Source organism: Elephas maximus, chromosome 2, assembly GCF_024166365.1.
Source record: "Elephas maximus indicus isolate mEleMax1 chromosome 2, mEleMax1 primary haplotype, whole genome shotgun sequence".
Taxonomy (NCBI): Eukaryota; Metazoa; Chordata; class Mammalia; order Proboscidea; family Elephantidae; genus Elephas; species Elephas maximus.
This window is the reverse complement of record NC_064820.1, coordinates 155,319,184-155,463,362: the sequence shown is the minus strand read 5'-3', so window position 1 is coordinate 155,463,362 and position 144,179 is coordinate 155,319,184. Positions and strand designations below refer to the sequence as shown.

The following is a 144,179-nucleotide window of genomic DNA, read 5'->3' as shown; positions in this document are numbered from 1 at the left end:
CCTGGTCCTGTGCCATCCCCATGATCGGTTGTGGATCAGATCGAAAACCGTAGGGTTTTCATTGGCTGATTTTTGGAAACAGATTGCTAGGCCTTTCTTTCTCTTAATACGTAACAGGTGTTAAGATAGATTGTATTGAAAACACTGAGCACAGTGCCTGGCACACAATAAGTTGGTTCATATCATGCCCCTGAGGATCTTACCATCTCACCTTTCACACTGAAAAGTGGCCCATCAAGTAATTTTCCTCTCAAAAGAGCAGGTATTTCCCTATAACAAGTTCCTCCACCACCCTAGGACATCCATCAGTTAGCTTTTAAAATAGTTGTTTTCTTCCTTACTACTGTGTTGTAAGGAAGCTTCCTTTCAATTTAACTTCTTGAAAGTGCTGGTTATAAAATGCTCGGTTCTCAGAAGTTTCATGATAAGCATGAAAAAAGGCTCTTGGGCAACTTAAATGCATTTCATCTGGGCCAAATATATCTGAGATCTGGTACAATCCTTCCCCTGTACACTCTGCTATCGCCCCTCTTTCACAGATGGGAACTCCACCCACCAGTGGTTGAAATTAAACCCTTGTTCCACCTTTCTCTTATCTTCCACCCTTACTTGTCCAGCAAGTCCTGTTGGGTCTCATCTTTTCTGTGCCCCGAAAAGATATGTTGAAGTCATTTCCCCTGCACCTGTGAATGTGACCTTGTTTGGGGAAATAGTATCTTTGTTTGAAGATATTATCATTAAGTCATATCAGATTAGGGTAGGTCCTAATCCTACATGACTAAAGCTGTTGAAACCTGTTGCTGTCAAGTTGATTCCAACTCATAGTAACCCTATAGGACAGAGTAGAACTGCCCCATAGGGCTTCCGAAGCTGTAATCTTTACAGAAGCGGACGGCCACATCTTTCTCCTGGGTAGAACGGCTCGTGTTAGCAGCTGAGCGCTTAACCACTGTGCCACCAGGGCTCCTAATCCTACACAACTACTGTCTTATAAAAGAAGAGAACAGCCACAGAGAGACACACAGGGGAAGACAGTTGCCATGTGAAGATCCATCTACAAACTAAGGAACACCAGGAAACACTTGGGACTATCAGAAGCTGGAGGAAACAAAGAAGGATCTTCCCCTAGAGGGGACAGAGGGAGAGAGCATGGGTCTACTGAGGCCTGAGTTTAGATTTTCAGCTTCCAGAACTATGAGAAAATTAATTTCTGTTCTTTTTCTTTTAATTTCTTTTTAAAGCCACCTATTTTGTGATATTTTGTCATGGCAGCCATAGGCAACGGAGACAGGTCTACTTGCAAAATCTCTATCTTCACCACCAGGCCACCACAATCTCACACCTGGACCACTGCAGTGTCTCCTCATTAGCCCCCCTACTTCCATTCTTGTGTTCCTAGAGTACATTTTCCACTAGGCTAGCATACCTAAAAAACCCACTGCTGTTGAGTCAATTCCAACTCATAGGAACCCTCTAGGACAGAGTAGAACTGCCCCATCGGGTTTCCAAGGATATAAATCTGTATGGAAGCAGACTGTTGCCTTTTTCTCCTGCAGAGCAGCTGGTGGGTTCAAACTGCTGACCTTTCAGTTAGCAGCTGAGTGCTTTAACCACTGTACCACCCGGGCTCCTAGGCTAGTATAGTGATCTTTTAAAAACATGAATCAGATCATCTCTTCTGCTTAAAACCCCACAGTGCTTCCTGTTGCCTTCAGAGTAAAACTTAGGCTCCATGGCCAGGCTCTCATGGCTCTGCCTGATCCCCCTGCTTCTTCTCCAGCTCTGTCCTGCAGCTTTTACTCCTCAGAACATTATCTGCCATGCTTTCTGCACTGAGGCATGCAGGCCTCCTTTTTCCTCCTCTAAATGCCATGACCCATCCTGCTTTGAGCCTTTGCACTTGCTATTCCCTGGGACATGCCCCACCTGTATGCCTCCAGTGTCTAGCTCTGTTTGACTTGGCGATTTCAGTTCCGAAAGGCCTTCAACCACCCACTCTAAATCAGCCCATCACCTTGGAAGTTCTCTGAGTCATAAAAGAGAATACAATTGCCATTGAGTTGACCCCATGTGTGTCAGAGCAGAACTGTGCTCCATAGGGTTCTTTTTTTAATGTTTCGATTTCTTCATTTTTATTTATTTTTAATATTTTATTGTGCTTTTGGTGAAAATTTGTACAGTAAGTTAGATTCCCATGTAACAATTTCTGTACATTTTGTTCAGTGACGTTGGTTACATTTTTCAAAATGTGTCAGCATTTTCAGTATTTCCAGTCTGGTTGTTCTGTTTCCACTCATCTAGCTTCCCTGTCCCCCCTCCTTCCCTCTCATCTTTGGTCTAGGGTAAACATTTACCATTTGGTTTCATTTAGATGATTATTTAGAGGAGCACAGTACTCACAGGTAATACTATTTATTTTATGAACCAACCTGTCGTTTGGCTGAAAGGTGACCTCTGGGAGTGGTTTGAGTTCCAGGTTTAAAGGGTATCCTCCATAGGGTTCTCAATGGCTGACAGATCACCAGCCATTCTTCCAAGATGCCTCTGGATGGACTCAAACCTCCAACCTTTTGGTTAGCAGCTGAGCATGTTAACTGTTTACACCACCCAGGGATCCCTCTCTGGATCATATGGCCCTGTTTATTACCTTCAGAGTCTATCTCTCTTTATCTGTTTGCTGTAAGCCCCCCACTCAGGGCAGAGGCCTTGTCTGCCTTGTTCACTGTTCTGCTTCAAGCACCTTGCAAGGTCAGTGCAAAGTATGTGCTTGTTGAATGAATGAACAGACAAATGAATTAATAAATCAATGAGGAAAATGAAGAGAAACCTCCAGGTGAACATGTGATCTGAGGAGATACTCCAAGGTAGGGATCCCAAGGCAGCTACTTCTCCATACCAGGGATGACCTGGATCCTCATCAAGGGCCTGGTTCCTGGCTGGGAGGCGGGTGTAGATCTGAGACAAGTGTGACAACCCTGAAGCCCCAGGGGCCTCCTGTGGTCTCCTGTGATGAGAGACAGATGTTTTCTGATCAGTCAGAAAAGCCTCGACTGCACCGCAAAAGAGCAGAGCTGCTGCCTCCAGTGCTCATTTCCATGCAACCGCTGCTGCCTTCCACCCACCAGAGAGCCCACCCAGTTGCCATAGCAACAGAGGACTGTGCTGGAGTCCAAATGGAAATATCTGCATCTCCCTGCTTTTCACAGTGTGCCCTTGCTCTGTTTCTGGCCTATCACTGGTCACTAAGCTCCTCCTGTGCCCTCCACCCGCCTCACTTGCAAATGGGAGGAAGTACTCCGTTTGAGTCTTCTGTTTTCTCACTCCTGCTGTGGCAGGGGAGGGGAGAGATGGCCTCATCTTTGTATCCTGTCCAGGCCCACAAATTGGGCCAAAGAGCAAAGGAGAGTTTTCTCTGACTGCTCACCAGAGGTAAAGGAGGAAAGCCAGCTCTCAAGACAGCCTTAAGCATGTTTTCTTTTTAAATATCACTTTATGAGTCTAACTGGTCACCTTCTGGAGTTTTTGAGGCTGCCTTTTTGGTCCCCGTAAAGAAGCAAATATACTCATATAGGGTCGCTATCAGTTGGGACTGGCTTGAGTAAAGAACTTTTACTCCTCAGAACTTAAGAGCTTTTGGGGAAGCTGCTGTGAAGCAGTTTGTGTCACTTGTCGAAATAATGACAATAGGCTCTATCACTCTCCAAGCGAATGTGTGACATGCATCACTTGTGTTGCTCCTTCCAACTGTCCTGTGGAGGAGGTATTGGTAGGCCATATTTACAATGCATATTTACAGGCTGAGGCTTCATCGGTCTTGGGCCACACAGCCGCTCGGGGGGGCAGTCAGGATCTGAACCCTGCACTCTCGACACCCAAGCCGCTGGCAGCTGCTCTACATTGGGAGGCACAAACAGCTACGTGGAAGGACATATTTAGCTGCCCTTCCCTAGTCCCAGCCCTGGGCCTTCACATGGCTCCCTCCCGGCCACCGTTGTTGGCTCTGTCCCCTTGCCGCATCGCCCCCACAGGAATTTGAGGACAACTCTCTCAGAGTGGAAACAAAGGGAGCATTTTTAGCCCTTTCTTTAGAAACCTTGACTCCTCGCCACATAAGCAGCCCTCTGATTGGCTGCTACCATGGCAACTGGCTGCCGCTCTCTGTCCAATTACGTCAGCCCTGAACTGACTGCTTTTCTGTCCATTTCCTGTCCAGGCTCCTCAGCCTGCCTGGCCCGGCCCCCTCTGACCTCCAGGCAGCTTTGAATGCTTACGCTTTCTAGTCACAGCCACCTTTCAATTCCCCGGTCCTGTCTGAAGCCTTTGTCATCTGCTCTGGAACCTCTCCCAACAGCGCTTGTCTGTCATACCCAGGGCCTGCAGCCTTGCAGTCAGCATACCACTCGCCAGAAGGGGCAGATAGCTTGGACACACACATTTCAAACGTCCCAGACTCAGTGTCTGGCTCCAAAAGCTTTCTGCTACAACTTTGGCCTTGCAGGGAGTCTGCAGTGGCCTGATTTCAAGCCAGCTTCTTTGTTTATTCATTTACTCAACAACTTGTAAGCGTCTACTGTGTCCAGGCACTAGGGATGCCACGTTAAACAAGACAGATGGGACTTTACATTTTCCTGGGGGGAGGAGAGAGACGTATTAAACAGTAAACAGGTAAACAAGTAAATACAATTTTGGTTAATAGGTGTGGTGAAGAAATCAAAGCTAAGGAACTCCAGTCCTAGAATAGACACTTTCCTCTGTCTCCGTTTAGTCCAGCCAGGGTGGGCACTGATGAAGAGGGTGAGGAGAAGGCTCTTGGTGTCTACTGGCACTTTTGGATGCGGTGACGGAAACCAAACCCCAGTCAGCTTAGCAAAAAGGGTGCCCTAGTGAGGGTTATAGCTGGAGTCTGAAGACTCCACTACTATCTCTTCTCTCTGCTTCCCTCTCTCTAGACATCAGCTTCCTCTCTTCTAGTTTGAAGCAGCTTTTCCCACAAGACAGGAAGCATGGCTGCTCACAGATACTATGAGTTTTGCTTTTCACAGCCTAGGTCATGGGAGACAGCCTGACTTCAAGCACTCTCTGATTCCAAGACCAAAAATTGGCCCAGGTCAGATATTCCCATCCTTGGTCAAGGACAGGGTCAGAATACTAACAAGGACCCTCCCGAGTTGCCAGTTAGCTACCTGTGGCTAGGGGAGGGCAGAGAATCCCAAGGTCCAGAACACCCTTACAAAGCGTGGCCCATCTAGGTGCATGCCACTCCACTCCCTCACCTTCACCTTGCCCCAACCTAACTCCTCCTTTCTTACTTTTAGGGTCTCACTTCTGTTCCTGAAAGAATCATCCTTACAACCTACGCCCCCTAGTTCAACCCCTGCTCCTTAGTTTACCCTTTACCATAAGGTCTTCTCTGCTAGCCTTACCATTGTTGCCCTCAAACTGAGTCCTACACACTCTGTGCATGACCCCAAGTCGGCACCAACACTGGGCTATTGTGTTCAGTGTTTTACCAAAGGTCTTGGGATAACAGATGGGGAATACGTCATAGCTCAGACCAAGATCAACTTAATGTTCCACCAGTAGAATAATTTCTCACACATTTCTCATAATCTTCTCTTTAGTGCTCAGACTAAAGATACCACATTCTTTTCCTCCCTCCTTGACTCTTTCCCAAAATTCCTAGCACGTACCCCAAAATTCCTCATTACTCTCTAAGGCAGAGGTATTCTGCTGTCCACCTCTACCCAAATGAGGCTTCTGAGTCTACCTTGGCATTATCCTAAAAACACATTAAAGTGCTTTACTAAGCAAAAGAATCTTCATTTTTAGCCTACAAAGGGCAGGAGAAGCTTTGAAACTGTAGTTATTTCTCTAATTTACCCTGTATCAAATTCTGAGAGCTCTCATTCCTAACCACCAGAGCAAGGACAGGAGGTAGGGGTGGACTCTGGTTTGACCCCAGGATAACGTGCTGTTCTCTTAAATGCTGAGCTCCTGAACGGCTGATTAAGAAAACTTACATATGCTGTATTTCACTACGTCTCCATTGGAATTAACTGGGGCCAAATTCTTAGGGCCTTAAATTTTCTCTGAGGCATGGGTTCCGCAAATCACACACTAGCTCAAAATCTATCAGCCAACCAGACAAAGACTTTCTCTAACCTTGACAAGGCGATTATTTGCTTAGGATGTAAGAGGCCAACCCCACCTCAACTTCTACCTCAACACAGAGGAAGAATGAGTAGCTCCCAGACTGTAGAGGTTGGGACAGACGCTTCGGCAAGAAACAGAAGATACCATTTAGAGAAGAGAAAGAGTAACATGGACCCTGTCTGTCACTGTCAGTTAATTTTCCAGCTGAAAAAGTTCAGTCCGTGCTTGTATTTGCAATGTCTGCCCTTTTCACCCTCAGTGCTGTGGGGACCAGCAAATAGTGAAATTCTAACAGATTTGCCCCTCTAAGTCTCCCTATTGGACCCGTGAAGATTCAAAGAGGACAGCCACCTGAGAAGGTGTGCCCTTACACATTTCCAGCTGCCTGAGGCTAGTTCTGAGGACAATCAAATCAGGGTCCTCAGAGTGCAGGTGATAAGGCCTGTGGAGGGGTAGAATGTTCACACAGGCACTCAGTGCCTTGTCTTAGAGGCTTTTTAAAATCTTCTGATGGGCTGGAAGGCAGGGGTGAAGAAACCAGCTGCCCATTCTGTCATCTTCTCTAGAGATTACAGGAAGAGAATTACCAAAGTCCTTGGTGCTCATCCTTAGAAAACTAGTTTTTCCCCATAAAGTTAGATTTTCCAGAACCTACACCTATTAACAGATTTTTTTTTTTTTTTTTTTTTTTTTTGGCTCTTTGACTTAATCTGAGTAAACTGTAGACTGTTTCCGCAAATGCATTTGACTTTAAATCGGGGGTTGGCTTCATGGTTGTTGAGATTCCTTCTCCTTCTTACAAGAGGGGAACACTAGGTATATAGCACAGGACCAAGAACCAGGTAACTTTGGGGATCTAGTCCTAGCTCTGATGAAGTCTGACCTTTAACAAGTCACTCACGTCTCTGGCTTTGGCTTCCGCATCTGTTAAATAAGAAGTTTGACTGGGGCGGTATCTTAGGCTGGGTTCTCTACAGAAGCAAAGCCAGTAAAGGGTGTAAATATATATATATATAGAGAGAGAGAGAGTTATTTCAAGGAAATAGCTCACGTGGTTGTAGAGGCTGGAATGTCCCAAGCCCATGAGTCAGGATGGAGGCTTCTCCTGATTCACGTAGCCACAGGGGCTGGCGAACCCAAGATCAGTAGGTCAGAGAGCAGGGCTTTTGCTCACGGGCTGCCAAGATTGATGAATCCCAAGATCGGAGGGCAAGACCGAAGGTAAGCTACTAGCTCAAGTCTCAAGAACTGGAGGTCAGACCAACAGGAGCCAGCTGCAGTCTCCAGCACTAGCAAAGAGCCCCCAAGCCTTGCCAGAATGTCCACTTATATTCGATACAGGCCGCATGCCCAAGGAAACTCTCTTTCGACTGACTTGCTACTCACAGCAGACCCCATCATGGGGGCGATCACATATGGAATCTCAACAGGGAAGTGATCACAACATTATATGACTCCCAGAACACTGAGAAGCATGGCCCAGCTAAGTGACACACACTTCTAACCATCACAGGCAGTTTTCCAAACCTCGGTCACTCATAGCCACCTTCACATTTTTTTTTGTCACACCTGTGTATCACCTGTGCTGTCGTAGACTTAATATTTTTCTGAAAATTGAATTACCTTTTTAACTGGGCTTCATATGAAATCACATATTTAAGGTGCTAGTTTTATTTTTTTTTTCTACTGTGGTTAAAACAAATACTTTTTTTAAAGCATTTTACTTCAAAGTAATTTCACACTTACAAAAGAGTTGTAAAAATAATGCAAAGAATCCATGTAACCTTTCATCCCAAATAGTTATTTTTAATCATACCAAAAAAAAAAAAAACAAAAAACGGTTGTATTGATATTGAGTCAATTCTGACTTATAGCAACCCTACAGGACAGAGTAGGACTGCCCCAAAGGGTTTCCAAAGCTGTAATCTTTACAGAAACAGACTGCCGCATCTTTCTTCCACAGAGTGGCTGGTGGGTTCAAGCCACTGACCTTTCTTTCAGTTAGCTGCCAAGTGCTTAACCACTGCACCACCAAGGCTCCTTTTTAAATCATACTCATTTTTAAACTCATTGCCATCAAGTCAATTCTGACTCTTAGCAACCCAATAGGCTCATCTTTATAACCCCTTAAACCAGCATGAGTACCATACACACATACCACCCTTTGGGAAACATGGACTTGGGGGACCACTTCAGCTCCCAAATGTCTTTCCTCCTACTGTGAAATTCTAGTACTTCCAAAAACAATAAGCAATTTCAAGAAGAAAATAAAAATAATTGCTGAGCCAACAGCCAGTACGGCACTTGGAACAAAATGGTTGCATTTTGACAACTTGTTCTCTCTCATCACAGTTTAGAGGACACAATTTTGACTCCACTTCCTGAGCCTGTGGAGTTAACTGGGCTCTGCTCGTTCTTCTTCTCTTGGCCACATGGCAGAGTTCCCCAAGATCTGCTGAAGGTCTCCATTCCAAACTGCCCCAGGCCTGCATGCTGGGCTGGTAGGATTATTGTGGCCCAGGAATAATTAGAAGATTGTCTTCTTTCATCCTAAGCAAACAGTCACCATGACAAGGTTAGAGCAAGTCTTTACTGCATTGGCCGCCTCATCTGGTTCCCTTCACCCTCTGTTGCTTCCTGGAACTATTTGGATGACACAGTCCAAGAGCCTCGTGGGGACACTTGGCTGGGAACTCTCTTCTCTGGTAAGAAATTGGCAAGACAGAGGTTGGGGGCCGGGGGTGGACTCCTCAGGTGGGGAGAGGGAAAAGAGAAGGCATTTCGCTGGTGAAAGAAGGTGTCCGTGACACCTGTACAACAAAATAAAAACAGAAAAACTTATCAGTCAAATCATCAAAGTTGATCTTCCTCTACCTCACGTGAAGCACTTTTAAAAATAAAGTTAAACATATCCGTATGCTATTACCTAGCAATTCCACTCCCATGAGTTTGCCTATGAAAAATGAGAAATGAAAACATTTATAGCAGCTTTACTCATAATAGCTTAAAATCCTCAACTGCCCATCTACAGGTGAAGAGGTAAACAAATTGAGGTATATCCACACGGTAGAATATTACTCAGCAGTAAAAAAGAATAAAATACAATATGCAACAACATGGCTGAATCCCAAAGCATTACAATTTGGGGTGATGAAAAAATGGAAGCAAATGGTGATGGCTGCACAACCTTGTGACTATAATTAATGCCACAGAATTGTATAGTTAAAAACGACGAAAATAGCAAACTTAAAGTTATATATTTTACTACATATACTAAAAATTATGCACAGAACATTATGATAAGGGAAAGAAGCTAGTCACACAAAAAGTACATACTGTATGATTCCATTGATATGATGTGCAAGAACAAGCGAAACTAGTTGATGGTGAGAGAAATAAAAAAAATGGTTACCTATACAAGATTGAGATTGACTAGACGGGGAAATCTCCTGGGGCTATGGAATATTTCATACCTTGATTGTGTGTTGGATATACAAGTGCACGTTGCTGTTGTTAGGTGCCCTTGAGTTCGTTCCAACTCATAGCCACCCCACGTACAACAGAACAAAACACTGCCCAATTCTGCACCAGCCTCACAATCGTTGGAATGCTTGAGCCCATTGTTGGAGCCACTGTGTCAATCCATCTCATTGAAGGGCTTCCTCTTTTTCACTGACTCTCCACTTTACCAAGCATGATGTCCTTCTACTGAGAACATGTCCAAAATATGTGAGACAAAGTCTCATCATCCTTGCTTTTTAGGAGCATTCTGGCTGTACTTCTTCCAAGACAGATTTGTTCGTTCTTTTGGCAGCCCATGATATATTCAATATTCTTCACCAGCACCGCAATTCAAAGGCTTCAATTCTTCTTCGTTCTTCCTTAGTCATTGTCCAGCTTTCACATGCATATGAGGCGATTGAAAACACCATGGCATGGGTCAAGCACACCTTAGCCCCCAAAGTGACATCTTTGCTTTTTAAACACTTTATCAGGATCTTTTGCCGCAGATTTGCCCAATGCAGTGTGCCATTTGATTTCTTGACTGCTGCTTCCATGGGTGTTGATTGTGAATCCAAGTACAATGAAATCCTTGACAACTTCAATCTTTATTTATCATGATGTTGCTTATTGGTCCAGTTGTGAGGGTTTTTTTTTTTTTTTTTTTCTTTATGTTGAGGTGTAATCCATCCTGAAGGCTGTGGTCTTCAGCAGTAAGTGCTTCAAGCCCTCTTCATTTTCAGCAAGCAAGGCTGTGTCATCTGCATATCACAGGTTGTTAATGAGTCTTCCTCCCAGTCCTGATGCCTCATTCTTCTTCGTATAGTCCAGCTTCTTAGATTATTTGTTCAGCATACAGATTGAGTAAGTATGGTGAAATGATACAACCCTGACGCATACCTTTCCTGACTTTAAACCACACAGTATACCCTTGATCCATGTATAGGTTCCTCATGAGCACAATTAAGTGTTCTGGAATACCCATTCTTTGCAATATTATCCATGACTTGTTATAATCCACAGAATCGAATGCCTTTGCACAGTCAATAAAACACAGGTAAACATCTTCCTGGTGTCCTCTGCTTTCAACCAGGATCCGTCTGACATCAGCAATAATATCCCTCATTCCACATCCTCTTCTGAATCCAGCTTGAATTTCTGACAGTTCCTTGTCAATGTACTGGTGCAACCACTTTTGAAAGGCCTTCAGCAAAATTTTACTTCTGTGTGATATTAATGATACTATTTGATAATTTCCACATTCGGTTGGATCACCTTTCTTCATCTGTCAGTTAATGTACTATGGTGACTTGTGTGTTGCTGTGATGCTGGAAGCTATGCCACCAGTATTCAAATACCAGCAGGGTCATCCATGGCAGACAGGTTTCAGCTGAGCTTTCAGACTAAGACAGACTGGGAAGAAGGACCTGGTGGTCTACTTCTGAAAAAAAATTAGCCAGTGAAAACCTTATGAATAGCAGTGAAACATTGCCTGATATAGTGCCAGAAAATGAGCCCCTCAGGTTGGAAGGCAGTCAAAAGGCAACTGGGGAAGAGCTGCCTCCTCAAAATAGAGTTGACCTTAATGATGTAGATGGAGTCAAGCTTTCAGAACCTTCATTTGCTGAGGTGGCATGACTCAAAATACAAGTGCATATGTTTATCAGAACTCATCCAATTATACTCTTAAGGTATGTGCATTTCACTGTATGCAAGTTCTACCTTAATTAAAAACAGAACTACAAATACATTCTCCAGCCCCAACATGTTCCTAGTGAATCAGAATCTCTGGAGGTGGAGACTGGAAATTTATGTTTTTTAAAACTCTGCAAATCATTCTGATGCACCACCAGGTTTGGGAACCTGTAGCTCATAAGAAAGCTTCAGCTGACTCTTACAGAATTAACCAGATTCTGGGAAGAAGAAAGAAAAAAAAGACCATAATAGTAGCTATTACTCACTGAGCACCTGCTATGTTCTCAAATTCTCACAATAACTCAGTAAGACAGGTATTATTGCCTCTATTTTACAAAGAAGGAAACCAAGAACAAGACTTCTGCCCAAATCACATAGCTGATGAGTAGCAGAACTAGGATCCAAGTCTATGTCTTCCTTATTTCAAGAACTTTATTCTTTTCCTTACTCGTTCTTTCATTCAATCAAGCAATCAAAAACAAATAAGAATTGTGTGCCTTCTCAGCGCCGGGCACTGTGCTGGGCATTATGCCACACTGACCTGCCTGAGAAGACTCCAGTGAAGAGTGAATGGATGAACTACATGAGATCTGAAAAGCAGCATTTACCCTTTCCTTATAGACTTGGGAGGAAATGGGGTCTGTGGTGTAATGAATTACTTAATATGACTCTTCTAACCTTGAGCTTTGTGACTCACACACAATGATTGAGTGGGACTATGCAAATAAGGTATATGGAACCTGTGATGGTTAGGGTTATGTGTCAACTTGGGTAGGCCATGAGTCACAATATCGTATGGTTGTCCTCCATTTTATGTACTGTGAATCTTGACCTCTACATGTTGATGAGGCAGGATTGGTGTGGCTTTGTCTTGGGTCCTTGGGTCTCAGTCTTACAAGAGGGTATGACTCAAGCCTCACCCTCACTTAAGTTATGGCCTTCCCTGGGGCATGGCCAGCATCTAAGTATACATGTAGATGCCCTGGCGGAGATTTCTCTCTCTGCATCAAGATCCCGCATCCGTACGGTTAGTGATCGATAGACTTCCAGTTCTTGGGACTTGAGTCAGAGGCCTGGAATTCACTGGCCTCCACAGCCCCATGGGCTGGCAGCATGTGGTCTCACCTGATTCTCCAGCTTCTACAGCTTTGTGAGCCAGCAGCCTATGGTCTGAACTGCAGGTTTGGGTTCTTCAGTCCACGCAGCCACGTGGGTCAGGAGAAGCCTACGCATGACCCACAGATTTGGGACTTGCCAGCCTCCAAACCTGCTTGAGCCATTTCCTTTATACAGTTCTTGAGCTCTGTGAGACTTTGCAGAGAATTAGGGAACCCAAAGAATTAGGGAACCCAAGAAGAGTACTGAGGGGAGAGAGAGTACTTGATGTTTGACATTTGGAAAAGTTGGGCATTTGGGACATCTTTAACCTCTGCCTCATAGGAACCAGCTTTGTGCCAGTCCTTATAAAAGAAATGATTCATTTAGTGCTGGGCGTTATGCCACACCAACTTCTCTGAGAAGGCTGCAGTGAAGAGTGAACAAATGAGCTACGAGAGATCTGTAAGGCAGCATTTACCCCAGTAACCAAAGGGTCAGCAGTTTGAATCCACCAGATGCTCCTTGGAAACTCTATGGGGCAGTTCTACTTTGTCCTATAGGGTTGCTATGAGTCGGAATCAACTCGATGGCACTGGGTCTGTGTTTTATAGATTTAGAAAGGAGAGGCCCTGGTGGCACAATGGTTAAGAGCTACAGTGTGCTATGGTTGCTAATCAAAAAAACGGCAGTTTGAATCCACCAGCTGCTCCTTGGAAACCCTATGGAGCAGTTCTACTCTGCCCTATAGGGTAAGTATGAGTCGGAATCAACTCGACGGAAATGGGTTTATAGGCTTGGGAAGAAATGTAGTCCCAGGCCTCTTTTGACTCTAGCTGTTCAGGTGATTTGGGGAAAGGCAGGAGGTCTATGGTTGTATAAGCAGAGCCAAAGGACGCCTCTGTGTTGCTTACTATGGGAACTTTCCAGAAGCTAACCCCAATAGCAGGTCATGTTAAAAATGGGTTAAAATCATTATTGGATTATGAATAATTCACAAGGCACCCCTGTTACCCATTACATTTTGTTCTACATAATTGCTTCCTGGAAATCTGCTCCCAGTGCAGGGAATTGGGAGTATGCATGAAATTGAATATCTCTGCCTTTGACAAGTAAATTTAAACAAAATCGTGAATTAGTTTCAGTCCATTGCTGCCCGTCTCCCCTTGATTTGATAAGACTGGTCCTTTACCCTAGCAAAATAACTAAGCAAGCAAAAAACAATCCAGCTACATTGAAAGGGATATCAGCCCCATATCCTATTCATATCAGGCAGTGTCCCAAGGATTCTAATTATTTTGGAGGGTAGGGAGCTGTAGGAGGGATGTCTGGAGTAGAATCAGAATAAAATCACACTATACGCTCTGGATGGTATGATATAAAAATGGTTAAAAAAAAAAACTTATTGCCATTGAGTTGATTCCAACTCAGAGCCACCCTATAGGACAGGGTACAACTGTCTCATAGAGTTTCCAAGGAGTGGCTGGTAGATTTGAACTGCTGACTTTTTGGTTAGCAGCCAAGCTCTTAACCACTATGCCATCAGGGCTCCATAAAAATGGTAATGACCAAATTGGCATAACAACATGTATTAAGAAAATGTTCTTCATCCCACTTTGGAGAGTGGCGCCTGGGGTCTTAAACGCTAGCAAGTGGCCAGCTAAGCTGCTTCAATTGGTCTCAACCCACCTAGAGCAAAGGAAAATAAAGAACACCAAAGACACAAGGTAAATATGAGCCCAAGAGACAGAAAGAGCCACATAAACCAGAGACTACAACAGCCTGAGACCAGAAGAACTAGATGGTGCCCGGCTATCACTAATGGCTGCCCTGACAGGGAACACAATGGAGAATCATTGATCGATCAGGAGAATAGTGGGATGCAGACCTCAAATTCTGTTAAAAAGATCAGACTTAATGGTCTGACTGAGACTAGACAAACCTGGAGGTCATGGTCCCCGGACCCTCTGTTAGCCCAAGACTGGAACCATTCCTGAAGCCAACTCTTCAAACAGGGATTGGACTGGACTATAAGACAGAAAAGAATACTGGTGAGGAATGAGCTTCTTGGCTCAAGTAGACACATAAGACTATGTGGGCAGCTCCTGCCTGGAGACATGATGAGAAGGCTGAGGGGGATAGGAAATGGTTGAGTGGTCACAGGGAATACAGGGTAGAGAGGAGGAATGTGCTGTCTCATTAGCGGGAGAGCAGCTAGGAGTACACAGCAAGATGTATATAACTTTTTGTATGAGAGACTGACTTGATTTGTAAACTTTCACTTAAAGCACAATAAAAAAAATGGTAATGACCAGGATAATAAGACCCATCATGATTTTTTAAACTGAAATAATAATTCACATACCATAAAATTTACCTTCGTAAGTGTACGACTTTGTGGCTGCTAGTGTACTCACAAGGTTGTACAACTATCATCACTACATTCCAGCACATTTTCGTCACCCCAAAAAGAAACCCCATATCTATTAGCAGTCCCTCCTCACTCCTCTCTACCCCCGCTCTTGGCAACCACTAATCTACTTTTTGTCTTTACAGATTTGCCTATTGTCTTAGGCTGGGTTCTCTGTAGAAGCAAAACCAGGAGAGGGCATAAATACATATAGAAATTCATGTAAAGGAAATGGCTCATGTGGTTGTAGAGGCTGGAAAGTCCCAAGTCCATATGTCAGACTGGAGGCTTCTCCTGGCTCACAGGTCACAGAGACCAACAAATTCCAAGATCAACAGGCAAGACAGAAAGCAAGCTGCTAGCTCAAGTCCCAAGAACTAGAGGTCACACAAACAGGAGCCAGATGCAGGATCCAGAGTGAGCAAAAGCCCACAAGCCTTGCCAGAAAGTCCACCTATATTTGATGCAGGCCACACCCCCAAGGAAACTCCCTTTCAACTGGTTGGCTACTCACAGCAGAGCCCATCATGGAAATGATTACATTGTATCAAATCTCATCATGGAGGTGACTGCATCATTATACAACTGCTAAACTACATTATAACTGCCAAACCACTGAGAATCATGGCCCAGCCAAGCTGGCACACAGCCTTGACAATCACACCTATACTGGGTATTTCATATACACTGAATCATAAAATATGTGACCTTTTATGACTGGCTTCTTTCACTTAGTATGTTTTCAAGGTCCATTCATGTCGTACCATGTATCAGAACTTCATTCTTTTTGTATTGCTGAACACTATTCCATTGTATGAATACACTACAATTTATTTATCATCAGTTGATAAACATTTGGATATTTTCCACTTTTTGACTACTATGACTAATGCTGCTATGAACATTCATGTACCAGTTTTTGTGTGAATGTATGTTTTCAATTCTCTTGGATGAGCTACAGGAGGTCTGTAAGGCAGCATTTGGCCCTGCCTTGTAGAATTGGGAGGAAATGGAGTCCTAGGCCTCTTGTGACTTCAGTTGTTCAGGGGATGTGGGGAAAAGCAGGAGTTCAGCAAGGCTGCAGGATACATACACCTAGGAGTGGAATTGCTGGACCATGTAGTAACTCTATGTTGAACTTTTTATGGATTCCCCCAAACTGTTTTCTACAATAGCTGCACTATTATACACCTCCATCTGCAATACAAAAGAGTTCAGATTACTCCAAATTCTTGCCAATACTTGTTATTGTCTGTCCTTTTAATAATAACCATCCTAGTGAGCACGGTTTCCACCTTTCCCATTCCAATCACTAGTAATTATCAATGCATCTTGATTGCATGTTTGGTCAATTTCAGGCTGCGGAAGTTGGTAAAAAATTTCAATTTCTTCATCCTTGGCCTTAGTGGTTGGTGCATAAATGTGAATAATAATCATATTGACTGGTCTTCATTGTAGGCATATGGATATTATCCTATCACTGACAACATTGTACTTCAGCATAGATCTTGAAATGTTCTTTTTGACAATGAAAGCCACCCCGTTCCTCTTCAATTTATCATTCCTGGCATAGTAGACCATATGATTGCATGATTCAAAATGGCCAATACCAGTCCATTTCAGCTCACTAATGCCTAGGATATCAACGCTTATGCGCTCCATTTTGTTTTTGACTATTTTCCTGGATTCATACTTTGTACATTCCACATTCTGATAATTAATGGATGTTTGCAGCTGTTTCTTCTCATTTTGAGTCATGCCAATGTGGTCAGTGATGGAACAATATCCATACACCTACAAAGAAGATCAGTTAATATGGCTATTATTTAAATTTATGCACTAACCACTAAGGCCAAAGATGAAGAAATTGAAGATATTTACCAACTTCTGCAATCTGAAATTGATCAAACATGCAATCAAGATGCATTAATAATTACTGGTGTTTGGAATGCAAAAGTTGGAAACAAAGAAGGATTGGTAGTTGGAAAATATGGCCTTGGTGATAGAAATGATACAGGAGATTGCATGATAGAATTTTGCAAGACCAACGACTTATTCATTGCAAATACCTTTTTTCACCAACATAAATGGTGACTATACACCTGGACCTCACCAGATGGAATACACATGAATCAAATCGACTACATCTGTGGAAAGAGATGATGGAAAAGCTCAGTATCATCAGGCAGAAAGAACAAGGCCTGAGGCTGTCTGTGGAAGAGACCATCGATTGCTCATAAGCAAGTTCAAGCTGAAGTTGAAGAAAATTAGAACAAGTCTAAAAGAGGCAAAGAAAAAACTTGAGTATATACCACCTGAGTTTAGAGACCATCTCCAGAATAGATCTGATGCACTGGACATTAATGACCAAAGACCAGACAAGTTGTGTAATGACATCAAGGACATCATACATGAAGAAAGCAAGAGGTCATTAAAAAGACACAAAAGAAAGAAAACACCAAAGTGGAAGTCAGAAGAGACTTGAAACTTGCTCTTGAACATTGAGTAGCTAAAGAGAAATGATGAAGTAAAAGAGCTGAACAGGAGACTTCAAAGGTCAGCTTGAGAAGACAAAGTAAAGTATTATAATGAAATGTGCAAAGACCTGGAGTTAGAAAACCAAAAGGGAAGAACTTGCTTGGTACTTCTCAAGCCAAAAGAACTGAAGAAAAAATTCAAGACTTGAGTTGTGATATTGAAGGATTCTGTGGGGAAAATACTAAACAATGCAGGAAACATCAAAAGAGATGGAAGGAATACACCGAGTTACTGTATCAAAAAAAATTGGTTAACATGCAGCCATTTTAGAGGTAGCATATAATCAAGAACAGATGGTACTGAAGGAAGAGGTCCACTGAAAGCATTGCTAAAAAACAAGGCTCCAGGAATTGACAGAATACCAATTATGATGTTTCAACAAACAGATGCAGCACTGGAAGCACTAGAAGCACATGCCGAAAAATTTGGAAGACAGCTACCTGGCCAACTGACTAGAGGAGATCCATATTTATGCCTAGTCCAAAGAAAGCTGACCCAAGGGAATGCAGAAATTATCAAACAATATCATTAATATCACAGGCAAGTAAAATTTTGCTAAAGGTAATTCAAAAACATTTGCAACAGTACTTCGACAGGGAACTACCAGAAATTCAAGCCAGATTCAAAAGAGGATGTGGATGCAGGGATATCACTGCTGATGTCAGGCTGATGTCAGAATACCAGAAAGAAGTTTACCTGAGTTTTATTGACTATGCAAAGGCACTTGACTTGTGTGGATCATAACAAATTGTGATAACATTTTGAAAATGGGAATTCCAGAACACTTAATTGTGCTCATGAGGACCCTGTACTTAGACCAAGAGGCAGTCATTCGAACAGATCAAGGGTATACCTTGTGGCTTAAAGTCAGGAAAGGTGTTGCATCCTTTCACCATACTTATTCAGTTTGTATGTTAAGCAAATAATCTGAGAAACTGGACTACATGAAGAAGTGCCCAGTAAGTGCCCAGTATCAGGATTGGAGGAAGACTCATTAACAACCTGCAATATGCAGATGACACAACCTTGCTTGCTGAAAGTGAAGAAGACTTGAAGCACTTACTGATGAAGATCAAAAACCACAGCCTTCAGTATGGATTACACTTCAACATGTAGAAAACAAAAATCTTCAAAACTGGACCAATAAACAACATAACTATAAGCAGTGAAAATATCAAAGTTGTCAAGGATTTGATTTTACTTGGATCCACAATCAACCTCATGAAAGCAGCAGTTAAAAAATCAAATGGTCCTTTGGACCTGGGGTTCCTGCGTGGAAAAGCTCCTGGTGCAGGGGAAGGTTGATGACAAGGACCTTCCTCCAGAGCTAACAGAGAAAGCCTTCCCCTGGAGCTAAGCCCCTGAATTTGGACTTCTAGTCTACTAGGCTGTGAGAGAATAAAAACTTCTGTTTCTTAAAAAAAAAAAAAAAAAAAAATCAAATGACATTGCATTGGGCAAGTCGGCTGCAAAAGACCTCTTTAAAGTGTTAAAAAGTAAAGATATTACTTTGAGGACTAAGTTGCCCCTGACCCAAGCCGTGGTGTTTTCAATCGCCTCATATGTATGTGAAAGCTGGACAAGGAATAAGGAAGACGGAAGAAGAATTGATGCCTTTGAATTATGGTGTTGGCAAAGAATATTGAATATACCATGGCCTGCTGGAAGAACAAACAAATCTGTGTTGGAAGAAGTACAGCCAAAATGCTCATTAGAAGTGGGAGGATGGCGAGACTACATCTCACATACTTTGGACATGTTATCAGTAGGGACTAGTCCCTGGAGAAAGACATCATGCTTGGTAGAGTAGAGAGTCAGTGAAAAAAAAATGGAAGACCCTCAATGAGATGGATTGACACAGTGGCTGCAACAATGGGCTGAAGCATAGCAACGATTGTGAGGATGGTGCAGGACCAGGCAGTGCTTTGTTCTGTTGTACATGGGGTGGTATGAGCCAGAACCAAATCTAGGGCACCTAACAACAACAGCAGTGAGATGGTTCCTCATTGCGGTTTTGACTTGTGTTCCCATAATGGTTACTGATGTTGAGCACGTTTTCATGTTTTTATTGGCCATTTATATAACTTCTTTGGAGAAATATCTTTTCACATAGTTTGTCCATCTTTTATCATACTGTAACTTTTTAATATATATTCTGGATATTTTCTCACATTCTATAGTTTGTCTTTTCACTTTTTCAATAGTGTCCTATGAAGCAAAAAAGCTTTTAATTTTGATGAATCCAAGTTTTTTCTTTTGTTGCTTATGCTTTGGTGTCATATATAAGAAACCATCGCCTAACCCAAGGTCATGAATATTTGCACCTGTTTTCTTCTAAGTTTTAGTTCTTACATTTAGGTCTTTGATACATTTTGAGTTAATTTTTATATGGTGTGAGTTAGGGGTCCAATTTCATTCTTTTGCATATTGATAGCCAGTTGACCCAGGACAATTGCTTGAGAAACTATTCTTTCCCCTATGAAATTGTCTTGGCACCTTTGTTGAGAATCAATTGACCACAAACATACAGGTTTAATTCTGGACTCTCAAATCTATTCCATTGGTCTCTATGCCTGTCCTTATGCCAGTACCACGCTGTCTTGATTACTGCAGCTTTGTAGAAATTTTGAAACTAAGAAGTATGGGTCCTCCAGCTTTGGCGATTCTGGGTCCCTTGTATTTCCAATAAATTTTAGGATCAGCTTGTCAATTTCTGCAAAAAAGGCAGTTGGAATGTTGACAGACTTGCATTGAATTTGTACATCAATTTGGGAAGGGTTGCCACCTTTAACAATATTAAGTCTTGTAATCCATGATCACAAGGATTTATTTAGATCTTCTTTAATTTCAGCAATATTTTATAGTGTACAAGTCTTGTACTTCTGCTGTTAAATTTATTCTTTTTTATGCTATTGTAAATGATACTATTTTCTTAATTTCATTTTCATACCTTTCTTTGCTAGTGTATAGAAGTAGAACTGATTTTTACATATTAGTTTTGTATCCTGCAATCTTGCTAAACTTGTTTATTAGTTCTAATAATTTTTGTGGATTTCTTACAATATTCTACATACAAGATGATGTAATCTGCAAATAGAAATAGTTTTATTCTTCCTTTCCCATCTGCATTTCTTTTCTTTCTTTCTTTTTTTCTTGCCAAATTACCATAGAACCTCCATTACAGTGTTGAATAGAAATGGTGATAGCATACATCCCTGTCTTTTTCCTGATCTTAAGGGGGAAAGTATACAGTCTTTTACCATTGAGTATGATGTTAGTTTTAATTTCCAGAGAATTTACATATATATTTTATTTTTTACATATATACATTATCTCATTTAGTAATCACAGCTCCCCTACAAAATAAGTATTTTTGCCCTAACTTTATAGATGACAAAATAGAAGTGCAGAAAGGTTATGGAACTTGCCCAAAGTCACACAGCTAGCAAGCAGGAGAACCAAGATTCAAACCCAGATCTGTTGGGCTCAAAAGCCCACACTCTTCCCACTATTGTGCACTTTCTTATCATGATTAAAATGCTGGACTTTGACCACAGCACCATAATATCCACCACTGGGTAAACAGGGGTAGAAAACCTTACAATTCTCCCTGTTGGCTGGAAAAACCGATTGGAATACAGGATGGTTCTTAGCTAGTTTACTCACCTCTAGTTGCCCCAACCACCAGAAGATCCTCAGGGTAAGTGGCAGCAATGAATCCAACACTCAAGAATAAATTATGACTGGTCTAAGCCAGCATGACCATTCCATTTCTTTTTGTCCATGACTGGTCTCAGGGTAGGCATGTGTCCTAGTTCTGGTCCATGAAACTACAGGGGAAGTTTGTAGAGAGGGAAGGATTCTTCTAGGAAAGATTTTCCTCCTTAAGAAAATCAACATTGCCTTGAACAGAATGTCTTTTGCTAACTTTTCCCCCTTGTTTCTCACTTTAGACAGCTGTTCGGTAAGGAGGCATTATGGATGGAATTGTGTCCTCTATACCCATGGATGTAATCCCATTTGGGAATAGAGATTTCTTTGTTATGTTAATGAGGCCATATCAGTGTAGGGTGTGCCCTAAATATAATCACTTATGAGTTATAAAGAGAGCTGATTGGACACAAAAGGGATCATGAAAGGGTGGGGGGGATAGATGCCATGTGAAGATTGCCAAGGAACCAAAGAATGTTGGGGCTATAGAAGCCGAAAGGGGCAAGCAAGAGACAAGGGTCTTCCTGCAGAGCCTACAAAGAGAGAGACTTCCTCTAAAGCTGGTGCCCTGAATGCAGACTTCTAGCCTCCTGAACTGTGAGAAGTTTTCTGTTCTTTAAAGCCGCTCATTTGTGGGATTTCTGTTTTGTTATAACAGCACTAGGAAACTAAGATAGGTGGCGTGCTTTAAACTGTGACCACCATCTGGTGACCATGGAGAAGATTTTGCCAGCCTGTTGAGAATGGTGGAAGAGAATTCTTAACTTGTGCCTACTTTGGGATTGCCTACTCCAAACTTGTTAGGTGAGCTCAATAAACCTGGTGGTTCAATGGTTAAGAACTTGGCTGCTAACCAAAAGGTCAGCAGTTTGAATACCTAAGCAGTTTGGAAACCCTAAGGGAGCAGTTCTACTCTGTCCCATAGGAACCAACCCAATGGCATATAACAACAACAAAGCTACCTTTAGTCTGATATTTTGTCATTTGCAATCAAAAGCACCACAATTTATGTGGAAATGTAGTCTCTAATCCAATCCCTCTATTTAGTTCAGTGGTAGACCCAGGGATGGAAATTAAGTATGCTGGACTCTTTCTACTCCTCCTCCCTGCCTAACCAATCATGTCAAAAGGCACTAGGCTAGCCCACCACTGCTAACTTGGAAGCTGTCCCCCTTCTGAGCAGCAAGAACATAAGAACAATTTCAGGAGATGATAGAAATATGCCTCTGAGCCTTCTCCTCACTCAGGGCAGGAGTACCTGAGGCCAAGTATTAGGTGGTCTCTCCTAGAAGAGATAGAGCAATTGGCATCCCAGGATCTGGGATAAGAAGATAATTTTAACTGTGGAGCTCTATTCTCACTATCCAATAATTCTGCCTCCCAATAACCTGGTCCAAAAAACCAAACTTGTTGCTGGCGAGTAGATTTGGACTAACAGCGACCCAACAGAACAGAGTAGAGCTGCCTGTTGCAGGGTAAAAACATCACAAAGTTTAGTAAAGCAAAGAGAAAATTTTTATTTGGCATATATTCAAAAAGGCAAAAGTGGGTAACCAGACAAGCATGCTGCCAGAGCCATGTCTGCCCAAGTCCAAAGAAATATTATAGAATAGACAAGAATGGGAAAACGGACAAGCATGCTGCCAGAGCCATGTCTGCCCAAGTCCAAAGAAATATTATAGAATAGACAAGAATGGGAAAACGGACAAGCATGCTGCCACAGCCATGTCTGCCCAAGTCCAAAGAAATATTATAGAATAGACAAGAATGGGAAAACGGACAAGCATGCTGCCACAGCCATGTCTTTCAAGTCCAAGGAACCTTAGAGAACATCAGTGTATATTAACATTACAAATGGGCAAAATCATCGAAAGCTTCACCTTTTCAAAGATTGGCTAGAAACTGTGATCTTACATTTTGAACTGTCTTTCTTAATAATCATTGGTACAGGTTTCAGTAATGACAGTCAGGAGGGTCCTCATTGGTCCAACAAATCTGCTATTCATTAAACGCTAATAGAAAAAGATAAGATTGGAAAGTCTTTTGTGTTCTGTTTGATTGGCTTACGTGAAAGGTTCCCTAAAAGATATTTTCCAAGATTATCTTAGCTATTGTCTTTATGGAAACCCTGGTGGCGTAGTGGTTAAGAGTTATGGCTGCTAACCAAAAGGCTGGGCAGTTCGAATCCAACAGGCATTCCTTGGAAACCCTATGGGGCAGTTCTACTCTGTCCTGTAGGGTTGCTATGAGTCAGAACCGACTCTATGGCAATGGTTTTTTTTTTTTTTTTTTTAATGGTCTTTATACCTCAGAGTCCAGTTGATGGGTCCTTGCCAGTCCTTGTGAGCCCAGCTCCGGCTGGGTCACATACCCTATGCTGAAGGACAGGAAATAATGACTACAATATTATTTCCTAAATCATGCTCCATAGGGTTTCGAAGGAGCAGCTGGTGGATTTGAATTGTCGACATTTTGGTTAGCAGCCGAGCTCTTAACCACTGTGCCATCAATAAATAACGGTTAATATTATTCTCATTTTTTTCCTGTGGTTGGTCCCTTGAAGAACTTCTGTTTTCTGGCCCCCATTCTCCATCCCCTCCTTTCTTTTAGTTCCATCTTCACCCTACTAGCACACCCTGAGTCTGGCAGCCTGTCTGCCTTCTTGAATAGGCAAAGGGCTGTGCCTGCCATCTTCTGTGATATAGGAACTAACTCCCTGACTTTAAGCTATCTCTTTATTTAGGTATACTTTCTGTTTCTGGCCAAGTTGAGGAAACAAGAGACTGGGGTCACAGGACCAACTGAAACTGGCAAGAACTAGATCTGGCCTGCCTGACGTGCAGAGCCATTGTCCTGTCCTCTGGTTGACCCTGGAACTCTTCTCACACCAGATGGAGCCAAACTTTAGTGGCCTAAGATTGGGGGAAGGCTTTCAGGTGCAAGGGGTCCGAGTCTAAGATCTGGTTTGAGAGGACCCCCTCCCTTTTAGACTGAGCAAGTGCAGAAAGGCCAGACTGCCCCTGGAATGTCTTTTCAGGCCGGACCAATCAGCAAGCTGGTCCCACCTTGAGGAGTTCCTGAAGATCCCAGACTTGATTTACTTCACCCATATAAACCCCTTGAGCTATTGTTCTGGGAGCCATCTTGGTGACCAAGTCCCGGTATGCCTCTTTGCTTGGCCAACCAAATAAAGCTGCTTCTTTCAGTTTCACGTTTTTCGTGTCTCTATGGCTGCGCTGAGCTGACCTGACCTGGAACAGTCTGGTTATACCTCTTCTGTCGCTCAAAACTCCTTTGCTATCCCCATGCATTCTGAGGGCCTCACACTACATCATTTCACTTAGGTCTGACCTTCTGTAATAATATCCCTTTTTTCTAATAATACTTTTACTTTCTCAAAATGTACCTGTTTTATGTGCCATTCACAGCTTATCTGAAAATCTAATCTACATTCCTGGTTCCATGTGTTATCTCCTCTGGATAATATATTAACAATTTAAGATATCTCCAGCTCCCTGGAGATACCATAATACATTAATTAGGACACTTCCTAATTCAAATTATCTGAAGAAAAATTATTTACTTATGTGGCTGGGAAGGAGGGTGGAATAGCTTGTAGACTTTAAGTGAGAGCTGAAGGAACCAAGGCATCAGGGTGAATCTCTCTCTCTCTCTCTCTCCCTTTTTCCCTCATTCCCCACTTTTCTAAATCTCCCTCCTGTTTCCCTGGTGCTCTCTCTCAATGCCTCTCTCTCCATCTTTCATCTGTGCATCCTCCTCCTGGCCTCATTCCACATTCAGGTTCTTTCCTTGTGTAAGAACGTTAGCTGCCAGTGGCCTCAGACTTACACCCTCCCAGCTTAGTAACCTCAGGGACAAGGACCTTCCCTCTCCCAGCATCGTATATGTCACGTCCATCCCTGGACCAATCATGAGTCCAGGAGAATGAGGTCTAATTTTTGATCCACAGTGTGGCCAGATCAGAAGACAGGGAATGGACACATGGTGGGAGGGGCATGCTGGGCAGCCAGAAATAATCACTGCTAAATACTTTAATTCAAAAGAGAAGCTCTGGTGTTAGAAATATCAGATACCATGACAGAGAGGTAGAAGGATATTTAGGGGCAGGAGAGACCTGAAATCAACCCCACAGGCTACTCTAGCTATGTCTGGAGTCAGCCCTGCTCTGGCCAGTCTCCTGGGGTAACAGAGGATGCTGAGTCTCTGGAAACCCAACAGGCACTTTACAAATTATAGAGTAAGCTCATCACCACAGCAAACCTGGAGGCGAGGGCAGACGCTCCACGTACCCTCATTATCGCCTCTTTATTCATTTCACTGTGTGCAATTTTACTTTTTCCAAATGAGTGGAACAGAGCTTTATTTAGAAAATGGAAGAACAACTTCAGTAATTGAAAGCATTTTCTATTTTACTCTCAAAAGGTTTCAAAATCTGAGAGTGACTCTCAGGGGGCCTGACAAAGTGCTCAAAGAAAGTTAAACTGGATATTAAAGCCCACATGTTAAAAAGAGAAAATGAGCTGAAATCTCAGGTGTTAGAGCTGAAAGAGCCAATGGGGACCACCCAGCCCACCCTCCCTCATCTTACAGAGGGAGAAATTGAGGCTCAGAGCTGGAAGTGGCCTGTCTGGTCATGTAGCTAATAAGTGGTAGAGCTAGTGCTAAATTTGGATCTCCCTTGCCCAGTGCCCATTCTTCTTGACCAGGCCTCTTCTTACCTGCATTTTCCCTAATGAGGATAAACTCAGTTCAAAAATACAGCTCCAGATACACAGTAAGGGCTTAAGAAGTAGGTGCTGAATGAATGCAAAGTTTTAATTTACTCTTTGGGCTTTGCGGGAACCCAATCTAGCCTTGGGGAGAAATTCTTGCTGAAATCAGCACTGTTTGTGCATAATCTAGCTGTGAGTCACAAACTACACAGGAAACAACTTAATGAGATTTCTCTGAGAGAGAAAGAAGAGAGGAGAGGGTTGAGAGTGAGGAATGGAGAGAGGTGCAGACATTTTTGGAAGTGGAAAAAGGAGCTGAAATCAGCAGACTCCATCTGTGTACCGACAACATGTAATGTTCTGTGGGCAGTACAAAGACATTTCAGACACAATCCTTCCCTTGCAGATTTACAATCCAGTTACCAGGAGAGGTTATACTCCTGGGACATGTTTCAGTGCTCTACATTTTTTTTTCTACATTAATTTGTAAAAGCATTTTATATGAAGGATTTAGCTCTTATCTGTCTTGTTGCAAGTATTTCTCTCTAGTTTTCATTTCCACCACTCGTCTGTCAGTTAGTCAGATCATGGTGGCTTGTGTGTGGCTGTGATGCTGGAAGCTATGCCACTGGTATATCAAATACCAGCAGGGTCACCCGTGGTGGACCAGATTTAGTGGAGCGCCCAGACTTATGAAAAATTGGCCAGTAAAAACATTATGGAAAGCAATGGTGGTGAAGAATGAGCTTCTTGGATCAGGTGGACACTTGAGACGATGTTGGCGTCTCCCATCTGGAGGGGAGATAAGAGGGCAGAGGGGGTAGGAAGCTGGTGGAATGGACATGAAAAGAGAGAGTGGAGGGAAAGAGTGGCCTGTCTCATTAGAGGGAGAGCAGTTAGGAGTATATAGCAATATGTACATAAATTTTTATATGAGAGACCGACTTGATTTGTAAACTTTCACTTAAAGCACAATAAAAATTAAAAAAAAAAAACATTATGGATAGCAGATGAATACTGTCTGATACAGTGCCAGAAGAAGAGCCCCTTAGGTTGTTTTTAGATATTGTCTAGTTGGTTCCAACGCATAGCGACCCCGTACACAACAGAACAAAACACTGCCCAGTCGGCATAGCCACGAAATCGTGGATATGTTGAACTTATGTTGCAGCCATTATGTCAATTCATCTCATTGAAGGTCTTCCTTTTTTTCACTGAACCTCCACTTTACCAATCATGATATCCTCCAGGGACTGGTCCCTCCTGATAACATGTCCAAAGCCATCAAGATAAAGTCTCACTATCCTTGCTTCTAAGGAGCACTTTGCCTTTGTACCTCTTCTAAGACAGATTTGTTCATTCTTCTGGCAGTCCATGGTATGTTCGGTATTCTTTGCCAACACATACTTCAAATGCATCAACTCTTCTTCAGTCTTCCTAGTCATTGTCCAGCTTGCTCATGCATATAAGGTGGCTGAAAACACCACAGCTTGGATCAGGCGCTCCTTAGTTATCAAGGTGACATCTTTGCTTTTTAACACTTTAAAGGGGTCTCCGCAGCAGATTTGCCCAACGCAATGCATCATCTGATTTCTTGATTGCTGCTTCCATGGGCGTTGATTGTGGATCCAAGTAAAATGAAATCCTTGACAATTTCAATATTTTCTCTCTTTATCATGATGTTGCTTATGGATCCAGTTGTGAGAATTTTTGTTTTCTTTATGTTGAGGTGTAATCCATACTGAAGGCTGTAGTCTTTGACCTTCATCAGTAAATTCTTCAAGTTCACTTTCAGCAAGGTTGTGTCATCTGCATAACACAGGTTGTTAATGAGTCTCCAATCCTGACATCCATTCTTCTTCATATAGCCCAGCTTCTTGGATTATTTGTTCAACATACAGATTGAAAGGATACAACCCTGACCCACACCTTACCTGACTTTAAACCTTGTTCTGTTCAAAAAACTGCCTTGTGGACTATGTACAGGTTCTGCATGAACACAATTAAGTGTTCTGGAATTCCCATTTTCACAATGTAATCTATAATTTGTTAAGATCCACACAGTTGAAAGCCTTTCCATAGTCAATAAAACACAGGTAAACATTTTTCTGTTATTTTCTGCTTTCAGCCGGGATTCATCTGACATAAGCTATGATATCCCTAGTTCCACTCCTCTTCTGAATCCAGCTTGAATTTCCACCAGTTTCCTGCTGATGTGCTGTTGCAAACATTTTTGAATTGTCTTTAGCAAAATTTTACTTGCCTGTGATATTAATGATATTGTTCAGTAATTTCTATACTTCTTTGGATCATCTTTCTTTGGTATAGGCATAAATATGGATCTCTTCCAGTCAGTTGTTCCAGGTAGCTGTCTTCCAAATTTCTTAGCATAGATGAGCGAGCACTTCCAGTGTTGCATCTGTTTGTTGAAATATTTCAATTGGTATTCCGTCAATTTCTGAAGACTTGTTTTTAGGCCAATGCCTTCAGTGCAGCTTGCACTTCTTCCTTCAGGACCATCAGTTCTTGATCCTATGCTATCTCCTGAAATGATTGAACATTGACCAATTCTTTTTGGTACACTGACTCTGTGTATTCCTTCCATCTTCTTTTAGTGCTTCCTGGGTCATTTAATATTTTCCCCAAAGAATCCTTTATTATGACAACTTGAGGCTTGAATTTTTTCCTCAGTTCTTTCAGTTTGAGAAATGTTGAGCATGTTCTTCCCTCTTGGGTTTCTAACTCCAGGTCTTTGCACATGTCATTATAATACTTTACTTTGTCTTCTAGAGCCAACCTTTGAATTTTTCTGTTCAGCTCTTATACTTCATCATTTCTTCTGTTTGCTTTGGCTACTCAACATTCAAGAGCAAGTTTCCAAGTCTCTTCTGACATCCATTTTGATTTTTTCTTTCCTCCTGTCTTTTTAGTGACCTTTTGCTTTCTTCATGTATGATGTCCTCGATATCATCCCATAATTCATCTGGTCTTCACTCCTTAGTGTTCAATGTATCAAATATATTCTTGAGATGGTCTCCAATTCAGATGGGATATATTCCAGGTTGTGCTTAGCTCTATTAGACTTGTTTTAATTTTCTTCAGTTTAATTTGAATTTGCACATGAGGAATTAATGGTCTGTTTTGTATCTGGCCCTTGGCCTTGTGCTGACTGATGATACTGAGCTTCTCCATTGTCTCCTTCCACAGACATAGTCAATTTGATTCCTGTGTATTCCATTTGATGAGGTCCACATGTATGGTCACCGTTTATGTTGTTAAAAAAAAGTGTTTACCAATAAATAAATTGTTGGTCTTGCAAAATCCTATCATGTGATCTCCGTGTCATTTCTATAACTAAGGCCATATTTTCCAACTGCTAATCCTTTCCGTCATACATGTCAGTTTGTAGTACAGTGAGAGCTTGCATGTTGTTGTAACACTGGAAGCTATGCCACCGATATTCAAATACCTACAGGGCCACCCATGACGGACAGGTTTCAGCTGAGCTTCCAGACTAAGACAGGCTAGGAAGAAGGATCTGGCGGTCTACTTCTGAAAAAAATTTGCCAGTGAAAACAGAACATTATCTGGTATACTACTGTGAGATAAGCCCCTCAGGTTGGAAGGCACTCAACATAAAACTGAGGAAGTGCTACCCGCTCAAAGTCGCATCAACCTTAATGACGTGGATGGAGTCAAGCTTTTGGGATCTTCATTTGCTGAAGTAGCACAACTCAAAATGAAAAGAAACAGCCGCAAAACATCCATTAATAATCAGAATGTGGAATGTATGAAGTTGAATCTAGGAAAATTAGAAATTATCAAAAATGAAATGGAACGTATAAACATTGATATCGATGTTAGTGAGCTGAAGTGGACGAGTATCGTCATTTTGAATCTGACAATCACATGGTCTATTATGCTGGAAATGATAAATTGAAGAGGAATGGCAGTGCATTCATTGCCAAAAAGAACATTTCAAGTTCTATCCTGAAGTACCATGCTGTCAGAGGTAAGATAATATCCATACACCTACAAGGAAGACCAGTTAATACGACCATTAAATTCAAAGTTACACGTGAATCACTAAGGCCGAATATGATGAAACTCAAGATTTTTGCCAACTTCTGCAGCCTGAAATGGGTGAAACATGCAATCAGGATGCATTGACAATTACTGGTGACTGGAATGCGAAAGCTGGAAAGCTGGAAACAAAGGAGGATTGGTAGTTTGAAAATATGGCCTTGGTGATAGAAACACCACCAGAGACTGAATGACAGAATTTTTCAAGACTAACAACTTGTCCACTGCCAATACTTTTTTCATCAACATAAACAGCGACTATACACGTGGATCTCAGCAGATGGAATATACAGGAATCAAATTGACTACATCTGTGGAAAGAGACAATGGGAAAGCTCAATATCATCAGTCAGAACAAGGCCAGGGGCCAACTGCGGAACAGACAATCAATTGCTCATATGCAAGTTCAAGTTAAAGGTGAAGAAAATTAAAATAAGTCCACAAGAACCAAAATACGGACAACTGGGCTAAACCAAAAGCTAAGAAGTTTCCTGAATACAACCAAACACTTTGAGGGACAGAGTAGCAGGGGTGGGGGTCTGCGAGCCAGGTTTTCAGGGGACATCTAGGTCAATTGGCATAACAAAGTTTATTAAGAAAATGTTCTGTGTCCCACTTTGGTGAGTGGCGTCTGGGGTCTTAAAAGCTAGAGAGTGGACATCTAAGATGCATCAATTGGTCCCAATTTACCTAGAGCAAAGGAGGAGGAAGAGCACCAAAAACATAAGGAAAACATTAGCCCAAGTGACAGAAAGGGCCACATAAACCAGAGACTCCATTCGCCTAAGACCAGGAGAACTAGATGGTGCCAGGCTACCACAAATGGCCGCCCTGACAGGGAACACTACAGAAAGGTCCTGATGGAGCCAGAGAAAAGTGGTACAGAACTCAGTTTCTAATAAAAAGACCAGACTTAATGGTCTGACTGAGACTGAAAGGACCCTGGAAGACTTGGCCCCCAGACTCTGTTAGCCCAACACTAAAACCATTCCCGAAGCCAACTCTTCAGACAAAGATTAGGCTGGACTATAAGACATGAAATGATACTTGTGAAGAGAGTGCTTCTTAGTTCAATAGATACATGAGACTAAATGGGCAGCTCCTGTCCGGAGGTGAGATGAGAAGGCAGAAAGTGTCAGGAGCTGGTTAAACGAACATGGGAAATCTGGGGTTGAAAGGAGGAGTGTGTTGTCACAGTGTAGGGAGAAGAACTAGGATCACATAACAACATGTGCATAAATTTTTGTATGAGAAACTAACTTGAGCTATAAACTTTCACTTAAAGCACAATAAAAATAAAAAAAAAAGAAGAACCAAAATACAATCTTGAGTATATCCCGCCTGAATCTGAAGACCACCTCAAGAATAGATTTAATGCACTGGACACTAATGGCCAAAGACTAGATGAGTTGTAGAATGACATCATACATGAAGAAAGCAAGAGGTCATTAAAAAGACACAAAAGAAAGAAAATACCAAAATGGAAGTCAGAAGAGACCTGGGAAATCTGCTCTTGAACGTTGAGTAGCCAAAGCCAATGGAAGAAATGATGAAGTAAAAGAGCTGAACAGAAGACTTCAAAGGTCAGCTCAAGAAGACAAAGTAAAGTATTATAATGACATGTGCAAAGACCTGGAGTTAGAAAACCAAAAGGGAAGAACATACTCGACATTTCTCAAGCTGAAAGAACTGAAGAAAAAATTCAAGCCTCAAGTTGCCACAGTAAAGGATTCTATGGGGAAAATACTAAATGACTCAGGAAGCATCAAAAGAAGATGGAAGGAATACACAGAGTCAGTGTACCAAAAAGAATTGGTCAATGTTCAATCATTGCAGGAGATAGTATAGGATCAAGAACTCATGGTCCTGAAGGAAGAAGTGCAAGCTGCACTGAAGGCAGCGGCAAAAAACAAGGCTCCTGGAATTCACAGAATACCAATTGTGATGTTTCAACAAACAGATGCAGCACTGGAAGCAATAGTTAACGTATGCCAAAAAATTTGGAAGACAGGTACCTGGCCAACTGACTAGAGGAGATCCATATTTATGCCTATTGCAAAGAAAGGTGATCCAAGGGAATGCAGAAATTATCAAACAATGTCATTAATATCACAGGCAAGTAAAATTTTGCTTAAGATAATTCAAAAATATTTGCAACAGTACACCAACAGGGAACTACCAGAAATTCAAGCTGGATTCAGAAGAGGATGTGGAACCAGGGATATCATTGCTGATGTCAGATGGATCCAGGCTGAAAGCAGAGAATACCAGAAAGAAGTTTACCTGAGTTTTATTGACTATGCAAAGGATAATGTTATGGATAACATTTTGAAAATGGGAATTCCAGAACACTTAATCGTGCTCATAAGGAACTTGTACTTAGACCAAGAGGCAGTCATTCGAACAGATCAAGGGGATACTGTGTGTTTTAAAGTCAGGAAACGTGTGCCTCAGGGTTGTATCCTTTCACCATATTTATTCAGTTTGTATGTTCAGCAAATAATCCAAGAAGCTGGGCTATATGAAAAAAGGAGCATCAGGATTGAAGGAAGGCTCATTAACAACCTGCATTATGCAAATGACACAACCTTGCTCACTGAAAGTGAAGAGGACTTGAAGCACTTACTGATGAATATCAAAGACTACAGCCTTCGGTATGAATTACACCTCAACATAAAGAAAACAAAAATCCTCATAACTGGACCATTAAGCAACATAACTATAAACAGAGAAAAGACTGAAGTCGTCAAGGACTTCATTTAACTTGGAGCCATAATCAATGCCCATGGAAGCAGCAGTCCAGAAATCAGATGATGCATTTCATTGGGTGAATCTGCTGCAAAAGGCCTCTTTACCAGAAAAACTAGATGGTGCCCGACTACGCCAAAGACAGCCCTGACAGGGAACACAACAGAGAGTGCCTGGTGGAGCAGGGGAAAAGTGGGGTGCAGAACTCAAATTCTAGTAAAAAGACCAGACTTAATGGTCTGACTGAGACTGGAGGAACACCAGAAGACATGGCCCCTGGACTCTCTGTTAACCCAGAACTAAACCCATTTCAGAAGTCAACTCTTCAGACAAAGAATAGACTGGACTATAAGATATAATGTGATACTCGCGAAGAGTGTGCTTCTTAGTTCAACCAGATACACGCGACTAAGTGGGTAGCTCCTGTCTGGAGGTGAGATGAGAAGGTAGAAAGGGATAGGAGCTAGATGAATGGACATGGGAAATCTGGGGTGGAAAGGAGAAATGTGCAGTCACATTATAGGGATAGCAACTAGGGTCACATAACAACGTGTGTAAAAATTTTTGTATGAGAAACTAACTTGAGCTGTGAACTTTCAACTAAAGCACTATTTCAAAAAAAAAGATCTCCTTATAGTGTCAAAAAAGAAAGAAGTCACTTTGAGGACTAAGGTGCACCTGACTCAAGCCATGGTATTTTCAATCGCCTCATATACATGCAAAAGCTGAACAATGAATAAGAAACAAAGACTGAAGAAGAATTGATGCTATTGAGTTGTGGTGATGGCAAAGAATATTGAATATACCATGGGCTGCCAAAAGAAGGAACAAATATGTATTGGAAGAAGTACAGCCAGAATACTCCTTAGAAGTGAGAATAGCAAGATTTCATCTCACATGCTTTGGACATGTTATCAGGAGGGACCAGTCCCTGGAGAAGGACATCCTCCTTGGTAAAGTGGAGGGCCAATGAAAAAGAGGAAGACCTTCAACAGGATGGACTAAGCAGTGGCTGCAACAATGAGCTCAAGCATAACAATGATCATGAGGATGGTGCAGGACCAGGCAGTGTTTCATTCTGTTGAACATAGGGTCACTGTAGTCAGATACAACTCGACAGCCCCTAACAACAGCAATCTTCTTTTGTTTCCAACTTTCCCATTCCAATCACTAGTAATTACCAATACATCCTGATTCCATGTTTGATCAGCTTCAGACTGCAGAAGTTGGTAAAAATCTTCCATTTTTTCATCTTAGGCATTAGTGGATAGTGCATAAATTTGAATAATAGTCTTATTAACTGGTCTTCCTTGTAGAGGTATGGATATTATTTTGTCACAGACAGCCTTGTACTTCAGGGCAGATCTTGAAATATTCTTTTTGGTGACACATGTGATGCCATTACTCTTCAATTTTTCCTCTCAGCATAGTAGACCATATGGTTGTCCAATTCAAATGGCCACTAGCTGTCCATTTCAGCTCATTAATACCTAGGATATTGATCTTCAAGCATTCCATTTCCTTTTTGACAACTCCCAATTTTCCTTGATTCATTCTTCAGACATTCCACATTCTGATTATTAATGGATGTTTCTTCTCATTTTGAGTCTTGCCACACAGGCAAATGAAGATCCTGAAAGCTTGACTCCATCAAATCATTAAGGTTGTCTTGATGTCATGTTTTGAGTGCCTTCCAACCTGAGGGTCTCATCTTCTGGCACTGTATCAGACAATGTTCCACTGTTATCTATAAGGTTTTCACTGGCCAACTTTTTTAGAAGTAGATTGCCAGGCCTTTCTTCCTTATCTGTCTTAGTCTGGAAGCTCTGCTGAAACCTGTCTACCATGAGTGACCCATTTGAAATACCAATGGCTTAACTTCCAGCAACACAGCAAGACGCAAGCCACCACAGTGGGAAAAATTGACAGACTAGGTGAGACCACTTGTTTGTCTTGCCTCCTATCTTGATTATATTCCTCCGGTACTATTTGCGCCAGTTACAAACTCTAGTTACACCATTCTGTAAAATTATCTTATGTCATGGATTGAATTGTGTCCCCGCAAAATAAGTGTCAACTTGGTTAGTCCATGATTCCCAGTATTGTGTGGTTGTCCTCCATTTTGTGATTGTAATTTTATGTTAAAGAAGAATAGGGTGGATTTGTAACACCCTTACTAAGGTCACATCCCTGATCCAATGTAAAGGAAGTTTCCCTGGGGTGTGACCTACATCACCTTTTATCTTATAAGAGATGAAAGGGAAGTGAGCAGAGGAGGGGACCTTATATCACCAAGAACGCAACAATGGGAGCAAAGCGCATCCTTTGGACCTGAAGTTCCTGCGCTGAGATGCTCCCAAATCAAGGGAAGACTGATGACAAGGATCTTCCTCCAGGCCAACAGAGAAAACCTTCCACTGGAGCTGCTGCCCTGAATTTGGACTTCTAGCCTACTAGACTGTGAGAAAACAAATTTTTCTTTGTTAAAGCCACCCTGGGGCATTTGTTTGGTTGTTTCAACAAACAGTGACTTAAAATGACGGAAGTTTACATCTGTGATCATGTAAAAGTCTGAATTCAGGAGGTCTGGAGAGATAGGGAGGCTCTGTTTCATGAGTTGGTCCAGGGACCCACATGCCTTCTCTCTTGTTGCTCTGCCATCTGTGACACTTAGACTATCCACAACTGTGGCCACTAGTCACAAGTAGCTATTTAACTTAATTAAAATTAAATAAAATGAAAAATTCCATTCCTCAAGTTGCACCAACAGTATTTCAAGTGCTTAATAGCCACATGTGGCTAGTGATTACTGTATTGGACAGTGCAGATATGTAATATTTTCATCACCACTCTGCCCTAGAGTGTTACCTTCATCCACCAGGTAGATGAAGGTTCATCCCCAACACATCTACATTTCAATTTATAGGAAGAGAGAAAATAGAATACAAGTAGTTTCCTTTTAATTGCATGACCCAGAGGACGAATGTTTCACTTCTGTTCATATCCCACTGATGAAAATTTAGTCACACGTAGGTGTAAAGGAAGCAGGAAAAGGTAGTCTCATGGAGGGTGGCTAAGCCTCAAGTGAGACAGCCTATTACTAAAAGAAAGACTTGGAGAATGAACATTGGGGAGCCATTATCAGGGTCCACCACAGCCAGGGTCTTCTAGGAGACAATATATCTCTTCAAGCCGTCCATGTTTCTACCTGTAATCCATTTGTCTACTGGTTTCACAGCCCCTACCTGTGTGACAACAGAAACTCCAAGTGCCCCAGATCTGTCTGAGAGTCCCTGAGAGGAGTCTCGTAAGGTTCCACAAACCAACCTGTCCCTCAGTCACCAGGTGGCCTCTCATCTGGTTTTGACCTTCAGTCCAACTTCTTCATGTCCATGGCCCCTGAATCCACTCTGGCATCAGCAGAGGCCAGGGCAGTGCTTCCTGCAGAGCTGGGCGGGCTCCTTCTCAGATGCACCAGCTCACCTGAGCCCTCAAGCAGCTGTGCTTTGCCCTGAATCTTGGGACGTCTGTCTTGAATTCTTTCATCAACTTCTTATTATAAGCCCCCTAGAGAGAAAGTACAAGCCTGGTCCAAAGGAGCAGGTAGGGAGCAGAAGCCCTTCTGTCTTTGTCATTGACTTGGTTATCTAGGGCTGCTATAACAGAAATACCACAACTGGATGTCTTCAACAAACAGAAGTCTATTCTCTCACAGCCTAGTAGGCTAGAAGTCCAAATTCAGGGTGTCAGCTCCAGGGAAAGGCTTTCTCTCTCTGTTGGCTCTGGAGGAAGGCCCTTGTCATCAATCTTCCCCTGCAAGTGATGCCCTGAATTTGAACTTGTGCTGTTGTAGCACAAATACCACACATGGGTGGCTTTAACAAACAGAAATTTATTTTCTCACAGCTCTGGAGGCTGAAAGTCCAAATCAGTGTCTCAGTGCTGTCAATCCCTTCCCTGTCAGTAGCCCCGGGCGTTCCTTTGTTCCTTGGCAATTCTCACATGATATCTGTCTTCTGTGTATTCTAATCTGCTCTTTTTATAACTCAGGAGTGAAAAGGTTTAGGACCCACCATATTTGGGTATGGTCTAGTTAACATAACAAAGAAAATTCTATTTCTAAACTGAATTACATCTACAGGTATAAAAAAAAAAAGGGGTTAGAATTCCAACACTTATTTTGAAGGGTACACAATTAAATCCATAACACCTTCCATCTACTTTCAGACATTTCTTCTCCTTCCCACAGAGCAAAACTTCCCACAGAAATGAATGGAGACCAAAAAGGGCTGTTGAGAGCCCTGGAGGCACAGTGGTTAAGAGCTATAGCTGCTAACCAAAAGGTTGGCAGTTCGAATCCACTAGCAGCTCCTTTGAAAACCTATGGGGCAGTTCTGCTCTGTCCTATATGGTTGCTATGAGTTTGAATAAACTCGATGGCAACAGGTTTGGTTTTCTTTAAGAGCTGCTGGAGAGACGGATTGTCATTAGCAGCAGCCAAGTCATAATATTCTGTTATTATCTGATGTCATTTCATAGACCTCAACTAGTTAGCATTTGCCCTCTCTCAGATACACATATCCATTCCTTGGAAAGCCAAACGGCTTCCCCTCTGTCCCAGAGGGATATGACCTGCCTGTACTTTTGCATTATACATTACCTAACATTCTTAGAAGGAGCCCTGGTGGTCCAATGGTTAAGCCCTTGACTGCTAAAGGAAAGGCCAGCAATTCAAGCCCACCAGCTGCACTGAGGGAGACAAGAACTGGTGATCTGCTCCCATAAGGATTTCAGCCTAGAAAAAAACCCTATGGGGGCAGTTCTACTCTGTCATGTAGATTCACTCTGAGTCAGAATCGACACAATGGCACACAACAAGAACAGCATTCTTAGGAAAATGGTGCCTCCTGGACTTTATATTTAGGAAGGAGCAACCCTATGTTCTAGAGAGGATTCTCTTGACCTCTTCCCTTGGAACTGGCATTTGTTGATAAGAAACAGGTTTTTTGTTGTCAAGAGAGGGGAGTGAGTTACTGCAGGTGTGGAGGTAGTTTGACAGCCTTAAAATCATGCATGCTAACCTCTCAACAAGAACCCCCACTGGTGGAAATTTTGAAGGACACAAGCAAAGATTTAACAGCAAGGATGCTCATTGCAACATTACTTGTAATGATGAAAAATTGGCAAGAGCTCAAGAGTAGAGGGTTCGAGTAAATTACAGCCCACCCATACAATGGAACACTTCAGCTTTTTAAAAACTATATTACAGATGAATATTCATAGGCATGGGAAGGTGGGAGTGGTAAGTCATTAGAAGCAATTATTATTGTAGTATAATACCATGTTGTCAATATGCCTACTGAAAAATGTCTGGATGAATATATATCAAATGTTAAGGGTCACTGACTTGGGATGATGGGTGTTTTTGTTATCTTCTTTTTGCCTGTTTGTATCTTCTAGGTGTGTGTGTTACCTTGAACATAGAACACTCTCATAATAAGGAGAAAGTATGAGAGTTACTTTCAATTCAAAACGAGACTGGCTACCAGAATAGTTAAAAATCAAAAGGACTAACAATAGCAAGTGTTGGTGAGGATGCAGAACAACTCCACACTCATCCATATTACGTGGGTATGTAAATTGTAACAATCACTTCGGAAAACTGTTTGATAGTATTAATAAAGCAAAACATACAACTACCCCACAATCCGACCATTCTTTTCCTGGGTATAAACCAACAGAAATGAGTGTTCATATACAAAAATGTTCTTTACAGCTTTATTAATAATAGCCCAAAACTGGAAACCACAGCAATGTTCATCCACAATAGAATGGATAAAACAATTGTTGTCTATTTATACCGGAACAATGAAAAAACAAACTACTATTACATGCTAAAATATGGATGAATTTTACAGATTTAATGTTGAATCAGGACATGATCAGGAGGAACCAGTCCCTAGAGAAGGATATCATGCTTGGTAAAGTAGAGGGTCAGTGAAAGAGAGGAAGACCCTCAACAAGATGGATTGACACAGTGGCTGCAATGATAATAAGGATGGGGCAGGACTGGACACTGTTTTGTTTGGTTGTACATGGGGTCCCTACGAGTCAGAGGTGACTTGACGGCATCTAACAACAACAAAAATGTTGAATCAAAAAAAGCCTGATACTAAAGAGTACATACTATATGATTCCACTTACATGAAGGTTAAAAACAAGCCAAAAGAATACATGGTGATAGAGATCATAATAGGGGTTAACTTTAGGGGTGGTATTAATGCGGAAGGGGCCATGAGGAAGTCTTCGAGAGTGCTGGGAATATTCTGTATCAGTGCTGTCCGAAAAACGTATAATGCAAGCCACATGTGTAATTTAAAATTTTCTAGTAGCCACATTAAAGAGCTAAAAAGAAACAAGTGAAATGATTTTTTTCTTGTTCTTTTTTTAATTTTTATTGTGCTTTAAGTGAAAGTTTACAAATCAAGTCAGTCTCTCATACAAAAATTTATATACATCTTACTATATACTCCTAATTGCTCTCCCCTTAATGAGACAGCACACTCCTTCTCCCTACTGTCTATTTCCGTGTCCATTCAGCCAGCTCTGTCCCCCTCTGCCTTCTCGTCTCCCCTCCCCACGTATTCTCATGTGTCTACTTGATCCAAGAAGCTCACTCCTTACCAGTACCATTTTCTATCCTATAGTCTAGTCTAATCCTTGTCTGCAGAGTTGGCTTTGAGAATGGTTCCAGTCCCGGGCTAACAGAAGGTCTAGGGACCATGACCTCCAGGGTCCTTCTAGTCTCAGTCAGATCATTAAGTCTGGTCTTTTTACGAGAATTTGAGGTCTGCATTCCACTGCTCTCCTGCTCCCTCAGAGGTTCTCTGTCAAGTGAAATGAATTTTAACAGTGTATTTAATTTAATGTAATATACCCAAAGTATTATTTCAACATGTAATCAATATTTCAAAATTATCAATGATATATGTTATTTTTTTAATACTAAGTCATTGAAATATGATGTGTACCTTACACTTATAGCCATCTCAGTTCTAACTAGCTGCATTTCAAGTGCTCGATAGCCATATGTGACAGGTGGCTACTGTACTGGACAGTGCAGGACTATATCTTGATCTGAGTGATGATGATAGTCATGGATGTATAAACCCTTTGCCATCAAGTTGATTCCAACTCATAGTGATGCTATAAGACAGAGTAGAACTGCGCTATAGGGTTTCCAAGGCTGTAATCTTTATGGAAGCAGACTGTCACATCTTTCTCCCACAGAGTGGCTGGTGGGTTCAAACCACAGACCTTTAGGTCAGCAGCTGAGTGCTTAACCACTGTGCCACCAGGGCTCCTTCATGGGTGTATACTTACATAAAAATGTATCAAGCTGTGGAAGTTTTGCAGTGAATATTGGTGACTGCTGTACAACACAATTAATGTAACTGATGTCACTAAATTGTACAGGTGAAAAACATTAAATTGGTAAATGTGTTGTTTATATTTTTACAACAATAATAAATAAATAAATAATGTCCAAAAAATTCATCAAGCTGTCCATTTCAGACATGAAAGTCACACCTCAATAAACTAAAAATAAATTTTTTATAAATAAATTATTTAATATAAACCTTTTAAAATAGAAATTTGAGAGATACATATCAAACCAGGAAAATCAGTCTGTACTACTCAGCTCAGATAACCATCCCTCTCTGGTCCTCAGGACATGGCTCAGAGTTCCAGGGGTAACCCCTCAGGTCAGCTGATTTGCCTGCACAATAGAGGTTCAACACAGGGTGTGGTGAAACAGGGTGAAACCAGCTCAACTAAAAGAAGGAAGAACAGAAACTTGAGCTAAATGCCCAAATGCTGATAGCAGCATGGAGAGATTCTAAATGTTTGTATACAGCATGTTATAACTAGATTTGACCCCAGAGTTGAGAAGAATTCTCTGGGGCTCAAGCAGAAGAGAGGCAGGTGACATACCACACACACCTACTGGCCAAGAGAGTCCCATGGGCCCAGTTGATCCTTGCTCCACTCAAGTTCCACTTCTGTAGAGCTACTCTGAGCACCATAATTAAGGTCATTGTTCACAAAGTAGGATGTACATACCATATGATTTTAGTGATATGCAATGCAAGTAACTATATTTTATCTATTCAAACCAAAACATAATCCATTGCTGCTGAGTCGATTCCCACTAATAGTGACCCTGTAGGGCAGAGTAGAACTGCCCAGTAGGGTTTCCAAGGAGAAGCTGCTGGATTCAAACTGCTGACTTTTAGGTTAGCAGCAGAGCTCTTAACCACTATGCCACCAGGGCTCCATTTTTTATTTATTAGTTATGTATTTTTATATTTTTTACATGAATGAGTATGTATGTGTGTGCATAATGAAATATGAAACCCATGATTTCACACATAGCAATCTATTAGAAAATACTAAAGTTTAAAAGATGACTATAAAGAAAAATATTAAGTAAATAATAATACACATGGATATACAAAAATAAAATGAAAGTAACGTTCAAGTCTTAGAAGTTTGGAAAACGAGAGTTTATACCAGCCTCCCGTCATGAACTGATTCTGGAGACCCAGGCTTTGGGGGATGGAAGAGGGGCAGGTGTCTTATCTAGTGTTATCTAGTGCTTCAATAACAGAAATACCACAAGTGGTGACTTTAATGAACATAAATTTATTTTCTCAGAGTTTAGGAGGCTAGAAGTCTGAATTCAGGGAACTGGCTCTAGGAGAAGGCTCTCTCTCTCTCTTTGTGTGTCCACTCTGGGAGTAGATCCTTGTCTTTTAGTCTTTTCAGCTTCTATTCCTTGGCGATCATGTGACATGTATCTTCCCCTTTGTGCTTGCTTGCTTGCTTATTCTGCTCTTTTATAACTCAGAAGAGATCAATTTAAGACACACCCTACACTAATACTACCTCATTAACATAACAAAGAAAATTCATTTCCAAGTGGGATTATAACCACAGATATAGGGGTTAGGATTTACGACACATGTTTTGGGGGGACACAATTCAATCCATAACCTAAAGTAAGTATCTAAAGGGCTGGGTAAACCTAGAGGAAAAGCAGATCAGTAATTTGTTCGCAATCTCTTCAAGAGGCCTTGGAAACTGGCTGGAAATCTATAGGCTGTTTGCTAGAAAAACCAAGACCTTCAAGAAAACAAATGGTAGGGGTTTCTTCGGAGGAACCTATATTGTAGTCACAAGAGTGAGCCTTCTTTCTTTGCCTGGGGCAAAGGGAAAAGGCCCCACTCTTCACCCAGGTAATATCCGCAGAGCCATCCAAGTGATAGCCCCCAAACCAAAAGCCAAACCCATTGCCATCAAGCCAATTCCAACTCATAGCAATCCTATAAGACAGAGTAGAACTGCCCCATAGCGTTTCCAAGGAGCAGCTGGTGGATTTGAACTGCTGACCTGGAGTGTTACCTTAAACTTCAGCTGATCTCTTTCTTAGGTATGATTAGTGGATCCACTTTGGGAATCTGGCTTTCCTGTCAATATTCCACAAGCTTTTTCTTTTCTTCTTTTGCCTTCTCTGCCCAGAATGTTTCCCAACTTGGTATACCAATGCTAACCAGCAGGGTCGTGCAAGCCATGCAGCAACAGAGGCTTTGCCTGAGGCATAAGTTCTTGGGGAAGAGGCCCTCAGAGCCAACTGAGGAAGAGAGGGCACTCCATTCAGAAAGTAAATTCAGTTTTAACAGTATTTCTCAGAGGATCAAAATTAAATCCACTTTTCTGACCCCAGCTGCCCAGGCAGCACTTCTTTCTCTGATCCTAGCCTCCCAGACCTAGGGGAGACTTCATAAGTTAAATGGACACCATCCTTCAGATTACCAAGTCAGCCCAAGACTTCAGATGCCAGCTGCAAGCTTGGGAGTCTCCAGGGCTCCACTTGATTATGACTGGCTGGCTGCAAATTTTGGGTTTTCCCACTACCCCTTTAGGGTGTCAACAGCAAGATTGTCTCTCCCTCCCACCCACCCCCCACCCAGTCCCTCTTCATTCTGAACTGCTGCATACCACTGCTCCCTTGGGTTTGAGAATTCACTGGGGCCACTCACAGAACTCACAAAAAGTGGTATACTTATGATTACAGCAAAAAAGTATACAAACGAAGAGATGCATAGGGTAAGGTACAGGATGGTTCTCAACACGGACCTTCCATGTCCCAAAGGACTGTGCTACCCTCTCATATGTATCAATGTCTTCCACCAACTAGGAAGCCCATGGAGCTTCCATGTCTAGAGCTTTTATTCAGGATCTCATTTTGCTGTGCATAGGCCAGCCCCTCTCCCCTGAGGTCGGTCAGTATTATGAGGTGATCACAAGGCCTCATGAGATGGCACTCTCTGGTCTGGACACCATGAGATAATCATCACGAGGTACGGCCCTCTGGCCTGGCCAGTCACCTACCCCAGAGTCACCTCTCCAGCGTAATCTGTCAGGTCTGGAGTCTATATCAAGGACACTTAAATCCCTAGGAAAATTCCAAGGTTTCTGGGATTATCTCTCAAGAACCGAGGGCAAAGACAAAATTCTTTGGGTAATGTTAAATTCTAAACTCCACAATTTCCCTAGTGCCTTGAGACCCACAGCCCTGTGTGTGGTGCTATGGAGGGAAGCACAAAGATGATACCATCTTGTTCTTAATGGAGCTCAGTCCACTTGGGAGTAGAGAAGAACATAAGCAATAAAAAGGTAGAAGAAAACAGAGAGGGAGGAAAGGGTAGGAATGGGCTGAGGATGGAATGAGTCACCCTTGAAGGGGCTCCTCAGGGTCATAATGGTAATGATAATTGCTTCTATTTCTTGGCAGATTACAATATTCCAGGCTCTATGCTGAGTGCTTTCTGTACATTACCTCATTTGGCAGAGAGGCCAAGAGCACAGGCTGTGGTCACTCATTCATTCAGTCAGCAAATTTTATTAAGAGCCTACTATGTGCCAGGTGCTGTTCTAGAAACTGAGGAAGTGGCAGTGCCAAGACTAAGTCCCTGCTCTCACAGAGATTACATCAGAGGCTTGCCTCAGACCAGATCTGGGTTTCAAACCTGCCTCTGCCTCTTGTTACATAATTGATTATGGACACATTACTTAGCTTCTCTGGGCCAATTTCCTCATCTCTAAAATGGCAAATAGTAATAATATGACTTACCTTGAAGGTTTGTGTGAGCATTCCATAAGAAAGATGTGTAAAGTTCTTAGAGCAGTGCTCCGCAGGCAGTAATGACTCAATACATACTAAAAAAAAAAAAAATACTAGCTGCTATTTATAATGATTGAGGCAGGTACTCTTATTGGCCTCGTTTGTATAGACAAGAACACTGAGGCTTGGAGGAGTTAAGTGGCTTGCCCAAGGTTTCATAGCCAGGAGATAATGATGACAGGATTTGAATTCATGTCAAGTTGGACTCCAGATCTTGGCCTCTGAACCACCCTGACATAGTGTCCATGCCTTGTCACAAAGGATAGGAAATTCCAGGTGATACAGACAAAATGTGTGCTGATTTAGAGCCCCACTGTAGTTCCCCTTTCCCCAGGCCCCCATGTAAGGCTCTTCTTTGCTCAGGTCCCCTCTTTTTCTACTTCCCATTGCTCCCATTAGCTCACAGTCCTCAGCTTCAGCAGCTAATGGCCTGTCCGTGAGCAGGAATGATGGCCCTGCTCCCTCCTAGCTCTTGCCAGGCAAGCTTCTGAAGGACTGAAGTACATACACTCTAAGGGTGCTAAGGCTCCTCATTGCCTGTCCTTGCTTGGAAGAAAGAAATCCTCCAGGGCCAAACTTTCCTTTTCTGAGATCTCACCCTCCTGCCTGATGGGGACTGACTGCAGCAGAGGCTAAGAGGCCATTCATCAGACTCAAGATCCACTGGAGAATCCCCTGGTGGCAGGAAGTGGGCAACTGAGCAAGAAGGGCAGATGTGGCAGCATTGGTACTTGGCTCACTCAGGTGGCAGCCATAGGTCAGCATGGGGAGAGGGATGGGGAGGCAGCAGGAAGGCGTTTCTTCTGCCTGGAAGGGGCAGGGTGGTCCTTTTTAAAGCTGAGGCTTCCCTTCCATTTATGAAACTGAGACTCAGATAGGCAAGTAACTTGCCCAAAATCACCCGGCAAGTTACATAATTCATGTACTATTTCCAAAAATATTTATTGAGCATCTACTATGTGTCAGGCTGTGCTGGGTGCTGGAGGTACAGGGAGCTGCAAGTTCAGCAAGTGGTAGAGTCAGGAGCTGAACACAAGTCTATCCAACTTAAGCTCAGTCATGAGGCAGTCTCCAAGATGTGGACGCCAGTCCCAGCAGGGACCCCAGCTCCTGGGCTGGAGTTACTTCTGGAGGTTTCTTAAGGGTATGGGGAGATTTATTCCCAAGGAAGGGAGGCTGGCACTGATGATTCTGGTCTCGGAACTTTTGCGGTATAAATTACCTTCTGTCTCGCCCAGTGGAGACAGGGCACCCTTGATAATACTCTGCCTCTTAAATTTTCCTGAGGGTGGGTAGTTCTCTCTAACTGAGCAGTAGGTTTTCCAGGGGAAAGAATCATGAAGCTCTTGTTGTTGTTATTAAAACAAACAAACAAAAAAAACAAAACTCATTACTGTGGAGTCAATTTTGACTCATAGTGACCCTATAGGACAGAGTAGAACTGCCCCATACGGTTTCCACGGAGCAGCTGGTGGATTCAAACTGCAGACCTTTTGGTTAGCAGCCATAGCTCTTAACCACTAAGCCACCAGGGCTCCATTGTTATGAAAAACCAAAGCCATTGCCATCAAGTCTACCCTGACTCATAGAGACCCTATGGCACAGAGTAGAATTTCCCCATACGGTTTCCAAGGAGTAGCTGGTGAACTCGAACTGATGATCGTTTGGTCAGCAGCCAAGGTCTTTTACTGCTAAGCCACCAGGGTTCATTGTTATTACCAAACCAAACCCGTTGCCGTGGAGTCAATTCCGACTCATAGTGGCCCTATAGGTCAGAGTAGAACTGCCCCATAGAGTTTCCAAGGAGCGCCTGGTGGATTCAAAATGCCGACCTTTGGTTAGCAGTTGTAGCACTTAACCACTACACCACCAGGGTTTCCTCATATTAGGTGCCTTCAAATCGATTTCAACTCATAGCGACCCCATGTGACACAATAGAATCACCCCATAGGGTTATCTTTGTTATAACATTTATGAAAGCAAATCACCAGGTCTTTCTCCAGTGGAGTGGCTGGGTGGGCCTGAACCACCAACCTTCCAGTTAGCAACTGAGCAGCTCTAGTTCTCTTGAAATAACACTGGACACCATATTAGAGAGGCCTGAATTCAAGTGCAAGCCTTGCTGCCAACCAGCTGTGTGGCACTGAGCAAGTCACTTAACCCCTCAGACTTGAGTTTCTTCATTTCTAAAATGGGAACCATATAACTGTGCCTCACCCTGATGTTACAAGGAATAAATGAGATGATGTTTGTGGAAGTCTTTCACATAATTTGAAGCGCCAGGCAAATGTAGACATCGTAATTGTCATCGTAGCTCTCCACTATGCTCATTGTGGGCCTTAGCACTGACTGTGGCATCCACTTTCCAGACACACATGCACGTACGTGCACACTACACATACACAGCATACACACAAATGATACACCACATACACCACACACATCCACACATCCACACCCAAACACACAAGCAGGCACAAGGCAGCCTGCTTGTCACTGATTTGTTATTGCTACTGGTTTCAACCACCACTCCTCTGTCAGTTTTTTGTACTGTGGTGGCTTGCATGTTGCTGTGATGCTGGGAGATATGCCACTGGTATTTCAAATACCAGCAGGGTCACCCATGGTGGACAGGATTCAGAGGAGCCTCCAGACTTAGACAGACTAGGAAGAAGAATCTGCTGATTTACTTGTGAAAAAAATTCCTCAGTGAAAACCTTATGAATAGCAGCAGAACATTGTCTGATATAGTGCTGGAAGATGAGCCCCTCAGGTTGGAAACCACTCAACATATGACTGAGGAAGAGCCGACTCCTCAAACTAGAGTCAACCTTAATGACACGAATGGAGTCAAGCTTTTGGGACCTTCATTTGCTGATGTGGCACGACTCAAAATAAGAAGAAACAGCTGCAAACATCCATTAATAATCAGAATGTGCGGTGTACCAAGTATGAGTCAAGCAAAATTGGAAGTTGTCAAAAATGAAATGGAACATCTGAAAATTGATATCCTAGGCACTAGTGAGATGAAATGGACTGCTAGTAGCCATTTGGGATCAGATGATCATATGGTTGACTATCCCAAGAATGACAAATTGAAGAGGAACACCATCACATTAATTGTCAAAAAGAATATTTCAGGATCTATCCTGAAGTACAACACCATTAGGGAGAGGATAATAACCATATGCCTACAAGGAAGACCAGTTAGTATGGCAGTCTTAGGTATCTAGAGCTGCTATAACAGAAATACCACAAGTGGATGGCTTTAACAAAGAAAAATTTATTCTCTCATAGTCTAAGGGGCCAGAAGTCCAAATTCAGGGTGCCAGCTCCAGGGGAAGGCTTTCTGTCTCTGTTGGCTCTGGAGGAAGGTCTTTGTCATCAATCTTCCCCTGGTCTAGGAGCAACTCAGCACAGGGATCTCAGCTCCAAAGGACGTGCTCTATTTCTGGCACTACTTTCTGGGTGGTATGAGGAGGTATGCTCATGTCCGTCTCTCTTTTATATCTCAAAAGAAATTGACTTAAGACATAACCAAATCTTGTAGATTGTCCTGCCTCATTAACATAACTGCCTCTAATCCTGCCTTATTAACATCATAGAGGTAGGATTAAAACACATAGGAAAATCACATCAGGTGAGAAAATGGTGGACAATCACACAATACTGGGAATCATGACCTAGCCAAGCTGACATACATTTTGGAAAACGAAATTCAATTCATAACAACAACTATTATTCAAATCTACCCACCAACTCACCAACCTCTAATTCCAAAGATGAGAGATTGAAGATTTTTACCAACTTCTGCAGTCTGAAATTGATGAAACATGCAATCAAGATACATTGATAATTGCCGGTGATTGGAATACGAAAGTTGGAAACAAAGAAGAAGGATTGGTAGTTGGAAAATATGGCCTTGGTGATAGAAAAAACTCCTTAGATCCCACAATAGAATTTTTCAAGACTTACTCATTGGAAGGAAAACCTGGTGGTGTAGTGGTTAAGTGCTACGGCTGCTAACCAAAAGGCTGTCAGTTCAAATCCACCAGGCACTCCTTGGAAACTCTATAGGGCAGTTCTTTGTCCTATAGGGTTACTACGAGTCAGAACTGACTCTACAGCAACGGGTTTTACTCATTGGAAATGCCTTTTTCAAAAATGTAAACAGAGACTATGCACTTGGACCTCATCAGATGAAATACACAAGAATCAAACTGACTGCATCTGTGGAGAGGGACGATGGAAATGCTCAATATCATCAGTTAGAACAAGGCCAGAAGCAGGCTGCAGAACCTATCATCAATTGCTCATATGCTAGTTCAAGTTGAAGCTGAAGAAAATTAATACAAGTCCAAGAGAGTATATCCCACCTGAAGTTTGAGACCATCTCGAGAACAGATTTGACGCACTGAATACTAATGACGAAGACCAAATGAGTTATGGGATGACACTAAGGACATCATACATGCAGCAAGCAAAAGGTCTTCAAAAAGATGGGAAAGAAAGAAAAGACTGAAATGGATGTCAGAAGAGAATCTGAAACTTGTTCTTGAAAGTTGAGTAGCTAAAGCAAAAGGAAGAAAAGATGAAGTAGAAGAGCTGAACAGAAGATTTCAGAGGACTCTTGATAAGACAAAGTAAAGTAATATAATGAAATGTGCAAAGACCTGGAGTTAGAAAATCGAAAGGGAAGAACATACTTGCATTTCTCAACCTAAAAGAACTAAAGAAAAAATTGAAGCCTCAAGTTGCAACAGTGAAAGACTCTATGGGTAAAATACTGAATAATACAGGAAGCATCAAAAGAAGATGGAAAGAATATATAGTCACTGTACCAAAAAGAATTGGTTGAAGTTCAGCCATTTCAGGAGGTAGCATATGATAAAGAACAGGTGGTACTGAAGGAAGAAGTCTAAGCTCCACTGAAGGCACTGGCAAAAAATAAGACTTCTGGAGTTGATGGAAAACCAACTGAGATGTTTCAACAAACTGGAAGTGCTCACGCACCTATTCTAAGAAATTTGAAAGGCAGCTACCTGGCCAAGAGACTGTAAGAGATCCATGTGCCCATTCCAAAGAAAGGTGATCCAACAGAATGCAGAAATTATCAAACAATGTCATTAATATCACATGCAAGTAAAATTTTGCTGAATTATTTTGACGATTCAAAAATGGTTACGGGGGACCTCATACCACCAAGAAAGCAGCACCAGGAGCAGAGCAGAGTGCGTCCTTTGGACCTGGAATCCCTGTGCCTGAGAAGCTCCTTGACCAGTAGAAGACTGAGGACAGGCTCTTCCTTCAGACCCTACAGAGTGATAGAAAGCCTTCCCCTGGAGCCAACACCCTGAATTTGGACTTCTAGCTACTAGACAAGGACATCATCATACATGAAGAAAGCAAGAGGTCATTAAAAAGACAATAAAGAAAGAAAAGACCAAAATGGATATCAGAAGAGACTCTAAAAGTTGCTCTTGAATGTAGAGTAGCTAAAGCTAAAGGAAGAAATGATGAAGTCAAAGAGCTGAACAGAAGATTTCAAAGGTTGGCTCTTGAAGGCAAAGTATTATAATGAAATGTGCAAAGACCTGGCGATAGAAAATCAAAAGGCAAGAACATGCTCGGCATTTCCCAAGCTGAAAGAACTGAAGAGAAAATTCAAGCCCCAAGTTGCAATATTGAAGGATTCTACAGGGAAAATATTAAATGATGCGGGAACCTTCAAAAGAAGATGGAAGAAATACATACAGTCAGAAAGAATTGGTTGACGTTCAACCATTTCAGGAGGTAGCACATGATCAGGAACAGACAGTACTGAAGGAAGAGGTCCAAGCTGCACTGAAAGCACTGGTGAAAAACAAGGCTTCAAAACTGATGGAATATCGGTTGAGATGTCTCAACAAATGGATGGAGCACTGGAAGCACTCACTCGTCTGTGCCAAGAAATTTGGAAGACAGCTACCTGGCCAACTGACTGGAAGAGATCCATATTTGCACCCATTTCAAAGAAAGGTGATCCAACAGAATGCGGAAATTACAGAACAATATCATTAATACCACACGCAAGTAAAATTTTGCTGAAGATCATTCAAAAGCGGTCATAGCAGTACATCAACATGGAAACGCCAGAAATTCAGGCTGGATTCAGAGGAAGACTTGGAACAAGGGGTGTCACTGTTGATGTCAGAATGGATCATGGCTGAAAGCAGAGAATACCTGTATTTTATTGAGTATGCAAAGGCATTCAACTGTGTAGATCCTAACAAATTATAGATAATGTAGCAAAGAATGGGAATTTCAGAACACTTTTTAATTGTGCTTAGGAGAAACCTGTACTTAGACCAAGAAGTAGTCATTCGAATAGAACAACGAGGGGGTACTGTGTGATTTAAAGTTAAGAAAGGTGTGTGTCACACAGAAAGAAGCAATCTTTGATGGTTACTAGGGAGGGAGGGGTAGGGAAGGAAAAACACTAACTAGACAATAGATAAGTGATAACTTTGGGGAAGGGTAAGACAGTACACAGTTCTGGGAAATCAGCACAACTTGACCAAGACAAGGTCATGGAAGCTTCATAGACACATCAAACATCCGAATTACTGGGCTGAGAGCTGGGGGCCATGGTCTGGGGAAACATCTAACTCAACTGGCATAACCTAGTTTACAAAGAAAATGTTCTACATCCTATTATGGTGAGTAGCATCAGGGGTCTTAAAAGCTTATGATCAGCCATCTAAGATACTACACTGGTCCCACCCTGCCAGGATCAAGGGAGAGTGAAGAAAACCAATACAGAAGGGAAAGATTAATCCAAAGGGCTAATGGACCACAACTACCACAGCCTTCACCAGACTGAGTCCAGTACAACTAGATGGTGCCTGGCTACCACCACTGACTGCTCTGACAGGGATCACAATACAGAGTTCCAGACAGAGCTGAAGAAAAATATGGAACAAAATTCTAACTCACAAAAAAAGACCAGAATTACTGGTCTGACAGAGATTGGAGAAACTCCGAGAATATAGCCCCTGGATGCCCTTTAAACTCAGTACTGAAGTCGCTCCTGAGGATCGTCTTCAGCCAAAGATTAGACAGGCCCATAAAACAAAACAAGACTAAATGGACACACCAGTTCAGGGGCAGGATGAAAAGACAGGAGGGGACAGGAAAGCTGGTAATGGGGAGCCCGAGGTCAAGACAGGGAGAGTGTTGACATGTTGTAGGGTTGGCAACCAATGTCACAAAACAATATGTGTATTAATTGTTTAATGAGGAACTAATTTGTTCTGTATAAAAAATTTAATTAATTTTTTAAAAAGATATGAAAAGATAATCCACAGGAAAAGAAATGCAAATGGCCCTTAAATATATGAAAAGATGTTGAATTTGCTTGTAATAAAAGGAAGGCTATTTAAAAAAAAAAAAAAAAAGAAAGAAAGATGTGCATCAGGGTTGTATCCTCTCACCATACTTATTCGATCTGTATGCTGAGCAAATAATCCGAGAAGCTGGACTATATGAAGAAGAACCAGGCATTAGGATTGGAGGAAGACTCATTAACAACCTGCATTGTGCAGATGACACAACCTTGCTTGCTGAAAATGAAGAGGACTTGAAGCACTTACTGAAGAAGATCAAAGACTAAAACCTTCAGTATGGATTACACCTCAACATAAAGAAAATAAAAATCCTCACAACTGAACCAATAACCAATATCATGACAAAGGGATAAAAGACTAAAGATGTAAAGGATTTCGTTTTACTTGGATCCACAATCAACAGCCATGGAAGCAACAGTTAAGAAATCAGAGGATGCATTGCATTGGGCAAATCTGCTGCAAAAGACCTCTTTAGTGTTAAAAATAAAGATATCACTTTAAGGACTAAGGCATGCCTGACCCAAGCCACAGTGTTTTCAATTGCCTCATACGTTTGTGAAAGCTAGACAATGAATAAGGAAGTCTGGAGAATTGATGCCTTTGAATTATGGTGTTGGTAAAGAAATATACCATGTTTCAGGGGACATCTAACTCAACTGGCATAATAAAATCTATTAAGAAAACATTCTGCATCCCACTTTGGGGACTGGAGTCTGGGGTCTTAAACACTAGCAAGCGGCCATCTAAGATGCATCAATTGGTCTCAACCCACCTGGAGCGAGGAAAAATGAAGAACACCAAGGACACAAGGTAATTACGAACCCAAGAGACAGAAAGGGCCACATAAACCAGAGACTACATCAGCCTGAGACCAGAAGAACTAGATGGTGCCTGGCCACAACCGATGACTGCCCTGACAGAGAATTCAACAGAGAAACTCTGAGGGAGCAGGAGAACAGTGGGATGCAGACCCCAAATTCTCATAAAAAGACAAGACTTAATGGTCAGATTGGGGCTGGAGGAACCCCGGAGGCCATGGTCCCCAGGCCTTCTGTTATTCCTGGACAGGAACCATTCCCAAAGCCAACTCTTCAGAAAGGGATTGGACTGGAATAGGGGACGAAAAATGATAACTGGTGAAGAACAAGCTTCTTGGATCAAGTGGACACATAAGACTATGTTGGCATCTCCTCTCTGGAGGGGGGATGAGAGGGCAGAAGGGGCTAGAAGCTACCCAAATGGACACGAGGAGAGAGAGTAGAGGGAAGAACTATGCTGTCTCATTGGAGAGACAGCAATTAGGAGTGTATGGCAAGGTGTATGTAAATTTTTGTATGAGAGACTGACCTGATTTGTAAACTTTCACTTAAAGCACAATAAAAATTAATTAAAAAAAAAAAAAGAAAGAAATGTACCATGGACTGCCAAAAGAACGAACAAATCTGTCTTGGAAGAAGTACAGCCAGGATACTCCTTAGAAGCAAGGGTGGTGAGACCACATCTCATATACTTTGGACATGTTATCAGGAGGAAGTAGTCCCTAGAGAAGGACACCATGCTTGGTACAGTGTCATCAAAAAGAAGAAGACCCTCAACAAGATGGATTGACACAGTGGCTACAACAACGGGCTCAAGCATCATGATTGTGAGGAGGGCGCAAGACAAAGCAGTGTTTCATTCTGCTGTACATAGAGTCAATATGAGTCAGAACCGACTCAACGGCACCTAACAACAACGACAAGATGGCACTTCCCCAGGAAACATGCTGAAATGGAGGTTCACAGGTACCACGCTTAGAGATACGGCCTCACTGGGTCTGTGCTGGGGCCCAGGAACCTACATTTTTACTCAGCTTCCCATATGAAGTCCACTACAGTAAACTCTCAAGGCCACACTTTGAGCCACTCTGGCTATTCTTAAAACCAGTTGTCAGGTCAACTCTGACTCATTGCAACCCCATGTATGTCGAAATAGAAACTGCTCCATAGAAGTTTTCAGTGGCTGATGTTTTGGAAGCAGATTACAGGCCTTTCTTCTGAGGTGGTCTCGAACCACCAACTTTTCCATTAGCAGCCAAGCACGTTAACCTTTTGTACCACCCAAGGAATCCTGACTACTCTCAGCAATAGACTCCCCTCGGCTTTCCCCAGTCTGTGGAACAGACACTCTAGTCCTGGGGAGGATTCCTGAGACTATGACCAGAAGAAAAATTAGGGGGTAATGACTTAGCTATCTCATGACAAAAGCATTCCTCATTTCTGGATTGAATTTGCTAATAGATACTTTTATTTTTTCAGGCTCTTGCCTTTAAGCATGTGTTTGTCACATTAACAGCATGAGGGAGAAGTTTGGCAGCTGGAGTTGGGGGAGAGACAGAGCATTCAGGAGCTGTGGCACACTCAATATCACTGAGCACTGAAGATAAAATGAGAATCATAAACTAAAGCTGAAGAGAAAATAGAATTTGACTTACATACTTACCAAGGACTCATCTATTTGCAACTGTACTAATAATGATGACAGCCTCATGGGCCAGGCCCTGTGCTAAGTGCTTTATTCATTAATTCATTAAAAATATACATATTTACATATAAACAAGTACAACAATATAAACAGAAGCCACACTTGCAGGGGGTCACAGGCCAGCCAAGCAGTATAGCCTTGCCAGGAAGGTCTCCAGACCTCAGTTTCCTCATCTGTCAAATAAGGAAGCAAGGGGCGACCAGTTACCTTCCTGGGCTGTTGTAATGATTAGATGAGGTCGTACATGAAGATCTCTTAGCACAGCTGCTTCATGTGTGTAGTAAACGCCTTAGGAGTATCTCTAATTGTTGTTGTTGTTATCAGTTTTGTTGCCATAGCAGAGTGTGAATTTGTTCCCTGTCCTGAAGTAGGATGAGTTGGATTCGAAGCCCCCTTCTGACTTTGCACATCCCCAGGAGGTTGCAGAGGGATCCAGAGAGCGCCACCAGGCCCACGTAGTCACTGAGGTGGAGCTCTGAGCAGGAAGTTGTCTGCCATCTTCTCCTCCTTGTGTCTGTCCCTCTGACCCCTGTGAGGGCACCAGCCTTTGTCCCGGATGACTCTTCCTGCACCAGAGAGCATGTCCTAAGACCTATGGAGACTTACAAAATAGGTGTGAGGTTGCTTTAAGAATTAAATGAAGTAGTAGACATAAAAAGAAGCCCTGGTGGCACAGAGGTTAAGGCTGCTAACTCAAAGGTCAGCAGTTTGAACCCACCAGCTGCTCCTTGGAAGAAAGATGTGGCAGTCTGTTTTTGTAAAGATTACAGCCTTGTAAACCCTATGGGGCAGTTCTACTCTGTCCTATAGGGTTGCTATGAATCAGAATCAACTTGTCGGCAATGGCAATGGGAAGTAGACATAAAGTGCCTGGCACACAGCAAATATTCAATAAATATTTTTTAAAAACCCGTTGCCATTGAGTCAATTCCAACTCGTAGTGACCCAAGAGGACAGCGTTCTACTTGCCCCATAGCGTTTCCAAGGAGCTCCTGGTGGATTTGAACTGCTGACTTTTTGTTTAACAGCCATAGCTCTGAACCACTACGCCACCAGGGTTTCCAAAATTTCATTTGGCATTATCTATAAGGTCCCTGGGTGGTGCACTTTGTGCTTGGTTGCTTACCCTAAAGGTTGCTAGTACAAACCCAACCAGGGGCTCTGTGGAAGCTAGGCCTGGAATCTGTTTCTGTAAAGGTTACAGCCAAGAAAACCCTATGCAGCAGTTGTACTCTGTAACACATGGGTCGTAATCGATTGGACAATAATGGGTTTGGTTTTTTTTTTATTATTTATAATTTGTATAAGATATTTGCGGTAGTGTCTCTAAAAATATGACCTCATTAATAACCATCAACATAATTGAGCACTACTGCCAAGTTCCCTCTTTTGGGTCTGGATGCCCAATACCTTGCCTACTTTTTCTGCTCAAGGCATTCCATTTTCCATGGGGACCTGCCCCGCCCTTGCTCAATGGTCCTGGCGGGGCTGCCAAATACAGTTTTCAATTCCAGATTAATCCACCAAAGACCACCAGGAACGAGACTATAGTCTGACAAAATCAGATTTCTGGACCCGATGCAGCAGTAGAGGGTACTCCGGATGACTCAGGTAATGTCACTTACTGGGCAAGAGGGTGGAGGGAAGCTCTTTTGTATGGTTGGATTCCTGCTCAAGTATCCAGAGGAGGGCTTAAGGGAGGCAGGATCAATCCTGGATTGGTTGCTGTTTTGACAACATATTAAGAAATACAGAGGACTGATGCATTCATGAGGCGAGGGAGGCCGGGCAGTTGGGTATCCCTCATAATAGATGAGAACAGACGTAGATAAGAAAGCAGTGGTCACTCAAAGAGGGGTCGATATGGCATTTCCCAGCGGCTGTATGACTTTGGGAGAAACGATGTTTCCTGTCAGCTTTGCAGCTGGCTTTATCTTTGCTGCCCTCTCCGACTACTTCTTTCTTTTTCAGTCCAAGCTGGTTTTACTCTTTGAGCCTAGTACTGGGTTAAATAGTGTCCCCTCAAAATTCATGTCCTTCCCAGAACCTCAGAATGTGATGTTATTTGGAAGTAAGTTCGCTGCAGATGTAATTACTTCAATTAAGATCATGTCAGACTAGAGTAGGGTAGGTCTTTAATTAAATATGGCTGGTATTCTCATAAGAAGAGACACAGAAACAGAGACACAGGGAGAACACCATGTGACAACAGAGGCAGGGATTGGCATCATCAAGCTACAAGTCAAGGAATGCCAAGGTTTGCTGGCAACACCAGCAGCTGAGAGAAAAGCAGGGAACAGATTCTCTTGAAGAGCCTCCAGTAGGAACCAACCCTGCTGACACCTTAATTTCAGACTTTCAGTCTCCAGAACTGAGAGAGAACAAATTTCTGCTGTTTTAAGCCAACTGGTGATAATCTGTCATGGCAGCCCTAGACACTAACACAAGCCCCAACAGTGCCTCCGTACAATTAGAGAGGACAACCTTCCTCAAGACACTTTACTGTGATTTGCCAAAAATTGTCATAACAAGTATTCAAACCTCTGATGACTATGACATGAAAGGACCCTCTGAAGTTGTGCAAAGCGTAACCTGCAACCATAGGCAACAGCCCTGCCCCACACACTCTCAGCTGGGGCAACTGGGCATTGGGGGCTGGGGCAAGACACTCTCAGATTGGAGGTGCAGGTTGGAGCAGATCCCCAGGGGAGGCTGAGCTACAAGCTGCTGTTGCTGAGAGTCCTATCACTGCCTAGGCTCCTCCTGACCTTCCAAGGACTGATAGCATGCTCTTCTTTTCATTCTGAGGGTAGCCCAATCTTTTTTCAGTAACCTTTTCCAGTCAGTTTCTGTTGCTTGCAATCTCAGAACCCCTATCCTGTGTGGAATTCACATGCTGGGAGCCCTCTGCTGTTGATGGAGATGGAAATGCAAAGAGTCCTCAGAAGCTTCTTTGGAATTTCATCACACAAGGTCTTCTCATTTGGAAGTCATCTGTTTTTAGGATAATAGCGCCTTTCCTGTCAAAAACAGATATTTGCAGCCCAAAATGTATTAGAGATAGTATGACAAAAAAAAAAAAAAAAACTGGAAAAATGGAGGGGTGGTGAGTGATGCAACCCACTAGCAGATAATCACCATCATCATAGCAGCTAATATTTATCAAGAACTTACTGTGTCCCAGGAACTGTCCCAAGTGCTTTGCGTGCACTGTCATCTCATTGAATCCTTAGAACAATCCCATGAGTAGGCACAGTTATTATCTCAATCTTACAGATGTCTCTTCCGGCATATCTCTTCCTGTAGGCCCTGTGTTCGGTGCTGAGGGTAGAGAGGAACCAGATGCAGGCCCATCTGGATGTACGCACTCTTTATCTGTGATGTAAGAGAATGATTTTTCCTGTGACAAAATGATTCCTCCCTTTGCAAAACAATTCTCCTCTGGGTCATCCCTCCCTCCTTCATTCTGTAAATTCCATGATGGTTCACTGTATTCTCAGTGCCTGACTCACAGTAAGCCCTTAACAAATACCTGCTGAATGAATGAATAGTATGATCATCTCCATTTCTACAGGTAAGGAAACTAAGCCTCAAAGAGGCTCATAACTCTCTTATGTGAATGTTATCAACAAGTGGTAGAGCAGAGATTCAAAACCAGGTCAGTCTGCATCTTTTCTCCACTGTACCACACTGTGTTTATCTACCCTAACTCTATGGGGCAGTTCTACTCTGACCTGTATGGTCTCTAGGAGTCAGAATCGATTCAACGGCAATGGGTTTGGTTTGGATTTTTAAAGATGGCTCACTCCTTTATTTGAATAGGAGAAAGCCAATGTGCCAAGGTAAGGCTCTAAGATCAAAATATCACATTCTAGGAGCTTCTCTGGCACACAGAGACAACAGATGTTTCCCATGGTGCATTGCCCAACACTGGGCACGTAGTAAGTAGGTGCTCAATGATTGCTTGCTATTTTGAATTGGGTTAACAGTTTGAATCCACCAGCTGCTCCGTGGAAACCCTATGAGGCAGTTCTACTCTGTCTTATAAGGCTGCTATGAGTCAGGATCAACTGGATGGCATTGAGGCTGGAGAAAATTGGAGGCAGTATGGTCAAATGGTTAGAAGGGCAGACAGCCTGGGTTCAAATCCCAGGTTTCTGTGCCAGTTTTCTCATCTGTAAGACTGAGATAATAACTGTGCCTACTCATGGGATTGTTCTAAGGATTCAGTGAGATGACAGTGCACGCAAAGCACTTGGGACAGTTCCTGGGACACAGTAAGTTCTTGAAAAATATTAGCTGCTATGATGATGCTGATTATCTGCTAGTGGGTTGCATCACTCACCACCCCTCCATTTTTCCAGTTTTTTTTTTTTTTTTTTTTGGTCATACTATCTCTAATACATTTTGGGCTGCAAATATCTGTTTTTGACAGGAAAGGTGCTATTATCCTAAAAACAGATGACTTCCAAATGAGAAGACCTTGTGTGATGAAATTCCAAGGAAGCTTCTGAGGACTCCTTGCATTTTCATCTCCATCAACAGCAGAGGGCTCCCAGTATGTGAATTCCACACAGGACAGTTAGAGTGGCGCCTGTTCCTTTGGGCTGCCTGTGTAATTTGGCACATTTATTATGAGCTCTGATTCTCAGTCATTTCCTTTGTGGGATGACACTGCTCCACCACTGGGGGCGAGGCTCCCCCTCTTCCAATGCCCAGGCTATTTCCTGTGCTCTGTTGTGCTGAAGAAACTCAACATGAAAGACATCCCACACAGGCTGGTTGGCCAACCTCAGAGGTACACCTGCTGCAGAGGGTCACCAGGCTCAGAAAACATCCTGTGAGCACCTCCAAACCTAGCTGTGCCTCTTGTCCACACCAAGGCCATGCATTCGATTTTTCAAATAATAGTTTGAAAAATAATTAAAACTGTATAGGTAATGCATGCACAAAGGATAAATCAAATCAAACAGCATCAAAAGGATATGCCATGAAACAGATGACTCCTGCTCCCTGCCTCTCAGCCTCCAGCCTTCCGTACCTTCCCCCAAGGAGATCACCAAGGCCTGTTTCTTGAATATCCTTCTAAATATGACTATGCATATGTTGTTCCAACTCACACTGACCTCACGTGTACAGAGTAGAATACTCCATAGGGTTTTCAAGGCTGTGACCTTTTGGAAGCAGATTGCCAGGCCTATTCCCCAAGGTTCCTCTGGGTAGATTCAAACCACCAACATTTTAGCTAGTAGTCCAGCACTTAACCTTTTATGACACCCAGGAGCTTGTTTATGCATATACCCAAAACCCACTGCCATCGAGTCAATTCCAACTCATAGGGACCCTACAAGACAGAGTAGAACTGCCCCATAGGGTTTCAAGGCTGTAAATCTTTACAAAAGCAGACTGTCACATCTTTCTCCCGTGGAGCAATTGGTGGGTTTGAACCAACAACCTTTCGGTTAGTGGCCTAGCATTTTAATCACTGCACCACCAGGGCTCCTGTCCTATGCATACAGGTGCATATACTTGTTCCTACCTCTATGGCCTCCACACATACTCTAGCATGAATGATACCATCCATGGAGTTCTGCATCTTGCTGTTTTCACTTAACTATCATCGTAGTTTTCATATCAGTTCATGAAGCTCTGCCTCCTTTTTTTAATGTCTACATTGTATTTCATTGTATAGGTGTCAATACTTTATTTATCTAGGTCCTGATTGGTGGACATTTAAGTTATTCCCAATATTTTCCTTTAAGAAGCAGGACTAGAATAATTGCCCTTCTAAAAGGCAATGGGAATCAAACTTCCTTCTGTTGGGATTGAGCCTGTTATGAATTGAATTGTGTCCCCCAAAAATGTGTGTTAACTTGGCTAGGCCATGATTTCCAGCATTGTGTGGCTGGCCACCATTTTGTGATCTGACATGATTATCCCATGTGTTGTAAATCCTAACATCTGTGATGTTAATGAGGCAGGATTAGAGGCAGTTATGTTAATGAAGCAGGACTCAGTCAACAGGGGGTATTGTTGTTGTGTGCTATCAGGTCAATTCTGACTCATAGTGACCCTATAGGACAGAGTAGAACTGCCCCACAGGGCTTTCAGGGAGCGGCTGGTGGATTTGAACAGGTTAGCAGCCTAGTTCTTAACCAACCACTGCACCACCAAGGCTCTGCTGGAGGTATTAGGTTGTATTTTGAGTCAATCTCATTTCAGATATAAAAGAGAGAAGCAAGCAGAGAGGAGAGGGACTTAATACTACCAAGAAAAAAGTGCCAGGAGCAGAGCACGTCCTCTGGACCCAGAGTCCCTTGTGCTGAAAAGTTCCTAGACCAGGGGAAGATTGATAACAAGGACACTCCCCCAAAACTGACAGAGAGAGAAAGCCTTCCCCAGAGCTGATGCCTTGAATTCGGACTTCTAGCCTCCCAAATTGTGAGAAAATAAACTCCTGTTTGTCAAAGCCTTCCATTGTTGTATTTCTGTTATAGCAGCACTAGATAACTAAGACAGGGCCCTCACTCCCCTTGCTTTCTTTCTCCTCCAACCTTCCCCACAGAGTTGCCAGGCATCCTATATATACAGGATATGTCCTGTACTTTGTCCTGTATCCTGTGTTGACTTTGTCAGGATGCCCTAAGTGTTCTGGATTCAGCTTTTTTCAATAAACTGCAAAAATTCACCCATTAGAGCTATTTTTCCTCCATAGTAACTGGCACTTAAATCCCTTAAATGGCAGCACTTGCTGAAAATCATACCTTCACAAATAAAGATCTGGACAATCCCTTAGGATCAGTCCTGTGGGTTTGGTTGAGGGAAGGCCAAAACGGGACACTGAGAATTGAACATACTTACTTTTCATGAACAAGTAGCTATCATTACAGACAACTTTAGATCAGTACTTATGGTCTTGAAAATCAGCCATTGGGTGACAGCCACACTCCAGTAACTATGCTTCTGAAAGTTAGCAAATCAATGACAGCGGTAAGCCTCTGAAAGCAGCCAATCAGTGGCAGCCCCATGCTTCTAGACAACAGCCAGTCAGCAAGTGCCTCACTCTAGTCACCTTGTTTCTGAAAGTCAGTGGATCAAAGTCAGCCTTACTCCATGACCACACTAACACAGCTGAAAGTCCGGCAACCTCGAGCTACTGCTGCTTCTGAAAGTCCACCAGCCTCTGAGCACCAGGCGTCCCAACACCTCGCATAAGATCAGCTCTAGCTTTGTCAGGGAGATTTGCTTTACAAGTACAGCTACCTCTTGCAGGCAAACAGGAAGTTCACCTTTCTTGCATCAGATATCAAGTTCAAGTTGCAAGTTTATAATCCTTTTAACAGTTTGACACCTGTTTACGGTTAGTTATGAGTTCAGACTTGTGAGTATAGATGCACTGATGTGGCAGTGTGATTATCAAATTCAATCTCTTCAAGTCTTGCAGTGGTTTCTATTGCCTGTTTTTTAATCTGTGTATACTTGAACCCCAAAATGCCAAAACCCAAATGTAAATTTTGTGATGCACTTTCTGAGCAGTAGACACTTGTTAAACAAGGAAAAAGTCCTTTTGAAGCTCTTGTGCAGTATGCAATTGTTGAAAAATGGTGGAAAGTTGGGTATAAACCAACATATATTAACAGGTAAACTCAACTAGTACCAAACAAAGTGATTAACCAATTTTTTTTGTTGTTGTATCTTAGATGAAAATTTACAGAGCAAACTAGCCTCTCATTAAACAACTAGTACACGTTTTGTTTTGTGACGTTGGTTACCAATCCCGTGACATGTCAACACTCTCCCTTCTCAACCTTGGGTTCCCTGTCGCCAGCTTTCCTGTCTCCTCCTGCCTTCTAGTCCTTGCACCTGGTTTGGTGTGCCCCTTTAGTCTATTTTTGTTTTATGGGCCTGTCTAATCCCTGGCTGAAGGGTGAACCTCAGGAGTGACTTCATTGCTAAGCTAAAAGGTTATCTGGGGGCCATACTCTTGTGGTTTCCCCAGTCTCTGTCATGCCAGTAAGTCTGATCTTTTTTTGTGAGTTAGAATTTTGTTCTGCATTTTTCTCCAGCTCTGTCTCACTGTCTGGGACCCTCTATTGTGATCCCTGTCAGAGCCGTCAGTGTTGGTAGCTAGGCACCATCTAGTTGTGCTGGACTCAGTCTGGTGGAAGCTATGGTAATTAACTAAGAAATCTTTTAATTAAAAGAAATAGCATCAGTCTTACCATTCAAATGAATGAATGTACTGTTACCGGAAGTATTTTCTGGTTCCAAAATTGTAGCAAATTTTCAAATGCTAGAATGAAATCTACTGCCATAATAATAACTCCATTCATTAGTACAGAGATTATCAAAGATCTCAATGTCTCACCTTTTTAGAGCATGTCACAGATACAAGTAATCAGAATACAAAAACAATTTTTCCTTTGTGCAATATTGCTCCCATTAAAAAGGCTAGCTTATAAAGACTATTGCTAGTAAAATCCCTTCCAGATGAGACTTCAGAAACAACAGGGAATTTCTGCATAAACTCTCTTATTAAGAGTTAATAAGAAAATTTTACTGCTTTTGTTGGAGATAATACAAACACAAATTTTTTTTAATAATTTTTAGTGTGCTTTAAGTGAAAGTTTACAAATCAAGTCAGTCTCTCACATATAAACTTATATACACCTTCCTACATACTCCCACTTACTCTTCCCCTAATGAGTCAGCCCGCTCCCTCCTTCCAGTCTCTCCTTTCGTGACCATTTTGGCAGTTTCTAACCCCCTCTACCCTCTCACCTCCCCTCCAGACAGGAGATGCCAACATAGTCTCAAGTGTCCACCTGATGCAAGTAGCTCACTCCTCATCAGCATCTCTCTCCAACACTTTGTCCAGTCCAATCCATGTCTGATGAGTTGGCTTCAGGAAAGGTTCCTGTCCTGGGCCAGCAGAAGGTTTGGGGACCATGACCGCTGGGATTCTTCTAGTCTTAGTCAGACCATTAAGTCTGGTCTTTTTATGAGAATTTGGGGTCTGCATCCCACTGTTCTCCTGCTCCCTCAGGGGTTCTCTGTTGTGCTCCCTGTCAGGGCAGTCATCGGTTGTGGCCGGGCACCATCTAGTTCTTCTGGTCTCAGGATGATGTAGTCTCCAGTTCATGTGGCCCCTTCTGTCTCTTGGGCTCATAATTACCTTGTGTCCTTGGTGTTCTTCATTCTCCTTTGATCCAGGTGGGTTGAGACTCATTGATGCATCTTAGATGGCCACTTGCTAGCGTTTAAGACCCCAGACACCACACTTCAAAGTGGGATGCAGAATGTTTTCTTAATAGAATTTATTTTGCTAATTGACTTAGATGTCCCCTGAAGCCATAGTCCCCAGACCCCTGCCCCTGCTCCGCTGACCTTTGAAGCATTCAGCTTATTCAGGAAACGTCTTTGCTTTTGGTCCAGTCCACTTGTGCTGACCTCCCCTGTATTGAGTGTTGTCCTTTCCTTCACCTAAAGTAGTTCTTATCTACTATCTAATCAGTAAATAACCCTTTCCCACCCTCCCTCCCTCCCCCCTCTCATAACCACAAAAGAATGTATTCTTCTCAGTTTAAACTATTTCTCAAGATCTTATAACAGTGGTCTTATACAATATTTGTCCTTTTGCAACTAATTTCACTCAGCATAATGCCTTCCAGATTCTTCCATGTTATGAAATGTTTCACAGATTCATCACTGTTCTTTATCGATGCGTAGTATTCCATTGTGTGAATATACCATAATTTACTTATCCACTCATCCATTGATGGGCACCTTGGTTGCTTTCATCTTTTTGCTATTGTAAACAGTGCTGCAATAAACATGGGTGTGCATATATCTGTTCGTGTAAAGGCTCTTATTTATCTAGGATATATTCCAAGGAGTGGGATTTCTGGGTTGTATGGTAGTTCTATTTCTAGCTTTTTATGGTAGTTCTATTTCTAGCTTTTTAAGGAAGCACCAAATCTATTTCCAAAGTGTTTGTACCATTTTACATTCCCACCAGCAGTGTATAAGCGTTCCAATCTCTCCACAGCCTCTCCAACATTTATTAACAAATGCAAATTTTGATAGATGTTTGCATAAAGGTACAAGCAACATTTATTCAAGTTGCAGCAAAGCATGAATGATTTTATGGAAGGTGTTGGCCGTCCTGCCCATATTCTGCATAATGCCGTTCAGGTAGCATCTGATGTCCTTTCTATTGGCATTGAAGCAATTATTCTCCTACTTCACCATTTAGTCTGTTCCAAACTGAGCAATTTAGGATTTTTGTAATTTTTGTTGGTGTTCAGTATTCATTTCTCTCTCATTCAAAAACTCATGAGCTCTTTCTAACAAACGAAGTTAAGAGAATCCTCCATTTATCTGAGACACTGAAATCATACTTTAATTCTAAAGAAATGGCCCCTAAAATTCTTGTTAACTTTTTAAGCAATTTTTCATTTTCAATGCCTCTTTGGCAATAAACCAGTTACCATTGAGTTGATTCCAACTCATGGCAACCTCATGCGTTTCGGAGTAGAACTGAGCTCCAGAAGGTTTTCAGGAGCTGATTTGGGGGAAGTAAATTGCCACTGAAAACCCTATGGAGCACAGTTCTACTCTGACACACATGGAGTGGCCATAAATCAGAGCTGACCTGACGGCAACTGGGTTTTTTTTGTTTGTTTTAGTGAGGACTAACTCTGTTCTAAGTGCCTTACATGTATTACATGTATTTCTCTCTGAGGTCATTACTCTTGATAATAATAGTACATAAGGTAGGTGCTATTTTTCCTATTTTATGGATAAAGTAATTAAGGCAGAAAGAAATTAAGTAACTCAGCAGAAGTTACACAATTAGTAAGTGGTAGAGGTGGATTCAAACCCAAGCAGTGTGGCTCTGGAGTCCCTTTCGAACAATGTGCGCTACCACCCGGGTCTGTCTGGCTCTGCCCTGCTTGGCTCTCTCCAGCATCAGTCGGCTTTCCCATTTAAGGTTTGAGCCACACCATCCTGCAGTTTATTATATTGTCTTTCCCTTGTGATGGAGCTTAAAATTACTAAATCTATGGTCACATCCCCCCTCTAAAAGGAATTCTGCCTTTGCCTTCTCAGCTTCTCCCCTCTCTTCTGCCCTTTAAGAAGCCTGTTTCTGGCAGCTTAGTGTTTGGGTTTTTGACAAAAAAAAAAAGAGAAAAAAGAGATACAACTGAGAAACTGAGAGGCATTTGCATCAAGAAGGACTGAGAGAAATATTCTGTAAGAAAGAGAAAAACTGAGGTAAATTGAAGGGAGAGGAAGGCGAGGATTTTGCTTTAACAGGGTATGTGGGGGTGAGGTGTTGGGGAAAAGAGATTTTTTTAGTTGGGAATTGAGAATGAGCGATGGGAAAAGTTTCTTGGTAACAATAACAGGAATGAAGGAAAGGGAATTTTAAGAGGTATTGCGACTTCTGATTTGGATCCTCTTGGACATTTTTCTGTTGTTGTTGTGTGCAGTGACTCAGAGTGTCCGTATATGACAGAGTAGAACTGCCCCATATAGAGTTTCCTAGGTTGTAATCTTTATGGGAGCAGATCACTAGGCCTTTCTTTCATGGTGCCGCTGGGTGGGTTCAAACACCAGCCTTTCGGTTAGCAGCCGAGCACTTAACTATTGCACCACCAGGGCTGCTTGACATTCTTCTAGAGACATCAGTAAACATTTTAATTGTTTTTGGTTACTGGACTGTCTCTTTAAATATAACTCTGGTGAGTTGATAGCTGATATTCGATAGTTCTTCACCTGAAAAAACAGCAGTTTCATAGCGTCCAACCTGATAGCTGATATTTATTGAGCACTTGCCATGTGTCAGGCAGAGTTCTAAATGCTTTACATGTTATCAACTCATTTACTCCTTGCAACAACCCTATGAAGTAGCTACTATTACCATTCCCACTTTAGAGTTGAAGAAACCGAAGCACAGAAAGTTTAAGTGTCCCACCTAGTAAGTGGTTGATCCAGGATCTGAACCCAGGTGGTTGAGCTCCAGAGCCAATGCTCTGAGCCACATGAGGCTCTGGTTTTTATGTGCAGGTTCTGAGCTAGGTGGTATGTGAAATACAAAGATTAGTGAGATACAGCTATCATTAAGGGAGAAAACATGGCCTCAGATAATTAGAAGGTGGAAAACAGCAGGTAGCAGGAAAAAAGACTCAGTGAAAGCCTTCACAGGAGATTGTACAAATGTGGGGGCAGGAGGAGGGGAGAGTGGAAGATGTGGAAATCCATGAAGTTGATCAAATCTTAATTATAGTTCAGTACGTGTCTGCGGCAGATTGTGTTTTCTAAAGACGGCCACACTGATAAATTTGCCTCATCTTACATGCTTTTCTTTATATAGTTACTGACACTCCTCCCACAGAAAGATAGGGTCTATGTTCTCTCTTTTTGAATTTGGGTGGAGGCTTGTGACTGCCCTGACCCACGGAGTTCCGCAGAAGTGATCTTACACGTGATTTCTGAGGTCATAAAAGGATACTTCTTCAGCCTGGCTCTGTCTCTCAATGTTTGCCCTTAAGAACCCAGACACCTTCCCAGCCCACAAGAAGAGGCCACATATGGGTGTTCTGGCTGACAGCCAGCTTCAATTGCCAGACATGTGAGTAAGTGAGCCTTCGGCCCTCATAAGATGCCAGCCTCAGCATTGGAGTCTTTCATTTGAGGCCCCAGACAACATCTTCATTGTGCCCTGTCTAAATTTTGGCCCACCAAAATTGTGAAAGATAATAAAGGGCTATTGTTTTAAGCCACTAAGTTTTGGGGTAATCTGTTATACAGCAGGAGATAACTAATAAAGTATCCTCCTAGAATTTCTTCTAACTAGCTTCAGAAAGAGGTTCCTGGGTAGTACAAACAGTTTGCACTTGCTAAAGATTGGTGGTTCAAACCCACCCAGTGGCACCATGAATGAAAGGCATGGTGATCTGCTTCTGTAAAGAATTATAGCCTAGGCAACTCTATGGGGCAGTTCTACTCTGTCACATGGGATCACTACGTGTTGGAACCGATTCAACAGCATACAACTGAAGAAGGTAAGACTACAGCTAAGAAAACGCAATGGAGCAGTTCTATTCTGCAACACATGTGGTTGCAAAGAGTTGGAATTGACTCAATGGAAACAGATTTGTTTTGTTTTGTTTTGCAGGGGACGTTAGCTTCAGAAAAAAAAGAAATTTATATTGCATAACTCAAAGCAACGTCACTAAATTGTACACGTAGAAACTGTTGAATTGGTGTTTGTTTTGCTCTGTATATTCTCAACAACAACAAAATAAATAAAACCCAGAGGAAAAAAAAGAAATTTATGTAGTCATTCATTCATTCACCCAACTGTGAAATCCAAAAGAGTATATTCAGTATCAAACATGGCTAGATCCAGGAGGTTCAAACAATGTCATCAGGGTTCTGTACCTATCATCTTCTCTTGGTTCTGCTTTTCTCACTGGCAGCTCTAAGCTTCCCTGGACTTTACAGCCTAAGATCCCAGTAGAAGTGTATTTCTCCAAAATACCAGCATAAACCCTGAAGAAGACCTGAGTCAGCTGCGGTAAGTGAATTATTTTCAATTTCAAGTCACAAAAAACTTACCTAAAGTAGCTTAAAGTTTAAACCATTTATTACTTACTTAGCAAGGAGTCTAGAAGTTGGAGGCCCCAGCACTATCAGATATCAAGAACTCAAGTTCTTTCTATTCTTTATTCTATCCTTATGTTTGTTGCTTCATGGTCACAACATGGCTGCCCTAGCTCCAGGGGCCACATCTGTCCTCAAGAAAAGAAGGGAAGGGGAGGGGAGGGGAGGGGAGGGGAGGGGAGGGGAGGGGAGGGGAGGGGAGGGGAGGGGAGGGGAGGGGAGGGGAGGGGAGGGGAGGGGAGGGGAGGGGAGGGGAGGGGAGGGGAGGGGAGGGGAGGGGAGGGGAGGGGAGGGGAGGGGAGGGGAGGGGAGGGGAGGGGAGGGGAGGGGAGGGGAGGGGAGGGGAGGGGAGGGGAGGGGAGGGGAGGGGAGGGGAGGGGGACAGAGTGCCTGTGAATGGCTTTTGGGTTAGCCAGTCGACAGTGTCTTCCATGCCTGTCCAGTCCTCAACCAATCATGGCCAGGGGCATGGAGGTCTCTAATTGGTTAGGCCCTAGGTCAGAAGGGTAGGGCTAGCTCCACCAAACCCACACAAAGCCCATGGACTGAGCAGGATTATTTGGGCATTGCTATTGTTGTTAGGTACCATCGAATTGGTTCTAACTCATATAGAGGTGAGATGTTTGACCAAAGGAAGAACATACTAAAAAAGAAACAAACCACTGAGTCAATTCTGACTCATGGCGACCACATGTGTTACAGAGTAGAACTGAGCTCCATAGGATTTTCTTGGCTATAATCTTTACAGACATAGATTGCCAGACCTTTGCTGCTGGATAAGTTTGAACCATCAACTTTTCAGTTAGTATACAAGCACCCCTGGTGGTGCAGTGGTTAAGAGCTACGGCTACTAACCAAAAGGTTAGCAGTTCGAATCCATCAGCCACTCCTTGGAAACAATATGCGACAGTTCTACTCTGTCCTATAAGGTTGCTATGAGTCAGAATTGACTCAATTGGCAAAGGGTTTGGTTTGGGGTTTAGACAAGCACAAATGGTTTGTGCTACCCAGGGACCTAAGGACATATTAAACCTTAAAAACAAAATCAAACCAGTTGCCATCCAGTGAATTCTGAGTAGGACTGCTCCATAGAGTTTTCTTGTCTGTAATCCTTATGAAAGCAGATCACCAGGCCTTTCTTCCATGGTGCCATTGGGGGCGCCAACCTTTAGGTTAGTAGACCAGTACAAACCCTTTGCACCACCCAGGGAACAAGGCCATATTCCAAAAAACCCATTGCCATGCAATCAATTCCAACTCATAACAACAGAGTAGAACTGCCCGCTTAGGGTTTCCAAGGCTGTAATCTTTACAGAAGCAGACTACCACATCCCGCAGAGCGGCTGTGTGTTCAAACCTTTGGGTTAGCAGATGAGCACTTAACCACTGTGTCACCAGGGCTCCTTAAGAACATATTGTTGTTGTTAGGTGCTGTAGAAACAGCGCGGGGGCAGTGTCTGACCTCCTTTAACTTCACACGGGGGATGGAGAATCAAGATCAACACCCAAGGCTGATTCCTATAGCATACCTCCTCTCACCAGCCATTTTTACCAATTCTGACGCCATCTGTCCCTCCCACTACGCAATCTACTTCTCTGCTGAGCTCAATAATTCATTGCAATGGCTTACACAGAACTCACAGGCAATACTCACGATTATGCAGTTTATTAGGGAAGTAACAGGTTACAATTCAGGTTCAGGAACATTCAGGATACAGTTCTTCCATCAGGACAGCCACTTCTCAGCTGTGGCCCTTGGCCCCTTGGCCTGGGCTCTTCTCTGTTGGGGGCAAGTGTTACAAAGCTCTTTTAGCTTTGCTGATAAGTGCTCAGAGGCACCCCACTCTGCCAGTAAACCTCAGCTTAAAGGCGCTCAGCTCTAGCTCTGTGGGTCAGAAAACCTAGCTCGGCAAGTGCCTGGAGGCACCCTACTTCACCAGCAAGGCTTCTGCCCGCAGGCACTCAGCTTTCTCGCTCCCTGGGCTCCCTGACGGCATCGTCTCCTGCTGGTCTCCTGCAGTCTCCTACCAGTCTCCTGGTTCTGCTGCCACCAGTTCTCTGGCACTGCTTCTCACAGTCTCCAACACTACAGCTCTTCTCCTCTGTCTTCTGTGTCACAGCTCCTATCTCTCTGTGTCTCCCTTTAAGCCTAGTGGTATGGCAAAAAAAAAATAGTAAGTTTCCATATACCTCATTTGCATAGTCTACCAAGTCATTTGGTGGGAATTACAATGACTGGTTGGAAGAGCCATAATCCATATGAAGTAATTCACAGCACCACAGGTGTGGTCAAGTAGGTTCTGACTCATAGTGACCCCACGTATAACAGAATAAAACACTGCTCCATCCTCACAGTCATTGCTACGTTTAAGCCCACTGTTGCAGCCACTGTGTCAATCCACCTCATTGAGGGCCTTCCTTTTTTTTTTTTTGCTGACCTACTTTACCAAGCGTGATGTCCTTCTCCAGTGACTAGTCCCTCCTGATAACTTGTCCAAAGTGAGTGAGACAAAGTCTCACTGTCTTCACTTCCAAGGAGAATTCCACTGTACCACTTCCAAGACAGATTTGTTTGTTCTTCTAGCAGTCCATGGTCTGTTCAATATTCTTCACCAACACCATAATTCAAATGTATGAATTCTTCTTTAGTCTTCCTTATTCACTGTCCGATTTTCTCATGTATATGAGGTCACTGAAAATGCCATCACTTCAGACAGGCGCACCTTAGTCCTCATGTGACATCTTTGCTTTTTAACACTTTAAATAGGTCTTTTGCAGCAGATTTGCCCAGGGCAATATGTCGTTTGATTTCCTGACTGCTGCTTCTGTGGACGTTGATTGTGGATCCAAAAAAAAAAAAATTAGTAAAACGAAATCCTTGACAACTTCTATCTCTTCTTTGTTTATCATGATGCTGCTTATTGGTCATATTAAAACCAAAATCAAACCCATTGCAGCCAGGTTGGTTCTGACTCATAGCAACCCTACAGGACAGAGTAGAACTGCCCCATAGGGTTTCCAAGGAGCAGCTGGTGGATTTGAACTGCCGACCTTTTGGTTAGCAGCCAAGGCTTAACAACCGTGCCACCACCAGGTCCCGAGCTCATATTAAAAAGAAAAAAAAAAAAATCTCTGTCAAGTCAATTCCAACTCACAGTGACCCAACAGGACAGAGTAGAACTGCCCCACAGGGTAACTGCCCCGCAGGGTTTCCAAGGAACACCTGTGGATTTGAACTGCCAACCTTTTGATTAGTAGCCATAGCTCTTAACCACTATGCCACCAGGGTTTCCAACCCTATATTAGAGGGTACAAAAACATTTTTCCACTACAAGAGTTGCAGAGGTTCCATTGTAAGGATGAATTCAGAAGGCTTTTACATAGCCAACTTTTGTTTGAAGACAAGAGGGTGGGAGATGGGTGTGGTTAACAGTTTAAGCACAAACCAAGAGGGAGGAGCACATGGCAGGGAAGGGATTAGGACTGGAGAGCATTTCAGTGTGGCTGGAGAATGGACTGCAAGAAGGGTAGGAGAAAATAAGGGGCAATCACAGCTGTTCATGAATGCCAAGCTATGCTAGTATTTTAATACAATAGCCATAGACAACATTATTTAATTTCTGCAAATTCCCATGTTCCATGTAAGAAAATTGAGATCTGGATCAAGAAGGGAGTGTTGACCTGTCGTGGGGCTGGTAACCAATGTCACAAAACAATATGTGTACTAATTGTTTAATGAGAAGTTAGTTTGTTTTGTAAACCTTCATCTAAAGTACAATAATAAAAAAAGGAAAACTAAGAAGTGGAAAAGTTGAGTCTTTTGCTTGAGTCACTTGCTCAATAACTGGTGACTGGCCAGACGAGAATTCGAGCCTAGGTCTTTGTCTTTCTGGTTAGACTCCAGGCTGTCTGACTCTACAGCCTCCGGTTTAAAAGAGGTCCTGCACTGATTCCCTATAAATGGAGTAACTCAGGGGAAAGAGGTCCAATTAAAGTCTCACGAAGTCACTGTCCTCCTGGAAAGATCCGGATGCAGCTTCTACGTGCAAGCCTTGGCCCGTGTTTAGAGATTGGGGTTGGAACTTCATTGTGAAATGTTTGCAATCCTCAAATTAAGATTTCTGACTGAATTTTTAAATTACACCAACACGGAGGCCAAAGAATAGGTCACTTGAGCTATAAACGTATCTGCTCCGCCACTCCTGGTCTCATCAGGGTCTCACCAGATGAAGCAGACCCCTATGAAGCTGAGCTGGTGTTATAGCTGGGCCCTCAGGAAGGGGTGAGCCCCTGGGGCTGCCCACAGTGAGCAGAATCACGGGAACTGCAAAATATAGCCACCCAGCTGACTGATCTTAGGCATGAAGTCAGGGTTCCTATGGCCCGTTGACTGCTAGAAGGCCTAGGCCAATTCAGGAGGTCTCTCCACTGGCCCTAAGGCTGATCATGGTCCAGAACGTCTGAGCATTGTGAGACCACATGCCACAAATCTCTGCACCTCTCTGAACCCCAGTTGCCACTGTTATAAAATGACAATGATCATATCTATTGATAGGGATCATATGTTATCAAGGGCATCAAGCTCTTGGCAAGGAGCCCTGGTGGTACAGTGGTTAAAACACTCAGCTGCCAAGTGAAAGATCATCGGTTTGAATCCACCAGATGCTTCCTGGCAGACTGCTTCCATAAAGATTTACAGCCTTGGAAACCCTCTGGGGGCACTTCTACTCTGTCCTGTAGGATCGCTATGAGTCAGAATAGACTTTACAGCAGTGGATTTGGTTTGGGGTTTAAGCGTGGTATCCAAGATCTGTTGTCATACAAGTTGGAAGGCAATGTAGGCTAGTGGCAAAAAGTATGGCCTTTGGACTTGGACAGATACCCCTGAATGCAAGTCTTATAGGAACCATTTGTGTCCCTGGCCAAATTAACTTCTCTCTCTAAGCCTCTGTTTCCTCATCTGTGAAAGAGTAATGGCAAGCCTACCTCATGGGGATGTAAATAAAGATTAAATGAAATAGTAAGCCCATCTTCTTACCTGACAAAACCATTTTAATTCTCCTGGAATTCAGATTTCTCGGTTAATGGAATTGGGGTGACCCACCCAGGCCATTTGCCCTTAGGCGTCCTTTTTGAACCTTGAAACTTTAAGGAACTATTCCCTGAAGTCACTTTCAGGTCAAACAATAGCCTAGTTTGCCTTAGGCGTTGAGTTCTTAAGGAAAATTGTCTACGTGCAGCCAGCTGCAAGAAGCAGGAACTCCAGGGTCTGACTAGAGGCTGTGTTTTAGGATGTGCAGTGTGTGCTTGGTGACTCTGTAACTGACCCGGAAACCCTGCACTATGCTTGGATGCTATTGCCTGAGAAATTAACATACCAGTGACCTATACAACCCACTTTTGCTGTCCCCTCCTCCCATCTCTTCCCAGTAGCTTTGAGGTGACACCCTATTTGAAGCACATCTATTCAACGATGAGTATATTCTGTTACTCTAATTTTTACTGTTTCTCTGTGCATTTAGGTTTTTGACACACTTGCTCCAGTGATCAAGTATCTGAACCCTAGTAAACTATGTGTATAGTGTATTCGCATTTCTATACAATAATATTGTAAGTGTACTTACAGAAAAACCATTCAGAATGTACTCTAAACTGTCAGCACTGGTTATCTTGTGTTTTGGGTGCGGGGTTGGCCAAACCTTTTTCTCTACAATAGATTGCTGCAAAGTTTGATCTTTGAAGAAAAGGGAAGAGAACAATTATACTTAAAACCAAAAAGTTGTAATAACTAGGTAATAAATAACATCTAAATAACAAACTGGAAACCCTGCTGTAGTAGTGCTACGGCTGCTAACCAAAAGGTCGGCAGTTCGAATCCAACAGACGCTCCTTGGAAACCCTACGGAGCAGTTCTACTCTGTCCTTTACGGTCGCTATGAGTTGGAATCCACACGAGGGCTACGGGTTTGGATTTTTTTTTTTTTTTTAAATAAGAAACTGAAGGCAGAGCCAGGCCCACTACTGGGAGTCCCCGAGGAAACGATTCAGCACTTTTCCCCCACCCCCACCCCCATCCCCAGGACTGAAAACAGCTGGGCCCCAGCCCCAGGCATGAGGACCGCATTCCAGGGAGCGACCGTGGGCACCCAAGTCTCCCTCCTCCACAAAGCCCATCTCCGACCCCCGCCTCCCACCCGTTGAGTGCGTTTTTCACCGTCTGGTGCCGGGCCTGGAAACCGCTGGAGGCCCACAGGAGAGGGTGCGCGTTCCCGGCCCAGGGCCCGCCCAGTGGCGGCAGCAAAGTCTAGTCCTGGGAGCCCCTGCGGGGCGGCCGCGCTGAGTCAGCACCGGGCGGCGCGAGCGCGGCCTCGTGACCTGCGGCCACGTGATCTGCTAGGGGCGTTGAAGAGCCGGCACTGTCGCTGCAGCCACTGCGGAAGGTGTCCTAGTAAGTAGGGAACGGGACTGATGGGGATCCTCCTCGGGGACCCTCCTGGCGGGCAAAGCGGGGGTCTCGGGGCGCTGCCCCAGTCCTCTGGCACCGTGGGGGCCGGGACCCCTGCGAGCTGCTCTGGCCCTTTCCCCACGCGGGGCCGGAGGGGCGGTGGCCGCCTCTGCGACGAGTCTTCTCACTCAAGCAGACCTCAGTGCATGGGGGAGTTAAATTCCTCCTCCCAGAGCGATGACCATTGCTCGGTTGTGATTTGGGAACACTGAGGACAGAAGGCTTCACAAAGCTAGGAGGGCCAGTAGGAGCACCACTTCCCCAATACTGAAAGAGACACACCTAGGCAGACAAAACCCTTCTCTTCACCTGTTTTAGTGGCCCAAGGTGATCCCATGACCCCTCTACTTCTTGAGGAAGAGTCCCTGGGGTACAGAGTACTAAGCCTGGGACTAGAAGCATGTAGAACTGGGTGTAGCTACAAGATAATAGTAACAGTTAATATATTGAATATTATATGCTTTACACGCCTTATTTCATTTAATATTCACCATCATGAAATCTGTGAAATAGGTATTATCATCTCCATTTTACATGTGAGGAAACAGGCTCTGAGAACTTGTGTCATTTGACCAGGATCTTGCTGTTAAAAATGGGGCAACTGAGATTAGAACCCAGGTGTGTCTCCTAGTGTCACCTCCTGGTGGCTGTGGAGGCACTCCACCCAGCCTGTTAATTCCTCTGTGAAATGAAAGTCAGGGCCTTCCTCTTCACAGCCCTGACAGCTTGAGGAAGGGGTTGTTGCTGGATTGAGAGGGCCTTTCCCTCTCCACCTTAACTACCCCATCCCTTTTTCCGCCCATGTCCCTTACCAATGACTCATTTTTGTCACCCCTTGCAGGACAAGATGAAGCTCATCATCCTGGAGAACTATTCTCAGGCCAGCGAGTGGGCAGCCAAATACATAAGGAATCGCATCATCCAGTTTCACCCAGGGCCAGACAAATACTTCACCCTGGGGCTTCCCACAGGTGTGTAGTGTGATGGGTAGGGTGCCAAGGATGCAGGAGGAGGAAGTGGGCATCAGGGGTCTTTGAGAGCCCAAGATAGGTTGGGCTCACTCAGGCCAGGGACTTTAAGGAGGGCTCTGAGATACTTGTGCTTTGAGAGAGAACCTCCCATGCCCCTCAGGCATGCAAAACGGAAGACCCAGTTTCCTTATGGGTCTATTTAGTTGCTGCCCAGACCTGAAGGTCCTGGAGCAGAAGAGATCTTGGTTAAGCAGAAAGAGCTTGATTTTTAGGCTGTATCCTAAGTCAATCCTTGTTAACTAGAATTAATTGAATTAAGTCCTAATGCCCTAAGGTAGCCGTTTTGTGTAGTGAATTAATTTATCTTCTGTGCACCTAGAGTGGTACCATCCTTGGGAAAATTGAGAAGGTAGTCACTCAGATAATTTCCTGTAAGGCTTAATTATGCAGAGGACCTAAATGGAAAACAGTCCTAGTTTCTTTGAGAAAAAAATCAGAATGTTGGCTTTATATGAAGATAAAATTTTTGACTCCACCTTCTCAAGGCAAATGTCCTCCGTCTTCAGGTGTGGGTGTACTTGCCCCAGGGCTTCCATATGGCCCTGCCTGACCTATGCGTTAGAGGAAGGTTCTCCACGCTTTTTCTGTAAATGGCCAGATAGTGAATATTTTGGGCTTTGCTGTCCATGTGGTCTCTGGCACAGCTCTTCAACTCAGCCATAGACAGTATATACATGAATGAGCATGGCTGTGTGCCAGTAAAACTTTATTTATGGGCACTGAAGTTTGCATTTATATAATTTTCACATTACAGGATAGTCATTTTTAAAATTTTTTTCCAAAAAAATTTTTATATTCTTGTAGGCTGTACAAAAACAGGCGACACACATTTTGCCTTTGGGCCAACATTTGCTGACCCCTGCACTTGGAAGTTTAAGGAAGTGGTATCTGCCTAGACCTGTGAAACTGCTAGCATGTCAGGCCATATGGGAGCTGAACTAACACCCTGTCTTCTAACTGTGGGGTGACCCAACCTCCACCTGGGTCAGAGTCTGGAATTCTGCTTAAATCCCTCCCTAGCTTCCCATCACTTGCAGAATCAGATCAAAGCTCCTCCGAGTGGCATTCAAGGCTCTCTAAGACCTGACGCCTTCTTACCTGTCACAATTGAACCAACACAGCATTACCACGGGTTCCTTGGATCATTCCGTTATGTGAAGCACCAGTCGAGTTCTGGGTGGAAACCACAGAAATTAACTCCAACCAACTTAAGTAGAAGAGGAATTTATTGGCTAAGTATTGGAGAGCTCACAGAATTAATGGGAAGGCTAGAGGTTTGGAAAATGGCAGAACAGGGGAAGCTGTGTGGTCTAGGCATAGCTAAGGCCTGGTCACAGGGACAGGCTGAAATCATGGTCCCCAAACCCCTGCCCCTGCTACACTGGCCTTCAAAGCATTCAGCTTATTCAGGAAACTTCTTTGCTTTTGGTTTAGTCCAGTTGTGCTGACCTCTCATGTATTATGTGTTGCCTTTCCCTTCAGCTAAGATAGTTCTTGTCTGCTAATTAGTGAATACCCCTCTTCCTCCCTCCCCACCCTCGTAACCATCAAAGAGTATTTTCTTCTGTGTTTAAACTTTTCCTAGAGTTCTTATAATAGTGGTCTCATCCAATATTTGTCCCTTTGGAACTGACTAATTTCACTCAGCACAATGCTTTCCAGATTCCTCCATGTTATGAGATGTTTCACAGTTTCATCATTGTTTTTAGTTGTTGCATAGTATTCCATTATGTGAATATACCGTAATATATTAATCTATTCATCTGTTGATGGGCACTTTTGGTTGCTTCCATCTTTTTGCTATTGTAAACAGTGCTGCAGTGAACATGGGTGTGCATATATCCGTTAGTGTGAAGGCTCTTATTTCTCTAGGATATCTTCCAAGGAGTGGAATTGGTAGCTCTATTTCTAGCTTTTTAAGGAAGTGCCAAATCGATTTCCAAAGTGTACCATTTTACATTGCCACTAGCAGTGTATAAGTATTCCAGTCTCTCCACAGCCTCTCCAACATTTATTATTTTGTGTTTTTCCTCCTGCCTTTTTTTAATGCATGTGTTTTATAACACTGAGTTTTAAATGAGCCTCAACTTGAGAGTTTGCTGCTCCTCAGGGATGCCTTCCCTGGGCCCTGAAGGTGAACCTGTGCTTGCTGTTACCACGACTGACATGACTGTCCCACCTCTTAGACAGGGAGCTGTTTTGGGACAGGTGCTATGTTTTTTGCTCTATGTCCCTGTCACGGAGCTCTGGTGGTGCAGTGGTTAAGAGCTTGTCTGCTTGCCAAAAGGTGGGCAGTTTGAATCCACCAGCTGCTCTTTGGAAACCCTATGGGGCAGCTCTACTCTGTCCTGTAGGGTCACTGTGAGTCAGAATTTACTTGATGACAATGGGTTTGTTTTTTTTGTTTGTTTGTTTTTAGTCCCTGTCACAGGCCCCTGTGCTTCACACACAATAATAATTAAGCCTGGCGTTCACTCAGGCTCTAGTCACAGTCCTTTCAGGTGTCACTCTGCTGGGCACTGGGGATTCAGCAGTGAACAAGACAGACACAGTCCTGCCTTCCTGGAGCTTACAGTCTAGTGGGGAAATAGGCATTAACCAAGCAGTTAATGGATGACAATTGGGACTGGAGCCCTGGGGCAGTACATCAGCTCCAGCTTGTTTCTCTCAGATCTGGCAGCTTCTCCTTCCAAGCTGTCCTGACTTGTTCTTGGGTGTGCAGAGGGCACCCAGGATCTGGGGGCTGAAGGGACATTCATGTGTGTGGCCTCTTGTAGGGAGCACCCCACTTGGCTGCTACAAGAAGCTTATTGAATACTACAAGAATGGGGACCTCTCCTTCAAATACGTGAAGACTTTCAACATGGACGAGTACGTGGGTGAGTTTCTCAAGTCCTTAACTGATTCCAGGAGAATCATGGGCTTGACCCTAAGGAGGAGGGGGGATGTCTCAGGGAGCTAGTGATAGGCTCAGTTGTCAATATCTATCTCTTCCTGGCTTTGGTTTGTTCAACTGAAAAATAAATAAAGTTGACCTCACAGGTTGTAAGCATTAAATGGCATCATAAGAGATGTGGAAGATAACTCTTAAAATATCTCCTCCTCCTCTGCCTCCTCTTAACGCCATGCTGTTTCTTCCTGGGACAAGTGATCGTGAATAGGGTCATGGCTCAGGTCAGTGTCTGGGTCTGGACTTTATCTCCAGCATTCACCCTCCAGCTGCCCTTTCTCTCTGGTACACTGGGAGGGGAGCTGAGACTGATGTCCTTTCCTTTGCTGCTAAAAAGCTACACCTTGATCTTCCATCATTTTATAATAGCCCCACTTTTAAACATTCTTTTAGTTTTCTTCCTGACTGAAGAGATCCTTTTTAGGAAGCCCTGAGATAATTCACTCCAACCACATGGTGTTCAAGTTGGGACTCAGGCTGAGCTGGTCACAAGGGCATAATAGGGTAGGTTGAGAGGCACAGGGTAAAGGGTGTGCCGGCTTCCCTCCCCAGTTGGACACAGCCCACCCACATAGCCCATTTTGTCTAGGCTACATCCGGAAGCCCAGAGTGACCCCAGCCTCCAGCCCATGTGAAAAGGAGATCATAATGAGGGGATTCACAAGGGCCTAATGTGTAGCTATTCTGGCTCTGGTTCCTTGGTCATAGGTAGTAGCAGAGGATAGATACTCATAGACACCAGTTTAGCCTACCCTGAGTGGTGGGGATTAGGGTGCTGGTGCCCAAGGCCACATGACAGGCCACCGAGAGCCTCTGTGGGTCTGAGGGCATCCCAGCGTCACCACTGGTAGCAGGGCTCTGGCTCAGCCTGGGTGTGATCAAGTGTGGCCCTGGCTCTGCAGGCCTTCCTAGAGAACATCCGGAGAGTTATCACTCCTTCATGTGGAAGAACTTCTTCAAGCACGTTGACATCGACCCAGAAAACACCCACATTCTGGACGGCAATGCAGCCGACCTGCAGGCCGAGTGTGACGCCTTTGAGGAGAAGATCAAGGCTGCAGGCGGGATTGAGCTGTTTGTTGGCGGTGAGCTTGGCACTCCACAGCACATGTGCTGGACCAGGCCCTGGGTGGTTGGAACACATGGGAAGGAGAAGGACAAGATACCATGACTGTCCCCACACAACTTTTCCTCTGTGCCGGTGACAGTGGGGGGACCCTTATAACCCTGTGGAGGCAGGGAACATGCTGAGAGAGTGGGAGCTCTAGATCCCTGCCCCTGCTCTGTCCCGTTTCCCTTCTATGCACTTTGACGCCTTGTCTGTGATTTGAGAGGTTTGGATTTGGACTCTGAAATTCTGTCTGCTTCCCAGTCTTAAGGTTTTGTGGATCAGTCATGGAACTTATCCAAACATTTAAAACCACAGATTCCAGAGGGTTCCAAGGTCAGCCAGCCAATGAACAGCAACACAAGGGCAGGAACCTGAGGCGTCTCCCTCTCAGATGTGTGCCCTTTTCTCTACCCTGGGCTGCCCTTTTACGTCTCTATCTGTTGTCACCTCCAGAGTCACCCATGGGGTTGGACTTGCTTTTACTGCTTTTAACTCGTCTATACTTAAAAAAAAAAAAAAAAATTTTTTTTTTTTTTTTTATTATTGAAGGTTGAGGTGAGAGGAGCAGAAGCTTTTCTGAGATTTTATAAACTTGGCAGCCTCTGTCCAGGCCCTATGTGAGTTTTATTCACTGCAACTCTGCCCAGAAGCTGGGTCCTCTAACCACAGGCAGGAGAGACAGAGAAGTTAGATTTCTCTGATCATTCAGGGTGGCAGGAGCTATTTGGAGTAGTTCTTCACTGAGCTTTTTGAGGGCACTAGCAAGTTAATGATGTCTTTGTGTGCCTAACATAGAGATGGGGCAGAGGTCATATGCTGAGGGTATACCTGCCCAGAGGTTGAAATGGAGAAAGAGACACCTTGTTCAGGGATTTTTTCAGACCCCAGTTGGGCAAGGACAGATTGTCTGTTCTTGAAATCCTGGACCCCTGGGACTCACCGGGCTGCTCTGGCTTTCTCTCCCGGGCAGGCATCGGCCCCGATGGACACATCGCCTTCAACGAGCCAGGCTCCAGTCTGGTGTCCAGAACCCGTGTGAAGACACTGGCCATGGACACCATCCTGGCCAACGCTAGGTTCTTTCATGGAGATCTTGCCAAGGTGCCCACCATGGCCCTGACAGTGGGCGTGGGCACTGTCATGGATGCTAGAGAGGTAAGGGTGTGGGGTCCAGGGGCCTTCATGGGGGCTGGAGTAAAGGGTTTGTTTTTTTTTTTTAAGTTTCAATTATACAGGTACCCACCTGAATACATTGCTAATAAAAATAAAGACATTTTATATAAGGCTGAAATCCTAACCAATTCCTATCAACAGTTTCTTCTTCCTCTTCAGAGGTAACCATTGTTCATAGTGTGAGGTGAATGCTTTCTATATGTTTTTTATGCCTTGGACTCCCTAAGAGGCCACAGACACCTGACCTTGGCATCCATACCCCTTTCATGCTTCTCATGGTCAAACAAGAGTCCAATACCGTTAATACTGAATCATGAGTTCATACCTGCCCAGGTACTAAGAGGGACTACGTTGTTCCCTGTAGTTGGTAGTGGTCACCGTTTGAAGGGAAGCTCCCCCTGCCACCCAAGGATGCTTATGGTTGTACCCCAGTGCTCAGGGGTTAATAAACGTGGCAAAGATGGAAATGTAATTGTGTCTTGAACTGAACTGAGGTTTTTCCCCCTAGAAAGCAGAGTATCATTTGAATTTTTTGTGGTTCCAGTGTTCTTACTATCTTTCATTTGAATTTTAGAAGCATTTTATCTTACTTTCTGAGGTGTATTTAGTGGGAAGCAGCTGTAAGTTTAGCTTCAAGCTTCTTTGCCCAGGTCTGTAAACAAGCATCTAAATCAGTGAAAAGGTTTCCTGTTTAAAGTGAACTTCTGTGAGATCAATGATGGCCTCCAGATTTCTGTTGGGTAACCTTGGATCAGTACCTAGACAGGCCACTCTGCTGGTTCTGGCTCTGCAGCTTGCAAAAAGGACTTGAGGGCAGTCCTTACCATGTGAGAGAGTATCTTGATCTAGGAAAGGATCTGGAGCTGGAAATCAGGAAATTCTTTTTTCGAAAATGAGCTCTGGTTTGCTGAGGCATCCTGAGCAAATAGTTAACGTTCTTTTTATGCCTCTGTTTTCTCACTGATTGAATTCTGTCCCCCAAAAATGTGTGTCAACTTGGGTAGGCCATGATTCCCTGTATTGTGTGGTGTCCACCATTTTGTGATCTGATGTGATTGTCCTATGTGTTGTAAATCCTAACCTCTATGATAACGAGACAGGATTACAGGCAGTTATGTTAATGAGACAGAACTCAATCTATAGGATTAGGTTGTAACTCAAGTCAGTCTCTTTTGAGATATAAAAGAATAGAGCAGAGAGAGAGGGACTTTATTACAACCAAGCAGGAAAAGCCAGGAGCAGAGTGTGTCCTTTGGACCTGGGGTCCCTGCGCTGAGAAGCTCCTAGACCAGGAGAAGATGATGATAAGGACCTTCCCCCAGAGCTGCCAGAGAGAGAGAGTCTGCTCCTGGAGCTGGTGCCCTGAATTCAGACTTCTAGCTTCCTAAACTGTGAGAGAATAAATTTCTGTTTGTTAAAGCCATCCACTTGTGGTATTTCTGTTGTAACAGCATTAGATAACTATGATAGAGTTTGGTACCAGGAGTGGGATACTGCTCTAACAGATAGCTAAAATGTGGAAGAAGTTTAAAATATGAAACTGAATAGGTAGATGCTGGAAGAATATTAAGGTGCCTGACAGTTAAAGCCTGGAATGCCTTGAAGAGACTATTGGTGGAATTATGGACATCAAAGGCAGCTCTGGTGAGGACTCGGAAGGAAGTGAGGAGAGCTATAACTCTGGAGATGGCATAGACAGAAGCGGCACCAACAGAACCAGGAGAATGGCGTGAGACAGTGCAGGAGGTGATCAACAGAGCAAGAGAGCCGAGTGCCTTCAGGCAGGCACTTATCAGTAGAGCTAAAGAGCTTTGGAACACTTGTCTGAGCAGGGCAGACATTTGGCTGCCCCAAGAGCTCCGAGGATCCAAGAGGCCAGGAAACCAGGAAGGAGACCCTGAAAAGACAAGGAGCACAGGAAACAAAGCTGCCTCGGTAAGAGTCAGATCTTCACCAACTCATTTCTGAAGTTGAGGGATGGGCCCAGATTCACTGTCTAAAGCTGAGGGAGTGGGGCTGCCACTCAGGCACACTAGGAGAATGGGGCCACCCAAATCTGAGGGAGCAGAGTTGCAGTACCAGTGGGCCTGGAAGGCAAATCTGAAGCCCAGAGCCGAGGGGCCTCTAGCCAGAAACTGGAGGATATGGCCAAAAACCAGATATGGAGGGCAGGGCCATTGCCTAAATGGTCTCAGAGAACAGAAGATTATTTTCAAGCCTTGAGAACTAATATAACGTGTTCTGCTGACTTGCTTGGTGCCTGTTATCCTTTTTTTCCTTCCAGTGTCTCCCATTTGTAATGGAAATGTCTACCTTGTGCCTGTTCCACCATTGTACTTTGGAAGCAGATGACTTGTACTCTAGATTTCACAGATGAAGAATTTTTCCCCAGGATGGAATTTGGACTTTGAGTTGATTTAAGACTTTTGGGATGATATGATGGGGTGCCCCATGCATCTGTCAGCTTGTCATACTGTGGTGGCTTGTCTGTTGCTGTGATGCTAGAAGCTATGCCACCAGTATTTCAAATATCAGCAAGGTCAACCATGGCGGTCAGGTTTCAGCTGAGCTTCCAGACTAAGAAAGATTAGGAAGAAGGACCTGGCAGTCTACTTCTGAAAAAATTAGCCAATGAAAACTTTATGAATAGCAGAGGAATGTTGTCTGATATAATGCTGGAAGAAGAGCCCCTCAGTTTGGAAGGTTCTCAAAATACAACTTGGGAAGGGCTACCTCCTCAAAGGAGAGTTGACCTTAATAACGAATGGAGTAAAGATTTCAGGGCCTCCATCTGCTAATGTGGCATGACTCAAAATGAAAAGAAACAGCTGCAGATATCCATTAATAATTGGAGGGTGGAATATATGGTGTATAAATCTAGGAAAATTGGAAGTCATCAAAAGTGAAATGCAACACATAGACATTGACATCCTAGGCATTAGTGAGCCAAAATGGACTGGTATTGCCCATTTTGAGCAGGGCAATCATATGGTCTGCTATGCTGGGAATGACAAAGTGATGCATTATACTTCAGCACCACACTGTCAATGACAGGATAATATCCATATGCCTACAAGAAAGACCAGTTAATATGACTATTCAAATTTATGTACCAACCACTAAGGCCAAAGATGAAGAAATTGAAGATTTTTTACCAACTTCTACAGTCTGAAATTGATCCAACATGCAATTAAGATGCATTGGTAATTACAGGTGATTGGAATACAAAAGTTGGAAACGAAGGAATGGTAGTTGGAAAATATGGCAGTGGTGATAGAAACCATGCCCAAGATTGCATGATAGAATTTTGCAAAACCAACTACTTTGTCATTGCATATAACTTTTTTCATCAATATAAATGGCAGCTGTACATGTGGACCTCACCAGATGGAATACACAGAAATCAAATGGACTACATCTGTGGAGAGAGACAATAGAAAAGCTGACTATCATTAGTCAGAACAAGGCTAGGGGACTACTGTGGAACAGACCATCAATTGCACATATGCAAGTTCAAGTTGAAGCTAAAGAAAATTACAAGTCCATGAAAGCCAAAGCATGACCTTGAGTATATCCCACCTGAATTTAGAGACTATCTCGAGAGTAGATTTGATGCATTGGACAATAATGGCCGAAGACTAGACAAGTTGTGGAATGACATCAAGGATGTCATACGTGAAGAAAGCAAGAGGTCAATTAAAAAGAAGACAGGAAAGAAAGAAAAGGCCAAAATGGATGTCATAAGACACTCTAAAATTTTCTCATGAATGAAAATGGCTAAAGCGAAAGGAAGAAATGCAGTAAAAAGAGCTGAACAGAAGATTTCAAAGAGCATCTCGAGAAGACAAAGTATTGTAATGAAATGTAGAAAGACCTGGAGTTAGAAAACCAAAAGGGAAGAACATGCTCGGTGTTTCTCAACCTGAAAGAACTAAAGAGAAAATTCAAGCTTCAAGTTACAATATCGAAGGATTCTACAGGGAAAATAATAAAACAACGGAGGAGACATCAAAAGAATATGGAAAGAATACGCAGAGTCACTGTTCCAAAAAGCATTGGTTGTCGTTCAGCCATTTCAGGAGGTAGCATATGATCGAGAACCAATGATACTGAAGGAAGAAGTCCAGGCTGCATTGAAGGTATTGGCAAGAAACAAGGCTCCAGGAATAGACGGAATACCAGATGAGATGTTTCAACAAATGGATGCCACGCTGGAAGCATTCACTCGTCAATGCCAAGAAATCTGGAAGACAGCTGGCCAACTGACTGGAAGAAATCCATATTCATGCCCATTCCAGAGAAAGGTGATTCAGCGGAATGAAGAAATTATCAATGTCATTAATATAACACGCAAGTAAAATTTTGCTGAAGATAATTCAGAAGTGGTTGTAGCAGTACATCAACAGGGAACTTCCAGAAATTCAAGCCAGATTCACAAGAAGACGTGGGATAAGGGATATCATTGTTGATGTCAGATGGGTCTTGGCTGAAAGCAGAGAATACCAGAAAGATGTTACCTGTGACTATGCAAATACATTTCACTGTGGATCATAACGAATTATGGATAACATTGCAAAAAATGGGAATTCCAGAACAGTTAATTGTGCTCACGAGGAGCCTGTACACAGACCAAAAAGAAGTGCAAACAGAACAAGGGGATACTGCGTGGTTTAAAGTCAGGAAAGGTGTACGATAGGACTGTATCCTTTCACTGTACCTATTTGTCTTAGTCATCTAGTGCTGCCATAACAAATACCACAGGCGGATGGCTTTAACAAAGAGAAATTTATTTTCTCACAGTCTAGTAGGTTACAAGTTCAAATTCAGGGCGTCAGCTCTAGGGGAAAGCTTTCTCTCTGTATCAGCTCTGGAGGAAAGGCCTTGTCCTCAATCTTCCCCTGGTCGAGGAGCTTCTCAGGCGCAGGGACCCCAGGTCCAAAGGACGTGCTCTGCTCCTGGTTCTGCTTTCTTGGTGGTATGAGTTCCCCAACTCTCTGCTTGCTTCCCTTTCCTTTTATCCCTTGAGAGATAAAAGGTGGTGCAGGCCACACCCCAGGGGAACTCCCTTTACCTTGGATCAGGGAGGTGACCTGAGTGAGGGTGGTGGTACAATCACACCCTAATCCTCTCAACATAAAATTACAATCACAAAAGGGAGGACAACAATACAATACTGGGAATCATGGCCTAACCAAGTTGATAAACACATATTTGGGGGGACATAATTCAGTCCATGACACTATTCAGTCTGCATGATGAGCAAATAATCCCAGAAGCAGGACTATACGAAGAAGAATGGGGCATCAGGATTGGAGGAAGACTCATTAACAACATGCATTGTGCAGATGACACAACTTTGCTTGCTGAAAGTGAAGAGGACTGAAAGGACTTACTGATGAAGATCAAAGACTACAACCTTCACTATGGATTACACCTCACCATAAAACAAAAATCCTCACAACTGGGCCAATAAGCAACCTCATGATAAAAGAGAAAACATTGAAGTTGTCGAGGATTTCATTTTACTCCATCCACAGCCAAGAAATCAAAGGACGCATTGCATTGGCCAAATCTGCTGCAAAAGACCTCTTTAAAGTGTTAAAAAGCAAAGGTGTCACTTTAAGGACTCAGATGCGCCTGATCCAAGCCATGATATTTTCAGTCACCTCATGTGCGTGTGAAAGCTGGACAATGAAGAAGAATTGATGCATTTGAATTGTGGTGTTGGCGAAGAATATTGAGTATAACATGGACTGCCAAAAGAACAAACAAATCTGTCTTGGAAGAAATACAGCCAGAATGCTCCTTAGAAGCAAGGTTGGTGAGACTTTGTCTCACATACTTTGGACATATTATCAGGCAGGAGTAGTCCCTGGAGAAGGACATCATGCTTAGTAAAGTAGAGACTCAGCAAAAAAGAGGAAGACCCTGGGTAAGATGGATTGACACAGTGGCTGCAACAATGGGCTCAAACAGCAATGATTGTTAGGATGGCACAGGATTGGGCAGTGTTTCCTTCAGTTGTACATAGAGTCACTGTGAGTTGGAACAGACTCGATGGCACCCAACAACAACAACATTATTAGAGGAATGTGTTTTACATGTGGCAAGGACATGAATTTGGGGGGCTGAAAGGTAGAATGTTATGAATTGAATTGTGTCCCCCAAAAATGTGTGTTAACTTGTCAAGGCCATGATTCACTGTATTTTGTGATTGTCCACCATTTCGTGATCTGATGTGATTATCCTACGTGTTGTAAATCCTCATCTCTATGATGTTAATGAGACGGGATTAGAGGTAGTTATGTTAATCAGGCAGGACTCAATCTACAGGATTAGGATGTATTTTGAGTTAATCTCTTGAGATACAAAAGAGAGGAATCCAGCAGAGAGGAGAGGGACCTCATTACCACCAAGCATGAAAGGCCGGGACCAGAGTGTGCCCTTTAGACTTGGGGTCCCTGTGCTGAGAAACTCCTAGACCAGGGGAAGGTTGATGACAGGGACTTTCCCCCAGAGCTGATAGAGGAAGCCTGCCCCTGGAGCTGGTGCCCTGAATTCGGACTTCTAGCCTCCTAGACTGTGAGAGAGTAAGTTCCTGCTTGTTAAAGCCTCCCATGTGTGGTATTTCTGTTATAGCAGCACTAGATAACTAAGACACTCATCTTTTAAGAAAGGAACAGTAAATCCTCTTCACAGCTCCGTGGTACAGGTGAATTACAATGAGAGGAAACCTTAGAGTTGAGCTCTTTAGGATCACTTCCCTGCACTCACATTCTTCAGAGGAGCCTGTGCCTTTGTTTTACTTACACAAAAAGCAGTATAGCCCAGAGCATTACCACAGATGACATGAGCAGGTCAAATGCACTGAACTGAAGATGACCAGATTAAGAGGCTGCCTTTTTGGGCTTCAGCCTTACCAGCTCCACAGATAACTCACCAGTGCTTCCAGGCCCTCTTTTAGGTATGCAGATTTCAACTGTGAAAACTTACCCAACCTAGGACTCCTGGGATCCCAATGTGAGACTATTGGGATGAGAAATGTGGGCCTTTGTGTGGCAAGCCCCTTCATAGGGCACTTTCACACCCATCATCAAAGATGCCAGGAAGCACCATTACATGGTAGTCAAGAGCACAGTCTTTGGGGTCAGAAGCACCTGGTCTAATCCCAGGTCTCCTGTTTCTTAGCTTTGAGACCTTGAGCAAGTCGCTTAACCTCCCAGGGGCCCGTTGCCTTATATAAAGTGGAGATAATGATGCTACCTCATGTGTGTGATAAAGCTTGTGGAGCACTGCATGGAGCGTTATGTAACTACTTGGTACACATGTTAAAAATAATAGCCCATACACTCATTTGGGGTGACTCAACTAGAATTCAGGGGTCTGGGCTCCCAGGTCTAGTGCTTGCTTTCCTCCATCGTTGCCTCGTTTCTGACCCCCAGGTGATGATCCTCATCACGGGTGCTCACAAGGCATTCGCATTGTATAAGGCCATCGAGGAGGGCGTGAACCATATGTGGACCGTGTCTGCCTTCCAGCAGCATCCCTGTGCAGTGTTTGTGTGCGATGAGGACGCCACTCTGGAGCTGAAAGTGAAGACCGTCAAATATTTCAAAGGTGAGTGGGGAGGCCAGGTTCAGTGTGCTAGCGTGAGGGGTGGACCTGGCTTTCATTCTCTGGCCATTTTAATAGGCAACTGTGGTTTTAATAAAACTCAAACCCTACTGTCTCACAATACACAGTCATTCGTTCTCTTTCATGGCTGCAAGAATCCATTTCTGGAGATCTGTTTTCTTGGAGAAGGAGGGGGAGAAAATGAAAGCTGTGGTCCAAGGGCCATGTGGTGATCTCCTTGCAGTGATATTGAGCCTCAGGATTTGCTTTTTCTCCAGAAGTTTTATTTAAAACACATCTGCTGAAAATTTGATCTCTTTTGTTATTTTGAAATATGCATAATTTCATTTATGCTTCCTCCACCCCCCCAGGGCCTTCCCCCACCCCCTCAGTTTGTTGCAGAAAATCACATCAGTGGTTCTAGTCAGAGAACTGTAAGACAGTGAGCCTCAGGGGTTTTATCTTTCCAGATCTCATAAGGCCTTTCCCCTCAAGACAAGGCACTGAACTAGAGATCATGAAAATCTTTTTTTCCTTTTACTTTTAAGCGAATGTCTCTGAAAATTCCCATTTACTATGCAGGTAAATTAAGAATTAGTTCTTTGCTGAAAAAAATTAACCTTTAAATAGCCATCCCCCCTAGCGATTGAATTTGCAAAGTTTCTGTGAACTGTAGCACTCATTGGGATTAATAGATTCTTTTCCTCTTCTCAGGGCTTTGTCATTTGGGGGTCACAGAGAAAAGATGACGAGTATCAATCAGTATTAGAACAATTTGAGAGCCTCCTGGCTGTTACTGTTGCTAATCATGGAACTCTGCCTGTGCTAACCAGTTTCTGTTGTTAATTTTTTGTAGGTTTAATGCTTGTTCATAGCAAGTTGGTGGACCCCTTGTACAGTATAAAAGAGAGAGAAGCAGAGAAAAGCCAGTCTTCCAAGAAACCATACAGTGATTAGCCTGTGTTGGCAACTAGTGTCAAGTACCTCATTGGGCTGGGTGGGTCTTTCTAGAAATGGTCTTTAGGAGAACAGAATTGTATTTCTTTTATCTAGTACAGTTACTCCAGATAAGTGGGTGAACATTTATTGTTCTTTGCTATGAGGCTTGGAGCCTCATCATGAAGTTTAGTCACAGGGAGAATGACTTGATTAAAACTTACGGTTAATCAGAAGGAAAATCTCTGGGAAATGTATTCCACCATCTTGATATCCACAACATCTAGATCAGGGGCTTGTAAATTTCTGTTCTGCCTCTGACAATGTTTACATGTACAACACACTCCTGTCAGGAACCTCTGTCATTACATGTACTGACTGTCCATTGGGACGGAATTAGCACTTGTGTATATTGAACAGAACCTCTTTGGAGAGTCTTGAGAGCCTGTCTTGTGCAGGTCTGCCCCCTTATTTGAGAATCACTATCCTAGATTAAGACACAAACTCTCTCATTGTCTAAAGTCAGTGGTCAGTGACAAGTGTCATGGAAAGAAAAGTCTCTCTTCCTCTTCCAACCCCAGTTGTTTTTTCTGCTCTCACAGCTGACCTTTCTGTGAACTTGGAGGACTCCCTGGGGGAGGATTTAGTAGAGAAGGCCTTTGCAGATGAACCCAGGTCCCCAGTGGGTCCAAACACGTCAAACTCCTCTCCCTCAGGGTCCTTCTGGCACCAGGAGGAAGAAGGTGGAAACCCTTTTCCCATCAGAGCCATGTGTTTTTGTTAAAAGGTCTCACTGTGGCTCCTCTCTTACTCTACACGCAGTAAAAGGTAGGAGGTCCCTGGGGCAGCAGACACTGCCACCATTTCAGTGTTAGTGTTCAGCCAAGGTGATGCGGGCCAAGGCAAGCAGCTGGTATGAGTTTAGTCCTAAAACATGAGTGCCATGCTTCCTGCTTCCATGAGAGGTGAGTGCCAAGACAACAAAGTAAGTGCTTCTAAAGCTGCATAGTATCTTTTCCTCCACTTAAAATACGCTGCCCTTCTAGCTCAGGCTCACGTGGTGTGGTCTGATGTTCCCCGAACGTCAGGACATAAATACAGCCCTTTTGTCCATTTATCCTTCAGCCCTTATTCAAAAGATGAGTCTATTGCTCTGCCTTCCTTTTATACTTTTAAGCTTTTGTGAAATGGATGCTGCCTTCTTCTCCCTGTTTTCGTGCCTGTTTGAAGCTGCTAGTCCCTCTACTCTAGAACGACCTTTCAGAGCCTGGTTCAGACCTCTTTTAAGTGGTGTGTTTAGTACCAGCATTTCGTCTGTAGCTTTTATACGTGATTGTGCTCATTCTGTTTTCAATCTGATGGATTAATGAACTTGTTTATAATGTGGTATTTTCTATTAAATCTGATATTTTCAAATAAAATGTGTCATTTGTGGACTTCTATCCCCAAAGGACGGAAAACGTTGTCTGGGCTGATGGTGATAGATTTTGGAAATAGCTGGTGAGCAAAGCTTCACACTCATACCTCACAGCAGCTCTGTAGGAATGTCACAGTCATAGCGACTATCTTTTGATCTCATCTTTAACCACCAAGGTAAAAAATAAAGCGTTTTATGAAAATGAAGCACCTATGTGAAAAAGTAGGAAATTGTCATGTTTGGGCTCTACTTGTGATCCAAACAAAGATACAGCTGTAGATTTGTGACAAGGAGGGATATAAAAAAAACTGCTAGGTATGGAAAAATAGGTATGATCATTAAGGTTGTGTGTCAACTTGGCTGGGCCATGATTCTCAGTGATTTGGCAGTCACGATGTAGTTTGGCAGTCGTATGATGGTGTGATCACCTCCATGATGGGATCTGCTATGAGTAGCCAGTTAGTCGAAAGGGAATTTGCTTGGGCATGTGGCCTACATCAAATATAAGTGGACTCTCTGGCAAGGCTGGTGGGCTTTTGCTCAATCTGGATCCTGCATCTGGCTCCTGTTCATTCCGACCTCTGGTTCTTGGGCCTTGAGCTAGGAACATACCTGTGGTCTTGCCTGCTGATCTTGAGATTTCATCAGTCTTCATAGCTTGTGAGCAAGAGCCGTGCTGTCTGACCTGCCGATCTTGGGTGTGCCAGCCCCTGCAGCTGCATGAATCAGAACAAGTCTCTAGCCTGACCTACTAATTTGGGGTGTTCCAGCCTCTACGGCCACATGAGCCATTTCCTTGGTATAAATCTCTTTATATAGATATTTATATGCTTTGCTGGTTTTGCTTCTTTAGAGAACCCAGCTTAAGATATTTAGTACCATGTGTGATACCTTTCTATAGTTTTGTCAGAACGAAAAGTATAAGGGAGCTGGTCGGTTTATCCTACTTTCACTAGACAAACTGGTGAAAGCAAGAGATGAGCTCAGGGCTTCCGAGTCAAAGCTCAAGTGCCACATAAATGACCTCAAAGTTTCCACTTGTGCCTTGAAAGAAAACCTTATCTCTTGTAGTAACACAGCTGATATTGCCAAAAACCAAACCCAAAGTCTTGTTGTAAGAGTAGCTGAATTACAATGCCAACTCAACTGCCAACCTCAAAAGGTGTCTGAAATTAAAGTGAGGGCATTGACTGAGAAGAAATGGGATCATGAAACTTGGATTGGGGACATTGGGACACATAATGAGGAAGCTGGAAATACTAAGCCCCTGAATTCTGTTGAATCATTTTGCCAAGAGAACCATCCCTCTTACTTCATCTGAGGAGATTACTCCAAATTTGACCAAGAAACCCTCCCCAGTAAAACAATTAGTCCCTCTACCCCCATATGATGAGATTAACCCTGCTGCGTCTAGAGAGCTTTTGTCTGAGTCATTGCCTGGGGCATTGCCTGAGGCAGATGATTTACAAGACAAAGCTGAAAGTTCTCAAAACACTTCCTCGCTTCTAGACCTATAACTAGACTTAAGCCCCAAAAGGTAAAGTACGAAGTGTGAATCAGGAGGAGTTATGCTACACTCCAAAAGAACTCCTTGACTTTCCTAATATGTACAAACAGAAGCCTGGGAGCTTTGTGTGGAAATGGCTATTAAGGGTGTGGGATAATGGTGCAAGGAACGTAAAGATGGATCAGTCTGAGTTTATTCATATGGGCCCACTAAGCACAGATTCTTCATTCAATATTTCAGCTCGAGAAGTTAGGAAAGGATCTAATGGTTTATTTGGTTGATTTGCTGAAGCATGGATTATGAGGTGGCCTACACTAAATCAAGTAGAAGTACCAGACCTGCCTTGGTATACTGTAGAAGAAGATATCCAAAGGCTTAGGGAAACAGGCATGTTAGAGTGGATTTATTAGGTTAGACCCACAGACCTACACATGGAGTGCTCAGAGGACACACCTTTTACCAAAACCGTGAGAAATTTGTGAAAGGAGCTCCAGCATCCTTGAAAACTGCCGTGATGGCTATTTTATGTAAGATTTAACAGGGGGACTGCCCTGATGCAAGATACCTAACTACAACGGGGCTAATTGGAACCCATGGTAGTAGGGGCCAAGTGGCAGCATTCAATCTGCAAAGACAAGGTGGATGTAGTTACCAGAAGGGACAGCGGAGTCAAAGCAGTAATCAGAATAGTCTGACTCGTATAGACTTAAGACATTGACTACTTAGTCATGGTGTCTCTAGGAGTGAAATGGGTAAGGAAATCTACTAAATATTTACTTGATCTATATAAGCAGATGAATTCTAGGTCAAGTGAACAGCAGTCTAACTCCAATCAGCAGAATAGTCACAGCCTCTCAAACTCACCCAGACTTGAGTGAGTTTAAAGACCCACAACCCCTTGAATGAAGGGGTGGCAGAGTCCCCTTGAGGAAGGACTCCAATACACTGCCAAAAACTTACACTGTTAATCTTTCTCCCAACCTTCTCCAAAGGTATCTAGAGCCTTGTACTGTTCTCTGGGGAAAAGGAAATAATCAGACTTAGGGGATTACTGGATACTGGCTCTGAACTGGCACTAATTCCAAGAGACCCAAAACATTACTGCACCCACTAGTCAGAGTTGTGGCATATGGAAGTCAGGTTATTATTGGAGTCTTAGCTCATGTCTGTATCACAGTAGGTCCAATGGGTCCCAGAATCCATACTGTAGGGATTTTCCCAGTTCAGGAATGCATAATTGGAATAGATATACTCAGCAATGACAGAACCACCACATTGAATCCCTGACAAATGGAGTAAGGGCTATTATGGTAGGGGAAGCCATTAGAACTGCCCCTACCTGGGAAAATAGTAAATCAAAAGCAATATTGCATTCCTGGAGGGATTGCAGAGATTATTGCTACCATCAAGGACTTGAAGGATGCAGGGGTGGTAATTCCGGCCACATTCCCATTCAACTCACCTGTTTGGCCTGTGCAAAAAACAGATGGATCTTGAAGAATGATAGTGGATTATTGAAAACTTAATCAAGTGGCAACTCCTATTGCATCTGCTGTTGCAGATGTGGTTTCATTGCTTCAACAAATTAATACATCTCCTGGAACCTGGTATGCAGCTATTGATTTGGCTAATGCCTTTTTCTCCATATGTGTTTTGAAGGACCACCAGAAGCAGTTAGCCTTCAGCTGGCAATACCAGCAATACACCTCAGTTGCCTACCTCAGGGCTACATCAGGTCTCCAGCCCTATGTCATAATTTAGTTCTCAGGGACCTTGATTGCCTTCCACAAGACATCACACTGGGTCCATTACATTGATGACATTATGCTGATTGGACCTAGTAAGGAAGGCAATGACTCTGGACTTATTGATAAAACATTTGCATGCTAGAGGGTGGGATATTAATTTCACAAAAATTCAGGTGCCTTACACCTCAGTGAAATTTCTAGGGGTCCAGTGGTGTGGGGCATGTTGAGATAGTCCTTCTAAAGTAAAGGATAAGTTATTGCATCTGGCCCCTCCCACAACTAAATGTAATACACAATGCCTAGTGGGTCTCTTTGGATTTTAGAGGCAACATATTCCTCATTTGGGTGTGCTACTCCAGCCTATTTATCAAGTGACCCAAAAGCTGCTAGTTTTGAGTGGGGCCCAGAACAAGAGAAGGCTCTGCAACAGGTTCAGGCTGCTGTGCATGCCACTCTGCGACTTGGTCCATATGATCCAGCTTATCCAACAGTGTTTTAAGTGTCCGTGGCAGAAAGAAATGCTGTTGGGAGCCTTTGGCAGGACCCTATTGGGGAATCACAGAGCAGATCCTTAGGATTTTGGAGCAAAGCACTGCCATCCTCTGCAGGTAACTACTCTCCTTTTGAGAAACAGCTTTTGGCTTGTTACTGGGTCTTAGTAGAGACCGAACACTTAACCATGGGCCACCAAGTCACCGTGCAACCTGAGCTGCCCATCATGAATTGGGTGTTGTCTGACCCACAGAGTCATAAAGTTGGACGTGCACAGCAGCACTCCATCATTAAATGCAAGTGATATATATGAGATTGGGTCCAAGCAGGACCTGGAGGCACAAGTAAGTTGCATGAGGAAGTGGCCCAAATTCTGGTTGTCTCCATGCCTGTCACGTTACCTTCCATCTCCCAGTCTGTACCTATGGCCTTATGGGGAGTTCCATATGATCAGTTGACTGAAGAAGAGAAAACTCGTGCCTGGTTTACAGATGGTTCTGTGCAATATGCAGGCACCACTCGAAAGTGGATAGCTGCACCACTACAACCCCTTTCTGGGACCTCCCTTAAGGACTGTGGTGAAGGGAAGCCCTCTCAATGGGCAGAACTTTGAGCAGTGCACCTGGTTATTCACTTTGCTTAGAAGGAGAAATGGCCAGATGTGGGATTATATACTGATTGGTGGTGGCCAATGTTTTGGCTGGATGGTCAGGGACTTAGGGGGGACATGACTGGAAAATTGGAGGCATGGGGAAGAGGCATGTGGATGGGCCAGAAAGTAAAGATATTCGTGTCTCATGTGAATGCTCACCAAAGGGTGACCTCAGCAGAGGAGGATTTTAACAAGTGGATAGAATGACATGTTCTGTGGAAACCAGTCATCATCTTTCCCTAGCCACTCCTGTCATCGTTCAATGGGCTCATGAACAAAGTGACCGTGGTGGCAAGGATGGAGGTTATACGTGAGCTCAGCAACATGGACTTCCCCTCACCAAGGCTGACTTCTCTACAGCCACTGCTGAGTGCCCAATCTGCCAGCAGCAGAGACCAACACTGAGTCCCCGATATGGCACCATTCCTCAAGGTGATCAGTAGCAAGTTGATTACATTGGACCACTTCCATCACGGAAAGGGCAGCGGTTCTTACTGGAATAGAAACTTCCTGTGAATATGGATTTGCCTTCCCTGCATGCAATCCTTTGCCAAAACCACCATCCTTGGACTTACAGAATGCCCTATCCACCATCGTGGTATCCCACACAGCATTGCCTCAGATTAAGGGACTCACTTCACAGCAAATGAAGTGCAGCAATGGGCACGTACTCATGAAATTCACTGGTCTTACCATGTTCCCCATCATCCTAAAGCAGCTGGCTTAACAGAATGGTGGAATGGCCTTCTAATGACACAATTATAGCACCAGTTAGGTGGCAGTACCTTGTAGGGTTAGGGCAATGTTCTTCAGGAGGCTCTATATGCTCTAAACCAGTGTCCAATATACGGTGCTGTTTCTCCCATAGCCAGGATTCATGAGTCCAGGAACCAAGGGGTGGAAATGGGAGTGGCACCACTCACTATTACCCCTAGTGACCCACTCACATGATTTTTTGCTTCCTGTCCCTGCGACCCTATGCTCTGTGGGTCTAGAGGGCTTAGTTCCAAAGGGAGGAATGCTCCCACCTGGAGACACATCACTGATTCCATTGAACTGGAAGTTAAGAATGCCACCTGGCCACTTTGGGCTCCTTTTGCCTCCGGATCAACAGGCAAAGAAGGGAGTTACTATATTGACTGGGGTGTGATTGATCCTGACTACCAAGAGGACATCAGACTGATATTGCATAATGGAGGTAAAGAAGAGTATGTCTGGAATGCAGGAGATCCCTTAGGGTGTCTATTAGTACACCATGCCCTGTGATTAAAGTCAATGGAAAACTACAGCAGCCCAATTCTTACATGACTACTTAATGGCCCAGACTCTTCAGGAATGAAGGTTTGGGTCACCCCACCAAAGAACCACAACCAGCTGAGGTGCTTGTTGAGGTCAAAGGGAATACAGAATGGGTGGTAGAAGAAGGTAGTTTTAAATACCAGTTATGACCACAATGACCAGTTTCAGAAATGAGGACTGTAATTGCTATGAGTATTTCTGCCTTATATGTGCACATCAAATATTTCGTTTTCTTCACTTATAAAATATGTCATGGATTGAATTAAGTCCCCCCAAAAATGTCTGTATCAATTTAGCTGAGCCATGATTCCCAGTATTATGTGATTTTCCTATATGTTGTAAATCCTGCCTCTATGATGTTAATGATGGAGGAATGGCCGGCAGTTGTGTTAGTGAGGCAGGACTCAATCTACAAGATTGGATTGTGTCTTGAGGCAATCTCTTGAGATATAAAAGAAAGAAGTGAGCAAAGGGAAAGGGGCACCTCAGACCACCAAGAAAGCAGTGCTGGGAGCAGAGCATGTCCTTTGGACCTGGGGTCTCTGTGCAGAGAGGCTCCTGGTCTGGGGGAAGATTGATGAGGAAGCTGACAGAGAAAGCCTTCCCCTGGAGCTGACACCCTGAATTTGAACTTTTAGCCTACTTTACTGTGAAGAAATAAATTTCTCTTTGTTAAAGCCATCCACTTGTGGTATTTCTGTTATGGCAGCACTAGACGACTGTCTAAAATTCAGGGCATCAGCTCCAGGGGAAGGCTTTCACTCTCTGTCGGCTCTGGAGGAATCAGTCTTCCCTTGGTCTGGTTGCATCTCAGTGCAGGAACCTCAGGTCCAAAGGACGTGCTCTGCTCCTGGCACTGCTTTCTTGGTGGTATGGGGCTCCCATGTCTCTCTGCTCACTTCTCTCTTTTATATCTCAAGAAAAGGATGGCTTAAGACACTCCCTGATCTTGTAGATCTCATCAGTATAACTGCCACTAATCCATCTGATTACATTGTAGTGATAGGATTTACAACACATAGGGAAATCATATCAGAAGATAAAATGGGAGACAATCATACAAGGAAATCATGACGTAGGCAAGCTGACAGATATTTTTGGGACACAATTCAATCCATGACAATGACTAAGATGGATGTTAACAGGGCTAGTGCTTTTTTGGTGGTATGTGTGTCGTATCATGTTAGGCACAAGCATGACTTTATAATTGTCTTTATTCAGAGATTATGGTTTAAGGAGATGTGTACAGCTGTCAAGTTGTCAGGGGTGAAGTGTGATTGTTAAGACTGTATGTCAACTTGGCTGGGCCATGATTCTCAGTGGTTTGGCAGTTATGATGTAGTTAGGCAGTCATATGATGATGTGACCACCTCCATGATGGGATCTGCTGTGAGTAGCCAATTAGTTGAAAGGGAGTTTCCTTGGACATGTGGCCTGCATGAAATGTAAGTGGAGTCTCTGGCAAGGCTGGTGGGCTTTTGCTCACTTTGGATCCTGTAGCTGGGTCCTGTTCTTCTGACCTCTGGTTCTTGGGACTTGAGCTAGCAGCTTACCTACTGTCTGACCTGCTGATCTTGGGTTCGGCAGCCCCTGCAGCTATGTGAATCAGGAGAGGCCTCCAGCCTAACCTATGAATTCAGGACATTCCAACCTCAACTGTGTGAGCCATTTCCTTGATATAAATCTTTTTATACAGATACTTATATGCTTTAATGGTTTTGTTTCTCTTGAGAACCCTGCCTAAGACAATAGGTAATATATCCCATTTTAGTTTAAAAAACTGTCAATACAATAGAACATCTTGAGTTAATTTAATATAACCTATTAAGGAGGTGGAAACTCTGGTGGCGTAGTGGTTAAGTGCTATGGCTGCTAACCAAAGGGTCGGCAGTTTGACTCTGCCAGGTGCTCCTTGGAAACTCTATGGGGGGCAGTTCTACTCTGTTCTGTAGGGTCGCTATGAGTCAGAACTGGGTATTAAGGAGGTACAAGTAGAAGTTGAAAGAAAGGTTTAATTTTTTTAACAGATTGAGATAGGATTAACATACCCATAAAATTTACCCACACTAAATACGTTTATAGAGTTTTTATTAAGTTTATAAAAAAAAAAAGAGTTGGGCAATTTATCACTACAGTCCATCTCTATCATCCCCAAGAGCCTGGCCCACTCTTCCCCCTAGACAGAGCCATGGCTTACTCCCATTCTTCAGGTCTCTGCTCAGATGTCATTTTTCAGAGACATCTCCCCCAACCCTCCAGTGTAAAGTAGCAGTTCGCAATTCATTATCCCCCTTACTCTGCTCTATTTTCTTAGAACCATTTATCACCTCACGTGTATTGCTTCTCACTACGTGGCAACTCAATGAGGGTAAACCTTTTAAATACTGCTATATCCCTGTAACAGTGACTTGATATCTAGAAGCACCCATTATTCGTTGAACTATAAGCCTGACAGTAATCCTACGCAATAACCTGGTAAAAATAATAGCATGTTATATGATAACGGGTTAACCAACCGGCCTACTGAGGAGATCTAACTTTGTAAATTTGGTTCCTAGGAACCAAAATCTTTAGTGACTGTGATGAGATGCTGGTCAAGCATGCCTAAGTTTTTAATAGGAGATACTGGGACAGCATGCTGAGTTACGTAATGATGGGCAAGTAAAACAGAACATATTAATTTAGACTTCAAGGGAGCCCTTAACATTAGCTGGCAACCATACTATTCCCCTAGTTACGTCAGTCTCCTAGAAGATGAATTCATAGTTTCAAACCTCTTAACCCCTCCCTCTCCCTCTAGCTTTTCTCTCAGCCAGCGCTCTAGAAAATAGCAACAGTCAGAAAAGAACTTCCACAAGTTCCCACTATCATGTATGCCGCACCTGCCAGCCCTGCTGTCATATTCTGCCTTCTTCCTGTTACTTGCTCCTTGCTCTGTTCCTCCTGCACTTGCTCCTGCACTCTCTGGCCTACTTAAGCACGTTGCTTCAACAAGACTCCTCTCTCACCCGCAGAATCAAATTGTCCTTCTCTTTTGCATCACCTCCATCAGCAGAGAAAACAAGCTTTTAAAAAAACTTTAACAAAACCCATTTCGCCCCTTCAGCCACAGCCTCTTTTCTCTGGTCCATTTTAGAGCAAAATTTGAGTTACCTATACTATTCTCTTCCCATTCTCTCTCAAACACTCCCTACAGGCTTTCACTCCCCTCCACCGCAACAACACTTGTGAAGTTATTGGTGACCTCAGCATTGATTGCTAAATCCTATGGTCAATTCCTAGTCCTCATACCACCTGGCCTATCTACAGCACATGACAGTTGATCACTCCTTCCTTCGAACTTGGCTTCTAGCACTTCACACACTGCTTGTTTTCCTACCTTACTGGCCACTCACTGTCTGCCTTGCTAATTCCTCTCCATCTCCCTGACCTCTTAGATTTTGCAGTGCCCAAGACTCAGTCCTTGAACGTCTTCTCTATACACAACTCCCACCCTTGATGACCTCAACCAGTCTCATGGCGTTAAATATCACCTATCCATTAACTGGGAGCCCTGGTGGCATGGTGGTTAACAGCTCAGCTGCAAACCAAAAGGTCAGTAGTTCAAATCCACCAGCACTCCTTGGAAACTATGGGGCAGTTTTCTGTCCCATAAGGTCGCTATGAGTTGGAATTGACTCAACTGTAATGGGTTTGGTTTTGGTATATGTTAACTCTATACATCCAAATCTCAGCCTAGAATATCCAACTGCCTATTTAACATTCCCACTGGGATAACTACTAGGTGTCTCAAACTTAACATGTTCACAACTGAATTCCTTATCTTTTCCTGAAAACCTGTGCTACCTACAGGTTTCTTCCATTTCAACTGCTCAAAAGCACCTGGAAATCAACCCTGATGCCTCATTCTCTCACATTATACATCCAATTTATTAGCATGTCCTCCTATTATCTTGACCTTCAGAATAAGTATAGAATCTGATCACTTCTCAAGATTCCAACTGCTAGCACGCTGGTATATGTCACCTGCATTTCTCACCAGAGTTACTGCAATGGTCCCCTAACTGATCTGTTCCCACCCTGGCTCACCTAGGTCAGTCAGATCTATCACCCTCTGCCAAGACCCTCCAATACCTATCTCAGAGTAGAAGCCCAAGTTCATACAAAGCCAATCTGCAGCACCCCCACTCCCACCCCATCTCTTACTATTCTCCCTCGATCTGCTTCAGCCCTTACGAGCCACATGCTGTCCCTGGAGCCCTCTAAACATGTTCCCATCGAAAGGGCCTTTCCCTTCCTATTCCCTCTGCCTGGAATTCTCTTCTCCCAGGTGTCCACAAGTTCATGCCCATACCGATAAGCTTTTGTTCAAATGCTACCTCAATGAAATCTTACTTCTCCACTCTAAAATTCCAACATCACGCTGTCACCCCTAACTCCCTATTCCCTCCTCCAACTCTTCTCCATAGCACTTATCTTCTGCTGAACCATATAATTCACTTATTGTCTCTTTCTTTTCACCAGAATATGGAGATGTCAGCTATGCTTCAAATACTTTTGAGTGGTCTTAAATTATCTGGCAGTACTTCAGTTCCTGCCTTGCTGGTATCATTAGATCCAGTCTGTCTCCCAAGGTATATAATAGACTGTAATAAAACAAAATAAGGACAATTAAAATCCCAGAAATTAAACCTACCTCTTGTAGCAGAGCAAAATACTAACAACCTGCCATCAGCAGTTACTGTATTTTTATAACATGCAACTGCTGCCATCTGCTGGTGATGCTTATAACAAAATTAATTTTGAGAAATCCAAAATTTCACTCAAAATTTTAAAAATCCCTTCGAAGTAGGTAGCCATATGGATAGCTTTATAATTATTATATCTGATTAACTCTCATTTCTCTTGACAGAAAAAGAAATAGTAAGTACATTAAAGAATTTCAAATATAAACTAGAATCCTCTACAATTGAAAAACGGCCTTACTGACAATGCAACAGTTCTGGAAGTATGGTTGCTGAGTCTTTTCCCTAGAACCCACATTTCCTTCATCTCCTTGAAAGGAAAGGTACGTCCACTAGATGCTTGCTTGCTCACTCACTTGCCTGATTCCATATTTAGCTGAGATGGAAGGCTAGTCCTGTCATGCTATGTGGAGCTTCATGGGTCCAGCTGACCCACAGAATGTTCTGATCAACTTATTCAATGTTTAATGATTTCCTCATGAAGCTGAGCAGGGAAATGATCACAGCAGGTACACTGCCTAAGACTGCACACATACAGCCAGTGAAGTGTCCTGAAAAATAACTAACTTGAAGTTACAAAAAGACCTCAATTGAAACAAATTTCATTGATTTGTTGAGCCTGCTAAAATTAAGTAATCAGTCTTCAAGAAAAAATTTCTAGCTCCTGACCAATCCAGGTGCATCCAGATATAATGGATGTTTACATAACACTAATAATAGTTAATAATCAATAGCTAATTGCCTCATATGGGTCTGAAAGCTGGACAATGAATAAGGAAGACCAAAGAAGAAGTAATGCCTTTGAATTACGGTGTTGGTGAAAATATTGAATATACCATGGACTGCCAGAAGAATGAAAAAATCCATCTTGGAAGAAGTATAGCCGAAATGCTCCTCAGAAGGGAGAAGGGCAAGACTTCGTCTCACATACTTTGGACATGTTATCAGGAGGGACCAGGTCTGGAGAAAGACATCATGCTTGGTAAACTAGAGGATCAGCGAAAAAGAGGAAGACCCTCAACGAGATGGACTGACACTTAGGGTAGTAGTTTCAGGGGTTCATCCAACCTCCATAACACAGTAGCTACAATAAAAGACTCAAACATAGCAGTAATTGTGAGGATGGTGCAAGACCAGGCAGTGTTTTGTTCTGCTGTATATAGGGTCACTGTGAGTCAGAACCAAGTTGACGGTACCTAACAACAACAAAAATGGATAAGACAACTGTCACAGCCAAGAGGAGCCTAGCGAGACATTACAACTGAATGTAATGTAGTAGCCTGGATGGGATCCTGGAACAGAAAAGTTTTTCAGCTCTAGTTAATGGACTCTAATTAATAATAATGTATCTATTATTAATTGTGACAAATATACCATACTAATGTGAAATGTTGATAACAGGGCAAACAGTGTGGGGTATAAGGGAGCTCTCTGTACTATCTTCAAATTTTTCCATAAATCTAAAACTAGTCTAAAATAGTTTATTTTGAAAGATGGATGGGACAAGATGCATCTCAACTGACAAAGGCAGGTCCTGAAAAGTTAGTTCAATCACGAGCTTAAAAAGTTATTTAGTAGATCATTTTCATTTATTAGCTCTAGACACAAAACTTTATATAAAAACCAAGAGGTACACACACCCTTTTCAAACTACTGTTTTGGGCAGAATGAATTATCCATCTGCAAAGGGCCCCTCACTCTCAGCAAAAGGACCCATGAGGTTCATGTCAATGTATGGCAAATCTCAATCCACTCATAAAAATCACCTCCATGAAACTTATCTAGGAACAAAACTCTTTATCTTATACTTTCTTGACATAGCAGTCTTGCACAGACCATTCATTTCTAGGGCATTCGGAAGGTTACCCCAACCTTTCATTTATTCAGAGACAGAAGTACTCTACCAAAACAGAAGTCATCTTAAAATTAACTCATAACTCATGCTACAAAAATAAGACTTAAAAGTCATACTTTGTTAAAAATGAGCAGTGAAGATTTTGTACCTAAGGAAGAAAGGAAGAAACACTCAGGTGAACAAACAAGTCTTTGAGACTAACCACATTTGTTGATTTTTTTAATCATAAATGGGCAAAAAAAAAAAAAAAAAGCCCATTTCTTTCACGAATTGCATTATGAAGGCTTCTTGCCTTCTGCTATATCAACATAATGTGCAACAGCCTAAAATAAAATGACCTCTAGAGAATATCAATCAACCCATGAACTAAAGGAGTGACAACTACTGAAAAGAGCCAGAACTGGGAATCCTGTTCACTGTAGTCACTGTTCTCCGGTATATATTGTATAATTAGTCTTTTTTATTCCCATTTATTATCTTCAACTTATCCTTTAAAGTAACTTTAGTTCTTATATAAAATACACTGAATAAAGTCCATGAAAATACATGGTTTAAATAAAATATGCGCCCTAAAACTAAGCTCAGTCACAAGCCAAGGATAAGAAAAGGTGCTGTTCAGAGACTTTTTTTGTTCTCACCTTAAGAATATGTTATATGCCAAACAGAGTTTTTAAATGTGATCAGTTGCTTTGGCAACAGAACAAATAGCAGCAACTCAGATCTAATTAAAAGATAACGTCTTTCATTATCTTTATTGTTAAGGCTGAAGAGCCCAGGTGGCACAGTGGTTAAACACTTGGCTGCTAACTGAAAGGTTGGAGGTTTGTACCCACCAGCCACTCCGTAGGAGAAAGATGCGGCGGTGTGGCATTCTGCTTCCGTAAAGATTACAGCCTTGGAAACCCTGTGGTTTCTATCCCGTACTATAGGGTTGCTATGAGTTGGAACCGACTCAACGGCAATGGGTACTGTTAAGATTAAGCATCCTCAGTGACAATCCAGAAACACAGACCCTGCTGACTCTTTGGCCAGGGCACACTCACAAAAAGGTTGAAAGGGTTTCCCCAATTTTCAATGACAAGGTAAGAAAAAAGAAGATGTTCACAAACTGCTACTGAATTCCTCTGTCCTCTTTTTCAAAAAATTTTATTTTGCTACCAAGCCACTCCCCAAACAATAAGGAAAGACAATTTTCCAAAAAGCCAACAAAAACCCAGGTATTTTGGTATCTAAGAATCAAACCAAAATTATCCCCCAAAACACTGCTGTTAAAAAAAAAGGCGGGGGGTGGGGGGAAGGGTAGGAGCTAAATTCCCATAACTCATTAGAGAATATCTTTAAAAAGAAAAAGAATCTTGAATTACAGTGGTGTGGACAGGAAAGTTCAGCTTGGCAATATATTGGGCTTTCTCCTATTCCAGCAGAGGAAATACAAACATGAGCGGCTGGAATTATTAAAATTGTCCTTCCCAACCAACGGTGGATGGGAGTAAGGGGACAGGATGAGCAACAAAAGGTAGCAAAGACAAGTCGTTTTGAATCTAGGATCTATTGCTCAGGGAAGTTGAAAAGGGCTGAAATTCTTCTGGATTTGGCTCAGAACCAGTGGACTATGTACCACTAATAAATATCAGGTGTCACATGGTGTTTGTGGTATTAAAACATATTTTTTAAATTATCTATATACATCTCTATTCTGGAAAGCAGAAGATCAAAATGACACTTGGGCCATCTAAGCAGTTATAAAGTGTTCCCTCCAAGGAAAACTCAGAAGAAATTTAGGTTGGAAGGAATGTGAATAACACGGAGGAAATAAGATCATGCTTGTAATAAGTTACAGCTCTCAGTACAATTTTAATAAAGCTTCTACCCACCCCAGCTGTAAGCAGTAGTCCTGAGGGAGCCTGAACAGGAATGCCTTGGAGGGATCCTTCTCAGAGATAAAAGGGTCAGTAAGTTAAACCTGTGACCCCTCTTCTTACCTGTAGCTTGGGGAAGAAAATACTTAATTTTTAACTATGCAGAGCTGGCATACATTGTAATATTTAATATTCTCTAGTTTTCATTGTTTAATCCTTTGGCTTATAATTTTCTCAATTTATGTTACATTGAGAAATATATGAATATGCCTTAATCAGTAGTATCAAATGAAAATATAAACCTTGTTCTTCCGTATCTTCTACATAGGAAGACTAAATGGATGATACCCTAAATATCCTGCAAGGTAACTCTATGTAGTCAACAAAAGATTAGGGAAAACCATTCCACTTCCATATCTTGAACAGTAGGAGTTAACTAGTCTTCAATTTCATCTAAAATGTCTCCATTAATATCCACAGCATGGAACAACCTGGAAGCATAAAATACATTTTTTTTAAAAAATTTATTTTGCTTTTTTTCTTTTGAAGATAAAGTCCTATGTTTAGTATTTCTGCTAGGAATTTTCCATGTATTTTTTTAATTGTGCTAGTATTTTACTGGAATTGTTACTGTTTCTGTTAGTGTTCTCTCTTTGAGTTGCCTGTTTTTCCCATATGCCTGTTATTTTTCATGTGCAATTAAATATTTTCTCCACTCTTCTGATAATATCTTTGTATATTTCTCTCCTTTAATCACTATACTGAGGAGGGCTGAAATCTGGGTGTCTCTGGATAAGCTGTCTTAAAGTTATTAAGAAGAGCCCTTCTAGGATTCAGACCACTCTTTTGGGTCTAGGATAAAACAATAATAATGGGGAAGGAAATCACAAAGTACTGATACTCAATGTACACAATATGTGGAATAAGCCAAGGTAGGGGAAGTCAGGCAATTTTTAGGGGAAGTCAGGCAATTTAGGAGAAGCTGAACTCCGTCAAGACACGATAGCTCTATTACATGCCAATCATTCCATGTTTCTTTATCTTCGCCATCCATGCACCCTCCATTTGTAAAATGTTTTGTAGCTACCAACTTTGTCATCTTTCCTTTAAGTTACCTAAAATACATGCAAATCCCAATTCTAAATTCAAGGGGCAGGGCTTGTTTCTTCAACTTCTCTTATAGCTTCTCTTATAGTCATGTAATACAAATGATTGTAGATACTCTACAGATGTCTAGTAACAAGGGTCATCAATTGATGCTGAAACTGGAAAGATGCTGGAGAAAACAATATTGACACCATGCCAAGGAATTACCCCCACAGGTTCCTTATTAATAATGAAAAGGAAAACTTAACTCTACAGTGAAGCAAATGATCAAACCGAGCATCACTGACAGTTGGGAGAACCTGACACTTTGGGCCTCCGCAATGGTTAAGAGCTATGGCTGCTAACCAGAGGGTTGGCAGTTCGAATCCACCAGCTGCTCCTTGGAAACCCTGTGGGGCAGTTCTACTCTGTCTTCTGGGGTCACTATGAGTCAGAATTGACCCAAGGGCAATGGGTTTGGTCTTTTTTTTTTTTTTTTAAATGTGATAGAATATCATCACTTCCCATCAAGTATTCTTGTCAAAAATGTTTACCCTAAACCTAATCAAACCTCAATCTGGATCTAACTTCCAGTTTACAGAAATAGGATGGAGAAACAAGATAGCATGGGGGAAAAAACTCTGGAAAGTATGATGTCATACAGGGCAACTTGCCTAGGCTCCTCAAAAAATTAATGTCTCTACCCAAAACACATCAAAAAGGGGGTGAATCTATTCTATATTAAAAAAGACTAAAGATACAGAACCAAATAGAATGAGTGAACCTTGATTAGATCCTGGTTCACTAAAACAGCTTACAAAGACATTTTAGAAATAATTGGGATGTTTTAAATACCTACTGATAGTATGACATTATTGCTAAATTTGTTTTTAAGTACTTTGGTTATGCAGAAGAATTTTCTCATCTCAGGAGATACATGTGGAAGGATTTAGAGTTGAAGTGTCATCACATCTCCGATTTAGCTTCAAGTAGTTCAACAAAAAAGTTAAATAAAACAAATACAGCAAAATGTTATCAATTGTTAATTTAGGTGTAAGGTGTTCTGCTATTCACAATGCTATCCTTTCAACTTTTCTGTATGTTTGAAAATTCTCACTATAAATGTTGGGGAGGTTAAAAAATAAAAAATTCTAGATAGTGTTATGTTCCCAATCTAAAACTCATTTTTGAGAAAGTAATATAGAAATTCATATGTATAGGAAAACAGGTCAGAGAATTCTCTCTAATAAGTCCAAGTACTTAAGTAAAACATTAGACTTGTGATCTGCAAATCAAGTACCACAAATTGCTGCCATGCCTGGGGAGGTCTGTGTATACATACCGGTTAAAACAGGGGGAAGCAGGATCATTAAAATGTTTATATGGGTTTGCTCTAGAGAGAGAACCCATGCAAATCCAGCAGAAATACTGCATACAGCCAGTACATGTCATCTTGTTACACCCATCTAATTTCTGGTGGGAAGAATAGAAAGAGAAAAATATCCAGGCTGTAAAAGCAAAAGAGAAACACACTTGCCAAAAAGATTTAGTACAACATTTTCCTAGTCTTTTCCCTTTGCTCATACAAGGTCAAGATATACAGGTAACACTTCAAAAACTATATTACTTATAATGCAAAATAAGCATTAAGGAAAATATGTAGCAGGTGCTCCTACCACTAGACACTTAGCAAAATCTCTTCTAATAAACACTAGATAAAAGCCACACATGCATATTATATGCGGAATGTGTAGTAACAGATTAATGTTAAAATGTTTGGATTTAAAACGTGTGATTTTATGTTTTTTACATAAATCTAAGTATCAAATTCCCACTCTATTACAGGACTGAGGCGTGCCAGAGGTGACTAAACATAATGCCAGTTTCCTTCATGGAGTAAGTAGAGAATCACCTCATTAGGTTCAGTTCAGACAAAGTAGAATGGAACAGTAGATCAAAGGCAAAATACATTTCAATTTTAAAATGAATTAAGACTTACCTAATTATTTTGGCTCAGATTAATGGAAAAATTGCTAAACAGGTGTTCTACATCTCAGCATAGTGTTGAGGAAAAGTCAGACTTGATTTTTTTTTTTTTTTTTAAATCATAAATGAGTTAAGAGTTGTTTGTAGCTCTAGTATGGCGTCCTTACAACCTATTCAATTTTCAGGTGGATATAATGTGAGAAGCATTCCCTGGGTGGTGCAAACAGTTTAAGCACTTGGCTACTAACTGAAGAGTTGGCGATTCAAGTCCACCCAAAGGGACCTGGGAAGAAAGGCCTGGTGATCTACTGCTGACAGATCAGAGCCATTGAAAACCTACAGGGCAGTTCCACCCTGACACACAGGGGGTGGCCCTGAGTTGGAACTGACTCCACAGCAACCGGCTTGGTTGGTTTTTGTGTGTGTATGTGTGTGAGGACAATTGTCACTGTGTAAAAGCACTTCAAAAAGGAAGCCTACGTACATTTAAGGTAAATAACAATATCTAGTAATAAATTTGCATCTGCTAAGTAAGAAGGCTCAATAGATACCAGAATGTGTTTTCTTAATAAGTCATAAAATTGACTATCAGGCTTCTTGAGGCAATCGTAACATGCTTGCAAGTCTTGTTGACATTCAAGTCTGTCCAGAAATATTTACCTCTATGGGAGTTCCACAGCACGGGCAGCTCTTTGAGTTCTTTTCTAGCCACTCCTTACTTTCCATCTCTTCCAGTGCCTTCTGAATCACCCTCTTACCATACCTCTGTTCCAAAAATCTTTTACTGGCCTCATCTGCTTTCAGGTACTCATTTCGCAAGTCCATTAACTTCTCTAGAAAGTGAAATGGAAAATTAACTTTTAAACAATTTTGCAGTGCTGACTAAAAACCACTAAAAACGACCATAACCTTTGACTACTCAATAACGCTATTCCTGGGGCTTTATCCTAAGGAATTAATCCAAAGTAAAGGCATACGGGTAGAGATGTGTATAACTACGGCAAACGGGTTAAACGTCCCAGGGGGCAATTACGTGTGGGAGAGCCATTTAAGGACATAATAGTCAGTTATTAGAAACTTGGAATGGCTGTAACGCAATTAAAATGCTTATTATAGAATTCAGAAAAAAATTACACTTACATTACAAATGTGTAAATTATACACGCACAGCTCACAAAGAACGGAAGGGAGTGCCCCAACTAAAAAAACATGGATTTGCTAATGGTAGAAGACTAATGGAGTTTTTTCCCCTTTGATTTATTAATGTTGATATATTTGTGCAATTAATAGTACACAGTTTTTTTTTTTAGTTAAAGACTGACTTACCTAAAAGACACAAAGGTTGAAACAGACATGTTTACTGATTTTTCCACTAGGTCAGCATCACCTACCATCTGGTAAGCAAGGCTTGGCCAATACACAAAAGCGTCTGTGGCTTAAGGGCAAAGACTAACTGTTCAGTTTTGTATTTTAAAAAATCAGTGAATACAATTTACCACCCTCAGTCTCACCCTGTGCTATGCTTTGTTACAGGTGCTAAGAGGTTCCTCCTGCCAACTGATTTCTATTGCTCTGTTACTTAACGCAGATGAACCAGGCATCCATTCACAAAGGTTTTACTTACAGACGAGAGGCTTTTTTCGTAATTCTATTACCTTAATTTTTCAACACCACTAATTAGCTTCAAAAACCTCTCTCAACAATGTTCTTGTTATTTTATTAGTTTACTTTCCGCATATTACTTAAAGGTCTGTCTCTTTTTACGCAGTGGACATCACCTGGGGCAGAATCACAGCCGCATTCTTTTCCTTCACCTGTTAATCCCACGGCTCCATCACCTCTAATTCAAGATAGCAGACATGGACCGTTTCACCCCTCTAATCATTCAAAGCATTTTTGTGTTCCTAGACATCTTAAGCACAACAGGTTATTGCTCTAATAGTCTCAAAATAATAAAATTGTTAGTAGTTCATATATTTTACGTGGTAGTATTGTGTGTGTGTGTGTGTGTGTGTGTGTCTTCCTAATTTTGCTGAAGGCCCTGAATGCTGTGAAATGCCTCAAATGTATTTCAGCCTCTCAATAATAAGGTTACTAAAGTAAAGGTTGATAATATACTTAGGTGAGTTCTCCAACCCAGCTCCTCCTGCCCACAAGACTCTGCCCTGGACAAGTGGAATGTCTACTCACTCCTTCCTCTTATGGTACTTCCTAGGAGATAATGACACTCTGCTAACAGTAGCAATTAGTAACTTAGTAATAATTAAAAAAAAAAAAAATTTTTTTTTTTTTATTAACACTTTGTATTTTGCATGTATTTGCTCACTGTTTCTCAAACTATTTATGGTGAAGGACCAGTTTTTCCCCCCAACCTGTCATGGGCCAAATACTTTGGTAAATTACAATGATAATGAATTACTAGAAAAATTAAAGACAAAAAAATATAAGCCTAAATTTTTATAATTAGATTTGACGGACAGAAAATTACTCTGTTAAATTGCCATAAAAGTTTCTAACCCTGACGGTCATTTTCTACACTTACCTCATCATTGATCGGGAAAACAAATTTGCCTACTCTGAGTAGCACTACATCGGTTTGTTCATCCTCACGATAACCTATGAAGTAGCTATTATTATTATCATCCCTGTTACGTATGAGAGTGAGACTAAGTCAAACTGGACCAAAGTCCAGCTAAACCAATGTCAGGGGCCTGATTTCCCAGTCCTTATCTAGATCAGAAATGGCAAACAGGTTTCACCTCCTATGCCTACTTCAATAGATGGTGACTTTCTGAAGCACTACGTTGAGGAAGATGCTGAGGCTTTCATAGGCTCAGTGAGAGAGCACTTGATGACTGGTCGGACACATGTGCCATGGAAACACGAGTGGCAGCTTAGATACTCTACATGTGCCACCCAGGATCTAGATTATTCCATGGTCTTAGGTAGAAAGTACCTTGCCGTTCCTTCTCCTGGAATGTTCCCCCTGATATCCGCATGGCTTGTTTCCTTACTTCAATCAAGTCTTTACTCAAACCGTTTTGCCAGTAAGGCTTCCCCTTGCTTTCCTAACTAAAATCCCAAACCCTCTCCCACTCAGAACATTTCATATCCTCCCCTTGCTTTATTTATTTTTTCCTACTTAGCACTTTAAACCAAAACCAAACCCATTGCCATCTGGTCAATTCCGACTCAAACCAACCCTGTAGGACAGAGTAGAACTGCCCCATAGGGTTTCCAAGGAGCAGCTGATGGGTTTGAACTCCTGCTTTTCGTTAGCAGCCAAGCTCTTATCTACTGTACCACCAGGGCTCCCCTTAGTACTTACCACCTAATACCCTTATTTATTTTGTTTGCCTGTCTCCTTCACTAGAATATAAGTTCCATGAGGGCAGAGATTTTGTTTCTTTTGGTCACTACTCTATCACCAGTGCCCAGGACAGTGATTGTTCCCAAAACGTTTATTGAATGAATACTTCCAAACTGAAATGATATGACTTTCTTTGGGGTGGGAGCTGGGGAGGGGGGAGGTAAGGGAGTTCAGCTCACTTGGCTACAACTTACCTGCTGTCACGTTACAGGGAGAGACCCCATGGTAGGTCAATCTGCACAAGGTACAGAAGGCAAAATTGCAGCTGGGGCAGATGGCCATGGTGCAGCCAGGCTCTTGCATTACGGGCAGCTGGCAGCATGGGCGGGGGCAGTATACCACATCTGCCATCAGGTCCAAGGTGGACTGGAGGAGAAGGTGGTCATAACGGGCAAATAACTCTGCTTCCACTAGCTCTTTGACCTGAAGGAAAATACAAAGCACCATAGGTCTAATGATTCCCCAACGAGTTTTGATCCTCAGGAGATCCTTGCGATGCTGGGGCAAACCAGATGGGCACATAAATGAAAACCCTCTGTCTCACTTCAAAATCAGATCAAGTATGAAAATAGTCTATATCTTGACTGAGGTGGTAGTTACGAGGGTCTACACATTTGTCAAAACTAAGGAAACCGTGTACTTTAAGTGGGTACAGTTTATTGTAATAAAAATGATGCCTTAGGGGCGGAGCCAAGATGGCGGACTAGGTAGACGCTACCTCGAATCCCTCTTACAACAAAGACACGGAAAAACAAGTGAATCGATCACATACATAACAATCTACGAACCCTGAACAACAAACACAGATTTAGAGACGGAGAACGAACTAATACGGGGAAGCAAGGATTGTTTCCAGAGCCTGGAGCCAGCGTACCAGTCAGGTACGGCACAAGCACAGAGACCCGCTCCATCCTCCTGAACTAACCCCGGGAGGGGGACCAGCCGGTTCCACGGGCGGCGTGGGACGCAGCCGGTAGGAGAAGTCCCTGGGAGGCAGTGACTGGTCTTGGAGCAGAAAGAGCAGCATCTAAGCCGGGGAACCGTCCCGCACGGATTTGGACTGGACGCAGGTACGCCATAAACACGGAGAGTTGCTCCACCCCCCTGAACTAACCCCGGGAAGGGGACCAGCCAGGTCGCGCGGGCGGCGTGGGACGCAGCCGGTAGGAGAAGTCCCCGGGAGGCAGCGACTGGTATTGGAGCGGGGAGAACAGCGTCCCAGCCGGGACACTCGGTCACGGCACAAGCACAGGGACCTGCTCCACCCATCTGAACTAACCCCGGGAGGAGGCTCAACTGGTTCTCGGGGCGGCACGGCCACGCGGCTGGAGGGAGGAGAAGTCCCCGGGAGGCAGCGACTGATTTTGGAGTCGAGAGTGCACCGTCCCAGTAGGGGTGCCTTGACGCTGGGCATGGGGCTGGAAGCGGAGGATCTGACTGTGACTCCAGTGGGCCAGACCCCCCGGGGGCAATCTCCACACAGCCAGCACACATAGGCGACGCGCCCGCGGGAATCTCAGATATAATAGTCATTCCAAGCAAGACAAGCAACTCTGGCTATACTCTGAGGTGCTACTCTCCTATCTCTCTGTTCCCTCCTCCATCCTCCCCAAGCGGCTTCATTAACATCTGAATAGCCTGAGCCAGAGGGAGAACTCTGATAGGGATCTGACTGCATTTTTTTTTTTTAGCGGATTTTCTGGAAAAACTAGTTTCCCAGTGATGGCTCGGAGACAACAATCCATATCAAACCACTTAAAGAAGCAGACCATGACAGCTTCTCCAACCCCCCAAACAAAAGAATCAAAACCTTTCCCAAATGAAGATACAATCTTGGAATTATCAGATACAGAATATAAAAAACTAATTTACAGAATGCTTAATGATATCACAAATGAAATTAGGATAACTGCAGAAAAAGCCAAGGAACACACTGATAAAACTGTTGAAGAACTCAAAAAGATTATTCAAGAACATAGTGGAAAAATTAATAAGTTGCAAGAATCCACAGAGAGACAACATGTAGAAATCCAAAAGATTAACAATAAAATAACAGAATTAGACAACGCACTAGGAAGTCAGAGGAGCAGACTTGAGCAATTAGAATGCAGACTGGGACATCTGGAGGACCAGGGAATCAACACCAACATAGCTGAAAAAAAATCGAATAAAAGAATTAAAAAAAATGAAGAAACCCTAAGAATTATGTGGGACTCTATCAAGAAGGATAACCTGCGGGTGATTGGAGTCCCAGAACAGGGAGGGGGGACAGAAAACACAGAGAAAATAGTTGAAGAACTCCTGACAGAAAACTTCCCTGACATCATGAAAGACGAAAGGATAGCTATCCAAGATGCTCATCGAACCCCATTTAAGATTGATACAAAAAGAAAAACACCAAGACATATTATCATCAAACTCACCAAAACCAAAGATAAACAGAAAATTTTAAAAGCAGCCAGGGAGAAAAGAAAGGTTTCCTTCAAGCGAGAATCAATAAGAATATGTTCTGACTACTCAGCAGAAACCATGCAGGCAAGAAGGGAATGGGACGACATATACAGAACACTGAAGGAGAAAAACTGCCAGCCAAGGATCATATATCCAGCAAAACTCTCTCTGAAATATGAAGGCGAAATTAAGATATTTACAGACAAACACAAGTTTAGAGAATCTGCAAAAACCAAACCAAAGCTACAAGAAATACTAAAGGATATTGTTTGGTCAGAGAACCAATAATATCAGATATCAGCACAACACAAGGTCACAAAACAGAACGTCCTGATATCAACTCAAATAGGGAAATCACAAAAACAAACAAATTAAGATTAATTAAAAAAAATAAATAAAAATACACATAACAGGGAATCATGGAAGTCAATAGGTAAAAGATCACAATAATCAAAAAGAGGGACTAAATACATAGTCTGAACTGCCATATGGAGAGTGATACAAGGCGATATAGAACAATACAAATTAGGTTTTTACTTAGAAAAATAGGGGTAAATAATAAGGTAACCACAAAAAGGTATAACAACTCTATAACTCAAGATAAAAACCAAGAAAAACGTAACGACTCAACTAACATAAAGTCAAACACTATGAAAATGAGGATCTCACAATTTACTAAGAAAAACGCCTCAGCACAAAAAAGTATGTGGAAAAATGAAATTGTCAACAACACACATAAAAAGGCATCAAAATGACAGCACTAAAAACTTATTTATCTATAATTACCCTGAATGTAAATGGACTAAATGCACCAATAAAGAGACAGAGAGTCACAGACTGGATAAAGAAACACGATCCATCTATATGCTGCCTACAAGAGACACACCTTAGACTTAGAGACACAAACAAACTAAAACTCAAAGGATGGAAAAAAGTATATCAAGCAAACAATAAGCAAAAAAGAAGAGGAGTAGCAATATTAATTTCTGACAAAATAGACTTTAGACTTAAATCCACCACAAAGGATAAAGAAGGACACTACATAATGATAAAAGGGACAATTGATCAGGAAGACATAACCATATTAAATATTTACGCACCCAATGACAGGGCTGCAAGATACATAAATCAAATTTTAACAGAATTGAAAAGCGAGATAGATACCTCCACAATTATAGTAGGAGACTTCAATACACCACTTTCGGAGAAGGACAGGACATCCAGTAAGAAGCTCAACAGAGACACGGAAGATCTAATTACAACAATCAACCAACTTGACCTCATTGACTTATACAGAACTCTCCACCCAACTGCTGCAAAATATACTTTTTTTTCTAGCGCACATGGAACATTCTCTAGAATAGACCACATATTAGGTCATAAAACAAACCTTTGCAGAGTCCAAAACATCGAAATATTACAAAGCATCTTCTCAGACCACAAGGCAATAAAACTAGAGATCAATAACAGAAAAACTAGGGAAAAGAAATCAAATACTTGGAAAATGAACAATACCCTCCTGAAAAAAGACTGGGTTATAGAAGACATCAAGGAGGGAATAAGGAAATTCATAGAAAGCAACGAGAATGAAAATACTTCCTATCAAAACCTCTGGGACACAGCAAAAGCAGTGCTCAGAGGCCAATTTATATCAATAAATGCACACATACAAAAAGAAGAAAGAGCCAAAATCAGAGAACTGTCCCCACAACTTGAACAAATAGAAAGTGAGCAACAAAAGAATCCATCAGGCACCAGAAGAAAACAAATAATAAAAATTAGAGCTGAACTAAATGAATTAGAGAACAGAAAAACAATCGAAAGAATTAACAAAGCCAAAAGCTGGTTCTTTGAAAAAATTAACAAAATTGATAAACCATTGGCTAGACTGACTAAAGAAATACAGGAAAGGAAACAAATAACCCGAATAAGAAATGAGAAGGACCACATCACAACAGAACCAAATGAAATTAAAAGAATCATTTCAGATTATTATGAAAAATTGTACTCTAACAAATTCGAAAACCTAGAAGAAATGGATGAATTCCTGGAAAAACACTACCTACCTAAACTAACACATTCAGAAGTAGAACAACTAAATAGACCCATAACAAAAAAAGAGATTGAAACGGTAATCAAAAAACTCCCAACAAAAAAAAGCCCTGGCCCGGACGGCTTCACTGCAGAGTTCTACCAAACTTTCAGAGAAGAGTTAACACCACTACTACTAAAGGTATTCCAAAGCATAGAAAATGACGGAATACTACCCAATTCATTCTATGAAGCCACCATCTCCCTGATACCAAAACCAGGTAAAGACATTACAAAAAAAGAAAATTATAGACCTATATCCCTCATGAACATTGATGCAAAAATCCTCAACAAAATTCTAGCCAATAGAATCCAACAACACATCAAAAAAATAATTCACCCTGATCAAGTGGGATTTATACCAGGTATGCAAGGCTGGTTTAATATCAGAAAAACCATTAATGTAATCCATCACATAAATAAAACAAAAGACAAAAACCACATGATCTTATCAATTGATGCAGAAAAGGCATTTGACAAAGTCCAACACCCATTCATGATAAAAACTCTTACCAAAATAGGAATTGAAGGAAAATTCCTCAACATAATAAAGGGCATCTATGCAAAGCCAACAGCCAATATCACTCTAAATGGAGAGAACCTGAAAGCATTTCCCTTGAGAACGGGAACCAGACAAGGATGCCCTTTATCACCGCTCTTATTCAACATCGTGTTGGAAGTCTTAGCCAGGGCAATTAGGCTAGACAAAGAAATAAAAGGTATCCGGATTGGCAAGGAAGAAGTCAAGTTATCACTATTTGCAGATGACATGATTATATACACAGAAAACCCTAAGGAATCCTCCAGAAAACTACTGAAACTAATAGAAGAGTTTGGCAGAGTCTCAGGTTATAAAAAAAACATACAAAAATCACTTGGATTCCTCTACATCAACAAAAAGAACACCGAAGAGGAAATAACCAAATCAATACCATTCACAGTAGCCCCCAAGAAGATAAGATACTTAGGAATAAATCTTACCAAAGATGTAAAAGACCTATACAAAGAAAACTACAAAGCTCTACTACAAGAAATTCAAAAGGACATACTTAAGTGGAAAAACATACCTTGCTCATGGATAGGAAGGCTTAACATAGTAAAAATGTCTATTCTACCAAAAGCCATCTATACATTTAACGCACTTCCGATCCAAATTCCCATGTCATATTTTAAGGGGATAGAGAAACAAATCACCAATTTCATATGGAAGGGAAAGAAGCCCTGGATAAGCAAAGCACTACTGAAAAAGAAGAAGAAAGTGGGAGGCCTCACCTTACCTGACTTCAGAACCTATTATACAGCCACAGTAGTCAAAACAGCCTGGTATTGGTACAACAACAGACACATAGACCAATGGAACAGAATTGAGAACCCAGACATAGATCCATCCACGTATGAGCAGCTGATATTTGACAAAGGACCAGTGTCAATTAACTGGGGAAAAGATAGCCTTTTTAACAAATGGTGCTGGCATAACTGGATATCCATTTGCAAAAAAATGAAACAGGACCCATACCTCACACCATGCACAAAAACTAACTCCAAGTGGATCAAAGACCTAAACATAAAGACTAAAACGATAAAGATCATGGAAGAAAAAATTGGGACAACCCTAGGAGCCCTAATACAAGGTATAAACAGAATACAAAACACTACCAAAAATGATGAAGAGAAACCCGATAACTGGGAGCTCCTAAAAATCAAACACCTATGCTCATCTAAAGACTTCACCAAAAGAGTAAAAAGACCACCTACAGATTGGGAAAGAATCTTCAACTATGACATCTCCGACCAGCGCCTGATCTCTAAAATCTACATGATTCTGTCAAAACTCAACCACAAAAAGACAAACAACCCAATCAAGAAGTGGGCAAAGGATATGAACACACATTTCACTAAAGAAGATATTCAGGCAGCCAACAGATACATGAGAAAATGCTCTCGATCATTAGCCATTAGAGAAATGCAAATTAAAACTACGATGAGATTCCATCTCACACCAACTAAAAAAAAAAGACTGGCATTAATCCAAAAAACACAAAATAATAAATGTTGGAGAGGCTGCGGAGAGATTGGAACTCTCATACACTGCTGGTGGGAATGTAAAATGGTACAACCACTTTGGAAATCTATCTGGCGTTATCTTAAACACTTAGAAATAGAACTACCATACAACCCAGAAATCCCACTCCTAGGAATATACCCTAGAGATACAAGAGCCTTCATACAAACAGATATATGCACACCCATGTTTATTGCAGCTCTGTTTACAATAGCAAAAAGTTGGAAGCAACCAAGGTGTCCATCAACGGATGAATGGGTAAATAAATTGTGGTATATTCACACAATGGAATACTACGCATCGATAAAGAACAGTGACGAATCTCTGAAACATTTTATAACATGGAGGAACCTGGAAGGCATTATGCTGAGCGAAATGAGTCAGAGGCAAAAGGACAAATATTGTATAAGACCACTATTATAAGATCTTGAGAAATAGTAAACCTGAGAAGAACACATACTTTTGTGGTTACGAGGGGGGGAGGGAGGGAGGGTGGGAGAGGGTTTTTTATTGATTAATCAGTAGGTAAGAACTGCTTTAGGTGAAGGGAAAGACAACACTCAATACATGGAAGGTCAGCTCAATTGGACTGGACCAAAAGCAAAGAAGTTTCCGGGATAAAATGAATGCTTCAAAGGTCAGCGGAGCAAGCGCAGGGGTCTGGGGAACATGGTTTGCGGGGACTTCTAAGTCAATTGGCAAAATAATTCTATTATGAAATCATTCTGCATCCCACTTTGAAATGTGGTGTCTGGGGTCTTAAATGCTAACAAACGGCCATCTAAGATGCAGCAATTGGTCTCAACCCACCTGGAGCAAAGGAAAATGAAGAACACCAAGGCCACACGACAACTAAGAGCCCAAGAGACAGAAAGGGCCACATGAACCAGAGGCCTACATCATCCTGAGACCAGAAGAACTAGGTGGTGCCCGGCCACAATCGATGACTGCCCTGACAGGGAGCACAGCAGAGGACCCCTGAGGGAGCAGGAGATCAGTGGGATGCAGACCCCAAATTCTCATAAAAAGACCAAACTTAATGGTCTGACTGAGACTAGAGGAATCCCGGCGGCCATGCTCCCCAGACCTTCTGTTGACACAGGACAGGAACCATCCCCGAAGACAACTCATCAGGCATGAAAGGGACTGGTCAGCGGGTGGGAGAGAGATGCTGATGAAGAGTGAGCTAATTATATCAGGTGGACACTTGAGATTGTGTTGGCAACTCTTGTCTGGAGGGGGGATGGGAGGATAGAGAGAGAGGGAAGCAGGCAACATTGTCAAGAAAGGAGAGACTGAAAGGGCTGACTCAGGAGGGAGAGAGTAAGTGGGAGTAGGGAGTGAGATGTATGTAAACTTATGTGTGACAGACTGATTGGATTTGTAAACGTTCACTTGAAGTTTAATAAAAGTTATTAAAAAAAAAAAAGAAAAGAAAAAAAAAATGATGCCTTAATATAGCTTATAAAAAAAAAATCAAAGCAAGTAGGCTGTCCTAATCTTAAAGTCTGTAAATGATTCAATTAACCACTCCAAGGGATGTCCCCTACAGATCCCAATCACATAAAAAAGACAGGCTAGCAATTCCCCAAGGTTGATGGGATCCTAGCAGATATACAAAATAAATAATCAGAATTACTTAACACTCATCTCTGCCTATGACCACCCATTCCAAGGTCAGCAAAGGAAGCATTTACATTTGCCTAAATGGACCCCAGAATTCTTGATAGATACAGTGAAACAACTTGTGGGCTGGCTCCACGGCCTCACACTGCCCTGATAAGCCCTATCAAGGGAGCTCCTGAGAAGACTGCTTCTCTGTGAAAGAGAATTAGAAGGCAGCTGCCAGCAGAGTAAGAAGTTACCTGACCCGGGGTGGCCACCGAAGGGCACTTTGGTTCTGGGCAGTTGAGGCACTGAACTTGGCCATCTCTGATCTGGATTTCAAAGTAGTCCTTCAGACAGGCTTTGCAGTATACATGCCTACACTCCAAGAAATACATGCATTCACTACCCAGCTTGTCACAGAAACAGATACTGCACAGGAACAATTTACTGTTAAAGCATTTTTTCTGCTGTGCCTGATCAAAGTCCAAGATTTCCTGGATCAAACTTGACAACGACTCCACATCCTGCACGGCTCTCTCATCCACAATTTCCTCTTGGTCTACATCAGAGCCAGCAGCTTCTCCAAAATTCAGCTCTGTGTTGGATGAGGCTTGTGCTGCCCTTTTCTGCACTTTTCCCTGAGAACCCATCTTGAGCTCAAAAGGAGAGACGATATTCAGGTACGCTAGGGTGTCTTCCTTAAGAAACTGCATCCAGGCGAACAGGACCACACTGCCACGCTGTTCTTCCCACAGATTGTCCAAGTGTTTGCACAGAGCAGACAGCTAGGAGAAAACAAATGAGGATGCTGGTAAGCTGAGCAAGTAAAGATGATGATGCCAACTCCTGATTACCCTTTAAACCTTTTTACCTTACACTTCCTGGCGCTACTTTTCACTGCTGCTGTAAACTGTGCTGCAAAATGACACCAACATTCTTATCAGAGCATTTCTTAACCTATTCAGTGACATGAACCACAGGAGAACACAAACTCAGAAGCTAGAAGGACCACGAAAACAAGAGGAATGGCAAGACTCCAAAAGTGAAGAGGGAGAACTAAATTTATATTAACAGCCACTGTCATGGATTGAATTGTATCCCCCCAAAATGAGCGTTACCTTGGCTAGGTCATGATTCCCAGTCCTGTGTTCCTGTCCACCATTTTGTCACCTGATGTGATTTTCCCATGTGTTGTAAATCCTACCTCTATGATGTTAATGAGGCAGGATTAGAGGCAGTTATGTTAATGAGGGCTAACACCTGTCTGTCGGTTTGTAGTTTGTTGTACTGCGGGGGGGCTTGTGTGTTGCTGTGATGCGGGAAGCTATGCCGCTGGTATTCAGATACCGGCGGGTCACCCATGGAGGACAGGTTTCAGCTGAGCTTCCAGACTAAGACAGACTAGGAAGAAGGACCTGGCAGTCCACTTCTGAAAAGCATTAGCCAGTGAAAACCTTATGAACATCAGCAAAACATTGTCTGATATAGTGCTGGAAGATGAGCCCCCCCGTTGGAAGGCACTTAAAAGATGACTGGGGAAGAGCTGCCTCCTCAAAGTAGAGTCAACCGTAATGACGTGGATGGAGTAAAGCTTTCGCGACCTTCATTTGCTGATGTGGCACGACCCAAAGTGAGAAGAAACAGCTGCAAACATCCATTAATAATCGGAACCTGGAATGTACGAAGTATGAATCTAGGAAAACTGGAAATCATCAAAAATGAAATGGAATGCATAAACATCGATATCCTAGGCAGTACTGAGCTGAAATGGACTGGTACTGGCCATTTTGAATCAGAGAATCACATAGTCTAGTATGCTGGGAATGACAGCTTGAAGAGGAATGGTGTTGCATTCATCGTCAAAAAAAATGTTTCAAGATCTATCCTGAAGTACAACGCTGTCAGTGATAGGATAATATCCATACGCCTACAAGGAAGACCAGTTAATACGACTATTATTCAAATTTATGCACCAACCACTAGGGCCAAAGATGAAGAAATAGAAGATTTTTATCAGCTACTACAGTCTGAAATTGATCGAACATGCAATCAGGATGCATTCATAATTACTGGCGATTGGAATGCGAAAGATGGAAACAAAGAAGAAGGATCAGTAGTTAGAAAACATGGCCTTGGTGATAGAAACAATGCCAGAGATTGAATGATAGAATTTTGCAAGACCAACGACTTCTTCGTTGCAAATGCCTTCTTTCACCAACATAAACGGCGACTATACACATGGACCTTGCCAGATGAAACACACGGAAATCAAATCGACTACATCTGTGGAAAGAGACGAGGGAAAAGCTCAATCTCATCAGTCGGAACAAGGCCAGGGGCTGACTGTGGAACAGACCATCAATTGCTCATATGCAAGTTCAAGCTGAAACTGAAGAAAATCAGAGCAAGTCCATGAGAACCAAAATATGACCTTGAGTATATCCCACCTGAATTTAGAGACCATCTCAAGAATAGATTTGACGCACTGAACGCTAGTGACTGAAGACCAGACGAGTTGTGGAATGACATCAAGGACATCATACATGAAGAAAGCAAGAGGTCATTGAAAAGACAAGAAAGAAAGAAAAGACCAAGATGGATGTCAGAGGAGACTCTGAAACTTGCTCTCGAACGTCAAGCAGCTAAAGCAAAAGGAAGAATTGAAGTAAAAGAACTGAACAGAAGATTTCAAAGGGCGTCTCGAGAAGACAAAGTAAAGTATTATAATGACATGGTTAAAGAGCTGGAGATGGAAAACCAAAAGGGAAGAACATGCTTGGCATTTCTCAAGCTGAGAGAACTAAAGAAAAAATTCAAGCCCCGAGTTGCAACAGTGAAGGATTCTATGGGGAAAATATTAAATGGCGCAGGAAGCATCAAAAGAAGATGGAAGGAATACACAGAATCATTATACCAAAAAGAATTAGTCAATGTTCAACCATTTCAAGAGGTGGCATATGATTAGGAACCGATGGTACTGAAGGAAGAAGTCCAAGCTGCTCTGAAGGCATTGGTAAAAAACAAGGCTCCAGGAACTGACAGAATATAAATTGAGAAGTTTCAACAAACGGATGCAGCACGGAGGTGCTCACTCGTCTATGCCAAGAAATATGGAAGACAGCTTCCAGGCCAACTGACTGGAAAAGATCCATATTTATGCCTATTCCCAAGAAAGGTGACCCACCAGAATGTGGAAATTACAAAACAATATCATTAATATCACACGCAAGCAAAATTTTGCTGAAGATCATTCAAAAACAGCTGCAGCAGTATATCGACAGGGAACTGCCAGAAATTCAGGCTGGATTCAGAAGAGGATGTGGAACCAGGGATATCACTGCTGATGTCAGATGGATCCTGGCTGAAAGCAGAGAATACCAGAAGGATGTTTACCTGTGTTTTACTGACTATGCAAAGGCATTCGACTGTGTGGATCATAACAAATTATGGATAACGTTGTGAAGAATGAGAATTCCAGAACACTTAATCGTGCTCATTAGGAACCTTTACATAGATAAAGAGGCACTTGTTCGGACAGCACAGGGGATACTGATTGGTTTAAAGTCAGGAAAGGTATGCGTCAGGGTTGTATTCTTTCACCATACCTATTTAATCCGTATGCTGAGCAAATAATCCGAGAAGCTGGACTATATGAAGAAGAACGGGACATCAGGATTGGAGGAAGACTCATCAACAACCTGCGTTATGCAGATGACACAAACTTGCTTGCTGAAAGTGAAGAGGACTTGAAGCACTTACTAATGAAGATCAAAGACCACAGCCTTCAGTATGGATTGCACCTCAACATAAAGAAAACAAAAATCCTCACAACTGGACCAATAAGCAACATCATGATAAACAGAGAAAAGATTGAAGTTGTCAAGGATTTCATTTTACTTGGATCCACAATCATCAACCATGGAAGCAGCAGTCAAGAAATCGAAAGACACATTGCATTGGGTAAATCTGCTGCCAAAGACCTCTTTAAAGTGTTGAAGAGCAAAGATGTCATCTTGAAGACTAAGGTGCGCCTGACCCAAGCCATGGTGTTTCCGATCACATCATATGGATGTGAAAGTCGGACAATGAATAAAGAAGACCAAAGAAGAACTGACACCTTTGAATTGTGGTGTTGGCGAAGAATATCAAATATACCATGGACTGCCAAAAGAACAAACAAATGTGTCTTAGAAGAAGTACAGCCAGAATGCTCCTTAGAGGCAAGGATGGCAACACTGCAACTTACATACTTTGCATATGTTGTCAGGAGGGATCAGTCCCTGGAAAAGGACATCATGCTTGGCAGAGTACAGGGTCAGCAGAAAAGAGGAAGACCCTCAACGATGTGGATTGACACAGTGGCTACAACAACGAGCTCAAGCATAACAAGGATTGTAAGGACGGCTCAGGACCGGGCAGTGTTTCGTTCTGTTGTGCATAGGGTTGCTATGAGTCAGAACCGACTCGACAGCACCTAACAACAACAACAAGATGCTAATGAGGCAGGACTCAATCTACAAGGTTAGGCTGTATTTTAAATCAATCTCTTTTGGGATATAAAAGAGAGAAGTGAGGATAGAGACGGGGAACTCATATCACCAAGAAAGCAGCATCAGGAGCAGAGTGTGTCCTTTGGACTTGAGGTTCCTGCACAGTGAACCTCCTAGACCAGAGGAAGATTGACGACAAGGACCTTCCCCGAGAACCAAGAGAGAGAGAAAACCTTCCCCTAGAGCTGGCACCCTGAATTTGGACTTCTAGCCTTCTAAACTGTGAGAGAATAAATTTCTCTTTGTTAAAGCCATCCACTTAATGGTATTTCTGTTATAGCAGCACTAGGTAACTAAGATAGCCACTGGATAACTTTCTCTGTTCTTTATTTGTTCTAATATTGCAATGTATCTCATGCAGGAGAAAGAGATCCAGTTCTAAAATGAAATTTTTCTTTTCCTTTGAAGTCTTAATCTTGTAGGTGTCATGGAATAATGTTTAGAAAGAGAACAATTTAAAAAATATGAACCAAGTTAATTTTAAGCTAATTCTAACTTTCAGTCCTCTCAAAAAGCCAACTCATAGGAAAGAATCACTAACAGAGTTCAACCTCAGAGTCCTTGTTACTCAGATTTACAAACTAGTTTTAACTAAGCAATCTGGGCTTCCATCTGATCCTGGTTAATGGAAGGAAGCAGACTGGTATTGTACCTGGACGTAATTACACACCCTCAACATGGTTTGGATGCCATAGGGAAAGCTGACGTTTCCCAAACCAAGCAACCAAAGTTTAAACTATTTAGGCTTTTCATCCTTAAAAGTGGTCTGTTCAATTTGAAAGGCAAATATAAGATCCTTTTCCATTAGATATGTAAAATGTTCGTAAGTAGAGCTCAGGAATTATAACCAGCTTTTATTTTAAGGTAAATATCCAAAAATAACCCTTACAGATGGCAAACAAATTTTGTAAATTGAAATAACAAATGAAAAAGAACCACATTTTCTGTTCCTTGCTCTATGTAACACTCTTCACGAAGCCCTGCAGGGAACTCAAACACTTAAGGAAAAATTCAAGGTTAGACAACTAGCCTTTTTCATACTTGCATGAATATGCCTATAAGATAACCTTGTTTTTGAGAAACTCTGCTGAAATCTGTGAAATGTAATAAGTACTAAAAGGAAAGCTCTGAGTGTTGTGTTAACCACAAAGTCCAATGAAGAAACCATTCTCTTCCATCTTTACTTCTTCTCCAACCCCTTCTCAAAAGAGATACACATGCACGTGAGGGAAAAGACAGAGAGAGAAGAGCTCAAGAGAGAAACAGACTGTGTATATGTGCATGGGGAGGGGCAGGGATGATAATGGAAAATATTAGAAGACTAAACCCACCTCCCTCTACCCACCCACTTCAATTCAGTGAATGGCAGGTCCATGTGTCAACTTCACTATCAACAGCTGTGATTCATGTCAATGAATCAGGGCCCAGCAACAAGCAAAAACTGAACCAAGGGACACAGACCAATTGAAATGTCAATTAAATGCACAAAAATTTGATAAAGAATCCTACTATAATATTAGCTGTAAAACATAGAATAATAAACAGCTCTTCTCCCCCCACCAAAAGCCAAAATTAAGCAAATGCTATTTGGCTAGAATCTGAAACTGCAACCGCATACTGAGTTAATTCATCTTTGTGTGTGTGTGCATGTGTGTGTGCACGCACGCAAGCACACGTGCATACGTGGATGAGTATAAAGCATCAAGAGTTCTCTGGGGAAATGTGGCTACAACTATCTAAATAATTCAGTCGACTCTCAGTGATCTAAATGTCAAACAGCCTTGATATTCTTGGGCAAATAATCCACTATCCTCTCTTGGATCACTTCTGGCACAGATACTAGAATATAAAGTAATGCTTCTTTTTATTCTACATGTATTGTCATTTTTAAAGTCTGATTTTGTTATTAAACCATTAGTTCCATGCAAAGGCACTCTCCTCTAAAAGATTAGACTGGTGAGTAGGGGAATGAAAACTCCATGATCAAAAAGGAAAAACTGACAGGCTGTTCCTTCGGGTCAGCAACTTTGACAGCTTTTGTCTTAATATACATCAGTCTATCAATCTTCATCATGACTTCCAGAAAAGTAGCTGCTATTGATCTATTATCTACCCCAGAATACTTTATATTAGCTTCAAGTCATACTTATGTTTCAATCCAGAGTTGAGGTTGTTACTAGAAAAGGATATATAACCCGGAGGAAATGAAGGCTTGTAATATCCTGTCTCTGGCCTTCATCAGATTGTCCACAGGAACTGGACACATTTCCATTTCTGTGCATTTAGATCTACGTGAGCCCAGTCCACAATGATTCGTTATTAATACACAGGTCTTTAAAAATAAAATGATTTATTATGTTTACTTAGGAAATTTGTTTGTTATAACTGCATTAGCTTAATTTACAGCCCTTCTAATTACAATTAAATCTGTTCATTTAAGGAATGAATAAGAAAATGAGGGAAAACAAGGAACACCAAAATCTGAGGAAAATGAGGAAGGCCTTATAGTCTTCATTACAACACAGATTAAAACAGGAAAATAGAAACAATGTACTTGATTAAAAATTATTCCTACTGAAAACCATAATGATTAATAGCTTTAATTACTGTCATTCCATTCCAAAACACCAAAGTATTTTCAATTCATTAGCATTAGGATTCATGAATGCAAGGGAAAAAAATTACAAAATCAAAGCCATTTGTTCATGCACTGAATTCAAGATCATCAAAGGTAGTTTCCACTAACGATGATTTTTGTAAGGTTCCTAAAAATGGATAGGAGAAACAAAGTTTCGAGTCTGACCTGAGTTGGTGACAGCCATTTGCCACTAAGTGTGAATGAAGGTGGGGAGGAGGATGGATAATCTGCTGGCAGTTCAAAGTTCAGCACAAGTGGAGGCAGAAAGCAAATGGTATATTCAAAGCCACTATTCTGGAGACACTCATTTGAATTGCCTGAACCAAAAACAAAGATTAGACAGGATCAGTTGGTCAGCACTTGAGTGTCCACTACTATTAAGCAGTGCTCAAGAAAAACAAAGCTACAGTTGAAAGGATAAAAATTCTCCCCAAGGCACTCTCTATTCCTTAATTTTAACTTTGCAGTCATCACCTTAAAAAAGAAAAATCTTGTAACCCCTTGAAAAATCAACTAAGCACCATGAAGTGTATAATGACGATACACAGCTTATTCTTACATACTTCTGAGTACAATTCCTAATACTAATGTTGTTGTTTTATAGTAGACCATTAAAGACACATCCAGAGAAAAGGATGTTTACTTTGTCAAACAATCATGACCTACTTAGATCAGCATGTGCCAACCACGCATGAGAAAATTTATGCCAACACAATGATCTCAGATTTGAGGGCATGATACAACACACAACGCTCTTACAAAGTTTTGCTTAAATTATCACATTTACATTCTTTACTCAATGGCTTTAGAGTAAGAACATTTTGAGAAAACGTGTATCAAGGCCTTCTGTGAATGTGTGTATCAAAGGCAGCGGTTTTGTTTTTTTCTGAAGCAGAGGTCACAGAGTAAAACATGTGTCACATGTGAACAGCAGCTGAAGTGATTCTGGAAACCAAATAGGAAAACCACCACCATGGTACTTAAAAGTTTTCCAAGTGTTTTCACATACATTTCATCTACTCTTTGATTATCCCTATTTGACAGCCAGTGACTCATGGCTGATAAATTCCTAGTTAGGGGAAGATTATAATGTAAGGAAAAAGCAGGATAATACCCTAATTCAGGGGTCAAAAAGTGATTTCAAGGATTAAGTTCCAATTTTCAACTAAGACAGAAATATGCATTACATCTGTAATACTATCAGCTATTGCTAATGTCTATAAACACAAGATGATGAATAGTTTAGGGTATACCCTAAGAAATAGAGAATAATCTTTATTTAGGGGGGAAAAAATCTGTTCAAGAAAGTATCATGACTAACCGTTCACAAATATCTTGAAATTTTGTGGCAAATCCAAATAGATCCTGGTTTCTCCGCCTTGCACAGACTCTGCTTTTCTAAATTCATCTCCATCATAAATACTCGCCAAGGCCAGCAATTCATCCTCCTGAGCTTCTCGGTCCTCTGACGACATTTAATTTTCTGAGGAACTGAAGACAATCATTCAAATCAGTTGAGATTAGAAGAGGTACAGGGTTGGGAAAACTTCAGTGGCACTTAAAAAAAAAAGTTCCTCACAAATAACTGCAAAGGATTAATTAATGTACTCACTTTTTTACTCAACTAAAAGTGACAGGCATATTATCTAGCAACCCACTAGCCCTCAAAAAAAAAAAAAAATAGCATGGCTTTTATCAAAAAATACGTTTGTGGTAGTTCTAATTGTTAGCTTTGATCAATTAGGTATTTTATGACTGATTTAGGGGGAAAAAAAGCAATTATTTTAAATTATTTTTGAAAAAGGACAAATCACAAACTACTTTGATTTCTCCACAGAACCTGGCAAAGTACCTTCTTCACAATTGGGGTCATTGATACACTTCTTAAAAATAAATGAATGTTTTAAATTCACAGACATCTCTACAACAGGGTTTCTCAATCTCTGCACTATTGACATTTTGGGCCAAATAATTCTTTGTTGTAGGGGACTGTCCTGCACATTGTAGGATGTTTAGCAGCATCCCTGGCCCCTCTACCCACTAGATGTTAATAGCACCTGCCCTCAGTTGTGGCAATCAAAAATGTCTCCACACATTGCCAAATGTCCCTTGGGAAGCAAAATTGCCCCTGGTTGAGAACACTTTGTTCTAGGGGATGTTTCAGGAACAGATACTACATAAGATAGCTAGATAACTGAGCACGCAGCAAAATAACATTAATTTTTTAACACAATCCCAGATTTTGTCAAATCTAAGAAACCTTTCATTTTCAGATTTACCAATATTTCAGATAACACTAAGAATGAAAATATACTAAAACAGAAGTGCAAATCAACATTTTTTTTTAATTGCAGTGACTGTACGATGCAGCACAATTTTAGAGAATAAATATGAAAAAACATGCAATGAGAATCTATGAAAACCACTTTAATAAAAAAAAATTACCATTGTCAATTAAAATACTGGACTATGATTACATTTGCAAATATGCTCTCAACTAAAATTTAAAAAATTGGTGTGTACAAAACTGGAAAGTTAGGACATGGTTTTTCACATTATAAGAATTCATGCAAATCCTATTTATTCTCCAGTCAGTGGAGCTGAAACTGCTGAAGTTGGATAAGAGATGGAGATGTGGGACTCATACTACGCAGATCTGCCATCTCAGAAAAGAAATACAGAAGAGGTATTAGGACTTTCTCCAAATTTAAGTTCTGAATTCCAAATATCACCATTTAAGTGGAACACATTCCAACACACACTCAATTCTAATCTATAGCTGCATACTACTCTCCTAAAACAGCTTAACTAAGCACAGCCATGTGGTTAAATGGGCATCTGTATGCCCCCAGCAATGACAGAGGCCTTCTTATCCAACTGCCCTCGGCCATGGGAGATGCGTAGGAGAACACTAAGGTTATATGAGAGGACAGGGCACCATGCCCCATGACAAACATCTTCTTAGGGAGGTGGTCCACAGATAGGTTATAGAGAGTCCTATGAACGCCCCGGAATCCCTGGTGGCGTAGTGTGGTTAAGAGCTACAGTTGCTAACCAAAAGGTTGGCAGTTTGAATTCAACAGGTGGTCCCTGGAAACTCTATGGGACAGTTCTACTCTGACCTGAAATTATATGCAAAAGTGTTGTATGAGATCATAATTTTAAAAGCAGACTCTCAGACGTGTGACTCCCAAATAAGATAATGAGATTCAGAATCAATTTACATTTACTGAATACCTACTATGTACTGTATTAGGTCCTCTCATGTTATTTAATCTTAAAAACAATTTTACCACGTAATAGTACATGATGATAATGTGATTAAGCTTTTTGTTTCTTCCTATTAAAACATTTACAAATGGAATGAGAGATGAATTTATAAAGTTTTTTGGTTTTACGTTAGTGTTCTCCGTTTGCATCCAGTATTCTCGATTTGCACCTCTATTTGCACACAAAATCTCCTGAAGAGCATCTTTTAAAAATCTCAATACTGACAATTCACTCAACTGACATAATATAGTTCATAAAGTTTATGTTCCACATCCTAGTTCAGTGAGTAGTGTCTGCAGTCTTGGAAGTTTATGAGCAAACATCTAAGATACAACTGTTGGTCTCTATTTATCTTGAGCAAAAGAGAAAGAAAGAAACCCAAGAATCAGAGAAGGAAACGGACTGCAGGAATAACTGTCTCCATGAATCACAGCCTTGAAACCAGGGGAGCTGGATGGTGCTGGCTACCACTACTGATTGTTCTGATGAGGGTTCAAATAGATGGATCCTGATAGAAAGAGAAAAATGCAGAACAGAATTTCAAATTATCAAAAGAATCCAGACTTACTGAACCCACTGAGGCTGGAAGAATCCCTGAGACTGCTGCCCTGAGATACTCTTTAAACCTTGAACCAAAACTCTTCCCTGAAGTTACCATTTAACTAAATAGCAGATCAGCTCAAAAAGTAAAGAAATGTCATGTTTGAATAGTGCACTTTTTAAAAAAGTTATCTGTACGAGACCAAATGGACAACAGTTACACTAAAGCATAGATCAGAAGGTTGGGGGACAGTGAGACTAGGGTAATGGGAAGGGAACATCTAGAATGGAAATAATGAGAACAATGACACAATGTAAAGAATGTAACCAATGTCACTGAACAGTTTGTGAGGACATTGTTGAATGGGAGCCTGTTTTTGTTGTATATTTTCAGCAAAAGTAAAATAGAACATTAAAAAATCCTAAAACTCAGGTCTCTTCCCAGACCAATCAAATCAGAATCTGTGGAGTTGGCCTTAGGCATCAATAGTTTTCCAAGCTCTCCAGGTGATTCCTATATGCAGCCAGGGTTGAAAATTTCTGCTCCAAGCAGTGTTTCCCTTCAAATCCTCATGACCAACCCCCACCAAGTACCAATCCCTTAATTCAGGAGGATGATTTGCATTTCCTTTTACCTGATTGCATCCACCTAGCTTTCAAGGCCCACCTCCAAAGCCCTTCTTCTACATACCATTTTCCAGCTGGAAGTGGAATATTCGAAGTATGAATCAAGAAAAATTGGAAGTTATCACAAATTAAATGGAACACTTAAAGATCGATATGTAGGCATTGATGAGTTGAAATAGATGGTATTAGCCATTTTTAATCAATCATACGGTCAGCTATGCCGGGAATGACAAACTGAAGAGGAATGGTGTCGCATTCATTGTTAAAAAAAGTGCATGTCAAGATCTATTCTGAAGTACAATGCTGTCAGTGACAGGATAATATCCATATGCCTACAAGAAAGACCAGTTAATACAACTATTATTCAAATTCATACACCAACCACTAATGCCAAAGATGAAGGAATTGAAGATTTTTACCAACTTCTGTAGTCTGAAATTGATCAAACATGCAATCAAGATGCACTGATAATTACTGGCGACTGGAACGAGAAAGTTGGAAAAAAAGAAGGATCAGTAGTTGGAAAATAGGGCCTTGGTGACAGAACCATGTTGGAGATCACATGACAGAATTTTGCAAGACCAGCGGCCTACTCCTTGCAAGTACCTTTTCTCAACAACATAAACTGCAACTGTGCACACAGACCTCACCAGATGGAATACACAGGAATCAAATCGACTACATCTGTGGAAAGAGACGATGGAGAAGTTCTATATCATCAGTTAGAACAAGGCCAGGGGTCAACTGTGGAGCAGACTATCAATTGCTCATATGCAAGTTCAAGTAGAAGCTGAAGAAAATTAAAACAAATCTACAAGAGCCAAAGTGTGACCTTGAGTATATCCCACCTGAATTTATAGAGACCATCTCAGGAACAGATGTGACGCAAAGAACACTAATGATCAAAAACCAGATGAGTTATGGGATAACATCAAGGATATTATACATGAAGAAAACAAAAGGTCATTAAAAAGACAAGAAAGAAAGAAAAGACCAAAAGGGAAGTCAGAAGAGACTCTGAAACTCGAACGTACACTAGCTAAAGCAAAAGGAAGAGAAGACGAAGTAAAAAAGCTGACCAGAAGATTTCAAAGGGTGGCTCAAGAAGACAAAGTAAAGTATAATGAAATGTGCAAAGACCTGGAGTTAGAAAACCAAAAGGGAAGAACAAGCTCGGCATTTCTCAAGCTGAAAGAACTGAAGGAAAAACTTCATGCTTCAAGTTGCAATAATGAAGCACTCTGTGGGCAAAATACTGAACAACACAGGAAACACTGTAAGTAGATGGTAATAATACACAGTCACTATACCAAAAAGAATCAGTTGACGTTCAACTATTTCCGGAGGTAGCATATGATCAAGAACTGACGATATTGAAGGAAGAAGTCCAAGCTGCAGTAAAGGCACTGGCGAAAAACAAATTTCCAGGAATTGAAGGAACACCAATTGAGATGTTTCAACAAATGGATGCAACCCTGGAAGTGCTCACTCGTCTATGACAAGAAATTTGGAAGACAGCTATCTAGCCAACTGACTGGAAGAGATTCATATATGTGCCCATTCCAAATAAAGGTGGTCCAAAAATGCAGAAATTATCAAACAATATCATTAATATCACACCCAAGTTCAATTTTGCTGAAGACAATTTAAAAAACTGTTGCAGTAGTACATCAACAGGGAACTGCCAGATACTCAAGCTGGGTTCAGAAGAGGATGTGAAATGATGAATATCATTGCTGAAAGATGTTTACCTGTGTTTTATTGACTATGCAAAGGCATTAGACTGTGTGGATCATAACAAATTATGGATAACATTGCAAAGAATGGGAATTCCAGAACACTTAATTGTGCTCATGCAGGACCTGTATATAGGCCAAGAGGCAGACATTCGAGCAGAACAAGGGGACACTGGGTAGTTTAAAATCAGGAAAGGTGTGTGTCAGGCTTGTATCCGTCCACCATACTTATTCAATCTGTATGCTGAGCAAATAATCCGAGAAACTGGACTATATGAAGAAGAATGCAGCATCAGTACTGGATTAAGACTCATTAACAACCTATGATATGCAGATGACACAACCTTGCTTGCTGAAAGTGAAGAGGACTTGAAGCACTTACTGATGAAGGTCAAAGACTACAGCCTTCAGTATGGATTACACCTCAACATAAAGAACAAAAATCCTCATAACTAGACCAATAAATAACATTATGATAAACTGAGAAAAGACTGAAGTTGTCAAGGATTTCATTTTGCTTGGATCCATAATCAACGCCCATGGAAGCAGCAGTCAAAAAATCAAATGACATATTTCTTTGGGCAACTCCGCTGCAAAAGACCTCTTTAAAGTGTTAAAAAGCAAAGATGTCACCTTGAGGACTAAAGTGTATCTGACCCAACCCCTAGTATTTTCAGTTGCCTCCTACGCATGCAAAAGCTGGACAATGAATAAGGAAGACTGAAGAAGAAATGATGCATTTGAATTATCGTGCTGGCTAAGAATATTGAATATACTATGGACTGCCAGAAGAACAAATAAATCTGTCTTGAAAGAAGTACAGCCCTGATGCTCCTTAGAAGGGAGAACAGTGAGATTTCATCTAGTGTACTATGGACATGTTATCAGAAGGGATCAGTCCCTGGAGAAGGACATCATGCTTGGTAAAGTAGAGGGTCAGCAAAAAAGAGGAAGACCCTCAACAAGATGGACTGACACAGTAGCCGCAACAATGGGCTCAAACATAGCAACGACTGTATGGATGGCACAGGACAAAGTAGTTTCATTCTGTTGTACATAGGGTTGCTATGAGTCAGAACCACCTTGATGGCACCTAACAACAACCATGTCTTTCTTAAAAATCCAGCCAAACTTTTTTACTGTAACTTTCCTATGACACTGTCACATCCCACCTAGCATTAGTTTGTGAACTTGCATTTCCTCTCTGCTCTTTAAAGGCAATGACCAAATCTTTTGCATCTGTGTATTGTTCTCAACAACCAGTATTGTTCTGCATTAAAAACCCAGTGCAGTAGAGTCGATTCTGGCTCATGGCGACCCTACAGGACAGAGTAGAACTGCCCCATAGAGTTTCCAGGGAGCGCCTGGCGGATTCAAACTGCCGACCCTTGGGTTAGCAGCCATAGCACTTAACCACTAGAAAAAATTATAACTGAGTTAAGAGTGAAATGCTATGTGCTGGAATGGGGGACCAGAAGCACAGAGCTCAGTCACTGCTCTGCCACATCCCACTAGAAGCAAGGAGTATGCTCAGTGGTCACAATTACAGTAAGAAGGAAAACACTTACTGAGCTCTTACCCTGTGTCAGGCACCGTGCTAAGCCTCTTAAATGCATTAACTCATGTTACCCTCCTACAACCACACAAAGCAAGTCTTATTACTATCTCCATTACACAGATGAGAAAAATGACAGTTGAGGTCTCTTTCTGGTCCAAGGTCACACAGTTAATATATAACTAAATCTGAATTCGAACCACTCAGTTTCTTCATCTGTAAACCAGAAACGAGAATAAATCCAGGCATCTCCAGTCAAGAGATAATTCAAATTTAATATTCATTTTAGCAAACTGGAAACCGCTACGCCAGTGAAGGAAGTCCCTTCCCCGCCCTCCCTCCAGCCTGGGAAAATCCTACTTATTCTTCCAGGTCACAGCTGCGGACTGCAGCTCTGGGGTCAGCGCTCGCCTCCCGGCGTGCTGTCCTCGTTTGCGTGGCTCACTCACCAGGCGGGGCGGGCCCGACCTCGCTATCAGCCCCAGCGCTCGGCTCACAGAGGGCGCTGTGCGGGGTGGGGGAGAGGTGTGGGCTGGCCTGGGGCGCCCCGAAGAAGCAGGACCTGGACCTTCCCCCTCCTTCTGTGAGCACCGCGGAAGCTCTTAGCCGGGCCGGGCTGGAGGCACCTGCCCCGGGTTGGGGGACTGAGGCCCGCTGAGCAACCCAGGCCCGGCCGCCATGCCCAGCCTCGCGCGCCCGGAGCACGATCCTCAGCGTACCTTCCGGTCTCCCCGACGCGCAAGGCCCAAGAGTTCCGCCCCTACCCTTGCCCCGGGCCCCCTCACCGCGACTCGCCTGCACAGCCTAGCGACGTTGGCCTCATCCAGCGCGCCGCCTCTTCGGTCCTCAGAGCTGTCACCTGAGCCAGGCGGGGCGGAGTAGGGCGGCAGGCGGGGCGGAGTAGGGCGGCAGCCGGCGTGGGGAGGGATCCACGCAGCCGCCGTGACCGCCCCAGTCCCTCGGGTGCCCTCCGCTGGCTGGAGGCGGTGCTGCAGGCGCGACCGCCCTCACCCTCACCCTCACCACTACCGCGAGCTGGGGATTTAAGTATGCCTCTGGAGAAAAAACAAAAACCGTTGCCGTCGAGTAGATTCCGACTCATAGCGACCCCATACGACAGGGTAGAACTGCCCCATGGAGCTTCCAAGGAGCGCCTGGTGGATTTGAACTGGTGACCTTCTGGTTAGCAGCTGTTGCACTTAACCACTACGCCAATGCCTCTGGAGTTGATAAAAATGCAGGCTCTGGGGCGCTGCCCTCAGGAAGCTTCTTTCAGTAGATTTGGGATGGGGCCTGGGAATTCGAGATTTTACCAATTTAAAGATGATCATGGAGCCCTGGTGGCACTGTGATTAAGAGCTCCATTGCTAACCAAAAGGTTAGCGGTTCAAATCCACCAGCCACTCCTTGGAAGCACTATGGGGCGGTTCTACTCTGTCCTATAGGGTCGCTGTGAGTCAGAATCGACTGGCAACAGGTTTGGTTATTTTTTGAAAGATGACCGCAGTCCCTAGGTGGCGCAAACGATTTGCCCTCCACTTTTAACATGAAGGTTAATGGTTCAAAGCCACCAAGCGATGTGGTGATTTTGCGATTTGCGTCCGTTAAGATTACGAAAAAAAAAAAAAAAAAACTCTATGGGAAAAAAAAATCTACGGAGCAGTTCTACTCTGTAACACATGAGATCGCCGTGAGTTTCAATAGACTCCTCGGCAACTAACAACAACCACAGAGGTGATCATGGAGCTAGCCATCAGGTGAGAGCACGATCTGGGATTGCTGCCCTGGTAGATGAAGCAAGTCTCCCCACTCCCATCCAAGCTACTCTCTCAGAAACGCAGCCCATCTTTCTAGCACCTCCACTATGAAATCATTCATTTAGTTGTTCATTCATTTAGTTGTTCATATTGTAACAATAATAGCTACGACGTTTATTGAGCGGTTCTTTGGCTGCATTTTCTCTATCTTTACTATAACCTTATGGTTTAGATACTATTTGTGATTCACTTTGCAAATTAGGAAAATGAGACTTAGAGAAGATTAAGAATTTACCTAGGGTCACACGATTATTAAGAAGCTTAGTGGGAATTAAAATTATATGCTCTGTGTCTCATACCGTAAGGAGCCCTGGTGGTACAAAATCCTTAAGCACTTGGCTGCTAATCAAAGTCGACAGTTTGGGAAAAAGAACTGGCGATCTACTCCCATAAAGATTCCAAAAACCAAAAAGCAAACCCATTGCTTTTGAGTTTATCCTGACTCATAGCAACCCTACAGAGTAGAACTGCTGTATAGGACTTTCAGGGAGCGGCTGGTGGATTTGAACCGCTAGCCTTTTGGTTAGCAGCCGAGCTCTTAACCACTGTGCCACCAGGGCTCTCCCATAAACATTATAGCCTAGAAAATCCTATGGAGTGGTTCTACTGTCACATGGGGTTGCTATGAAGGCACTGAACAACAACAAAAACTTCATACATACCATATACAAAAATTAACCGGAAATCTAAATGTAAGAAGTAAATCTTGATGACATCGGATTAGGCAATAATTTCTTATATATGACACCAAAAGCACAAGCAACAAAAGAAAAAATAGATAAATTGAATTCATCAAAATAAAAAACATTTATGCTTCAAAGGACACCATCAAGAAAGTGAAAAGACAATCCACAGAATGAGAGAAAATACACTGACTGCTCTGACAGGGATCAAAATAGAGGGTCCCAGACAAAGTGGGAGAAAAATGTACAACAAAATTCAGATTCACAAAAAAAAAAAAAAGACCAGACTTACTTGTCTGACAGAGACCAGAGAAATCCCAAGAGTGTGCCCCTAGACACCCTTTTAACTCAGTACTGGAGTTACTCCTGAAGTTTATCCTTCACCCAAAGATTAGACAGTCTTTTTTTTTTTTTTTTTTTATAAAACAAGCAAACAGAAACCCTGGTGGAGTAGTGGTTAACTGCCATGGGGTCGCTATGAGTTGGAATCCACTCAACAGCAATGTGTTTTGGTTTTTTGCTATAAAACAAAGAATAACACATGAGGAACATGCTTTGTAGTTCAACCATGTATATGAGACTAAATGGGCACACCAGCCCAAAAGCTTTGTCTTTACAAGAAGGCAGGAAGATACAGGACTAAAATGGGCACACCAGCCCAAAAGCTTGTCTTTACAAGAAGGCAGGAAGATACAGGAAAATTGGATGAATGGAAATGGGGAACCCGGAGTAGAGAAGAGGAGAATGTTAACACATCCAGGGTTGGCAGCCAACGTCACAAAACAATTTGTGTATCAATTGTTTAATGAGAAACTGATTTGCTCTGTGAACTTTCACCTAAAGCACAATTAAAAAGAAAAAAAAAATGAGAGAAAATATCTGCAAATCATATATCTGATAAGAGTCTAGCAACCAGAATATATTTAAAAGCTGTTACAACTCAGCAGTAAAAAAGACAACCCAATTTAATACTGGGCAAAGGACTTGAAAAACACTTCTTCAAAGAAGATATACAAATGACCAATAAGCACACAAAAAGATACTCAACATTATTAGTTATTAGAGAAATGCAAATCAAAACTACAATGAGATACCACTTCACACCTACTAGGATGACTATTTAAAAAAAGGAAGATGATGAGTGTTGGCAGTGATGTAGAGAAATTGTAGCACTCATCCATTCCTGGTGAGAATGTCAAATGGTGCAGCTGGACCCATGAGTAACGTACTCCCTTAAACAATCAACTGTAAGACACCAAATGGTCAACATTTACCCAAAAGCAAAGAAGAGAAGGCAAGGAGAGACAGGGAAGCTAGATTAATGGAAACAGATCAAATAGAATGGAAATAACGAGAATGCTGACACATTATGAAAAATGTAACCAATGTCATGGAAGAATTTGTGTAGAAATTGTTTAATGGGAACCAAATTTGCTGTGTAAACTTTTACTTAAAACATAATAAAATATTAAAGAAGTAGAATGACCTCTGACATGCTCATTCCAGCACTGTACTGGAAATTGGTTGTGAAATCAAATCAGAGTAAAAGCATTGTTTCCACACAATAATATCCTTATATCTGTGCTTTCTTCTTATATGATTTAATAAATTCCAGGATGTTCCTGATTTTGGTATCAAAGAAAAAAAAAAAAAAGTGCAGCCAGTATGGAAAACAGTTTTGCAGTTCCTCACAAAGGCAAGCCTAGAGTTACCATACAACCCAGCAATTCCAATCCTAGGATTCACTACAAAGAGAATCGAAAATGTATGTTCACGTAAAAACTGGTACACAAATGTTCATAGCAACACTATTCATAATGCCAAAAAGTGCAAATAATCTCAATGTCTATCAATGAATAAATGGATAAACAAAAATGTAGTATACCCATACAAGCCTGCAGGATTCTAAAGCTTGTGTTCTTAACCACCACTGCCTCCCTGTCAGGGCTTGCTTCATGGGCCAGCAACTTGCACAGGTTCACGGGGCTCTTCTCTTGAAGGAGCTTATGCTTAGAAAGATCCATCCTTGGTTTAATGCTCTGCTGTGGCCATCTCGAAATTCTTGATTTTTGAAAAAAGGGGCTCCAAGTTTTCATTTTGCGCTGGGCTTCATGAACTATATACCTGGTCCTGCTCCCAGGGGAGAGGATAACCAAGTGATAAATCAGGGCACCTGTGGGTGGAGGTGAGTGCATTCACCTGGCTGGCAGATATAGACAAATTTTGAAAGGCAAATAATCACTCCTAATTTTTCTGTATTATTAACCTTGATTGTCACAGAACAGAAAACCTAACTACCCTGTGATAGATACCAAACCAGAAACATGTCCCTAAAAATACAAAGGAGGAGAAAAGTCTTTGAAGTCATTCATTAATATCATTATTCATACTTATTCAAAGGAAATAAAACCAAGAGTAAAATGCATGGTACCTCTACCCGCAAGTGTTCAGAGAGATCAGATCAAGAATCCCTCCAGAGTCCTCCCCAGAGACACTCAGATGCAAAAAGTGAGGGACCTCAAGACCCAGCTCAGGAAATTCTCGCAAAGTTGGAGCAGGAGGTAAATTGTGACATCATGTTGTAACCTCATGTCAGAGGTCATCTGGTGGCAAAAATAGAAGTGAGAATTTGAGAGCAGTGGTAATAATTTCGATGAATGTTTAAAGTGGATTGAAGATTTACATTCTATTTTTGAGGTCAGTCTGAGATAAAGAGCTCTAATAAGTTTTGGTTTTAGACTCCGTAAAAATAACAGACTTTTGTATCTTTGGTTTAGTGTGCCTGCTTAGTCTTTTAAATTTCCTCGTGTGTCAGCACTGCATTATGCTAGGTACACTGCATGCATTATCTCATTTAAATGCCCAGCAACCTCGTGATTTAGGTAATTTTGTCTCCTCATTTTACAGATGAGGAAATTAAGGCACTAAGGTATAAAGTGGTTTGACCAGTGTCATACAGTGGAGGAGCCAGAATTAGGACCAATTCATTATGGGTCTTACCCTCTCCCATAGCAAGTAAGAGAATTAGGGTTTGTTTAACAAAAAATACAGAGAAAATGAAATAGTTCTGGCCTTAAGAATCAAAAGGGAAGGCCCTAGGAAAGCTGGGGTTAGAGTTAATCCCTTAACAGTAGATAAGAATAAGAGAGGGACAATCCCACTCCCATGTGTGTCCCTAGGGTTACTAGACGAGGGGGTCCAGGGCTGGAGAGTACAGGGTATGTGACCTAGACCAGAGGCCAAGACCCAGGCCAGCTAGTAGAGAATAGGGAATGAGTAACAAAGCATGGCTGATTACTGTAGGGACAGGCAGGCCTTCCATTACTCCCTACTCTTTTCCCCATCCATCACTAGCATCCAGTGGGTGCCCAGAGACTTTACTGAACCCATCCAACCTTCCCAGTGCAGAAAACCTCCTTTTCAATGGCCACCACTCCCAAGCACCCCTGAGAAAAGTTCTTGACATACAGAGGGGAAACCCCTGCCCCAATCCTTGGATAGGACTAGACGGTAGTGAGCCCCAGCCCTTGCACAGAAATATCACTAAATTTCTGCTGGTCTCTTGTCCTTGTGTGTCTGCTCACCAAATCTTAAACGTTTTACTATTGTCATGTGGAAATCTGCAAAAATGATTTTTCTTTAAAATGGGGGCTTTATCCTCAAAAACTTAGAAGCCACTACACTAAAAGTACAATTATAAATGGCTAACAGAGTGCTCTACCACTTGTTTGTCAGTTTGTCATACTGTGGTGGCTTGTGTGCTGCTGTGATGCTGAAAGCTATGCCTCCAGTATTTTAAATACCAACAGGGTCATCCGTGGTGGACAGGTTTCAGAGGAGCTGAGACAGATAGCGTTAACTATGCCCATGGCTGAACAAAAAAAAAAAAACCAAACCAGGTGCTGTAGATTCTGACTCATAGCCATCCTATAGGACAGGGTAGAACTGCCCCAAAGAGTTTCCAAGGAGGCTGAAAAAAAGAGCCTTTAAAAGATTATCATCTAGAAGCTGGGTAAACAGTAACCACACCCTATCGTGAGACAGATAGGGTTAACTGTGCTGGTGGAACAAAAGAGCTTTTAAAAAGATTACCATCTAGAAGTTGGGTAAACAGGAGCCCACCCTGTCTACATGAGATAGGACTGGGTTACTGTCTCCTTCTTAGTGTCTTTCTAGTCCCCTCCTCCTTCGCATGCTCCGTATGCGCAGAAGGGCAGAGTGTGACTGCTGTTTGACCTTCCTTACCCTCTGAAGATGGTGATGTAGTGCCAAAGATCAAGTGCACTTGTGCTATATCCCATAGTAAGTGATGCCAAGGGCTGCCGAGAGGAATCCATCTTTAATATCAGCAGGTTCCATCTTAGATTCCAGATACGCACGCAACCTAATTAACAAACGCCACCATTCTGAGAAGTGCCCGCCCCCTGAAAGAAGCCCACTAAATATTCATTACTCTAATGTCTCCACTGAACCCATATAAGACCTAGCCTTGCCTCCCTTTTTGAGTTAGTCTTTTGGAGAGGCTTAGATCCCCCCTGACTCCTTTTGCTTGACTCAAGCAAAATACAGCTTGCTAAAGATAAAGTTTGTCTTTCACATGTATTCTTACTCAGGAAAGGACGAGGACCCTTTGTGTCAGATTGTCAATTGGTAACAGAGCCTCCAGACTAAGACAGACTAGGAAGAAGGAACTGGTGATCTACTTCTAAAAAAATTGGCCAGTGAAAACCTTATGAATAGTAGTGGAACATTGTCTAATTTAGTGCTGAAAGATAAGCCCTTCAACTTCGAAGGCACTTGAAATACAACTGGGGAAGAGCTGCCTCCTCAAAGTAGGGTGGACTTTAATGATATGGATGGAGTAAAGCTTTTGAGACTTTCATTTGCTGATGCGGTACAACTCAAAATGAGAAGAAACAGCTGCAAACATCCATTAATAATCATAACATGGAATATATGAAGTATGAACCTAGAAAAATTGGAAGTTGTCAAAAATGAAATGGACACTTAAAGCACAATAAAAATTATTTAAAAAAAAATGAAATGGAATCCATACATATTCATATCCTAGGCATTAGTGAGCTGAAATGGACAGGTATTGGCCATTTTGAATGAGATGATCAAATAATCTACTATGCCAGGAATGACAAATTGAATAGAAGTGATGTTGCATTCAGCATCAAAAGGAACATTTCAAGATCTGTCCTGAAGTACAGCCTATGTCTTTGTTATCTACTGCTGCTATAACAAAAATACCACAAGTGGATGGCTTTAACAAAGAGAAGTTTATTCTGTCACAGTAAAGTAGGTTAAAAGTCCAAATACAGGGCATCGGCTTCAGGGAAAGGCTTTCTCTCTCCGTCTGCCTTCTCATCAATCTTGCCTTGGACTACAAGCTTCTCTGTGCAGGAACCTTGGATCCAAAGGACATGCTCTGCTCCCAGTACTGCTTTCTTAGTGGTATGAGGTTTGCCCTCTCTGTTCACTTACCTTTCCTTTTTATCTCTTGAGAGATCAAAGGTGGTTCAGGCCATACCCCATGGAAACTCCCTTTACATTGGATCAGGGATATGACCTGGGTAAGGGTGTTACAATCCCAAATGAATACTCTTTAACATAAAATTACAATCACAAAATGGAAGACAACCACACAATACTGTAAATCATCGCCTTACCAAGTTGACATATATTTTGGGGGGACACAACTCAATCCATGACAGTCTACCCTTTGGACCCCAAAAAATCACATCCTTGCAACATGTAAAACATATTCACCCCATCATATAGCAAAAGTCTTAACTCCAAGTCCAAAGTCCAAAAATTCCTCTTCAACTGTGAAATCTAAAATATAAGCTATCTGCTTCCAAAGTACAATGGCAGAACAGGCAGGCACAAGCTAGACATTTCCACTACAAATGGGAGAAAAGAAGGGATAACAGGCACCAGGCAAGTCAGCAGAACACATTGCATTAGCCCTCAAAGCTTTGAAAATAATCCTCTGTTCTCTGAGACAATTTACACAATGGCCCTGCCTTCCAGGCTCTAGGTATTAGACACAATCTCAGGATTCTTGGTGGAAGCCCCTCAGCCCTGGGCTTCAGCTCCACCTTCCAGGCCCACTGGGACAGCAACTCTGCTCCCTCAGCTTTAGACACACCATTCTCCTAGTCAATCTGAGTGGAGACTCCACCCCTAGAAACACCAGAGGCCATGGCTCCACCTTTTGAAACCCCTGAGGTCATGGCCATACCTTCTGAGACGAGGCAGCTCCACTTCTTGTGTTCCTTGGGTCATGGCCATACCTTTGAGACTGAGACAGCTCCACTTCTTGCGTTCCTTGTCTCTTCAGCTTCTGCTTCCTGTGGCCTCTCAGCCCTCGGGCCTCACACCGACATCTGCTCTGCTAGGGCAAGCATCCCAAAGCTCTGTAATTCCACCGATAAGCCCCTAGAGGCACCTCACTCTGCTAGGAAGCCTCCTGCACACAGGCACTCAGCTCTCTCGCTCTCTGGGTTGGCTCCAGTGCTGTCTGGCACTGATCTCCTGGCTCTGCTGCTGCCGGTTCACTGCTGCTGTTGGATCGCTGCTGCTGCTGGTGGTCCTCTGCTTCTGCTTCTCACCATCTGTGCCTTCTCCAGTGTTAACAGTTCTCCTCACTTCCTTATGAGTCTTCTATGCATTCACAATTTCAAAACCACTTCCACATTTTAGGTATCTTTTTTTTTTTATTAGAGCAGCACCTCCCTCTCTCTAGGTACCAAATTCTGTCTTGGTGATATGAGGTCTCTCCTCTCTGCTCACTTACCTTTCCTTTTTATCTCTTGATAAAAGGTGGTTCAGGCCACCCCGCCTTGGGAACTCCCTTTATATTGGATCAGGGATACGACCTGAGTAAGGGTGCTACAATCTCACCCTAATCCTCTTTAACTTAAAATTATAATCACAAAATGGAGGACAACGACACAATATTGGAAATCATGGCCGAACCCAGTTGACACATATTTTGGGGGGACACAATTCAATCCATGACAGCCTACAAGGAAGACCAGTTAATATGACTATTATTCAAAATTACGCATAAAAGCAACTAATGCCAAAGATAAAGAAACTGAATATTTTTATCAACTTCTGCAGTGAAATTGACCAAACATGCAATCAAGATGCATTGATAATTACTGGTGATTGGAATGCAAAAGTTGAAAACAAAGAAGAAGGACCAGTAGTTGGAAAATATGGCCTTGGTGATAGAAATGATGCCAGAGATCTCATGATAGAGTTTTGCAAGACCTTTGACCCATTCATTGCAAATACCATTTTTCAACAACAAAAAGGGTGACTATATACACGGACCTCACCAGATGCAATACACAGGAATCAAATCGATTACATCTGTGGAAAAAGATGATAGAGAAGCTCAATATCATGAGTCAGAACAAGGCCAGGGGCTGACTGTGGAACAGACCATCAATTGCTCATATGCAACTTCAAGTTTAAGCTGAAGAAAATTAAAACAAGTCCATGAGAGACAAAATACAACCTTGAGTATATCCCACCTGAATTTAGAGACCATCTCAAGAATAGATTTGACACATTGAACACTAATGACCAAAGACCAGACAAGCTGTAGGTTGACATCAAGGACATCATATGTGAAGAAACCAAAAGGTCATTTAAAAGACAGGAAATAAAGACCAAAAGGGGTGTCATAAGAGACTCTGAAA

At 42.3% G+C, this 144,179-nt stretch overlaps 2 protein-coding genes and 1 long non-coding RNA gene across 16 annotated transcripts; 1 reads left to right on the top strand and 2 right to left on the bottom strand.

Annotated features, from left to right (window-relative positions):
• Positions 1-53,843: 53,843 nt before the first annotated feature.
• LOC126070103 (uncharacterized) lies at positions 53,844-73,838 on the bottom strand. Of its 4 annotated transcripts, XR_007516122.1 has the most exons (5): positions 73,709-73,798; positions 73,119-73,228; positions 69,149-70,319; positions 56,998-57,198; positions 53,844-54,415 (listed from the first exon to the last, which is right to left on the bottom strand). It is a non-coding gene; the product is annotated as an uncharacterized LOC126070103 (long non-coding RNA). The 4 variants fall into 4 exon arrangements; XR_007516120.1 differs by lacking the exon at positions 56,998-57,198 and having other exon boundaries at positions 53,844-54,424; positions 73,709-73,838; XR_007516123.1 differs by lacking the exons at positions 56,998-57,198; positions 73,119-73,228 and having other exon boundaries at positions 53,844-54,424; positions 73,689-73,836.
• Positions 73,839-73,843: 5 nt separating this feature from the next.
• On the top strand, positions 73,844-108,126 carry GNPDA1 (glucosamine-6-phosphate deaminase 1). Of its 7 annotated transcripts, XR_007516119.1 has the most exons (9): positions 73,845-73,942; positions 74,841-74,970; positions 77,808-77,909; positions 78,883-79,065; positions 80,062-80,246; positions 87,707-87,881; positions 100,842-100,997; positions 107,320-107,370; positions 107,646-108,126. XR_007516119.1 is itself a non-coding variant. In XM_049873946.1 (8 exons), exons 2-7 carry the CDS (start codon positions 74,847-74,849, stop codon positions 107,343-107,345), a joined length of 795 nt encoding a protein of 264 aa, XP_049729903.1. In that variant the 5' UTR covers positions 73,846-73,942; positions 74,841-74,846; the 3' UTR covers positions 107,346-107,370; positions 107,646-108,126. The 7 variants fall into 7 exon arrangements, 6 of the variants coding, with proteins under 6 accessions (XP_049729898.1, XP_049729900.1, XP_049729903.1 ...); XM_049873946.1 differs by lacking the exon at positions 100,842-100,997 and having other exon boundaries at positions 73,846-73,942; XM_049873943.1 differs by lacking the exons at positions 107,320-107,370; positions 107,646-108,126 and having other exon boundaries at positions 100,842-101,301.
• RNF14 (ring finger protein 14) lies at positions 103,800-134,877 on the bottom strand. Of its 5 annotated transcripts, none has more exons than XM_049873937.1 (8): positions 134,744-134,877; positions 127,552-127,721; positions 126,396-126,547; positions 119,300-119,827; positions 111,025-111,253; positions 108,121-108,293; positions 106,817-106,947; positions 103,800-104,879 (listed from the first exon to the last, which is right to left on the bottom strand). In XM_049873937.1, the coding sequence occupies exons 2-8, from the start codon at positions 127,703-127,705 to the stop codon at positions 104,825-104,827; spliced, it is 1,422 nt and encodes a 473-aa protein (XP_049729894.1). In that variant the 5' UTR covers positions 127,706-127,721; positions 134,744-134,877; the 3' UTR covers positions 103,800-104,824. The 5 variants fall into 5 exon arrangements, with proteins under 5 accessions (XP_049729894.1, XP_049729895.1, XP_049729893.1 ...); XM_049873938.1 differs by having other exon boundaries at positions 134,754-134,877; XM_049873936.1 differs by lacking the exon at positions 134,744-134,877 and adding an exon at positions 134,408-134,709.
• Positions 134,878-144,179: the final 9,302 nt, after the last annotated feature.

Excerpts from the sequence above, each read along its gene's own strand:
- RNF14 (XM_049873937.1), bottom strand. The coding sequence starts at position 127,705 with ATGTCGTCAGAGGACCGAGAAGCTCAGGAGGATGAATTGCTGGCCTTG. Across the intron at positions 119,828-126,395 it reads AATGGCTGTCACCAACTCAG|CTGTCTGCTCTGTGCAAACA; the intron begins GTCAGACTCGAA and ends GTTTTCTCCTAG. Across the intron at positions 106,948-108,120 it reads GCTGTGGAACTCCCATAGAG|AAATTAGATGGGTGTAACAA; the intron begins GTAAATATTTCT and ends TCTTCCCACCAG.
- GNPDA1 (XM_049873941.1), top strand. The coding sequence starts at position 74,847 with ATGAAGCTCATCATCCTGGAGAACTATTCTCAGGCCAGCGAGTGGGCA. Across the intron at positions 74,971-77,807 it reads CACCCTGGGGCTTCCCACAG|GGAGCACCCCACTTGGCTGC; the intron begins GTGTGTAGTGTG and ends GGCCTCTTGTAG. Across the intron at positions 80,247-87,706 it reads CTGTCATGGATGCTAGAGAG|GTGATGATCCTCATCACGGG; the intron begins GTAAGGGTGTGG and ends TCTGACCCCCAG.